Here is a 144,179-nt window from a genome sequence, read left to right as displayed (position 1 = left end):
ACAGAGAAAAGGATTTTACGGTGAGTACAAAAAAATCCTTTTTTTTTTTTGTTATTTGTTTAGCAAAAAATAAAAAACCCAGTGGTGATCAAATACCTTCAAAAGAAAGAAATATTTGTGGGAAGAATGTTATCAAAATTTCGTTTGGGTACAGTGTTGTCCACGCAATTGTCATTCAAAGTGTGACAATAAAACCTCCCATCTCGTCAAAGGCTCCCACCGTCTGCCTGCTTCTCCATCTGACAGTTCATAAATAGCTAAGGGGTGGAATCACCCGATGACTTCTTTGTCACCCGCCTCCTTGTGATGTCACTGACTCAGCATGCCTCGGTCGATGACGTCAAAAAAAGGCAGGGTCGTCTGGTGAAATGTCAGAAAGCAGAGCAGGCAGAGGAGACTAACGTTTTTTTTTTCTTTGGTCGTGTGCGTTGGTCGCCGTGATTGACAATGGATCTATTTGTATGAGGTGGGGTTGGGATCTGGGAGCCCCCTTTCCCCAAAGTACCCCCCCATGTTGAGGCAATGTGGCCTGGTATGGTTTGTCCCATCCCCTTTTCTGACCGGCCGGGCTGCATGCTCGGATAAGGGCGTGGTATGGATTTTGGCAGAGGCCCCACACCAGTTTTCGGTGTGGGGTTTCCCTTAAAATATATACCAGACCCAAAGGGCATTGGATGAATTTGGGGGGACCCCACGCTGTTTTATACAGAATTTTTAATTGCCAGCATACTTTTGTTTACATTTCAGCTGTCATCAGGGTAGCCCACTGACAGCTGATGAGTCATTCCCAGCCCACTCCTTAACAACCAGCTATTCTTCACAACCGATACGAATTAGATTCAGAAAAATTGTAATTCGTTAGAAAATTAATATACAAAAACAAAATTAAACTACTTTCAACTAATTTGGATGGAGATTCGAATATAACCGAATAAACAAAAATTCATAATTTTCGAGTTTATATTTGGACTAAAATGTATTTACCGTATATACTCGAGTATAGGCCGACCCGAATATAAGCCGAGGCCCCCAATTTACCCCCAAAAAACTGGAAAACTTATTGACTCGTGTATAAGCCGAGGGTGAGACATGGCTGTCCATCCCTGTGTGTCCGTCCATCCCTGTGTGTGTGTCCGTCCATCCATCCCTGTGTGTGTGTCCATCCATCCATCCATCCCTGAGTGTGTATCCATCCATCCATCCATCCCTGTGTGTGTGTGTGTGTGTGTGTGTGTGTGTGTATCCATCCATCCATCCATGTGTGTGTGTGTGTGTGTGTGTGTGTGTGTATCCATCCATCCATCCATCCATCCATCCATCCATCCATGTGTGTGTGTGTGTGTGTGTGTATCCATCCATCCATCCGTGTGTGTGTGTGTGTGTGTGTGTGTGTGTGTGTGTGTGTGTGTCCGTGCAGCCTTGTGTGTGTGTCCGTGCAGCCTTGTGTGTGTGTCCAGCCTACCTGTGTCCCAAGCCTCCGTCCCGAGCCGCCGTCGTCCCGAGCCTCCTCCGTCCCGTGCCGTGCCTCCTCCGTCCCGTGCCGTGCCTCCTCCGTCCCGTGTCTCCTCTGTCCCGTGCCGTGCCTCCTCCGTCCCGTGCCTCCTCCGTCCCGTGCCGTGCCGATGGATCGCCGCTCTTCTCGGCGGCCATTCTACAATTCAAAATTCCGCCTCCGCCTGTGATAGGCGGAACACTCAATTTCCCAGCAGCCTGTGTTCCGCCTATCACGGACATCCTCTCATACTCGTCCGTAGTATGAGAATGAGCGGATGTGCGTGATAGGCGGAACACTGACTGCTGGGAAATTCAGTGTTCCGCCTATCACAGGCGGAGGCGGAGAAGGAGGCGCGGCTTTTGAAAATTAATGTCCGCCGTCTGTCTGCTCGATACGCTGATCGAGCAGTCAGACAGCGGCGACTCGAGTATAAGCCGAGGGGGCACTTTCAGCCTCAAAAAAGAGGCTGAAAATCTCGGCTTATACTCGAGTATATACGGTATATTTGGAGCAAAACAAATGTCTACTAGGCCATAGATCTCTGTAACGTGCGTTTAGTTCCGGTTGCTAATAGACACCGACCGCTAGGAAGAGAGCCAGAACATGAACCCCCTCGCTACTGTGACCCAGGTAAAGAGGTAAAGTCCATCTAGACCGCTGTGAGTGCAGGCAAAGGGGAATATCCATAAGCTGCACATGAAGCAGACCCATGTGCATGAAGTGGAGTGGAGATGAGTGCCAGCCTCAGCCCTAACTCCAGCCAGGCTATGCCCCCAAAAACAAATATTTGTAAATTTTCCATTGTGGCTTTTTGAGAAATAGTGAAAATCTAATGTATGCCAAACTGTAAATAACCAAATTTCTCTAAACACCTGGAAGGTTTTATTTTTCACTTTTAGAGATCCAGTAGAGTAAAATGAAGGTGCTACTAATACTTAGGGCCCTGTCGTATTTGCGAAAATGTTTATCAAAACAATATTTTTGCTATAAAATATACTAGAATCATCGTTAGCAGATAAAAACACAGCAAATTGTACTAAATTCCTAAATATAAAAGTTTAACCTGTATTGAGTTCATAAATAACAAATATTTGTACATTTTAAATTGTACCTTTTTGCGAAATTGTGAAAATCTCAACAAATGCAAAAAATATCACAAAAAATCTGGAGGTTTTCATTTTTCACTTACAGCTTTCAGAGTTTGTAAAAGACCCTCAAAACCATATATTTTCTGAAAGCACATGACCGGTAGAATAAAAATAAGATGCTACTAATTTTTAGGGACTGATGATACTTGCACGAATGTTTTTCAAATAAACATTTTAGCTAAAAATACACTAAAAGCATTATTAGCAGATACAATCACATCAAATTTTACAAAATGACTGCTAAATTCATACTAAATATAAAGGTTTAACCTGTATTGAATTAATAAACAAATATTTGTAAATTTAAAATTTGACCTTTTTGAGAAATGGGGAAAATTGAACATATGCAAAAATTTCTCGAAGTCTGGAGGTTTTCATTTTTTACTTACAGCTTTCAAAGTTTGTAAAAGAACCCCCAAACTATATATTTTGTGAAAGCATGTGACCAATAGAATAAAAAGAAGGTGCTACTGAATTTCAAGGCCCCGCAATACTCGCGTAAATGTTTTTCAAAGTGATATTTTGGCTAAAAATACACTAAACTCATTAGCAGATACCAACACAGCAAATTTCACAAATTTCCTGCTAAATTCCAACTAAATCTAAAAACTTAACCTGTATTAAGTTAATAAATATCAAATATTTGTCAATTTTAAATTGTGCCTTTTTGCGAAATTGTGAAAATCAAAACGTATGCAAAAATTTCTCTAAAAATCTGAAGGTTTTAATTTTTCACTGACCGCTTTCAGAGTTTTTAAAAGACCCCTAAACCATGTATTTTCTGAAAGCACATGACCAGTAGAATAAAAAGAAGGTCAGATTTTTTTAGGCCCCACAATAGTTGTGCAAATTAGGGTTGTCCCGAGACCAGTACCGAGCATTTGTGTGAGTACTTGTACTCTCACAAATGCTCCCGATGCCTAATCCGATACCTGGAACTGGAAGTCGACGGGCAGAACAGAGATCAGTTTGGCAGCGGTGGAACTAGGGGTAAGATGGATGGGGCAGGGCCCCTGCACCCCTGCCTCCATCTGAAACAGTGACCGAAGCCATCACATTCACGGATTCAAACATCACAACGCCCATCTTGGTAAACCCTGCACTCGGCTGCACTAAGCCAGAAGCGGACATCTTGTTCCACCTGGGCTGGGTGGAACAAGATTTCCGCTGCTGTTTATTGTAGCCGAGTGCAAGGTGTAACAATATGGGAGTGGCAGCATACTTAAATGAATGATGAGAGGCAAGGAAGGATTTTGCAATGCTATATGCAATATAGCATTGCAAAATCCTTCCTCTCCTTTCATCATTCATGTCATTTATTATGCAATTGCAAATCAGTGCTGCATTTCAGTGCCCATCAGTGCCTGCCCATAAGTGTTGCCTATCAGGGCCAGCCATCAGTGCCCCCTATCAGTGCCATCTATCAGTGGCTATCAGTCAGTGCCCATCAGTCAGTGCCATCTATCAGTGCCCATTAGTCAAACTGTCACATGACATTAAAAAAAAGTATCGGTCTCAGCGAGTACTTGAAAAAATGAATGGTACTTGTACTCGGTCTTAAAAAAGTGGTATTGGGGCAACCCTAGTTGTATCGGGACAATCCTAGTGCGATTATGTTTATTGCTATTTTCACAAAAAAAAAAAAAAAAATCACTAAAATCCTTATTTGCACACAAAACCACAACATAACTTAAAACAATTCCTGCTACATTCTTACTAAAGCCTTTTTTCAATGGGGTATGCTAAAGCGTACACCCATGAAGAGCACTGTGCATCCATATGCAGGCAGTCCTATTCATGTCAACTTGGACACAGCAGCTGCAAGGACAGATCCATCATCTGTGCAGGTGTAGTTGCCTGGCTCCAAACGCAGACAGTGTGAGTTCAGGGACATACATCCACATGGATGTTAAGTTGGGAGCAGTGGCTGCATCCCAATTGATATAGATAGGGCTGCCTGCACAGGGATGCATGGAACACCATATTACATCAATGGGACTGCCTGCATGTGGATGCAAGGAAAATACCTGTGCATCGCTGTGCAGCTAAACATTCCCTCACTGTATTATGCCTCACATGAATGAGGCCTTAGGCCTTGTTTAGACTTGCGGTTGGGGGCAGCAAAAATGCGCAGTTGAGCTGCATTTTTGCCACCTGCCAAACGTCCCCCCTTAAGCTGCAATAGGCTGTGGACACTGTGCTGATGTTGTGATGTTTTGCGCCCCCCCTGGAAAAGTAGACCCAACTTATAGCGATGCTGTCCGCCAAACACTACACATTCATGTCAACGGGGAAGCATTGCAACCTCGTGCAATGCATGCAGTTGAGGCGCATTTGTTGGTAAAATGGAGTTAAAACATTCTGTGAGGAGGCGTTGCATCACTTTCTTACTGGCTGTTAGTTGCCAGTGGATCTGAATTTGGATCCGACTGCAGAGGCAACAGAGATTTAGACACGTGTCTAAAACCACCAAAAATAAAAATACACATGGTTGTATGTGTAATTACACCCCAAAATACATTCTGCTGCTTCTCCTGAGTACGGGGATACCTCATGTGTGAGACTTTTTTTGGAGCCTAGCCGTGTACAGGACCCCAAAAACCAAGCACCGCCTTCATGATTTCTAAGGGTGTACATTTTTGATTTCACGCCTCACTACCTATCACAGTTTTGAAGGCCATAAAATGCCAAGATAGCACAAACCCCCCCCCCCCCCAAATTACCCATTCTGGAAAGTAGACACCCCAAGCTATTTGCTGAGAGGCATGTTTAGTCCATGTAATATTTAATATTTTGCTAAAAGTTGCAGGGAAATTACAAACTTTTTTTTTTTTTTTTACACAAAGTTGTCACTAAATGATGTTTTGTTCAAACATGGCATGGTTATATGTGGATTTACACCCCAAAATACATTCTGCTGCTTCTCCTGAATATGGCTATACCACATGTGTGGGACTTTTTGCCAGTCTAACCACGTACAGGACCCGGAAAACCAATCACCGCGTTCAGGCTTTCTAAGGGCATACGTTTTTGATTTCACTACTCACTGCCTATCACAGTTTCGGAGGCCATGAAATGACCCCCTTTTGAAAAGTAGACACCCCAAGCTATTTGCTGAGAGGCATGTTATTTTGCAGATCTCGCTTTTTTTCACAAAGTTTTGAAAATTAAAAAAAAAAAAATATATATTTTCAAAAATAAATGAGAGCTGGAAAAATAAGGTTCTGCCGACCAAAGAACCTGTTGCGGTCAGAGGTAGAGGGGAAGCTGTCACCACTAAGGGACCATCCACCTTACTACCAGGGGCCACTGTGAGTAGCTGAGCAAGTAACAGAGCAGTATTCTCACCAACCAGGAACAGTGAAGGATTGGGAAACTGTCAAGCCAGGGACCCAGCCAGTGGAGGGTGATGCTTGCAGAGCAATATTGTGTCCCAAGCCAGGGACCAAGCAGGATAGTGGGGTGACGCTTGAGGAGTATCAGTGAGTGCCAAGCTAGGGACACAGCAGAGATGTGAGGGTGACTCTTGAGGAAGATACTGAATGAGAAGATTGGAAGACCTCAGGGGATCCAGTGGCAATGGATCAGTAAGTCTAGTGAAAGACTGGGAGCTCAGTTGAGTGAAGATCTATAATATGAGATTGTTGCGCTACAGGCATCAAATTATAAAATAAGAGTCCATAGTGTGATGGATGAGAACTATAAATTAGTTCTTGGTTATCTGCTGCTATTCCTAATTAAAAAGTATAAATGTGCATGCACATTAGAAGTAAACACTCTCTGAGATATGTTCAGCTCAGGCTACTTCTAAATACTGATTTATTGGTGGGCGGTGTTAATATTTTATACAGAAAGATACGTCATTACTATGTCAGTCTAATTGGTACATCTTATTGGTTACAATACAAGAGAAATGAAGAAACTTGATGCTTGAAGTTTGGTTGAAGCTGGTTCCCTTATCTCGAATGCATTCTTCTGACGCGTGGGATGTAGGGTATAGACGCCATCTTGGCTCCGAACAGAACAGGGTCAATCTGTATGCTACATAATAAGTAAGGAGCATGGGAACATGTATACACATAAGCAAATAGACATTTTCTGATTATCATTATGTACATTGGATTCCTTAACAGTCCCCCCTAAAATGGCTATTTTCTTCTGTCCCTCATCTAAAAGGTCCTACTCACCTGGCCCATTCTCCTCAGCAACTCTTTTTAAGCTGTATATAGAGTTGGGCAGCAACTAGTTCACTACCCCCCTCGATACAGCTGGAGAAGGGCAATCAGGTGCTATCTACCCCTATAACCCTAGAGGATTGTGAGATTTTGGACAGGGAGTGACTGTAGAGGAGTGAAGGGTTTGTCATTCTCCATCATAAGAGGGTCCTCTTCTTCTTGGTGGAGAAATGTAGGTGTGCTGTTGTCCACAGCCTTGCTCATTAACTTCTTTACGAAAGGTAGAATACAGCATACAATCGGGGGGTAAAAGAACCAGGATTATTAGTACCGTTACCCCTATCTGGGCGAGCACCTTCTGACACCCACTCATCCAGCTAAAATATTGATCCCATGGGTCTGTAATACCGGAGTTCTTCTTCAACTCCAATGACAAATCTTCTAATTTCTTTATAGCTAAAGTTACTTTACCATTTGGGCTGGTATTATCAGGAATGTAGGTGCAACAGGTCCCCGTTTTTTCTATGATTTTACAGACACTTTCTTTCTCAGCTAACAGCATGTCTAAGGCCATCCGGTTCTGGAATGTCATGTAGGAAGTGTGGGGGGTAACTGGCCAGCAATTCCCTGGCTTTGAATTCATCAGGGACCCCCCTTGGGACCCCTATAGCATCTATGTACACATGAGGGTCAAAGCTTCCGGAGAGAGCTGCTCGCTTCCTCCTCTGACTGTGTGCTGGGTCAGTGTATGTATCAGGGGTATCTTCTGCTAGGATATGGAGGGGCGTAATCACCTTTTCAAGGGCACATTCACCGGTCCAGATACCCTCTAATCTGGTCCTATGTTCCAACCCACTGCCCTCCCAGGAACCACAATTCTGGCCCCAGTAACTGTCTGTAAAACACACATGTATATCCTTACCATCAGGGATGTCACTGTACCAATGGCATTGCCATGAAAGAGTCAAACGGACAAGGTACTATGTCACAGTAATCAAAGGTAAAGGTGGTCACATGTGTCCCTGAAGAGTTGTACCAAAATGTAATTATGTTATCATTTTTTGTGATGACCCCCTCCTGGGCCTCCCCTCTAGACCAAACAGAAAAAGGATATGCAGCATGGTCGTCATGAAGTGGGCGGGATCTTGTCCTCGGGGGTGGAGCTTCTTGCAGTGGGAGGCGTATATTCAGGTATTCTTCCCGGCCAATTCCACTGAGGTGGCTGTGGTCAGCAAAACTTGGAATGGACCATCATATCTGTGTTTTCTCACAAATTTCTTTACCAGCCCCCAATCTCCAGGTAGTAGTTGGTGTGTTCCTGTATCTAATTCAGGATCTGGAATGGAAGAAAACACCTGGACATGCATTTGGGTTAATTCTCGTGATAATGAGATCACATAATTAGTCAACACATCAGATTGCAACTGTAACTGTTGTGGAAAGTGACAGCCAAGTCTGGGGGCTGAACCAAACTAAATTTTATAAGGGGATAGGGCATATTTCCCCCAGGGTGTGTGTCTGACACTGAACAGGGCAATGGGCAAACTGTCTGGCCGACTCATGTTAGTCTTTTGGGCCATCTTCTAACATCCTGTTTTTCTAGTTTCCCTTTCATCCTTTCTACCTTCCCGCTACTTTGAGGGTGGTAAGGGGTGTGTAGAGCCAACTGAACCCCCAGTGCTGCCCTAATCTTTTGTAAGGGTTGCTGTGAAGGCTGGGCCTGATCGCTCTCTATCACCTCTGGGACCTCAAATCTACATACTATCTCACTCAGTAGTTCCTTAGCTGTGGTCCTGGCAGTCATGTCCACCTCCACTAGGGGGCGTATTCGAATCTGTCACTCCTTTGGCATTTGGGAGTGATCAATTTGTATCCTCTGGAAGGGGTATAGAGCTTTTGCCAGGTGCTTCTTCTGTGCCTTTTCTGTACATTCTGGGTTACATTTGTCGCAGATAGTGCATGATCTGCAGAAGTTGTTGGTCAATGAAGTAACTCATAAGTTCATAAGAGTCTTTGTCAAGTGGGCAGTTCCATTTCCCCATTGCACCATGGCTGGGTACATACTCCTGGGTAGACAAGGCTTCTTGTTGCACTCGAATAGTCCATCTCTGAGAGTTCCTCCTCTCCGTTTTCCAGCTTTCCTTCTCATCCGGACTTGCTGCTTCCTGTAATTATTTCAGATAAACTCTGTCCACTGGGAGAGTCTGTAGGGTATGCACAGGGTGGTCTTCTTCTACCACCCTGCTGTCCACTTCCCGTGGAACACTGGCGGTCTGTTTGGCAGCTGAATCGGCTAGATTGCCTCGAGCTTCCTTCGAGTTGAGATTGTCGTGTGCTTTACTTTTAGAATAGTCACTTGGGTTGGGAGAAGCAGGGCGTCCATCAAGTCCTTGATGGCTGAGCTATGTTTCACAGGTGTTCCTGCAGCCATCAGGAACCCTCTGTCCTTCCAGATAACACCAAAATCATGGGCAACGCTGAAAGCATATCTTGAGTCCGTATGAATGTTGGCTCTTTTTCCCTCTGCCAATTTACATGCTGTAGTAAGTGCTTGCAGCTCTGCCACCTGTGCAGACATCACCGGCGGTAAGGTTTCAGTTTGGAGAACCGAGTTTTCAGTGGTGACCTGGATCCTGCAGGGGTATTTCACTCACGGTGGGGATATGCGTGGTTTCCAGCCGCATTAGTTCGATGCAGTTATGGGGTGACAAGTCAAGACTCGACTCCTCCTCCTTACCCCCCTCGAGAAGTGGAAGAAGGGTGGTAGGTTTCGGTGTTTGACAACGTAATAGAGTAATGCTGTCTAGAAGGTAGAAACACAGGAGTCTCAAGTGTCTGGCAATGGACAGATGTTTCGGCTGGATCTTGGTGGAGTATGGGAGCAATGTCATGGGGAGCAAGCAGAACAAGGCAGAGTCCGAGAGCCAAGTTTTGTCAAACAAGGCTTGTGCAGCAAAGACAGCTCGCAGACACGATGGGCCTCCTCTTGCTATCGCATCCTGCCGACAGGAATAATATCCTATAGGGCGTAGGCAGATGCCGTGTGATTGGGTGAGTACACCTGTAGCATGTCCCAGATGTTCGGATACAAAGGGCTTGAACGTTTTGTCGTAGTCTGGGAGCCCTAGCGCCAGAGATGGTGTGCTTGAAGGCCTCAAAGTTGGATATTGCTTCAGGAGACATCTGGAAGGGGTCTGATTTCAGGGTATCATACAAAGCTTGCATCAGTAGGGAGAGTTCTGAAATCCATGCTCTGCAATAGGAAATTAGTCCAAGGAAGGAATGAAGGGGCTTCTGGCCTTGTGGCAGTGGGATGTCAGAGATTGCTTACACCCTGTCTTCAGTGAGGTGTATTGTCCCATGGGACAAGACAGTGTCCAAGAACAATTACAGATGTTGAGCACCACTGCAATTTGGGCTTTGAGGCTTCGCAACCCTGTGTGGCAAGATAGCCCAACTGGAGTCTTTGTTCAGGGGAAATACTGGAACCACCCACGGTGCAGACAGGGATACAATAAGGTGAGCATGAGATTATTCTCCACCGAACATCAACAAGCACCGGGCCTCTTACCAAAGAAAATGGACCACTGAATTACAGGTGGTCGAACAGGCATGATATATCCACAGAGCCACGGGACCACTTCAATTGGATCATAGAAGGCTGGATCTTGTAGTCCCACTCAATGGTAATTCATAGATACATGCATAGGATACAAGAAAGCAACTACTCCCGGTGTAGTATTTAACCTCTTGCCGACCGCCTCACGTCAATATACGTCGGCAGAAGGGCTCGTACAGGCAGAATCACGTACCTGTACGTTGCCCTTTAAGAGGCGGTTTGCGGGCACACAGCAAGCTCCATGAGTCGGGTTGCGGGTCCCGCAGACTCGATCGCTGTGTGGATATCCACGATCGTTTCACAGGGAGGAAGAACGGGGAGATGCTAATGTAACCAAGCTTATCCCTGTTCTGCGTAGTGACAGTGTCACTGTTCTCTGCTCCCTGTGATCGGAGCAGAGATCAGTGATGTGTCACATGTAGCCACGCCCCCCCCCCCACAGTTAGAAACACTTCTCAGGGCACACTTAACCCCTACACTGCCCCTTAGTGGTTAACGCCTTCACTGCCTTTGTCATTTATTAATAAAAATGCCATAAAACTATCCCCTATTTTGTAAACGCTATAACTTATGCGCAAACCAATCAATAAACTCTTATTGTGATTTTTTTTAATGAAAAATATGTAGAAGAATAAGTATCGGCCTAAACTGAGAAAAAAAAAATGTTTTTTTTTATATTTTTGGGGGATAAAAATGTGTTTTTTTCAAAATTGTTGCTCTTTTTTGTTTATAGCGCAAAAAATAAACAACGCAGAGGTGATCAAATACCACCAAAAGAAAGCTCTATTTGTGGAGAAAAAAGGAAGTCAATTTTTTTGAGGCCACGTTGCATGACCGATTGTCAGTTAAAGCGACGCAGTGCCGAATCGCAAAAAGTGCTCTAGTCAGGAAGGGAGTAAATTCTTCCAGGGCTGAAGTGCTTAAAACCAAGGTGAATTTATTTCTTATAAAAAGCCAGGGCACTCACATTTTGAGAAGCAAAAACAGACATATCAAAAGTTGCAATTCGTCATGGATAGCAGAGGCTTCCAACCACAAAGATGGCTGCAGTCGGTACGTTACAGTGTCATGACGTCAAAGCTCCACCCTATGCGGCGTTTTGCCTCCTCAACAAAGACTCTGTTTTAACAATATGGACTCTATGGACCATTATTTTATAATTTGATGCTTTTAGCGCTGCATATACTTAACCTTTATGTTTTTTATTGTCACCATACAATTTATGTCAGCTGCTTTATTAATGTTAGCACAGTGATTAATCTTGAATTTATAATATGAGATTGTGGAAGAAGTGAATAAGTTCATTACAACGTTTGTTAGAAATTGTTTCAAGATTGTTTTCATAGGAGACATCGGTCCTACTCATGCAGATGTGGTGTCTTGCTGGATGCCTTTCCCTGCATGGCTGTCTACCTATAGAAGTCTTGGAGTCTGCTAAATTAACACTGCAACTACTAAAGGGTGCCCTGGCCCTAAACCTCTCTCCCACAGTTCTGTTTAATAGACAATAAGTCTCTTTGTATTCAAAAAGTGTCTGGCACCCATGAATCTATTTTACATTACACCCACCATGTCTCATAACCCACTCTACACAGAAGGATGTCAGCTATCCTTAATTCTGGAGGTCACCATTAGGCCTGGAGAGGCCTGGGACTTGGCTACATTTATATCACTGGTGAGTAGGCTGGACCCAAAAGGCCCTGGACCTGAGCACACACACTTAAACCGCCCCTCCCCCCCAGCCTGAGCCAGTCATAATTAACTTGTACAGGTTTAGGATATATTCCTTTTACCTACTGGTGAGCTTTATTTTAAAAATTAAAGCGTTTGTTGTGCCGCGTACACACAATTAGACTTTCCGGCAGACTAGGTCCGACAGTCTTTCTGACGGACCTTGCAGCGTAGGTCCGCCAGACTTTCAAACGAACGGATTTGCCCACACATGATCACTCCAAAAGTCTGCCGGTTTTGAACGCGGTGATGTACAGCACGTACGACGGGACTAGAAAAAGGAAATTCAAGCCCCAGTATGCCACCCTTTGGGCTCCTTCTGCTAATCTCGTGTTTATCTTGTGTTGGTAGAAGTCTGGTTAGAGACGAATCGCACTTTGTTTGTGCTTGTGGGTTTGTATCTGGTTTTCAGTGCGTGTTGGTCAGTTTGTACCTGTATATCAGGGTGTTCTGGTCCGCTCGTTCCTGTTCTTCAGGTCGCTCTTCACAGGCCTTGCTGTTATTCAGTGCGTTCATTTAAGTTTGTTTGACCAGCCGACCGTTTTGAAGCCATGGTGCGTGGACATACTCATTCTCGAGTTCGTGCTGTGTGGGGGCTTGGTGTTGGGGTTAATACTTACTGTTATAATAACAGGGCAAGGAGGAGTTCATGGATAAAGAATTGGCTGCGCCAGCGTGACCAGTTCTCGCATATGCCTTTGCTTTGTGAGATCCGTGAGAATAATCCTGAGGATTTCAGGAATTATCTCAGGATGATGGACCCCGTTTTTCACCATCTGCTGGCTTTGCTGACCCCTTATATCAGCAGGCAGGATACCTGCTTGGGGCAAGTCACTCCGAAGCAGAGGCATGGAGCAGACTCAATATCATCACTTTTGGCATTGCACTTTTAAAACTATATTTATAGCGATTCTTTAAAGATCATTTCTACGTGGAGATATACGGACTTATTGTTTGATTCACTTTGCACTTCATTGAACTATTGCACAATCAGTTATTCTAAGGTCACTGTATTGTTGGGATATACGGATGTAATCCATGTTTCATTTTGCACTGTATTGTATATTGCACAATTGCTCATTTGCACATTTATTATCTCACTGTGAAGATTTGTTGCACTTTATGCGTTTTTTGCACATTAGATATTTTGCAGAGTTTACTGATTGCACTTATGTGTATACATCCAATTAGATTTATTTTTCATTTTTTATAGTTACATGTATTTTGGTAGTGCCACATACCCCTTTTTTTCTAAAACTTGCAGATGATGCCACCCTTGTAAAAGTTCAAATGGGTAATGTCAACATGTGCTATCCAAAGAGTCCCAATTTGGCTTTGTAAATTTTAAAAATCTAAAAACAAAAACAAAGTTCTCATCGAAGGGACACAAGGAACATGATCGATTGCGTTTTAGGCAAAAAAGGAATAGGCTCTCCCCAAAACATCGATCATGTTCTTCATTTCCTGCTGCATGATGTCCAGCCAATTTCTCATGGCATCAATCTGGCCATTCCAGTCCATGATCTGCCCGATGAGTCTTTGGGCGCTGTCAGTGGTAAAGGGGTCCACCACTTGCCCTTCCACAATCATAACATCACCTACAATTGTAGAAAAAAAATATGTATTTAGAAATATGCAGGCATAAATAGATTACCTGAAGCTGGGGTGTCAGACACTCACCTGGGGTGCAGATATCACCCACTTCCTCCACCTCTCCTTCATCTAGATCCTTGGGGGGGGGGGGGCTCGGGCTAACTACGCAATCAGGCTGGTGAGGTCGGGGGGCCCTGGGATCCTCTGACTGTTGTCTGATAAATCTTTTCTCCCCTATGAGAATTAAACAAAAGGTATACTTAGCACACTGATATTTGAGTCCAGAAATAGGAATATGAAACATTGCTTTGAAATGGTGTACAATGGTCTGTTTGGGAAAAGATCCAAGTTGAAGACATGATTCAAATTCCCTTTTTTTTTTTTTTTCAAATATGAATTTTATTATTACAAGGAAAACCCCAGTTGGTTCTGGGCGGCCTCTGCTTTTTGCCTTTTTATTCAATAAAGAGTTTGCCTATTCATGAAGTTCTGAGGGCAATGCCCTCAGGTGAAAGGACGAAGTGAAGCCACAATTCCCATGTCGCTATATTTTTCTTCCTGTTGTTTCACTGTATGCACCAGGTCCTCCATTCTGATGTCTTCTACCCTCTAAATCCACCTATCTATCGTTGGGGGGAATTGACTTTTCCATTTTTTTGGAATACAAGATTTCGCAGCATTTAACAGATGACATATGACAGATTTTTTATATCTATTGATTGTCATAGCATTGATATGTAACAGAAAAAATGCAGGGTCATTGGGAATTATGTAGTCTGTAAATTTCTGTATGGTCGACTTTACTACAGACCAGAAATTTATTAACTTTGGGCAAGACCAAAATATGTGCAGCAAGGTGCCCCTGTCACTCTGGCACCTGCAACACAATGCTGGGGTGTTCGGGTAGTAGGAGTGCAAGACATGCGGGGTCAAGTACCACCTTGTCATGAGTTTCTAATTAGTTTCTTGTACCTTCGTACAAATGGAAGATTTCAGGGCAAGGGTGAACATACGTTGAGTCTGGCCCAAGGTAAATGTACAATTCAGATCTTTTTCCCATTTACTCAGATATAATGGGGGTGTGTTATCCATTGAGGAGATCAGAAGGCTATACATTGTGGATAACGTCCTTGGGAGTCTGTCCTCTTCAGAACAAAGAGTTTCCAGAGATGTGAGGGGTCTGTCGAATTTCTGCGGGTGAGGTATCGATACAAGAAAGTGTCTAAGGTGTATTGCCATCCAGAACGGCAGCTTAAAGGTACCTGACTCACTTCGGAGTGCTTCTAGAGAGGGCCAGGAGTTGTTCTGCACAAAATGTCTCGCTTGCGTACAGTTCATGTCCTTAAAGACACTGCAAATCTGGGGGTCTAGTCCCGAGGGAAATTCCGGATTACCAATGATTGGGAATAAGGGTGAATGCTGTGTGGATAATGATTGGGAGAGACACGTTTGTGACCCTATCCGAAGGGTCGTCCCTACCAATGGATGTTTTTTTTACTTCAGCCGGAAGGTGTTCATAACACCATACAGCTCCCTGCAATGGAATCTGTGTCTGCGCCTGTTCCAGGAGGTTCCAGTCAATGATCCTACCAAGCTGTACTGCCTGGTAGTACTTCTTCACGTCCGGAATTGCAAGCCCCACATTGAGTTTAGGAAATGATAGTAGGGAGCGGGGTATTCTTGGTTTCCTGTTTGCCCATATAAATTTGTAAAACTGACCATGTATCTGTTTGAAAAATGTTGCAGGAATAAAGATTGGGAGTGCCTGTAGCAGATACAGGAACATGGGTGGTATGCACATTTTAATAAGGTTGCATCTGCCAAACCAAGAGTGGAGGCCCCCTTGCCACGTTTCCAAAAGAGACCTGGTTTTAGTTAGTAGAGGGGGAAAATTCAGGTGAAAGGTGTGCTTCAGGTTAGCTGGTACATAGGCACCTAAATACTTTAAGGCAGTCTCTGTCCACTTAAAATTTAAATTAGATCATAGTGTCCTCATAGCTGAATCGGATACACCTACACTCATGGCTTCTAACTTGGTGTAATTAATTTTAAGGTTGGATATGCTTCGATATGTATCAAATTCTCATTGGAGGTTCGGGAGGGACAGCACCGGGTTTGTTCGAGAGAAGAGCATATCGTCTGCCTAAGCTGAAATCCTTATATTGTGTGTCCCTCACTTTGAGACCCCTGATATCTGGGTTCCTTCTAACTTTACTCAGAAATGGCTCAAGAGATAAGGCAAATAGGAGGGGGGATAACAGGCAACCCTGTCTAGTCCCGTTACGAATCTGGAGGGGGTCTGAGAGTATACCATTGACTTTCACTTGAGCCGAGGGAATGGAGTAGATTTGAGAGATCCATCTTAACATGATTTCCCCAAGGCCTACAGTGCCTTGCGAAAGTATTCGGCCCCCTTGAACTTTTCAAACTTTTGCCACATTTCAGGCTTCAAACATAAAGATATAAAATTTTAATTTTTTGTGAAGAATCACCAACAAGTGGGACACAATTGTGAAGTGGAACGAAATCTATTGGATACTTTAAACTTTTTTAGCAAATAAAAAACTGAAAAGTGGTGCGTGCAAAATTATTCGGCCCCTTTACTTTCAGTGCAGCAAACTCACTCCAGAAGTTCAACGAGGATCTCTGAATGATCCAATGTTGTCCTAAATGACTGATGGTGATAAATAGAATCCACCTGTGTGTAATCAAGTCTCTGTATAAAAGCACCTGCTCTGTGATAGTCTCAGGGTTCTGTTGAAAGCATCATGAAGACCAAGGAACACACCAGGCAGGTCCGTAATACTGTTGTGGAGAAGTTTAAAGCCGGATTTGGATACAAAAAGATTTCCCAAGCTTTAAACATCCCAAGAAACACTGTGCAAGCGATCATTTTGAAATGGAAGGAGTATCAGACCACTGCAAATCTACCAAGACCTGGCCGTCCCTCTAAACTTTCATTTCAGACAAGGAGAAGACTGATCAGAGATGCAGCCAAGAGGCCCATGATCACTCTGGATGAACTGCAGAGAACTACAGCTGAGGTGAGAGAGTCTGCCCATAGGACAACAATCAGTCGTACACTGCACAAATCTGGCCTTTATGGAAGAGTGGCAAGAAGAAAGCCATTTCTCAAAGATATCCATAAAAAGTCTCGTCTAAAGTTTGCCACAAGCCACCTGGGAGACACACCAAACATGTGGAAGAAGGTGCTCTGGTCAGATGAAACCAAAATCGAACTTTTTGCCCACAATGCAAAACGATATGTTTGGCGTAAAAGCAACACAGCTCATCACTCTCAACACACCATCCCCACTGTCAAACATGGTGGTGGCAGCATCATGGTTTGGGCCTGCTTTTCTTCAGCAGGGACAGGGAAGATGGTTAAAATTGAGGGGAAGATGGATGCAGCCAAATACAGGACCATTCTGGATGAAAACCTGTTGGAGTCTGCAAAAGACCTGAAACTGGGACGGAGATTTATCTTCCAACAAGACAATGATCCCAAACATACAGCAAAATCTACAAAGGAATGGTTCACAAATAAACGTATCCAGGTGTTAGAATGGCCAAGTCAAAGTCCAGACCTGAATCCAATCGAGAATCGAGAATCTGTGTAAAGAGCTGAAAACTGCTGTTCACAAACGCTCTCCATCCAACCTCACTGAGCTCGAGCTGTTTTGCAAGGAAGAATGGGCAAGAATTTCAGTCTCTCGATGTGCAAAACTGATAGAGACATACCCCAAGCGACTTGCAGCTGTAATCGCAGCAAAAGGTGGCTCTACAAAGTATTAACGCAAGGGGGCCGAATAATTTTGCACGCCCCACTTTTCATTTTTTTATTAGTTAAAAAAGTTTAAAAAATCCAATAGATTTCGTTCCACTTCACAATTGTGTCCCACTTGTTGGTGATTCTTCACAAAAAATTAAATATTTATATCTTTATGTTTGAAGCCTGAAATGTGGCAAAAGGTTGAAAAGTTCAAGGGGGCCGAATACTTTCGCAAGGCACTGTATGTGTTTAAAGACAGCATTCATGTAGCTCCAATCAGTGGCGTAACTAGAACCTTCAGGGCCCCGATGCAAGAAACCATGGAGGGCCCCCCTGACCTCCAGCCAGGGCTCTCCTGACTGATCCCGGGGGCAGCAGGACCTGGATAGGAGGGGGAACAAATCCTCTCCATTTTCCTCCTGCAGTTACTTAATTCCTATCAGAGGGAGAGGAGGAGAAGCAGACTTTTAGTGGCTACAGGAGAAAAATGGAGGGGATGTGTTCCTCTAAATGCCCCCCTCCCCCATCTAGGTGTTCAGGGGCAACATGTGCGCTATCACAATTGTGAACCCTGTAGTTACGCCCCTGGGATGAGTGCCAGTGGTGGTGGTGGGGGATGGGATTAGTGGCAGCAGTGGTGTTTGAGGAGGGATAGGATCAGTGGCATCGGTGGTGGGGGATGGGATGAGAGGCAGTGGTGAGGGAGGGATGGGATGAATGGCAGCGGTGGGGAGGATGGGAAGAGTGGCAGCGGTGGGGAGGATGGGATCAGTTACAGCAGTGTTGGTTGGGTGGGGATGGGATCAGTAGTAGCGGTGGTGGGGAATGGGATGAGTGGCAGCATGAGTGGCAGTGGTGAAGGTGATGGGATCAGTGGCAAGGGTTGTGGTTAGGGGGTGGGATCAGTGATGGGGGGGTTGAATGGGATGAGTGGCAGATGTGGTGGTGGGAATGGGATCAGTGGCAAGGGTGATGGTTGGAGGGGGATGGGATGGGATGAGTGGCAGTGGTGGTGGGAAGATGGGATCCGTGGTGAGGGTGATGGTTGGGGGGGTGGGATGGGATGAGTGGTGGGGAGGGGAATGGTATCAGTGGCAAGGATGGTCGTTGCTGGATGGTCATGGTGGGGTGGATCAGTGGCAGCAGTGGTTGTGGTGGTGTGGGGGGTATAAATGGTGGTGGTGTGGGGGAGGGGGAATCAGTGGCAGTTGTGGTGGTGTGGGGGGTATCAGTGGCAGTTGTGGTGGTGTGGGGGGTATCAGTGGCAGTTGTGGTGGTGTGCGGGGGTATCAGTGGCAGTTGTGGTGGTGTGCGGGGATATCAGTGGCAGTTGTGGTGGTGTGCGGGGGTATCAGTGGCAGTTGTGGTGGTGTGCGGGGGTATCAGTGGCAGTTGTGGTGGTGTGGGGGTATTAGTGACAGTAATGCTGGTGTGGGGGGTATCAGTGGCAGTGTGGGGGGTATCAGTGGCAGTGTGCGGGGTATCAGCGGCAGTTGTGGTGGTGTGCAGGGGTATCAGTGGCAGTTGTGGTGGTGTGGGGGTATTAGTGACAGTAGTGCTGGTGTGGGGGGTATCAGTGGCAGTTGTGGTGGTGTGGGGGGTATCAGTGGCAGTTGTGGTGGTGTGGGGGGTATCAGTGGCAGTTGTGGTGGTGTGCGGGGGTATCAGTGGCAGTTGTGGTGGTGTGCGGGGGTATCAGTGGCAGTTGTGGTGGTGTGCGGGGGTATCAGTGGCAGTTGTGGTGGTGTGGGGGTATTAGTGACAGTAGTGCTGGTGTGGGGGTATCAGTGGCAGTGTGCGGGGTATCAGCGGCAGTTGTGGTGGTGTGTGGGGGTATCAGTGGCAGTTGTGGTGGTGTGCAGGGGTATCAGTGGCAGTTGTGGTGGTGTGGGGGGTATCAGTGGCAGTTGTGGTGGTGTGGGGGGTATCAGTGGCAGTTGTGGTGGTGTGCGGGGGTATCAGTGGCAGTTGTGGTGGTGTGCGGGGGTATCAGTGGCAGTTGTGGTGGTGTGGGGGTATTAGTGACAGTAGTGCTGGTGTGGGGGGTATCAGTGGCAGTGTGCGGGGTATCAGCGGCAGTTGTGGTGGTGTGTGGGGGTATCAGTGGCAGTTGTGGTGGTGTGCAGGGGTATCAGTGGCAGTTGTGGTGGTGTGGGGGTATCAGTGACAGTAGTGCTGGTGTGGGGGGTATCAGTGGCAGTTGTGGTGGTGTGGGGGGTATCAGTGGCAGTTGTGGTGGTGTGGGGGGGTATCAGTGGCAGTTGTGGTGGTGTGGGGGGTATCAGTGGCAGTTGTGGTGGTGTGGGGGGTATCAGTGGCAGTTGTGGTGGTGTGCGGGGGTATCAGTGGCAGTTGATGTGGTGTGCGGGGGTATCAGTGGCAGTTGTGGTGGTGTGCGGGGGTATCAGTGGCAGTTGTGGTGGTGTGCGGGGGTATCAGTGGCAGTTGTGGTGGTGTGGGGGTATTAGTGACAGTAGTGCTGGTGTGGGGGGTATCAGTGGCAGTGTGCTGGGTATCAGCGGCAGTTGTGGTGGTGTGTGGGGGTATCAGTGGCAGTTGTGGTGGTGTGCAGGGGTATCAGTGGCAGTTGTGGTGGTGTGGGGGTATTAGTGACAGTAGTGCTGGTGTGGGGGGTATCAGTGGCAGTTGTTGTGGTGGTGTGGGGGGTATCAGTGGCAGTTGTGGTGGTGTGGGGGGTATCAGTGGCAGTTGTGGTGGTGTGCGGGGGTATCAGTGGCAGTTGTGGTGGTGTGGGGGTATTAGTGACAGTAGTGCTGGTGTGGGGGGTATCAGTGGCAGTTGTGGTGGTGTGGGGGTATCAGTGGCAGTTGTGGTGGTGTGGGGGGTATCAGTGGCAGTTGTGGTGGTGTGGGGGGTATCAGTGGCAGTTGTGGTGGTGTGGGGGGTATCAGTGGCAGTTGCGGTGGTGTGGGGGGTATCAGTGGCAGTTGCGGTGGTGTGGGGGGTATCAGTGGCAGTTGTGGTGGTGTGCGGGGGTATCAGTGGCAGTTGTGGTGGTGTGGGGGTATTAGTGACAGTAGTGCTGGTGTGGGGGGTATCAGTGGCAGTTGTGGTGGTGTGGGGGTATCAGTGGCAGTTGTGGTGGTGTGGGGGTAACAGTGACAGTTGTGGTGGTGTGGGGGGTATCAGTGGTGTGGAGGGGGGATCAAGAGATGTGTGCCACTCACTTGTAGATCACTTGGTTCCCCCTCCTTGCTCGGCCTTGCTTGGGTGAGCAGGGAGGCTGGGCTGGGGCCTGTGATTGAAGGTGTGGACGGAGACGATGGGCGGAGCAAGCAGGGACAGAGAATTTGGGCGGAGACTGTGCGGGCAGAGGGAATGGGCGGAGAGGATGGGCGAAGCGGGCGGGGACTGTCCCCGATGAGTGCGGGAGCAGAGGATGGGCGGGGAGGATGGGCGGAGCAGTCGGAAAGGATGGGCGGAGCTTACCGGGACTCCGCGTAAATGACTATCTCCCGGGCGGCGGCGGGCCCCCTTACAGTGGCGGAGCTCAAGGGCCCAGTCGCAAATGCGACTGGTGCGACCCTGATAATTCCGCCACTGGCTCCAATCAACCCGACCAAAGGCTTTTTCTGCATCCGTGTTTAAGAAAATCGAGGGTGTGTGAGTCTTATTGACTACATGTATTAGGTTTAGTACTTTTATTGTGCTGTCCCTAGCTTCTCTAGTAGGGATAAAGCCTACTTGGTCTAAGTGAATCAAAGGTTGTAAATGATGGGCTAGACGGGACGCTAAAATCTTAGTAAATAACTTCAGGTCTGTATTAAGGAGGGAAATTGGCCAGTAGCTGCTCTCGCACAGTGGGGTCCTTACTTTCTTTTGGTATAACCGTGATATGCGCTTGTAGCGTATCTTCAAAAAAGGTCACTGTGTCCCCCAATCTATTGTAGAAAGATAACAAGTGAGGGCTAAGGGAAGGGAGTTGTGTTTTATAATATTGCAAGGCAAGGCCATCCGGCCCTGGGGCCCTTCCTGGTTTGGCGGAGGTCAGTGCAAGTTCCAGGTCATCAGTTGTTATTGGGCTGTCCAACTCGGATATGTTTTCAGGTGTCAGTGTGGGGAATTGGGCCGAGGACAAATAGGCTTTAATCAGAGATTGCTTACTGGGGGGGGGGGGGAGGTCAGAATATTATAAAGGGTAGAGTAATACTCTTGAAAAGTATTGGCAATGTGTCGTGGTAAATTGACCATCTCGCTGTTCACGGTCTTAATGTGCGGTACATATGTTTGCATTCTAATTTCCTTAACTGCTCTAGCTAAGACGCGGCCGCATTTATTCCCAGACTCATATGGTATGAGCCGACATTTCTGTAATGCGGATTTCGCTCTATAGTTCAGGATCTCTTTAATTTGATTATGCAGTGAGCCAAGCTCTGCTTCCAGCAGTGGGTCTGGTGCAGTTTTGTGTCGCATTTCCGTAAAATGGAGAGCTTTCAGAAGCTTTTCCAGCTGCACTCCCCTCTCTCTTTTAAGACGCGCGCCATGTTTTATAAATATGCCCCTAACTACTGCCTTATGGGCCTCCCACACTGCCCCAGGGGTAGGACTCTTCTGTAGTGTTGGTTTGGAAATAGTACATCAGTTCTCTATTCACCTCCTACATGACTGCTGGGTTCTGCAGCAGGCTTTCATTGAGATGCCAGAAGCGCGTCCTGGAGGAGCGGTTATCTGAGAGCCTGTATACCAAGGTAATGGGGGCATCTTGTACAGCATGCAATTGCCTATGTGGCACCAAAAAGAAAACTATTCGTGTATACAATTTATGGGGTGGGGAGTAGAAGGTATAGTCCCTCTCCCCGGAGTGTTGGAGTCGCCAGATATCTATCAGCTGTGCTTTGTGGAAATCTTTTATTATGCGTTTACGAGCCCCAGTCGCTAAGGAAGACTTGCCTGAGGACACATCCACCCTGGGCATAAGTGGGGTATTAAAGTCTCCCCCCATGATAAGTTGGTCCCCTTTGAATTTGGATAGCTGCGATATTGTGCGCCATATGAAAGTGTCTTAACCAGTGTTGGGGGTGTAGATAGTCGTGAAAGTCAGAGGTACGTCACCTATTGAGCCTTTGATAAACTTGAATCGTCCTTCTGTGTCTAGCTTAGTGTCTCTATGGGACCACTGTAATCTACTAGATATGAGAATGGAGGTACCCCTGGATTTAGTTTTGTTGGTAGAGTGATAAGCGAAGGGGAAGAATCTGTTCTTGAGGACCGGAAGCTCGTCCTCTTTAAAATGAGTTTCCTGAATAAAGGCTATATCTAGAAAAACATATGTGTATTGCTTAAACACTTAGGGTCATAAATGACATGTACCCAAATAAATATGAAATCAAAACACACAATAGTGCACAATATTCAATGTGAAGTCCAGTGACCAGTAGTGAAACTGGTTTGTGAAAGTCTCTCTTGGAGAACTCAAATGCAGATAAAAATTATCAATGATGTCTCAGAGACAATAACTGAGAAGGCATATGTTGCTTGAAACACGGGGAACACCGATACTATAGACACACAATGATGTACTCTTACCAACAATGGTGGACGCACATACCATATGGCAGTGAGTCAAATACGCTTGTGTTTCTCCCATTGGATGTAACAACGAAGTCCTGGTCCAAAGGGCACACCATGCGGCTTTAAACTCGCGGCCAAGAATGGTCTCTTGGCTCGTTTGGGACCTCGAACTCCAACTTGTCAGTGATCACAGATGATGGAATATGATATAAAAAAATAGGAGAAAAGTGCTCCATATAATGCATATATATGGTGCATCAACCAATAATGCTTTATTGGGATATATTCTCACAATTAATGAGACATGAAAAAAGGAACAATAGTCCAAAAATAATATAGTGGCATTAAAAACGTTAAAAAGGCAATGTGGGAATCTCAAATATTATTATTTGAGATTCCCACATTGCTTTTTTAATGTTTTTTATGCCACTATATATTACCAATACCGGAAAGGGGATTAGGATAGACCAGAAAGAAACTGGACAGGTGGGGTAAATGGTGGGGTAAATAGGGGGGGGGGGGGTTAACTTACTACAAGCAAGCCTTGAGCTTGCTTAGCGCAGCTTGACCAACGTGGTCAAGATAAGTGCAGGCCTATGTGGGGGAGTGACTGTACAAGGCCAATGATCTGGTGAGCTCCCGACTCCCTCTGCCCAGCACAGCCGAGGAAGTCTGACCCATCCGGGTAGTCAGCCACCGCACCACTATTTCCATTGCACCCATCCCTCAACCAGCGGGGACCAAGGGGGGGAGGGGGGAGAAGGCTCGACCACACGACCCAGAGGATCTCTCCGCACTTCCAGTATATACCGGATGGGGCTACAAGCCCGGACACCTGCCCCTCTGACCCTTGTATAGCTCTACGGCCACAATAGGTCATCCAAAGAGGTACCCGCCAGGTGAAACGTGTCAGTCCCTCCCTCTCATCTATCCCAACTAATGTTCTAGTGCAACATATCTTTTGAAAACACATTTCACCTCATATCAACATAAAATAATCAAATCAAACATTTGGGCTCCTGTCTGCCAGCTGCGAAGACCTCTGTCTACCCCAGAGGGAAGAACCAAGTCAGACTGAGCCCTGCGTAACCCCCTTCTACGCACCCGGGCAATATCACACACTGAGGTACCAAGGCGCTCTAGAGGGCTGAGGCTCAGAAAAAAAGCACCTTCTGTAGCATGGTGTCCTTAATGTTTGTCTCTGGAGTGAGGGAGAGAGGATAACTGCTGCTCATATAGTCTCAGGATTCGCAACCTTGCAACGCCCCCTGAGCAGCAGCTGCTGGGGCAGAGGGGTCTCAGGCTCAACAAATAGCCATCCCATTGGGTCCCCTCGGGTAATCGGGGAATAGACTGCATGTAAGTGAAAGGGGACAGGGGAAAGGATTATCTACAACTCACGTGACCCCTCCGGCGTAGCCGCCCGAGATCTCCGGTGTTGTCTTTGTGGTCTAGGTTGAGGGTGTCTCTGCGAAGAATGCTGGTTGGGTCGGTTACCCACGTGTGGAAGGAACTGCAGACAATTCTGGATTCTGATGGGTTCCGTTTCCAGGAACGTTAAAAGCTCAGTAAATCCCTAGGGGACCGAAGGGAGAAGAATCGTTGCTCCCTCTTAAAGGTCACCGACAGTGGATATCCCCATCAGTAGGTAGCAGCCCGCCGGCGGGCTAGATCAAGTATGGGGCGGAGCATTGCCCTCCGTTGCAAGGTTGTTCGGGATACATCTGGGAGTATTTTCACTGTTGCTCCATCGAAGTCCACATCCCCCGCCTCCCATGCCCTGCGGACGATTATCTCCTTTTGCTATAATGATGGAGGTGGCAGATGACGTCTCTCAGTCTGTTAGGGTCGGTGGATCCTGTCAAATTCAAGTTTTGTCGGTAGGGGGTTGCCCGGGAGCCCACGGAAAATAGCTACTGCAGTGGCAGAGTGGTCTTCCACCCCTGTTGCTTCTGGGAGAACCTGCAAGCGGAGATTATTCCTCCTACTCCTGTCTTCCATCTCTTCCATGTGCAGTTGTAGCATTGTGGCAGTGTCAATGTGGGCATCTTGGAGGCTCTCCAGTGCGGGTACTCTATGCTCAAGGTCCATCACAGAAGTCTATCCCGCTGTCAGTCTAGTAGTCAGCGTGCTGAATTCCCCCCTTCACCTCCTGTATGTCTTTTTTATGCTGCATTTCAATGCGGTTGATGAGCAGCTTAATGTCTGATTTGGTGGGGAGGGCTCAGAGGAGTACCCACATCTCCGCGTCTCCCACCATGCCTACGGAAGTGTGTTGCGGTGTGCCAGAGATCGGCTGTAATACCGCTGGGGTCTCCACGTATGTGTCAGACTCAAGGGATGTGGCCGGGGATGATGGCCGGTCCATCTGCGCAAGGGCCCTGCTCGTCTCCCCATGCGGTTCTGCCATCTTACCCTCCAAGGAGCTGTGCCGTTGGTGCGATAGAAATTGGTCGATCGCTCCTCTGGGTCCCCGTTTTTTTGCAGATCCACGCTTCCTTCTTGCTCTGCGCTTTGTGGAGAACATTCCCCGGAGAAATTCAAGTGCTAAAGAGTAGAATAAGCTGTTAGGGGCGGGAGAGGATCGGGAGCTCAGGAAAGATGCGTCCTCATTCTGCCATGCTCAGGCCACGCCCCCAGAATTCCATTTTAACCAAACTGCAATACTTACCTTTTTTGGCCAAGTCTCATGTTCTCTAGTGTCCCACACTATACTAGTGCTCCTGAGTCCAGATGTGTAAACATCTGCTGTGTCCTCTCCTTACACTACACTGAATCAAGTTTTAAAATCATTCTAGATTTAACCCCTTCCCGCCGAGCGTACGCAGATATGCGTACTCGGCTTCCGGGGGGTATACCGGGATGATGCCCGCACCTGCAGGCATCATCCCGGTACCGTCTTTTACAGCGGGCGATTGGCTATCCAGCCATAACAACCGATGCGGCTAAAAGCCGCTCGGCTGTTATACCGGAGGAGCGGGAGGGGACGTCCCCTCCTCCCGCCGCCTCCCGCCGCTGTTACCGGTGCTCCCGCTCGATCGGGAGCACCGATTGCGTGTCCGATGGCTCCGGCCGCTGGGGAGGAACTGGAACGAAGCCGTAATCGGCTTCGTTCCAGTCTCCCCATAGTAAACACGGAAGCGACGTCATGACGTCACTTCCCGTTTACTCGGCTGCCAATGGCGCCGGTTTTAAAAAAATATCCGGTATTCAGAATCGCCATCTGAATACACTGAAGTGTAAAGGAGGGGTGGGGGGTCTTTTAGACCCCCGATCCCTCCATAAAGAGTACCTGTCACCACCTATTACTGTCACAAGGGATGTTTACATTCCTTGTGACAGCAATAAAAGTGATCAACATTTTTTTTTTTTTTTAAACAATTTAGTAATTTTAAAATAAATAAAAAAATAAAAAAAAATTTTTTAAAGCGCCCGCCGTCCCCGTGAGCTCGCAAAGCAAAGAAAAGGCATACGGAAGTCGCGCCCGCATATGTAAACGGTGTTCAAATCACACATGTGAGGTATCGCCGCGATCGTCAGAGCGAGAGCAATAATTCTAGCACTAGACCTCCTCTGTAACGCTAACCTGGTAACCGTAAAAAATGTTTAAAGCGTCGCCTATTGAGATTTTTAGGTACCGTACTTTGTCGTCAATCCACAAGTGCGTGCAATTATAAAGTGTGACATGTTTGGTATCTATTTACTCGGCGTAACATTATCTTTCACATTATGCAAAAAAAATGGGATAATTTTACTGTTTTGATTTTTTTTAATTAATGAAAGTGTACCTTTTCCCAAAAAGTTGCATTTAAAACACCGCTGCGCAAATACCGTGTGACATAAAATATTGCAACAATCGCCGTTTTATTCTCTAGAGTCTCTGTTAAAAAAATATATATAATGTTTGGGGGTTCCAAGTAATTTTCTAGTAGAAAATATGGATTTTAACTTGTAAACACCAAATTCCAAAAACAGGCTTAGTCATGAAAGGGTTAAAGACATCTACACAATAATATCCTAAACTTCTTTTAATAAGACAAATTATCAAGAACAAAATGTAGGTATAATCCTTTACTAGCTAAATACATATTTATTGACAAACAAACGATATTTGCAAACATGGTATGTATTGGTAAACAAATTATATTTACGAACGAAAAGCACATGGAGCAGCATGCAAGTTAATTAACAAAAGAACACATGACAAGTACTTACTTTTTTTAAGCACCTTCTTGATTTTTCGATACTGATCCGGCTCCCTCATTTTAAAGTCAGACAGGGCTTTCTCAATTGGTCTTTAGACAGTCGTACCCCAAATTTCTGCTTCAAAGTGATCACAACTGGGCACCGAAGAGAGAAGGGCTGGGGAAAATTTGTCATAAAGAACGTCAGAGGTGGGCGACGTGGGGGACGCAGGTGGAGCTTGACACATGCGCAGCGTATATAAAGCTAGTGCGCTGTCGTACGTATGTCCGAACGGAAGTAGCGACCTAAATGAAGGTAAGATTTGACCTTGGCCCATCACAGTGATCTATACTGCTTCAAAGTTGAGGCCTATATTGGGATAAGATACTGAGAGTTTGGACTGACATTGGTGTTTTTGTTTCTTATCTGTGTGTGTTGTGTGTTTGTGTGTGTGTGTGCCCGCCCTATATTTGGATAAGATAATACTGTGAGTTTGGACTTTAATGTTTTTGTCTTGTGTATTGTCTTTCAGAAAAAATGACTCCCTTTAAAGAGCATGATTTTTTGTCCCATTTTATTGACCTATATCAAGATAACCGAAACCTGTGTAAGCACCCTTTGTATTACATCAAGCAAGTAAGGAAGACAACACTGGGGACACTTCTGGAGTTTGTCAAGACTCGAGTCCCCCAGGCAGACATTAAGGATGTGGAAAATAAAATCAGGATCTTGCAAAATATGTACAAGCGGGAGCACAATAAGATACAGAATTCCCTCAGATCGGGAGCAGCAGCAGAGGAGGTTTATGTCCCCAAGCTTTGGTACTTCCCCAAACTCAGTTTTCTGGACAACCAGACTGAAGCAAGGGAATCGCTTTCCACCCTTCCCTGCAGCCTTCCCTCCACCCTAGCAAAGGTTTCCCAGGAAGAATCGGGCCCTTCCATCCTTGAGGAATTGGATGCGCCCAGCTGGAGCCAGGTATAATATTTTTTATGAAATATTGATTGTCCTAATATTAATGATGTTAACTAAAATGTTTGAATTGCTTACAAATCAATGGTTTTAGCCCAACAATTATGTATACATATCGCTAGACAGTAGACACACAAAAATTTGGGTAAAATGTTGGTGAACAGCTAAAAAAAATGCTGGGGTCAAAATGATAGCCTTTTCTATTTCTTTAAAATTCTATTTGCAAGTCATAAGCTGCAAATTGTGTGTGATTGATGAAGCAATAAATACAACTATGTCCCTTTTTTTATACACAGGATGAGCTCAGCCAGGAGGAGGCTGTGCCCAGTGGCAGCCAGGAGGTGGCTGGGCCTAGTAGGAGCCTCACAGAATGCCAGGTGCCTCCCCTCTGCCTTCCCACCAAAAGGCCCACTAAGGTGAGCAGAACAGAGGAGGAATCACTTGCCCTCATTCGGGAAGCCAGCCAGTTCCTCAGTACCCCCCCCCCCCCCCCCCCAATGCTGAAGAGGCCTATGGTATGTATTTTGGTGGAACTGGAAAAGGGCCAACGCCTCCTCTGTGAGGGTATTTTCACTGAGGCCCTTCAGAAGGGGTTGAGGGGCCAGCTCACTGAAACTAGCCATATTTATGAACAAGCCCTTACTCTTCCTCCTCCTCCCACAAGTCCACCACCAGAGGCACAGCCTCCAAGGAAGGCTGCAGAGAAGCGTGGAGGGAAGGCTGCAGGGCAGTGTGGGGCGAAGCCTGCACGGAAGAGTCGAAAGGGATTGCCTGGCTTCAGTCTGGTCTGACAGAAGACGCAGGCTGTTGTAGTACCACAGCCTGGGGACATAGATGTCATCTGCTGCCTTTGTTTTCCACTGACTTGATGTGTGCCCTGGGGAAAGGCTTCACAAATTCCAAAAGTGTCTCCAGTGTTGCCTTCCTCTTTATTTTGCTAAATAAATGGATAAATGTATATTTAATTTTCACTAAATACTTTCCTATGTGTTTTTATTCAAAAATGACAGTTTGTTTGTGAGTAGACAGGTACATGTCAAAAAGACTATGGGGGTTATTTACAAAAGGAAAATTCATTTAGCACTACATGTTCCAACTACAAGTGCAAAGTGCACTTGAAATTGCACTGCAAGTGCACTTGGAAGTGCAGTCGCTGTAAAACTGAGGGGAAGATATGAAATGAGGGGAAGCTCTGCTGATTTTATCATCCAATCATGTGCAGGCTAAAATGCATTTTTTTTTAGTTTCCTTGCACGTGCCTCTCGGATCCACAGCAACTGCACTTCCAAGTGCAATTTCAAGTGCACTTTGCACTTGAAGTGCTAAATTAATTTGTCTTTTCGTAAATAACCCCCCTATGTCAAATTAACAAGGGACACCAACATCATTAAGGTTCAGAAAAAATACAAGATAATAACGTTATTGTGGTAACTGGAAGCTCCAACAAAAAAAATGGAAATCAATAGAATTTTTTATATTTTTTAATAATTGTAAAATATATATTGATGAAATATAAAATTATTAAAGATGAGTCTAAAAATAATTGTAAACATTATTTATGGAGATCGGGCTTTTTTTTTTTTAAATCAGAAAAGTTTTTATTAGAAAACATAATAATACAAGACATCCGTAACATCGACCATGCAGTGCACCAACGTACATAGTATTGAATCTGGATAACATGCAGAATCTCCACATAGGGAATAACGCAAAGGGGTACAATTAGTTTGACCAAGTAAAACAGAAGCGTTGGTATACAGACAAATAAGAAAAGTTGTCATATATCAGGACATCCTTACAAAAAAGGGAGACAGAGAAGCCTTCCGTTCATTTTCATTTTTTGACTTTTTGTTTTCTTTTTTTGTTAGATAAAAAAGAAAAAGAAAAGAGAAAACAGTATAGGGGGGGGGGGGGGGGGGGGAAGAGAGTCAGAAGTCCCTGAGAATCCTAACATATGGGAGTAGTGGCATGCATAGCACCCTCACCCTAACATTGTTCAACAACATGCCCCAAACAATTGTGTACAGAAGCTCTAGACAGGTAGTATAAATCCCATGGTGAAGGTTGAGGTCGGGTCAGCCCTGTAGCAACCTATTTTGAATCAACTGGTGCGGCGCCAGACCTGGGAGGTCAAGCCAGTCTTGCCAAAGGTTATAGAATTTTTGGGGGGCGTTCCTATGTTGGTATGTCAGCTTTTCACGTATCAGCATTCTATTAACCTGATCAATCCACTGTTGCCTGCTGGGTACCCTGGGCGTGATCCATAGCTGGGCTATCAGTTTACGGGCTACATAAAGTAATCAGAGTATTGCCGTGTGTACGGCTGGGGTTAGGGATTCTTCATCCAGGGCTCCCAGCAGGCAGATCACAGGATTTGTGGGAATCAAAACTCTGAATACCTGAGTAATAGTCTCCAAAATCGCGGTCCAGTCGCCAACCAATTTAGGGCACCTCCAGAACATATGGAGAAGATCTCCATGGTCTCTTTTACATTTAGGGCACAAGGGAGAGTCCTGAAGGCCCCAGTCATACAATTTGGCCGGCGTCCTGTAGGCTCTATGTAACAAGTAAAGATGTGAAAGTTTTTGGGAGGCCAACACTGATACCAGGGGAGCAGAGACAAGGACAAAGATCCCAAGTCTCTCTATCTATCGGGCCCAGGTCCCCCTCCCATTTACGCCTACTCGGCAACGTGGCCGAGTCTTGAAGCGCATTAAGGATAATGGCATATCCCCTTGAAATCATACCCTTTTTACTATCTGTCATCATGATTAATTGCACAACAGCATGGTCTGTCAGGCCAAGCGGTGTAGCTCTGGACTGGGACTGCAAAGCATGCCTCAATTGAAGATACCTAAAAAAGTCATTGCGTGATATTGCAAACTCCCTTGTAGGTCTAAAAAGGACTTGAGTACCGGCCGCTGTACAACTGGGTCAGGTATTCCAGGCCTTTCACCTGCCAGCCGAGGAAACCCTTGAGTTTCAGCAACTGGTGATAATAACCATTGTCCCAAATAGGAGTAAAAAAGCCCTGTATCTCCAACAGCCGCTTAACATACTTCCAGAGTGTGTTCAATAGAACTACAGTTGGTGCCCCCCTAGGTAGATAGGGGAAACCTGCTTCTAAGTTTGAGAATGCTATACGGTGGTGAACTGGGGAGTCCAGCAATCTGCGAATGGGGTCCAGCGGGTCTTCCAGTCCCCACCCACCGAGCTGCTGCAATTGGGAAGCCAAAAAATAGGCCCTGGCATGCGGAACTGCCAAGGAACCCGCCTCCTTACCATACTGCAGTATCCTCAGACTAATTTTGGCAATTTTTTACGCCAGATTAGCTCTCTGAACTGGGAGTCTATTTTATCAAACCAGTACTTAGGGATCCACACTGGGGAATTATGGCAAACGTATAATAACTGGGGGGCCCAGACCATTTTTATAAGATTAGCCTGCCCCACCACAGACAATGGCAGTTTACACCAAGCCTTGCACTTTTCCCTAAATCTAGCCAGCAGGGGCACCAGATTTAGGGGGACATATTGGGAGACCTCCCGGGAGACCTACACCCCCAGATATCTAAAAGTGGACACTATCTGAATCGTAGCTGCACAGTCAGGGAGGGGGCCGGCAAAGGATCCAGGGGCAGTAGTACCGACTTATTCAAATTAATAGAGAAGCCAGACAGAGCTCCAAAGTCCGTAATTAGGGTCATAATTGCCGTCAGGGAGCCCTGTGTGTCACCTAGGTATAATAGAGTGTCGTCCGCATACAGTGACACCACGTCCACTCCTGTAGGTCGGGTAAAGCCCACAATACAGTCGCTCCCCCTTATTCTAGCTGCGAGAGGCTCCAGTGCTAGGGCAAATAGCAAGGGAGATAGAGGGCAACCCTGTCTAGTACCACGAAACAGTGGGAAGGGCTCCGACGTTGTAGAGTTAACCCGGATATTAGCTAAAGGTTTGGCATAAAGCAATCTAACCCATCTAATGAACCTTTCGCCCAGGCACATTCTCTCCAAAACCTTCCACAGGTAAGGCCACTCGACACTGTCGAAGGCCTTAGCCGCGTCCAGCGAGAGGATGGCCCGGTTACCAGGATTCAGTACGGGGATTTGAATATTTAAGTAGAGATGTCTTATATTTTGTGCGTGGATCTCGTGGGTATGAAGCCTGACTGGTCACTGTGCACTAAACTCTGAATAACTTGAGATAGCCTGGTTGCCAGGACTCTAGCTAGCAGTTTAACATCTGTCGTAAGTAGGAGATGGGTCGGTAGGAATCGGGGGACGTGGGTTCTTTACCCGGTTTCAATATCACAATTATGACTGCTTCATTCATGGAATCCGGGAGCGTGCCAGATTCTAAAGCACTATTGAAACCTTCAAAAGTGTTGGTAGTAAAGTAGCTGCATATCTCTTATACACCTCAGTGGGAAGCCGTCCGCTCCTGGAGATTTGTTGTTATGGGTTTGCTCCAGTGCCAGAGCAAGTTCATCTATGTCTAACGGGGCATCCAACCTACAAGCGTCTGAAGCAGATAAGCGAGGCAGTTCACTCCTTGCCAGAAAAGCATCTATCTCTTCTGCACTGGGGTGGACCTTGGAGGCATACAGATCTGCGTAAAACTAGTGAAAGATTTGCAATATAGAGGGGGTATCCGTATGGATAGTCCCCTGCGCATAACACAGAGAAGAAACCACTGGGGCGGAGCCCTGGGGCTCTCGCCAGCATAGCCAGCATATGACCAGTGGACTCTCCCTCCTCAAAATGCGTTTGCTGCAAAGAAAATCTCTTGTTTCCGCTAGCTGAAGAGCAAGCTGAGTAGCCATAGCCTGGGCTCCCAGCCAGATCTTTCTGGTGGTGTCTGAGGGGGGTTGACATATTGGGTCCTCTAAATCTCTAAGTGTTTTTCATACCTCCCTTTCCCATGCCTGGGTGTTCGTTTTAATAGCATAATCGCAGTAATGAACTGACCCCTTAAAAAGGCTTTCGCCGTGTCCCAAACTGTACCCAAGGAGGCAGAACCGAGGTTGTCCTGCAGAAAGAGCTTGAGGTTGTCAGTAATGGGGTCGGGCGAGGAAAAAGCGCCAGCCAAAAAGGGTTCAATTTTCCATTCCCTAGGGCTAACAGCAGTAAATAGTTTAAGTTCAACCCAAAAAGATGAGTGGTCAGAAATGTGTCTATCCCCATAACCGGAATCTACAACCAGAGGGAGTAAGGCCGCATTACCCAGCCCCAGGTCAATGCGCGACAGGCTTCCATAAGCGGTAGAGCAGCACGAGTAACACCTGACCTGGGGGTGAGAGGTCCGCCAGACATCCGTTTAACCCAAGTTCGGCCAGTAGGTCTGCAAATGGGGTATCACCAGTAGGACGAGAGGGCATGGGCGGGGGGATGGGTATCTTGTCCCACTGGTGATTTAGATAATTGTTAAAGTCACCCAACGCCAACAAGGGGACAGTGGGGTGCGGGGCCATGAACCTGGCCAAACATCTGAGAGCTTCAGCTGAGTAGGGGGGTGGTATATAGATAGTAGCAATAATGCATGCCCAATGAGCAATTCTACCCAATAGAAATATATATCTTCCCCCTGGATCAATGACTTTTTGAGAACAAGTGAAGCGGGCATCCTGACGAATCAAGATACTGACTCCCCTTGCAAATGCAGAGAACGTGGAGTGGAATTGAGTATGGTACACCCTTGGGCTAAGACTAGGTATATGATCCGGGGGAAAATGAGTCTCTTGCAGACAAACAATTCCTGGACCCATGGCCTTCAAATGTCTTAGGACCGCCAGACGTTTCACAGGACTGCTCAGCCCCCTAACATTCCAGGAAAGGCACTTAACGGTCGTCGACATTATAAAGAAACATAAAAATGTGCATACCCAGCATAAGTTTTAGCAGTAGTAGGATAAACAGACAGATATTACTGAACCAAACAACCCAGGTACAGACACTCCTGATACTAAAATACCCAGGCAGGAGAGGAACCAAATCATGAGGGTGATGTCTCTGCAGTAAAGAGAAGACTGCGTAATCAGAGGGACTCTGCAAAATAAAAGGGAGGGGAAGTGAAGCATAGAAAAAAAGAAAAAAAACAAAAAGTGGGAGATAAGGAAGTCAGTTACAGAGCCAACCGTGCTCTGGACCTGCAAAACAGAGGTGTAACACGGCCCCAACTCCTCTATTGGAGGGGGGGGGGGAGGCCACGGAAACACCCAGGGAAAAGATTCCCAGGTAACAAAAGGGGTTTCACCCGAACAAGCAGCATAAGTCTATTTTTAGGTAGAAGTTGTAGCTGTGTTCTTTTCACTCCGCCGAGTCTGCATGTAGATAGTCCCCGTCAGAAGGAATCATCCGGAACTGGGGTTAAACAGGAGGCCGTTGGTGTCTGTCATCTTTAAGAGCTTTATCCTCTCGGTCTAGCCATTGCCTGGCCGCAGCAGGACTTTAAAAAAAATGGGTAGAGCCCAGGGCGGTAACCCGAAGACGAGTCGGGTACAGCATGCCATATTGGATATTAAGATCCCTGAGCCTCTTTTTGACTTCAATAAATGTTGCCCTTTTTTTCTGTAGTTCTGCTGAGAAGTCAGGGAACAGCGATATTCTGGCATTATCAATCACCATCTTGTCAGAAAATCCCCTTGCCTTGGAGAGTACTGCATCCCTGTCTTTGTAGTTGAGAAGCTTAAACAGGAAGGGCCGGGGATGGTTATGGGCTCGCTCCACAGCAAAGAGGGGGGAGAAGGACTCCCTGCCAAACGTTGAGATCAACCAATTCTCAATAAATTCCACAGGATTTTTGCCCTCAGCCCTTTCCGGTATCCCCAGGGCACGCACATTATTGCGCCTCATGCGATTTTCCATTTCGTCGAGTCGCATAGCATGTTGCTCAGTGAGATGGCAATTAAATCTCAAGTCTCTCTGCATAGGTATCATGTCATCCTCCACTGTGCTCAGTCTCCCTTCCAGGGCTGAAGCTCTCTCTCTGAGTTTTTGCATATCATGGCGGACAAATGTAATTTCAGCTTTTACACCTTTGATATCAGCAGAAAGAGCAGTTATAGAATGATTGCAGGAGGTGACCGCAGTAAATATGTCTCTCAATGTGGGTTCTGTCACATCAGCAGCAGGAGAGTGGGCTTGCGACTCAGGGATATCGCCATTGGGGGTACTCACTGCGTTCCACACTGCAGGGAATCCATCAGCATCCTCCAGGGGGACAATGTCGTCAGCATCCGGAGACCCCTGAGGGGTAGCCCCCGATGTGGGTTGGCCAGCCAGGGCTTCCTTGTAAGACTTTCCTCCATACAGGAGTTTCTGTGCGGCCTCCTTGTAGCGGTCCTTCGCCGCCCGCCGCGCGCCATCTTGGTCAGGGGGGTCCGACAGGGCCTTGCTCCCATTATGTCTCCTAGACATGTCCGCTGTCTTACGGCGGGTGGTGGCAGAGCCCGCTCATCTCCCGGTACCCGGTGGAGCAATCCTGGGGTGTATCGCTGCCCGAGGGTGGGCTGGGAAGGATGAATGCATGGATGGCCGGCGGAGCTCCAGGAACACACGTCCTTCTACATTCGCTGCTAAGCCACGCCCCCGGAGATCAGGCTTTTAAAAACTAGAATATTAGTCATGAGATGAGGATAAATAATGAATAAAGAAGTTTGAGAGAAGTCTGAGTGAATTTGAGCAGCTAAACAACTTCATTCTTCTAGCATTCTAAAGAAGAAAAGAATGCGGTGTATTAAAAGATCACAGAATTAGCAACGTGAGGAATGTGCTAGTTTCAATACGAACGCTAGTTTTACCAGACCGAGTGCTTCCGTCTTGTACTTTCTTCAGAGCATGCGTCATTTTGTCCGTCAGTTGGTCCTTTCGACTAGCACACAGACGAACGGTTTTCACGCTAAAAAGTCGAGTCCGTCGGACAGATTTGAAACATGTTTTATTTCTAGGTTCGTCAGACTTTTGGGGAAAAAAAATCCACTGGAGCCCACACACAATCATAATATCTGACGGATTCCGTTCCATCGGACCTAGTCTGCCGGAAAGTCCGATCATGTGTATGCAGCATTATTGTCAGGGAAATGGCCATGGAAGTACTGGCAATCATGCCAGTAGAAGAAATGGGCGCCATAAGCACATCATGTGACAGATGGATCCCCCTGCTCGCCATGTCTGACCCAAATTGCTGGATTGTCGTCAGCTTCCTGTACTCCTGAACCTCTGTGTTACTTTTTGGATCTCCTGTACTTGACCCGGCTCATTACAGACATGTTGACCTCCTCTCCTGGCTCATCCCCTGGCTTGCTCCTTGACCTTCCTTCTGCTGCTTATCTGTGCATGACCCCAGCTTTTCTGTATGGACTTTGCCTTTGCCTGATAACCTGTGCGTGACCCTGGTTTGCTATATGGACTTTGCTCCTGCTTGGTTACCAGTTTATGACCTCAGCTTACTTCACGGAATTGCTCTTGCTTCTGGCCATCCTGTGTTTGACCCTCAGCCAGGTGTCCACTGGCCATCATGTGTTTGACCCTCAGCTGGGTGTACACTGGGCATCCTGTGTTTGACCCTCAGCCGGGTGTCCAATGCTGTCCTCTGAAGCACGGTCTATTCCAAGCACAGCGGGAAGTACCTGATCGCCTGTGTACCACCATGCCCTGGCAGTCCTCACAAGGTGACAGTCAACCCATGCTACTTTGGCTTTGGATCAGGAACGTGACAGTTACCCCAACAATTTACATTCCCGATATGTGTTTGCTGTACCATGTACTTGTATGAGAAAGTATCCTGTTCTTTGTGTATTGCTTCCTTTGTGTGAAATCCCTGCTGTTCCCGCCCGCCTTTCTGCTTAAAAACTGACCACATTAATCAAGAGAATACAGTGTGGTCGGTTCTCTAGCTATGCTGGGAACTCAGTGTGCTCTCCTCCAATGATCAGCCTTATCCTGACACGCCCCCACTGCACAGACATTTACTGGGAAGCTCAGTGTGCGGCTCCTACCCCCGGCTCCTATGTATCTGAGAACAGAGAGAATGAGATCACTTATATCAAAGGGGAAAAGGGGATTTATAATGTTTTATATATATATATATATATATATATATATATATATATATATATGAAAATTCTTTGCCTTTCATGTCTATTTTAAATGTAAAGGGTTGTTTTACAAGGTGATCTTTACAATAACTTCAAGTCTTGCTAGAATACTTCATGCTGGCCCCTATTGCAGGTATAGCTATGTAAAACATTAAAAATAAGTGTCTATACTGTTTAGCCACTTCCGGACCGCCCACCGTCATTATACATCGGTACTTTGACGTCGAATACCGTTGTTATGGCAGAAGATAGCTGCCATAAACCCAGTATTTTCTGAAATGGCAGGCAGTCCACTTTCACATAAAAGTGGTCTCCATGGCGGATTCGCCGCGAGATCACTTTTATCGACGGTGGGAAAGGTGCCCCTCCCGCTGCTTTCCAATCTTCTCCACCGCTTACTAGAGCGGCCGGTAGCGGTGGAGATGATCTGATCCTTTCCCCTCAGAACCTGGAAGTCGACTGAGTGAATTATGGCCCCCACTCGACGCAATGACGTTGGATGACGGAAGCAACATCAAACATAACTTCCGCTCAAAGGCCTTAAAGGGACATTTTTTTAAATTAAAAAAAAGAAGATATTTCTTTTTTTTTCTTATTAAATTTAAGTTTAAATATGAGATCTGAAGTCTTTTGACCCCAGATCTCACATTTAAAGCGGGGGTCCACCCTAAAATGGACCTTCCGCTCATCGGAATCCTCCCCCCCTCCGGCGCCACAATTGGCACCTTTCAGGGGGGAGGGGGGTGCAGATACCTGTACAGTACAGGTATCTGCACCCACTTCCGGGATAGCTCTCTGCGAAAAGGGGCGTAGATTACGCCCCTTTCCGCAAGTGCCCGCCCCCTTCCGCAAGTGCCCCGCTGCCTGCTGGGAAACACACAGATCCCAGAGGCAGCGGGACCGTCCTTATTGCGCAGTGCGACTCGCGCATGCGCAGTAGGGAACCGGGAAATGAAGCCGAAAGGCTCCATTTCCTGATTCCCATACCCAAGATGGCGGCGGCAGCACCCGAGTGACGATCTAGAGATCGGCTTCGGGTGCCGACATCGCGGGCGCGCTGGACAGGTAAGTGTCACTATTTTAAAAGTCAGCAGCTGCAGTATTTGTAGCTGCTGGCTTTTAAAAAAAAAAAAAACGCGGAGTCCCGGCGGACTCCCGCTTTAAGAGGACCTGTCATGCTTTTTTTGTATTACAAGGAATGTTTACATTCCTTGTAATAGGAATAAAAGTGATGCAATTTTATTTTTAAAGGGACCTTGTAAAAACAAAAAATTATAAAGTCAAAATTAATAAGGAAAAAAATTAAAGCGCCCTGTTCCTTGTACTCGCACACAGAAGCCAACGGAAACGTTGCACCTGTATATGTAAACAGTGTTCAATCCACACCTGTGAGGTATCACCATGATCATTAGAGTGAGAGCAATAATTCTAGCAATAGACCTCCTCTGTAACTAAAAACTGGTAAACTGTAGACATTTTTAAACATCGCATATGGAGATTTTTAAGTGTCAAAGTTTGTCGCCATTCCATGAGGGGGCGCAATTTTGAAGCGTGACATGTTGGGTAACAATTTACTTGGCATAGAATTATCTTTCACAATATGAAAAAATTGGGCTAACTTTACTGTTTTCAACAAATCAAATTGCAACACCCACCCTTTTATTCTCTAGGGTGTCTGAAAAAAATTATGTTTGGGGGTTCTAAGTAATTTTTTGGCAGTTCTGAAGGCAAAAGGGGGTCCAACCCGGGAATAGCAAGGTGTACCTAATAAAGTGGCCAGTGAGTGTACATTAGGAAGAAAACATACTCACAAGGTATGTAAGTGTACATAGAAATGAGGCGGAGCTGCACACACGGAGGTTGTCACTGATGGTGGTGTTGTGGTTTGCAGGGCCGGAGCTGCCACTAGGCAAACTAGGCAGCTGCCTAGGGCGCCCTGCTGCCTAGGGTTCCCAGCCACTGGTGTTTCTACTCTCTTCTCTCTACAGCAAGCAACTAAGTTTCAGCATCAGCAGGCAGCTGCTGCTCCGTTTGTAAATAGTGTCAGAGGTGCAGTGGCAGCAGGGGATTGTGTCCGTGTCCTAACTCCCGAATGAATGGAAGCAAGCAAACATTCATTGATGGGCACTGGTAGGCTGCATTGATGGGCGCTGGTAGGCTACATTCATGGGTGCTGGTGAGGCTGCATTTGATGGGTGCTGGTGAGACTGCATTGATGGACGCTGGTGAGGCTGCATTTGATGGACGCTGGTGAGGCTGCATTTGATGGAAGCTGGTGAGGCTGCATTTGATGGACACTGGTGTGGCTGCATTGATGAGCGCTGGTGAGGCTGCATTTGATGGAAGCTGGTGAGGCTGAATTTGATGGACACTGGTGTGGCTGCATTGATGAGCGCTGGTGTGGCTGAATTGATGGCCACTGGTGTGGCTGCATTGATGGGCACTGGTAGGTTACATTGATGGGCGCTGGTGAGGCTGAATTGATGGGCGCTGGTGAGGCTGCATTGATGGGCACTGCATTGATGGGCGCTGGTGAGGCTGAATTAATGGGCACTGGTAGGCTGCACTGATGGGCGCTGGTGAGGCTGCATTGATGGGCGCTGGTGTGGCTGCATTAATGGGCACTGGTAGGCTACATTGATGGGCGCTGGTGAGGCTGCATTGATGAGCGCTGGTCAGGCTGCATTGATGGGCACTGGTAGGCTACATTGATGGGCGCTGGTGAGGCTGCATTGATGAGCGCTGGTGAGGCTGCATTGATGGGAACTGGTGTGGCTGCATTGATGGGCACGGGTAGGCTACATTGATGGGCGCTGGTGAGGCTGCATTGATGTGCACTGGTGAGGCTTAATTGATGGGCGCTGGTGAGTCTGCATTGATGGGCACTGCATTGATGGGCGCTGGTGAGGCTGCATTAATGGACACTGGTAGGCTGCATTGATGAGCGCTGGTGAGGCTGCATTGATGGGCGCTAGTGTGGCTGCATTGATGGGCGCTGTTGTGGCTGCATTGATCGGCACTGGTAGGCTACATTGATGGGTGCTGGTGAGGCTGCATTGATGAGCGCTGGTGAGGCTGCATTGATGAGCGCTGGTGAGGCTGCATTGATGGGCACTGGTGTGGCTGCATTGATGGGCACGGGTAGGCTACATTGATGGGCGCTGGTGAGGCTGCATTGATGGGCGCTGGTGAGGCTGCATTGATGGGCACTGGTGTGGCTGCATTGATGAGCACTTGTAGGCTACATTGATGGGCGCTGGTGAGGCTGCATTAATGGGCACTGGTAGGCTGCATTGATGGGCGCTGGTGAGGCTGCATTGATGGGCGCTGGTGGGGCTGCATTGATGGGCGCTGGTGTGGCTGCATTGATGGGCACTGGTGTGGCTGCATTGATGGGCACTGGTGTAGCTGCATTGATGGGCACTGGTAGGCTACATTGATGGGTGCTGGTGAGGCTGCATGATGAGCGCTGGTGAGGTTGCATTGATGGACACTGGTGTGGCTGCATTGATGGGCACTGGTAGGCTACATTGATGGGCACTGGTGAGGCTGCATTGATGAGCGCTGGTGTGGCTGCATTGATAGGCACTGGTAGGCTACATTGATGGGCGCTGGTGAGGCTGCACTGATGGGCGCTGGTGAGGCTGCTTTGATGGGCGCTGTTAGGCAGCATTTGATGGACGCTGGTCTGGCTGCATTGATGGGTGCTGGTGGGCTGCATTTGATGGGCTTTTCATTTAAAAGGTGGTGTTTACATGGGCAGGGGAAAGTGGGTGGAGCCAGGGGGAGGGGCAGCAAAATGAGGTTTTGCCTAGGGTGTCAAAAATCCTTACAGCAGCCCCGTGGTTGGAGGATAGTTATTGGAGCAGCTTGGCTTTGTGTATACCCAGCTGGTATGTGAGTAGACTGCATTGTATTTCATATTTCAACAAATGGTACCGTAGATAACCCACCAAACTGGTGCACCTCATTCATCTCAAACCCAAATAATTCACAAATGCATGATTTTTTCAATATGGCTTCGTTTATTTATGTTTTAGGTCTTGTGTGGAGGAATTAATGTGTTGGTAAACTGACACATTTATTGCACCTAGGACAGGGCAGGCTGGAAGACCCAGGCAGCGATAAGGAGACCCGCTCCACACACCGCACATCATACAGATGCGCAGTGCCGCCCAGGGGCATGCCGGGACATCTCATTCTACCTCTGCAGTCCACACAGCACAGCAGGCGCCCCGGGTCGGATGAAACTACATTTCCCGGCGGCCCCGGGTGACGTCACGCGCCATGTGACCCGGCCCGCTCAATCGCTCCCTTTGTTACAGCGCTCACAGCGTTTGTAAGGCGCTCCGGAGGAGGGTGTGAGGCAAGGGCCCGGCTGTGGAGTTGGGGGCCCCGAGCGGTAATCCCGCTATAGGTAAGGGAAGAGGGCGGGGCTTTGAAGCGAGTGCAGGGGAGGGTGAGGGGACGGCTGCATAGCGGCGGCATTATAACGGGTGATGGCCACGTCCCCGGTGCAGTGAGGGAGTACCGGAAGTGACGTCACTGAGTGCCTCGCTGTGCTGGAGAGAGCTGAGTGCGGGGAGATAGAATAGACGGCAGGAGGATGGGGAGGCACGGTGATGAGTAGAAGGGGGGTGCCAATGTACGGGCTCAGCTCCCGAAGAGGCTTCATTAGCAACCAATAACCCAAAGTGCAGGGACAGCCAATCATAATTCTCCTTACTGTTAGCGGCTCCTAAAAGATGGATTGTGATTGGTTGCTGAGTGTCTTATGTCCTGTAGGGTTCATGGTGAAGTCTGACCCCAGTCCATGTTTGGACAGTGCTGGTCCTGGGGGGTGAATTGTAAAGGATAGGGCCTTATTCACACCGACACACTTCAGCTAAACAGGAGAAATGAACTACAAACCTTTTATATCTCCCACATCACTTACTCCTGAGTTGGGATGTTTCTGCTTCAACCACTGGCCTACTGGGGCAGATGTTTTATTTTTTGTCCACATGGTAAAAAAATGCATTCCTTTTTTTTTTTCTTTTGCTAAAAATGACTAATGCCCCAAAAAGAATATATTTTCTGGAAGCAGTTCCCTAAGTTCCCCATGCTTAATCTGGAGAAGACCTTTTTCCCAGCTCCTGATGGGTTTTACTTTCCTCTTTTTATTCCCCTGCAAAGTAAAGGCATAATGGGCTAGTATGCATCACATACTAGCCCATAATGTGGCACTTAGCTGCAAGTGAAGCCCATGCTGTCCCCGCTGGTGGCCGCATCCATCACCACCTCTTTTCCTTACGGTGGCGCGGACTTCGGCTCTGTGACTGGTCGGGGTCACGTGATGTCCTGCATATATGGTAAATATCTCCTAAACTGCAGGTTTAGGAGATATTTCCAGTACCTACGGGTAAGCCTTATAGGCTTACCTGTAGGTTCAAGTGGTGTAACTAGGTTTACAACCACTTTAAAGTGGATCTAAAGTGACCACAAGGGCACATTACCCACTTCAGTACCGGACACTTTCACCGCCTTGCCCAGGCCAATTTTCAGCTTTCAGTACTGTCACTTTTTGAATGGCAGTTACTCAGTCATGCAACACTGTATGCATGTGGAAATTTTTATATATTTTTTTTTTTTTAGACCAAGCTTTCTTTAGGTGGTATTTAACCACTTTAGTCCTGGGCAATTCCACCCCTTTTCTGCCCAGGCCTGCTTTTAGCTCTGTCAAACTTTGAATGAAAATTGCGTGGTCATGCAATACTGTACCCATGTGAAATGTTAGCTTTTGTTTCACACTAATGGAGCTTTCTTTTCTTTTAACCACTTCCTGACTGCCCTCATATGACGTCCTTGAGTTTGTGCAGGTATATCTGAATGATTGTCTTTTTCAGCCGCCGATTCCCTAAACCATAAGAATGATCATAGTGGCTAATCAGCCGCTTAATCGTTCCTACGGGCGGCGAGAAGGGACGTCCTGCTGCCATTGGTGAGTCTGCGAACGGACCGCCTGCCCCGGATGTTTACCATAGAGTTTTTTGGTGGACCAGATGGTCGCTGGAGTCTCTATGATCGTTCGGAGGCCAGGCTCAAGTGCGATGCTATGACGTCACGCCCGACCTCTGCATTCAAACAAATGGCGCTGCCTCGGCTGGAAAGCCGAGATTGTTTTTTTATTATTTCAGCTGTCCCAGCCTAGAGGTGAGATATGGGGTCTTATTGACCCCAGATCTCACTGTAACAGCCGGTTCACACAGGGGCAACCCAGGGGCAACCCAGGGTCCGACTTCAAGTCGCACTGTTGAGAAAATCAATGGTAGTGAATGGAGCCGTCTAAATGTACACTACAGCAGTAACTCCGACTTCAAAAAAGGTTCCTGTACGACTTCAATCCGACTTCTAGGTGACTCGTACGATTGCTTTCAATGGAAGTTGACTCCAAGTCGGATCTCCATCTATATTGAAACGACAATGTCGCCTCTCGAATATTAGAAACTCCAGGAGCAAACCAGGCCCTTAGGTCTGGTATGGATTTTAAGGGGAACCCCCTAGGCCGAAAAAACGGCATGGGATCCCCCCCAAAACCCATACCAAACCCTTATCCGAGCATGCAGCCCGGCTGGTCAGGAAAGGGGGTGGGGATGTCCCCATGTTGATGAGGACAAGGGCCTCTTCCCGACAACCCTGGCTGTTGGTTGTCGGGGTCTGCGGGCGGGGGGGCTTATCGGAATTCGGGAGCCTCCTTTAAGAAGGGGGCCCCCAGATCCCGGCCCCCCACCCTATGAGAATGGGGTACATCGTACCCCTACCCATTCACCTGGGGAAAAGGTCAATAAAAAACACACTACACTACTTTTTAAAGTAATTTATTAGTCAGCTCCGGATGTCTTCTTTCGACTTCTCCACTCTCTATGGCCTCTTCTCCCGGTCTCCGGTTCTTCTGCCGGCTTCTCCACTATCTTCCAGCTCTTTTGCTAGGGGGGGTGGCCCGGTCTCCTGCATCGTCTTTTTCCCTCTTCTCTTCCTGCGATGTTGACATGATGCTCTCTCCCGCTGTAAGGCCATGTGAGCGGTGTGCAGCAACTTATATAGGCATGATCACCCGGTGATGTCACATGGAGACCCCACCCCTTATGACATCACAGTCCCAGCATGCCCCGGGACTTGACATCATAAGGGGTGGGGCCACCACGTGACATCACCCGGTGACCACGCCCCATGCCAAATATAAGTCGCTGTACACCGCTCACACGGCATTACAGCGGGAGACAGCTTTGTGTCAACATCGCAGGAAGAGAAGAGGGAAAAAGACGACACAGAAGACCAGGCCACCGCTAGCAAAATAGCTGGAAGAAGATAGCAGAGGAGCCGGGAGAAGTCGGAAGAAGACCCCCGGAGCTGACCTGTAGTGTGTTTTTCTTGACGCTTTTTTTTCCCCCCCCCAGGTGAATGGGTAGGGGTACGATGTACCCCATACTCATTCACATAGGGTGGGGGGGGCTGGGCTGTAACAATGACAAGCGTTTTGTAATATGATGAGTTATGCTGTGTAAAAATGCAGCCATGCTGCATTATTTAGGCAATGCACCACGCCTTGAGCTGTGAGCAGGGCACATAATTGGGAAATAATTGTTTTCTAATGGTAAGCCTGCTTTGATCTGTGCGGTTCAGTATACATAATGTACATTTTTTTTTGGAAAAAATACACTCTAATGTATAAATAAAATAATAATGTATAAATAAATAAAAATCAACACAGTATATAACACTTTTTTTTTTGTAAAATATTAAAGATAATACGCCGAACAAATAGATTCCCAATGTGTCATGCTTTAACCACTTGCCGACCCCCCCCCCGCCGTCATTATATTACGGTAGGTCTGCACGATCCCGCAAATCGCTGTTTATGTACGTCAGCACCTTTAAGGGCGATAGCGGACACGGCCGCTGTACAGTGAGGGACCCAGTGCATGTGGCTGGCGTTTGTTTTGCTTTTTATATGTATTATAGCAAAAAGTAAAAAAAAAAAAATAAATATATATATATATATATTACAATTTTTTTGTTTATAGCGCAAAAAAATAAATACTGCAGAGGTGAACGATACCACCAAAAGAAAGCTCTGTTTGTGGGAAAAAAGGACGTCAATTTTGTTTGGTACAACATCAAATGACCACGCAATTGTCCCTTAGGCTGCTTTCACACTGCAGCGGGAGCGGCGTCGGCGGTAAAGTGCCGCTATTTTTAGCGGCGCTTTACCGTAGTTTTACCGGCGGTGTGCGGGCGCTAGCGGGGTGGTTTTAACCCCCGCTAGCGGCCGAAAAGGGGTTAAACCCGCCCGCAAAGCGCCGCTGCAGCGGCGCTTTGCTGGCGGTATTGCCGCGGTGTCCCATTGATTTCAATGGGTAGGAGTGGTATAGGAGCGGTGAATACACCGCTCCTTCACCGCTGCAAAGATGCGGCTAGCAGGACTTTTTTCCCCGTCCTGCCAGCGCATCGCTCCAGTGTGAAAGCCCTCCGGCTTTCACACTGGAGTTAAAGGGGCCGGTTTTTTTCAGGCGTTACACAGGCGCTATTTTTAGCGCTGTAACGCCTGAATACCGCCCCAGTGTGAAAGCAGCCTTAAAGCTATGCAGTGCTGTATAGCAAAAAATGGCCTGGTCATTAAGGGGGAAATTCTTCCGGTCCTTATGTGGGTTAAAATTGCGCACGCTTGTAGTATGGTGGCAAACTATGGTACTTAAAAATCTCCATTGGCGACGTTTTAAATATGTCTGCAAGTTACCAGTTTAGAGTTACAGAGGAGATCTAGTGCTAGAATTATTGCCCTCACACGTGTGGTTTGAAAGCAGTTTACCTCTGTTCACCTCTGCGTGCAAGCATGGGGGTGGTGAGTGACTTTAAATGATATATTCTCTTCTTTTTTTTTTGATCACTTTTATTCCTATCTCAAGGAATGTAAAGCATGCCTTTATGGAGAAATGTGGGGTCAATGAGTAAGATCCCACATTTCTCCTCTACAGTGTAAAGCATTAGATTACAAAAAAGAAAATTGATCTAGTGCTTTAAAAAAAAAAAAGCCATTGTTTATAATGGCCAGAGACAGAAATGTCGTTCTGGTCCTCCTAGACTAGTGATGGCGAACCTTGGCACCCCAGATGTTTTGGAACTACATTTCCCATGATGCTCATCCACTCTGCAGTGTAATGGAGCATTATGGGAAATGTAGTTCCAAAACATCTGGGGTGCCAAGGTTCGCTATCACCGTCCTAGACCATAAAGCTGAGCGGAGGCATTTTGTTTTCTCTGCTCATCTTTGTTACCAGCCACTGCAATCGCCGGATCAGTTCTTGGGGCTACCGATCTTCCAGGTAAGTCAGAGAACCACCGGGAAACAGCTTCTAAAAGTGATCGAGCAGTGAATCCACCACTACAACCATTTCTATTGGTTAGAGAATCGCAGGATGAAAAATAAAAATACCGGGGGTTATGGCATATTGCTGCAGCCATAACCCTGGTATTTCACTTCCGACTGAGGATCTCTTGTCTATGGCTTGGTCAGCAAGTGGAAAATAATGACTCATTATGCAGTAATTAATTGGTTCTTTAGCAGCTCCATACAGTTCTGTAGAAAAGACACAGCCACTGTTTCCACCAGTCAATTATAACAAGAGGTCACCGATTATTTCTGCTCTAGGTATCAATCAGCCACATGTGGTGCTGAAATCGGCTGCTCTAACTTAATGTTTCTAAACCCAGGACACTGCATTCATTATGTCTGGTCTCCCATAGTACACAAAACATGCAATTATTTTAGTAAATATAAACGGCTAAATACCTTTTTTCATCAGCAGTATATAGCAGTCTTGTGACTTCTATCAGTGTCTGGTTAAAGCTTGCAATAAGAATTTTAATTCTCCCCTGATTGTCTTATGAGGCTGCAGGACCCCCAACCCTCTGGACAGTGCTGATTGGCCCTATGCTGATTACATGCAAAAAAATCTTTAGCAATACACACCAAACTGAGCATGCGCAGAGTGTCCCCAATGCTCTGTTCTATCAGCAGATAGATTGGGGACTGCGGAAGAAGGGGAGAAGCAGGAACAAAACAGCCGTTTTACACAATGCAGAGGATTAACCCCTTATGTTCTACAGTGAGTATAACAAGCATGCTTTACTGCAAATACAGACTGATTTTACTGTTGTGGGTTTAGTAAAACTTTAAAGAGTCAGCAGCTACAAATACTGTAGCTGCTGAATTTAAAGTAGAACTATAGGCACAACTTTTTTTTCATGTTGGATAAGGCATAGGAAGATTATAAACCCTGTGAGATTTTTTTTTTTTTTCTTGCCATCTGTGTACCACTGACGAAATTTCCCTTCACTTCCTGCCCCATAGCCAATCAGAAAGTGACAAGAAATCCCTGCAGATTAGGGGAATTCTTTGGGGTCACCAGAACTATGTCTCCATTTGAAGATTTCCCCTCTATCACTTTTCTGGGGACAACCCAAAATTTGTGTTTTCATTTATTTTCAATGATAATGGTAAACAGGACAAATGTCTAATGTGGGAAGCAGGTTGCGACTCCTTGCAGCTTCACCCTGTGCATGTGTGAGTCTCGCTGCATTTTGTGAATGGTCCTGCAGCTTCTTGCGACCTGTGATGTGTCCCAAGAGGTTGCAAGCGGGGAGAAATTACAACTGTCTAGGCCTTGGAGATTCCAGCAGAAGTCGGAACGGGTACCTGACAAAACTAGATACCTGCTGACTTCCCAAAAGATTAACTTCTAAAATTGTTAGACCCCTTTCACACCAGGGCGTTTTGCAGGCGCTATATCGTTAGAAATAGCGCCTGCAATCCGCCCTAAAGAAGCTGCACCATTATGTGTAGTGCGAAAGCCCGAAGGCTTTCACACTACAGCGGTGCACTGGCGGCAGGACGTCAGGAACAAGTCCTGCCAGCAGCTTCTTTGGAGCGGTGTGTTTACTGCTCCTCCACCGCTGCTCCCCATTGAAATCAATGGGGCAGCGCTGTAATACTGCCGGCAAAACGCTGTGGTTTTATCCCTTTCTCGGCCGCTAGCGGGGGGTAAAAGCGCCCGCTAGCGGCCAAAATGCAAATCCGGCGATAAAATGCCGCTAAAAATAGCGGCGTTTTTTCGTCCACGCTATGGGCGGTGTGGTCTGAAAGGGGTCTTAGAGAAGGGGGGAGGATTCTTTAAAGTGGAACTTCAGGTAGTGTGAAGTTCCACTTTTTGGATTAAAAAAAAAACAACCTTTTTTTTATTGACGGGGGGAAAAAAAGTGCTTGTACATTGTAGAGTTGAAAGGTATAGATAACAACACTTACAATAGTGTTGATAGATAGAGATATATATACCCAGGTACAAAGCATCACATCATATGTAAAGCATATCCAAGATTTTATGGAAAAAAAAACTGTTAAAAAGAAAAACAAAACATCAGCCCGAGTTTATTGAGGGACGATTACCCAGAAGTCTTCTTTGTCTAGTCTCGGATGTTTAGCAGCAAAATTCCCAGACTCGGGCCATAACCATGATGACTCTCTAGGCGGTCTCATAATTGTAATAACCTATCCGTCACTAATTGTGGTGGGGCAAGACTTGGGTAATCAAACCAACTTTGCCAAATGAGATTACATTTTTTTTAACCGCTTTTCGATGGCGATAAGCCAACTGTTCTCTAAGTTGAATGGAAATAATTTAGGTGATCCACTGCGCCTTAGAAGGCACAGTGGGAGCCAACCAAAATCGGTCGCTCAGCTTTCTAGCTAGGTACAATAACCTGGACACCATAGTATAAATACCTTTTGGATACATTTCAGTATCAATTGCACCCAGCAAGCACACCAGCGGATCAAGAGGTATAGGTATTTGGGCTAGATCAGAAATCACCTGCACTATCTCTGCCCAACATTAGGCAAGTTTTGGGCAGCGCCATATCGTGTGTATGAAGTCCCCCCTGACCATCCAGCACTTTGGACATGAGGGAGAATCCTTTCAGCCCCAATCATATAGCCCATCAGTGTGTGACAGGCTCTGTGTAAGTGTAAGATAAATCATTGTGAGAGTTTAAGTGCAGCTGACACCGACACAGCAGGGAGAACCTCTAGGGCCATATCCCATTGATCCCCATCTATGGCTCTGTTATCGGGGACCCAACGAGCGAGGAGCTAGATATAGCTAACGAGAGTGTTTGTGTCTGCGCCTATATTGCATGTTGAAGTTGAAAATATTTATAAAATTGTTTATGTTGTAGGGAGAACTCACACAGCTGATCAAACTCCTTCAGAGTACTACCATTATACAGTTGGTGAAAGAACCAGATCCCATACTGTCTCCATGAGAAGAATCCCTGCAATTTACACAATTCAGGATAGTTAGGATTATTCCACAAGGGAGTAAACTCCATAGGATTTGTGATAGACAATGGGGGTTTTTTACTAAAGGAAAATCCACTTTGCACTGCAAGTGCGCCTGAAAGTGCACTTGGAAGTAAAGTCACTGTAGATCCAAGGAGGACATGCAAGGAAAATAAAAAAACAGCATTTTAGCTTGCACATGATTAGATGATAAAATCAGCAGAGCTTCCACTCATTTCAGATCTACCCCTTAGATTTAGAGCGATTGCACTTTCATGTGCACTTGCAGTGCAAAGGGGATTTGCCTTTCGTAAATAACCCCCAATGTCTCCCTGGCTGCCCACCAGACTCCCTTAAGCAAACTTGCTGTTGGAGAGGAAGGGGGAATATCCGGGAGGTCCATCTCTAAATGGGAATCGGCTGTCAAGGTGAATGAATGAATGAATGTGGGGTTGGATAAAAACACCAGCTGAACTATAGGGCCTGAATCTTCCCCAAGTCCCCAGCCAGCAAACTGTTGAAGTTGAGACACTGTGAAGTTTCACTTTAGGCCAGGTTTACACCTCCGATGGATGTGGTTCGCAGCAGGTGCATCCCTGTTCTCCATTTCAGGGCCAAATTTATGCCTGAATTTGGCCCTGAAACAGCCAAAAACGCACAGGGCTCCTGTGCAAGCCACTCTGCAGCCACAATGGAGATATGTAAACCGGCTCCATAGAGAGCCAGTCACAATCTCCTGTCATGCATATTGAATGCGGGGAAAATCCACATCAAATCCACATAGGTGTGAACCCAGCCTCAAAGTGGCTCTCAAGGCAAAAGGTTTTTTTTTCACCATAATGCATTCTCTGCATTAAGGTAGAAAAAATTTCAATAAAATAAACTACTAAAGATATCTGCTTCCTTACAATTTAGAATCAATATTAGTGTTGATCCTTTTCATGAAGGATGCATATTAAAGTGAGACAAGTCTAATATTTTTTATTTATTTTTTCATTGTTATTTTAGGCCATAAGCCATCATGGAGCCCAGTACTACCAAGCCAAAAGTTCCAGACTTCCTTTCCAACTTGGGAAAACCCACACTGCGAGGTGTACGCAAGTGCCCACACTGCGGTACCTACAATGGAACCCGGGGCCTCAGCTGCAAGAATAAGAGCTGTGGCACTGTATTTCGCTGCCGAGATGTCAAACAACCAACTAAGGATGCCGTGAAGCTGCTCACTGGTTCTGACATGCAGATCTTCTCTGTCAAACAGAGGGACAAAGGACCTGACCACAGATGTCTGGTGGTATTAGGAATTTCAGAGACCACCATCCAGACAGCTGAAGGCACAATAATCACTCATATTAGCTCAGGACGATGTTTTGCCCCCGGGTGTCTTAAAGCTGCAGCCCGAGGGGTGGTAGAGAATCAGTGCCAGCACATTAAGATGGCCTTGAACTGCCAAGTTGAAGCAGAGGCGCTCCAGTTGAAAAGTTCAGTCTTAAATGCCATGCAGATCCCAGCAGAAATCAAGCAAGACATATGGGAACTTGCTAGTGAGTGCCTAGGACCAATGGTTCAGAAGGTGACCAAATCCATCTTTGTAGTGCGTTGTAAAATCACTCAGCAGAACAGTCTTGGTTACCTCCATGTATACCTGACACGGAGAGATGGCCTACAGAAAGGAGTGGGGCACCTTTTCCAGTGTTCCTGTGAGTCTAAAGCATTGGCATCTAAGACTGAGATTCAGGACAAATGCGTGCATTACTACACCTGCCTGGCTGCTTTCGCCAGTGATGACATCCTCTCCGAACAGTTCACAGAACACTTCTATGTCATGTCTGAAGGTAAGAAATGTGGTCCTGTAACTAGTGTGACACGGGAGCCGGGCGAAAAAGCTTATTTAAGGGAAAATGCAAAAAAAACAACAGTCATTTATTGAATGTAGTGAAATGCTATCGGATACTGTTTGCTTTTTGTTTTTGGTTAATTCATTACTAAACATTACACACAATGCAAATCCATCCAGTAGGGTTGCACCGATTCCTTTTTTTTTTTTTTTTATTGACAAGTACCGATACTTGGGCCCAGGTAGTTACCGATGCCTTTTGTGGCACAATTTGATCCCATACAAAATGAATGGGCTCAAATCGGCCTACAATAAATCGCCTGCGAGTTGGACAGGAATACGGTCCGATTCCTGTCCGAATCACATGCAGTTTCCCCCACCACTCCTGTGTGAACCCAGTCTTGTCATAGTGACTTCAACCTAGGTTAACACAGAAGCAGTGGGGGGAAACTGCATGTGATTCTTACAGGAATCGCACCACATTCTTGTTCAAATCACATTAGATTCTTTTGCAGTGCAGTTTGAGCCCGTTCATTTTTTTATGGGCTCAAATGGTACTGCAAAGGTATTGGTTTCAGGTATTAGAGCACTTGCATGAGAATCGGCACCAATACCATTATCAGTGTAACCCTACCATCCAGCAATGAACACTGCTGTCAAGAATTAGAAAGGGCAGTTGATGTTGCATCGAGATGTATTTTTAGGCACGTTGTATTTAAATGGCTATGGTATGTAATGATCTCTTGCTGCTGAGAGATTTAATCACTACCAGTCACTGAAATAGGCTAGGGCTACAAAGGACATTTTTAGTAGGTTAACCTCTTGCCATCTACGTATTGCATATTTAGAGGATGGGCCTTATTGCCCACATGCTGCACATTTGCATCGATGGGCGGCAGAGCTTTCTGTGCTGAAAATCCGCTTGTTTTATGCTCCCACAGCTCTTGGTGTCTACTAATGATTGTGAACCCACAAACAGCCAATTGTGGCATAATTGGCGAGCCCTTTTCACACACCCACCCCCCACCAGTTGTAAAGACTTTGTTAGGGTTTAATAAGCTTTCTAAAATCACTTGCAACTAAATGTTAGGGGGTAGCAATTGATGGCTAAAACTTTGAAAACAGCCCTATTTATATGTGATTGATTTCATCTACAAGAGTCTACTCCTGTAGCTCACTCTATAGGGAGCTATTTGTTCCATATAGTTATTGCATTGTTGCTACTTGTAGAGAACAGTTGCTAATTTACTATATAATATGGTTGATGATTTATTATATAATATATACAACTGCAAAAAATCTGTTTAGGTTAAAGAGGTGACTGTGCTCTGGGGGGGCTGTAAGCACACTCTCACTATTAAGAAATTAAAATCACTTGTATAGCTCTGATCTAACTTTTAAGAGACCTCATTTCTGTTGACGTTGATGGCAAAAGGTACATTGAACCATTTAAAAAAAAAAAAAAAAAAAAAAAAGTTTTGATTATCCTGTACTGTTATGTGTTGGTGTGTGGACTGGATTGAAAACAGAATTTACCCATGTTTGCCCAGTAGTGGAAGATGCAGCAAAATACTTTACAGCTGAGTGCGAACACAAAGGCAACCAGCAGAGAGAACCTTCAATTCTTGCCAGAAAAATCACGTGTGTTTTTGGTGTCATTAGTGGCACCTTTTTTCTTTATCAGCAAAATGCAGATAACGCCATTTTCTGCCGATTTGTTTTGGGTGCCAAAATTTCGGTGCTTCTCTAGTGCTTAGACAACAAAACAAGCAATTTCAACCTTGAGGCTCACTTTTGACCTTTTTCATAGTGGTTTATAATCTATTAAATGCAAGAAGTTAAGATTGATATTACCACTGACATGTTTGTTAAAATTGCACAGGCCTGAAAGAAATAACAGTCTTAGAAACAGACAGCAAGATGGAGACTGTGGAAACCGTGGTGCAGATACATGAAGAATCCTCACCATTGCTAAAACCCAAGAAACTAAGAAGGGATGACTCCCCAGGTGATAGCTCTATGTATTTATTTAAGTTATAAAAACTGGAATTGCTAAACTTTTTTTATGAACCTGCTTGTTTCCTGGCTGGCGTGCCGTCCCTCTTTTTAGTAGTACTTTGGGTCACTGACCTAGAACAAGTACCGTATATACTCGAGTATAGGCCGACCCGAATATAAGCCGAGGCCCCCAATTTACCCCCAAAAAAACTGGCAAACTTATTGACTCGTGTATAAGCCGAGGGTGAGACATGCCTGTCCATCCCTGTGTGTGTGTCCGTCCATCCCTGTGTGTCCGTCCATCCCTGTGTGTCCGTTCATCCCTGTGTGTCCGTCCATCCCTGTGTGTCCGTCCATCCATCCCTGTGTGTGTGTGTGTCCATCCATCCATCCATCCATCCATCCCTGTGTGTGTGTGTCTCCATCCATCCATCCATCCATCCCTGTGTGTGTGTGTGTCTCCATCCATCCATCCATCCATCCCTGTGTGTGTCTCCATCCATCCATCCATCCCTGTGTGTGTGTGTGTGTGTGTGTGTGTGTGTGTGTGTGTGTGTGTGTCCAGCCTACCTTTGTCCCGAGCCTCCGTCCCGTGCCTTGCCTCCTTGCCTCCGTCCCGTGCCGTGACTTGCCTCCTTGCATCCGTCCCGTGTCGTGCCGTGCCTTGCCGCCGCCGTCCCGTCCCGTCCCGTGCCGTGCCTTCCCTTGCCTCCGTCCCGTGCCCTCTTCGTCGGCGGCCATTGTAAAGTTCAAAAGCTGCGCCGCCGCCTTCGCCTGTGATAGGCGGAACACTGAATTTCCCAGCAGCCTGTGTTCCGCCTATCACAGACGTCGTATCATCCTCGTCCGTAGTACGAGGATGATACGATGTCCGTGATAGGCGGAACACAGGCTGCTGGGAAATTCAGTGTTCCGCCTATCACAGGCGAAGGCGGAGCCGGAGGCGCGGCTTTTGAATAGAATGGCCGCTGTCTGTCTGCTCGACACGCTGATCGAGCGGGCAGACAGCGATGACTCGAGTATAAGCCGAGGGGGGCACTTTCAGCCTCAAAAAAGAGGCTGAAAATCTCGGCTTATACTCGAGTATATACGGTATGTCAATTTAGACTTCTGAATTTGAAGAGTAGCATGCTTCTTTTGGGTCAAAGATTTGGCGGTGCCACAACCAGTAAGCAAATATGATAACCAGACCACTAGCGTTTTCAAACTGGAGGTCAGCTGTGGCGGGCCATGAATCTATTGCGACACACATACTTAATTGCAGGTCTTATTAAGGTATGTTGAAGTTTTTTCTGTATTTATCCATGATGACGTGGATTTTTGAAGTGAAAACTATAAGGTGGTGTTGCGCTCTCAACGTAACAGTATCAGTAAATGTAAAAAATATATAAAAATAGCTGATAAATCCATATCAATCACAAGGTGAAAAAGTGTTGCAATATAAAGTGAATAGTGCTAATATATAAAGTGCAAATGTGCTACTAAATATCTACAGTATTCACCATAATCTCTATGTAAACAAATGAGTAAATAAATAAAATACAGCGAGTGAAATCAATATTTAAAACAGGTGCATGCGAGTATCATCATAATTAATAAAACGCATAAAGATATCGGCGTGTGCGGAACACTAGTGTAAATCAAATCTGTGTCCCGCAATATTTACATATAGCAGAGTATAAAGTGAAAAGTGTCTCTAAAGTGAAAAAAATTCTCATGTGATGAAAAAATCTTCCAAACGACAGTGAAGCCAGTGGAAATCACACAGGTGGCAAGCAGTTTACAAAAGCACTGGTGATTCTCTGGTATCCACAGAGCCCATGGGAGTGCTATATAATTACCTTACTGTTGTAAGGTGAACAGCGTGAACCATAAAATCATCAACCCAGGATTGTCTTTTGCTTCTCCTGTTCAAACCACCTTCTTTACAACCACCATAGGTATCGGAGGTAACTTAAGAAAGCTCATAAACAAAGATATAGAGCCTGCTATGGTGTAGTATTTTGTAAAATCCAAGGTTTATTAAAAAAGATTAAAGTACTACTCACATTCCATAAGATTGAATTGCACAATAAGTGAATACGAGCAGCGTGCTCGTGTAAGAACGTCACTTCTGGTGTCCGTCTGCTTTCCTATGCGTTACGTCATTGTCACGTGACTTTGACTGGGATAAGCTATGGGCGTCGGAAGTATCTTTATATGGGCTAGGCTGACGTTATCATCCGGCCAAATTATTATAGATCAATATGAAACCGATAATAATCAGTATTGTATATATCAGCGTAAGGTGCATAAACGGTAAAAATATCAGAGTTCTGAAATAAAAAATATATATATTCAGAGCAGAGATCTGATATTTATTCCTAACTGGGAACACAAACCAAAACAAAGGGGCATGTCTCGTTTGTTTACTATGGGTTTACACAGCATTTACAGCAAAAAAAGGAACACTGTAAATGCCACATAAACCTGTTAAGTCAATTCACAAAAAAAAGTAAACAACAAAAACATTTGGCAAATAAGTTGTGACCTAGACTCTAGCTCTGCAGTATTTAATGAATGCTGGCTGTTTTTTAAAGAGCTGGCAATCCATACCATGCCCTTCCTGTCTGGTATGGAGTTTCGGGTGGGAGGAGGGGTCTCATACAAAAAAAAGGCGATCGGTCCTCCTCACAATCATACTTAATCGTTAACCAAGCATGCAGGCCAGAAAAGGGGGAGGGGGATGCGCATACTTAATTGCAGGCCTTATTAACTGGTTGCTGACCGCCGGCCGTCAAATGACGGCCAGGCGGCGCAGCTATCGTGGCGGGAGGCCGTCATATGACGGCCTCCCGTTTAAACAGGGATGCGCGCGATCGTGCGCGCGCATCCCTGTTTCTTCGGTGGCGGCGTGTCACGGAGACACCGCTCGCCACCGAAGGGGGTGAACAGCCATTCGTTATGGCTGTTTACCACGTGATCGGCCGTGATGAAGTCACGGCCGATCACAGATGGTCACACCCCCTACGTGCACGGCGCATGCGCGCGATCGCGAGCGCGCTGCGCGTGCACGTCGGTGGCGGCGTGTTCCCCGGGAACACTGCTCGTCACCGACACTGGTAAACAGCCATTGGCTGGCTGTTTACCCACGTGATCGGCTGTGATCCTTTCACAGCCGATCACTAAAATGTAAACAAACCGCGGTAACGGGATGTTACCGGGTTCTCCTCCTCACACACCGATCGTGTGTGAGGAGGAGATTGCGGTAACATCTCGTTACCGCATACAGTGTACACCAAACATACTGATTGCCCCCCCCCCCCCCAATAAAGAGGACCTGTCACCACCCCTCATAGTACCTGTCAATCACAGTCCATCAGAGTACCTGTCACAGTCCATCAGAGTATTTGAGTACCTGTCCCAGCCCATCAGAGTACCCGAGTACCTGTCCCAGCCCATCAGAGTACCCGAGTACCTGTCCCAGCCCATCAGAATACCCGAGTACCTGTCCCAGCCCATCAGAGTACCCGAGTACCTGTCCCAGCCCATCAGAGTACCTGTCCCAGCCCATCAGAGTACCTGTCCCAGCCCATCAGAGTACCTGTCCCAGCCCATCTGAGTACCCGAGTACCTGTCCCGGCCCATCAGAGTACCCGAGTACCTGTCACAGTTCATCTGAGTACCCGAGTACCTGTCCCGGCCCATCAGAGTACCCGTGTACCTGTCCCGGCCCATCAGAGTACCCGAGTACCTGTCCCGGCCCATCAGAGTACCCGAGTACCTGTCTCGGCACATCAGAGTACCCGAGTACCTGTCTCGGCACATCAGAGTACCCGAGTACCTGTCACGGCCCATCAGGGTACCCGAGTACCTGTCACGGCCCATCAGGGTACCCGAGTACCTGTCACGGCCCATCAGGGTACCCGAGTACCTGTCACGGCCCATCAGGGTACCCGAGTACCTGTCACAGTCCATTAGAGTACCGAGTACCTGTCACAGTCCATTAGAGTACCGAGTACCTGTCACAGTCCATTAGAGTACCGAGTACCTGTCACAGCCCATCTGAGTACCCGAGTACCTGTCACAGTTCATCTGAGTACCTGTCACCGCCCTTCAGAGTACCCAAATACCAGTCACCAAACCATCAGAGTACCTGTCACCAGGCCATCAGAGTACCTGAGTACTTGTCACCAGGCCATCAGAGTACCCGAGTACCTGTCACCAGGCCATCAGAGTACCCGAGTACCTGTCACCAGGCCATCAGAGTACCCGAGTACCTGTCACCAGGCCATCAGAGTACCCGAGTACCTGTCACCAGGCCATCAGAGTACCCGAGTACCTGTCACCAGGCCATCAGAGTACCCGAGTACCTGTCACCAGGCCATCAGAGTACTTGAGTACCTGTCACCAGGCCATCAGAGTACCCGAGTACCTGTCACCAGGCAATCAGAGTACCCGAGTACCTGTTCCAGTCCATCTGAGTACCCGAGTACCTGTCACAGTCCACCTGAGTACCCGAGTACCTATCTCCAGCCCATCGGAGTACCCGAGTACCTATTTGCAGCCCATGTCTCATAGAATATACGTTGGGGTGTTTACTTTCCAAAATGGGGTCATTTTGTGGGTAATTTCACTGTCCTGGTGGTCCAGGATCTTCAAAAGTGTAATGGGTAGGAATGAAATAAGATGTGTCATTTATGCTCCTAGAACGCCTGAACGTACTACTTCAATGTTTGGCCCATCTATGTGGCCAGGCTGTGTAAAAGTCCTACACATGTGGTATCGCCATACTCGGGAGGAGTAGCAGAATGTATTTTGGGATGTAATTTTTGCTATATACATTCTATGTGTTAGAAATATCTTATAAATTGACAATTTTGTGTAAAAAAAAAATGCGTTTTAATTTTTTTCCACATATTCCAAAAACTTCTGGAAAAAAATGAACCGTTCAAAAGACTCATTATGCCTCACAGATTATACGTTGGGGTGTCTGCTTTCCAAAATGGGGTAATTTTATGGGAAATTCCATTGTCCTGGTACTCCAGGGCCTTCAAAAGTGTAATAGGTGGTTGAGAAATGAGATGCGTAATTTTTGCTCATAGAACGTCTGAAGGTACTACATCAATGTTAGTGCTCTGTGTGTGGCCAGGCTGTGTAAAAGTCTCACACACGTGGTATCGCCGTACTCGGGAAGAGTAGCAGAATGTATTTTGGGGTGTAATTTTTGCTATATACATGCTATGTGTTAGAAATATCTTATAAATTGACAATTTTGTGTAAAAAAAAATGCGTTTTAATTTTTTTCCACATATTCCAAAAACTTCTGGAAAAAAATTAACCATTCAAAAGACTCATTATGCCTCACAGATTATACGTTGGGGTGTCTGCTTTCCAAAATGGGGTGATTTTATGGGAAATTCCATTGTCCTGGTACTCCAGGGACTTCAAAAGTGTAATAGGTGGTTGAGAAATGAGATGCGTCATTTTTGCTCGTAGAACGTCTGAAGGTACTACATCGATGTTGGTGCTCTGTATGTGGCCAGGCTGTGTAAAAGTCTCACACATGTGGTATCGCCGTACTCGGGAAGAGTAGCAGAATGTATTTTGGGGGGTAATTTGTTGTATACATATGCTGTGTGTGAGAAATAACCTGATAATATGACAATTTAGTAAAAAAAAATAAAAAAAAATAAAAAATCTTCATTTTGCAAAGAATTGTGGGAAAAAATGACAACTTAAAAAAACTCACCATGCTACTTACTTAATACCTTAGGATGTCTACTTTGTAAAAAGGGGTCATTTGGGGGGTATTTGTACTTTCCTGACTAGTTAGAGTCTCAAGAAATGAGATACACCTGATGTACTGAAGGCCTGATCAGAAGTGATGAATTTTCAGTGATTGGCACCATAGTTTGTAGACTCTATAACTTTCACAAAGACCAAATAATATACACTAATGTGGGTTATTTTTACCAAAGATATGTAGCAGTATAAATTTTGGCCAAAATTTATGAAGAAAAATTACTAATTAGCAAAAATTTATGACAGAAACGAAGAAAAAGGCATTTTTTTCACAAAATTTACGTTTTATTTTATTTATAGCACAAAAAATTAAAAACCCACTAGTGATTAAATACCACTAAAAGAAAGCTCTATTTGTGTGGAAAAAAGGACGCAAGTTTCATATGGATACTGTGTTGGATGACTGAGTAATTGTCATTCAAAGTGTGAGAGCGCTGAAAGCTGAAAATTGGTCTGGTCAGGAAGGGGGTGTAACTGCACTGTACTGAGGTGGTTAAGGTATGTTGAGGTTTTTTCTGTATTTATCCATGATGACGTGGACTTTTGAAGGATGACATTTGTGCTGTTATCTTCAAAAATTTCAGGTTCTGCTGTCTCTATTTGCTAGGACGACATCCTTTTTATTTTCTCTTGACAAGCTCTTAATTATTTTTCTCAATTCTATACCCTGAAAGCATTGTTCTTAGTGTGTTCTCTATTCGTCATGCGTTTAAGGTACAAACTCTCTGGTACAAGAGGCTACCCTTAACAGTGGGAAGAAGAATACAGCAAAGAAAACACCAGTCAATTCGGCAGCGAAGAGACCAGGTACACAGCACTTTTGGGTGTGGAATTTTCATCAAGAGATTTTCAGCACTATGGATTTTGTGATGCGCGGGTGATATATATGGTATTATCAATATGAGAGAATTATTTGTGATATTATTCTTTCATCATAATAATATTGGCAGTTGTGTAGGTTTTGGGATATAGTAAAATAAATGTAGGAGTATTTTCAACTTAATGGTAAAACTTTTTTTTTATAAGTTTTGGATACAGTAGAGAGGGATTTGAACCCCTGTCAGTTTTTAGAGTTTTTTTGGGTTTTTTTGCTGGCTGTTCCTCAGTTAAGGAGATTTACCATCTCTCTATTTGTCCTGTTTACCGTTCTCGTTGGAAGTGAATAAAAGAAAATCACAAATTTTGGGTTGTCCCCAGAACAGTAATAGAGGGGAAATCTTCCAGTGGGGATATTAGTTCTGGTGTAATGGGGGGCCCAAGGAATTTCTTAATTTGCAGGGATTTCCTCTCACTTCCTGTTTGGCTATGGGACAGGACGTGAAGGGAAATCTCCACAATGAAATGGAGATGGCAAAAAACAACCTGACAGTTGTTCTAAACGTCCCTTGCTCTATCCAAAATGGGGGGGAAAAAAAGTTGTGCCTATAGTTCTACTTTAGACCCCTTTGACACCACACCGCACCTTGCGTCAGCGATTTGTGGCGAATTTCAGCCGCTAGCGGGGCGCTTTTACCCCCTGCTAGCGGCCGCGAAAGGGTTAAAACCGCCGGCAATATGCCGCAATAGCGGCGTTTTGCCGGCGGCATTACAGCGCTGCCCCATTGATTTCAATGGGCAGCAGCGCTGGAGGAGCGGTAAACACACCGCTCCTTCACCGCTCCAAAGAAGCTGCTGGCAGGACTTTTTTCTGACGTCCTGCCAGCGCACCGCTGTAGTGTGAAAGCCCTCGGGGCTTTCACACTACAAACAATGGTGCAGCTTCTTTAGGGCGTTTTGCAGGCGCTATTTCTAACGCTATAGTGCCTGCAAAACGCCCTGGTGTGAAAGGGGTCTTAAAGTGGATGTAAACCTTCACATATACCCAGTGAAGTGAACAGCCTCAGATGAAAAAAAAATCCTCCTACATACGTTTTACATGTATATCGGCTGTCTTCAGCTTTATATACTGACAATGATTCTCAACCAGGGTTCCTCTAGCATTGGGCAATTTCTGCCTCTCAGATAAGTTCCCACTGATACCATTGATCTTTTTAAAGTGGAAGTAAACCCTTCTATCTTTTTCAGTCAAGGAAGCTGCCATCTTCGCCTCTAATGATTCTTCAACTGCCATAATGCTGCACATGTGATCAGTTATGAAACCAGCCATTGGATGGTTTGAAAGTTTGGTTGAGAGCACAACCAATGTGAAAGTTAGCATTTCCGGCATCCCGGGAATGTAAGTGTTTTTTGAAACTGGGTTTACTCCCGCTTTAACTATCTGTAAGGAGGTAATTCTTCCCAATGTCCGCAAGTGTAAGGACCATTCTTCCCACTGACCATCACACTAATGTATCATGAGTTGTAGATTTCAAATTTTTAGCAGGGGTTCCCTGAAACTGGACATTTTAAGGGTTCCTTTGTGTTGAAAAGGTTGAAAAAGTCTGCATTAGAAAATGCGCATCTTGTTAGATTTTTCACTTCCTCATACACTGGGAGACAGCTGATAGGAGGAAAGGCACACCCCCCCCCCCCCCCCCAGCCTGGTTTTATGACAGTTGTTGTAGAACTCAGAAACTATCTTGCTGGTAACAGAAGAATGGAGCAGCAGAAAGCCACGGGACTTAGTGCTTTGGAGCGAGATAAGAAAACACTGCAGATATATGCAGCTCAAAATTCATGAATCGGGTTTACATCCACTTTAAGTTGAAGCCTAACTATGCTGCTTTGGGCTCCTCCGGTCTTTTTCTAGTTCTGTTTGCTGCCAGTGTTGGTTTTTATTTTTATTTATTTTTTATTTTTTTTATTATTAGTTGACCGCTGGTGACCTACAGTAACCCCCATGCATGCATACACAAGTTATTGTGTCCTACCCATGCATGGCAGTCTGTTTCCCAAAGCTCTGTGTTTTGCTAGAAAGATGGCACATTAGCAGGTGAAATACAAAATGGCAGTCTAAATCTCTCTATTAATATAGATTGACTTCAAAGGAACTCCTAATAGGTGTACATGCTCTGGGTCATTCAAAGCATTAAAGTGGTTGTAAACCCTTACAAACCACTTTGACCTACAGGTAAGCCTAGATTAAGGCTTACCTGTAGGTCCAAGAAATATATCCTAAACCTATATGGTTTAGGAGATATTTGCCCGAAAACAGGCACCGCTGTCTACGGCGCATGCGCCGTAGACAGCGGCGCGCAGGCGCACTGAGCGTGGCATTCTCAACGGCGGAGCTGCCGCGCGTGTCGGCTCCCGTGCGCATGCGCGGGAGTGACGTCATCGCGGCTTCGCCGAATGACAGCGGCGGAGCTGCGAGACCCCACCAAGAAGATGGATGGGTTTACTTCCTCTTTAAGGTCATGTAATGAGCACAACAGTGAGGCAAATACATTATCATAAGGAGCATGTGCCATAAATGTGCATCTAAAGTAACTGCAGAGCATTTAGATGGTACCCATATAATACAGCTGCTGCTATCTGTCTCCTGGGTACAGTGATATAGATTACTAATGATTTCATGGGAATTCTAATTGAAACTGCTGGAACTGCAAAATCTGGGACCACCATGCCTTGTCTTACTGCAAAATAGTCCAAAAATGTTGATGGGACGTTTAGGGTGCATGTGAAGATTTATAACCCCAACAATGTAAGAAAATTGCATTTAATTTTGAAATACCTTAGAACTAAGCTTTCCAATGGCGCACTGTACCGCTGAAGGCGCTTTCATTTTCACCTGGTCTTCCTTCACAGACCGTGACACGGAGGGCCAGCACGGGTATAGCGTCCCTTCAGAGCGCATGCGCAGGGGACATCACTGGCTGCGTGCAGTGTGAATATCTCCTAAACCATGCACGTTTATTATAGGCTTACCTGTAGGTACAAGTAAAAACATAAGACTTTCCTTCCACTTTAACCATAAAACTGATTTCTCTTTTGTTCATTGATGAGCACAGCTCCTTTAATTCTTGACCTTAGGGTTATCATGCCACTTCAGGAGAGGACTAGGCAGAACATGTAACACATGTAAAAACAGCAAGACTGCACAGCACCGCCCAGGGAGCGGTCCCTCTGGCTATAACCCCTCACCTTGCTTCCTGCAGCTCAGTTTTTTTTTTCTGCCTAGTGTAGGAGAAGCACCTGGCTCTCTGAGGCGACCATTGGGCCTGGGATTTTTTTCATCTTTTCTACAATTTTTGATCCTGTGATCTACTATCAACATCTGGCTGGGTGACAGGCTGGATAATATAGATCCTTGTAGTCTCCCCAGCCTGGCCATCGAGCGTGAGCAGACCCTAGTTACGCGCTGGGTCAGCCACAACATGCCCCTTCTGCTCCAGGAGCAGCTGGTGAGCTATATGCTCCTGGGGACACATATGACCAGGCTACTGCTGTCTGTGTCACAGTGTGCCGTGGCCACAGCCACCCTGTACTGCTCAGGTGATGGGTCTTTGGTGGAATGCGTCCAGTAATTCAGACAGGAAGGGCATTCCCTGGAGGTCGACTAGGGAGTCTCTCACTGTCCCTTTCCTCTCTCCCTATCCCTCATTCATGACTGGGCATGAGGTGCGGTGTATGTACCTAGGCTGGGGGTCCTCCGGGGGGTAGGGCTCCGAGCTTTGGCATTGCCGCCATTTTGCTGAGGCCGTCGCCATTTTCCTGTAGTCTTATCCAGTGTATGGCTGTTAGCCATTTTCTAGAAAGTTTGGCAGCCATTTTCTTGGTGATTTTTGTACTAAGGATGGCCGGTGGCCATTTTCTTGTAGCCTCAGTGTGTTTACCTTTAATTCTGTGTCTGTGTACCTCAGAACAGCACGATTTTCACTCTGAGCACTTTCTGACTGGAACAGGGCAGAGCGGTCAGCGGCAGCACAGTGCAGCACTTGGTCAGGGTGGTGAGTCCTGTGGAGGAGCCCCTCAGTCTGTGAGCAGCTAGGAGGGTGGGCTTTGTGTACCTTGCCCTAAGTCCCTAAGTTGTGGCAGGCGAGTGAGGGTCAGCATGGCGCCAGAAGCTGGCGCTTCTTCCCCAGACATCCTTGCTATTGCAACCGGCTCACCTGCAAAAAATGTGGTGCTTATGGACGCATTGTTGGCAGTCCTGGAGACCTTTGTTGCCAGGGTGGAAGCGGCGCGCGGGTGCAAGGGGGGTAAAAAAAAACGCCCCCTGCCCCACCCCCATCTTCTGGGGAGAGCTCTGATTCAGACTCGGGTCCCGCGGTGACTGGCGGCCCCTGTTCTGACGTGTCAGAGGATGCAAACCAGGACCATTCATACAGTGAGAATGACTCTGACTCTGACTCTGTGTCCAGATTAGCGCAGGAAAAAGCGCTAGTAGGAGCACTTATGACTGCAGTGCAGGATACCCTGAAAATACAGGATGCAGCAGGAACCTCTGCTAAGGTGGCAGTCCCTTTTGGGTCCTGCAAACCGACCCGCACGCCTAAGGTGTTTCCGTATTTGACTTCTTTTGATAAGTTCATCTACAAGGAATGGGGAATTCCACAGCGGGCCTTTTCAGTCCCAAAAAGAATGGCGGTGCGTTACCCCTTTGAGGAGAGCCTCATGAAAAAATGGGCGTCTTCTCCGGTCGTTGACCCCCTGTATCCAGGTTAAATAAAGTAACCACGATTCCGGTAGAAGGGTCTCCTGCCTTCAAGGATCTTCCCGACAGGAGGGCCGAAGCAGTGTCCCGGTCCATGTTTACAGTAGTCGGGTCAGAGTTACGACCTGTGCTGGCCACGGCCTTGGTGTCGCAGACGCTTACTGAATGGGCAAAGCTGTTGCACCGGGAATTGGAGAAGCAACAATCTCCCCCAGTCTTCGTAGAGCTGGCATACCAGTTGGTGCATGGCTTTAAGTAGGTCTGTGATGCGGCCCTGGATATGGTCCCCCTGCTCTCTAGAGCATCAGTATCAGCAGTGGTGCTATGGCGCCTGCGGACCAGGCATCTAAAAAAGCTCTGGTGGATTTGCCCTTCCAAGGTGAGAGGCTGTTTGGAGCTTCGCTGGATGACATTATTAAAAAAATTTACCAATGGGAAGAGCACATTGCTTCCACAGTCCAGGAAGGGTAAGGAGCCACGCCGTAGGCAAGGGCTCTCTTTTTCCACTCAGAAACTGCTTTTTCCCCTGCCCGGGTCGGCAGGTAAGCGTTCCCAGTTTGACAAGGCGCCTGCTGAAGAACAAAAGCGTCCCTGGTTTCACAAGCCAAACAAGTCTGTGAACAAAAAACTGCATGAAGGTTTGCCCCCGCCCAACGGGTGGGGGGGTCACCTTTGGGAGTTTGCAGCCAGGTGGACCTCTCTACTGTCCGACCAGTGGGTTTGCGAACTGGTTTCATCGGGATACAAGATAGTTTCTTTCTTGTCCACCAAACAGATTATTTTCCCTCCAACCTACCTCTACTTTCAGCTCGTTGGGAAGCCCTGTCCGGTGCAGTACGGGACCTGCTACTGCACGGGTTGATAGTACCTGTACCGATGCTGGAAAGGTTTCAGGGATTCTACTCCCATCTGTATTCCCCAAAAAGGAAGGGGTACGTCCAATCGTGGACTTGAAGGCCCTGAACAGCTTTCTGAAAGATCAAAGGTTCAAGGTGGAATCAGTTCACTCCGTGATCATTGCACTGGATATCCAGGATGCGTATTTACATGTACCCTTATGCCTCGGGCATCAGAGGTTTCTGCAATTTGCAGTCAGGGAAGAGTACTATAAGTTTGTGGCTCTCCCTTTTGGCCTGGCGTCAGCACCCCGAGACTTTACCAAAGTGTTAGCTCTGATTCTGGTGCTGTTAACGCATCGTGGGATCACAATCGTGGGCTACCTAGACGACCTCCTTCTGAGAGCAGCTTCTGCCTCAGAATTAAGGGAGGATGTAGCGATCACCATGCAGACTCTCCGGGAGTTTGGTTGGGTGCTGAACGTAAAGAAGTCGGTGTTGGTGCCTACTCAACGCCTGGAGTACCTGGGCTTGCTGTTGGACTCCTCAGAAGCGAGAGTTTTTCTCCCTTTAGACAAGCTGCAGACTTTTTAAGCTGTGGGGACGTTGTTGATGAACCGCAGGTGGTTGTTGCTGCACTTCTGCATGCGTGTTCTGGGCCTCATGGTAGCCACTTTTGAGGCGGTACTGTACGCTCCATTTTCACACTTGAGTTTTCCAGAAGGAGATTTTGCCAAAATTGAATAAATCTCCATTCTCACTGGATTGTTAATTTGAGTGAGCCAGTTAGTCAGGGATTCCCTTCTCTGGTGGCTGGGGTCTCTGGCCCTTCGGTCCGGGAGATCTTTCCTTCCTTTCAATTGGACGGTCATCACAACAGACGCCAGCCTGACTAGTTGGGGGGGGGGGGGGAGAGAGCTGGGAGTACAGTTGGCCCAGGACCTTTGATTGGGGGAAGAATCCCAACTGCTGATCAGTGTGCTCGAGCTTTGTGCGATCAGACTTTGCCTCTCCACATGGTCAATGAGGCTACAAGGGCATCCGATCAGGATCCAGTCAGACAGAGCCACGGTGGTGGCGTAGTCAACCATCAAGGAGGAACAAGGAGCTCGGCTGCAGCATGGGAGGCCGCTCACATGTGCCGGCCCTGTCGGCCATATATATCCCGGGCGTAGAAAACTGGCAGGCGGACTACCTAGGTCGTCAGATGCTGGACCCAGGAGAATGGTCGTTGCATCCGGAGGTATTCAGGCTCCTTTGCCTAAGTTGGGGCACACCAGATGTGTACCTCTTGGCCTCTCGGCTCGATCGGAAGGTGCAGGGGTTTGTGTCCAGGACAAGAGATCCCTGGGCGGACATGCAGACGCGTTGGTGGATCCAATATCGGCTGGTTTATGAGTCCCCCCCACTCAAGCTTCTACCACGTCTGCTGCGCAGAGTGGAGGCCGAAGGGATTCCAGTAATTCTAAATGCCCCGGATTGGCCTTGGCGTCCTTGGTACACCTACCTAGTACGACTGGTGGCAGATGTTCCTTGACAGCTACCGCTGCGAGAGGACCTTCTAGCGCAAGGTCCAATACTTCAGCCTGCTTTACCACCGCTGGGTTTAAACGGCATGGCTGTTGAAAACCGGATATTAAAGGACCGAGGTCTGTCAGACTCGGTAATTTCCACTATGCTGAGGGCATGGAAGTCTTTTTCTTGGAAGATTACCATCGTACATAGAAGGCTTACATCTCCATGTGTGAGGAGACGGGTGGCATCCGCGCACTTATTCAATTTCCGGGATCCTGTTTTTGCAGTGAGGAGTGGATCAGAAACTTGACTTAAGCACCATCAAGGGACAGATATCGGCCTTGGCTGTCTTTTTCCAACGCCCCTTGGTGACTCACTCGTTGAGTACCTTTTGTGCAAGGAGTTCAACACATAGTCCCTCCGGTTCGACCACTGATACCTCCGTGGGATCTGAATCTGGTGCTATCTGCGCTTCAGAAACCGCCGTTTGAGAACATTAGGGAGATTCCCTTGTTAAAACTCTCTCAGAAAGTAGTTTTTCTAGTGGCTTTTACATCTGCCAGGAGGGTATGTTAGTTGGCGGTCTTGTCATGCAAGTCTCCCTACCTGGTCATCCACAAGGATAAGGCGGTGCTATGTCAGCAGCCCTCTTTCCTTCCAAAGGTGGTTTCGGCATTCCATCTAAATGAGAACATTATGTTACCTTCCTTATGTCCCAAGCCAACACACCCCGTGGTCCGGGCTTTACAAGTGTATCTGTCTACGGCTCCCTTCCGGAGGTCAGACTCTGTTTGTTTGTCTTGGTGGCTGGTCTGAAAAAAGGTCTGGCGGTCTCGTTGTCCACCATTTCTCGGTGGATCAGACAGATCGTAGTTCAGGCCTATGCCTTAAAGGGAAGGGTGCCCCCTTTTCCTGTCACGACTCATTACACCAGAGCAATTGGGACCTCCTGGGCTTTCCGACATCAGGCGCCTGTCTCCCAGGTGTGTAAGGCGGCGACTTGGTCGTCCTTTCACACTTTCACTAAATTCTACAAAGTTGACGTAAGCACATCTTCGGATGCTTGCTTTGGCCGCAAGGTTTTGCAGGCGGCTGTGTAAGGTTGCAATTGCACTTTCTTTAAGTTACTAGTTTCTTGTAAACACTTCTTTTGATGCACAAGTTGGCCGTTGGTTTTGATGGCGGCTCCTCTGTTGAGGTATTCCCTTTTGTTGTGGGTAAAGTTTATGTTTTGCTGTTTCCACCCCTCGTTTTTTGACACTGCTTGGGGACCTTCCTAAGGTCAAGAATAAAAGGAGTTGTGTCCGTCAATGAACTTCAGAGAAAATGGGATTTTGTACTCACCGTAAAATCCTTTTCTCTGAAGTTCATTGACGGACACAGCACCCACCCCTCCTATTTATGTTTGTACTGCTTTTTGACGAACTGAGCTGCAGGAAGCAGGGTGAGGGGTTATAGCCAGAGCAGTCTTGCTGTTTTTACATGTGTTACATGTTCTGCCTAGTCCTCTCCTGAAGTGGCGTGATAACCCTAAGGTCAAGAATTAAAGGAGCAGTGTCCGTCAATGAACTTCAGAGAAAAGGATTTTACGGTGAGTACAAAAATCCAATTTTTATCAAATCTGTATGATACACATATAATTATGTCTTCACAGTCTGCCTTAATTATCCTTGTTCTTCAGTATTTTTCTATTTCTTACCGTACATCACGGGACACAGAGCCATAGTAATTACTATGCGGGTTATAGGCCACCTTCAGGTGATGGACACTGGCACGCCCTAAATTAAAAAGTGCACTCCCTATATAACCCCTCCTACTGGTGGGAGTACCTCAGTTTTTTGGCAGCGTCTAAGGTGTTGGTCACGAGTAAAAATGTACTATACTGAGCGCCACTGGAGCAATCCTTGCTGGGGCTAGCCATGCAGCCAGATCAATTCAAAGTGTCTTTTTGGCCGAATTGAATGATACCTGGGCCTTGTATCTGAAGAAACAAGGTCTTGCCTATAACGCTTCTCTTTTTAGAGAGCTGGACCCCAAGATCCAGTACTTTTTGGTATTAAGGCCATAAGGTTTTACTGGCGGAGGTGCTATTACAGGTCCCGGATTGTGGGTTTCCTCGAGGATCCCCAGCTCCTGAAGGTTTAACGGAACCCACCGTGAAGGGTGAAGATTGGGTCTGTTGGTTTACCACAGAAAACCCTGCGGGGGGGAAAGGTAAGTGGAGTTTTTCTAAGAAATTTTCAAAATTTTCTTGTCTCCTTTTAATAAGTAAATGTTGTCATGCCTATGTGTCACCACTGGGGGCTGTACAGAGCACTTATGTCTCATGCTTCTCAGAGAGCCCACGATGTGTCCAGGAAACAGCAGTTTTCTCTTCCTCTGGCCGGCAGCAGACCTCCGGTAAGTCTGGGGGGGTCTTGCCTCCCCACCAGACGTCTCCCTGTGCTGTTTTTTTTTCTTCAGGGAAAGCGCACCCGAGGAAAAAAAAAAAAGCACGAACAGCATGCCGCTCAGCGGCTTCCAGGTCCACAATCCCCCCCCCCCCCGCCATTTCTCTCTGTTGATCCCATAGGATCGGAACCCACCCTCGTGTGGGGAAAGCTTTCTTTTGAAAGGAGAGAGGAAGGGCCATAGCGACGGGGGTGCGGGGCTTAGCATGGCGTTTGCATTCTCCAACTCCCAGCATGGGAATGTATGTTTTAAAGGCACCATTTGTGCTGTTTCAAGCTGTGGAGGGACAAAAGAGTGAACACATTTGACACATTTGCTACTGCATCAGGCTGAGCATTAATAGCAGCAGCAGAGCTGGACTATTGTTCAAGCAATGCATGCATTCCTTCTGATAGTACCTCTGTTTTGTGCATCAGCTATGGTCAGAAGGGAAGTTAAAATCACCTCAAAAAAAGGGCTCTAGAAAGAATATAGTCACTAGAGAGCCAAACCCATCTAAAAAAAGAGGGCACCCTCCCCTGAGAGTAATATGGCTGGTCAGAATGAGCCATCGGGAGGGGCAAGGGTTGCAGCTGCTTTTTTCCTTTAAGCCCCTGTATATATGACTAAGGAGGTTTTTTTCTCCAACCATTCTAAGTTTGGAGCAAGAAAATGTATGCTTTAATTGCATCTCAGAGTGGGACTAAGCATAATGGGTCCCCGTCCATTGCTCAGGACCCTCATGCTGGGGAACAAGGGGAGAGAGATGACAAATTTCTCTCAAGGGACCAGGAAGAGGCTGATGTCCGAAGAACCTATACGAAAGGATCAGGTTCGCAGGAAAGGTGTTGGTACAGTCGCTCACTGAATTGGTCCGCTCCACATTTTTACTGCCAATAAACGCAGTCAATCGACGAGCCCACTTCTGGTTTGGGTTCACTAAAGCCTCCTCAATTCCTATCCATTCATGGCTAATAAAGCTTATGTATGCTTAGTTCGTCCAAAAAGGTTTTCAATACTTTATCCTACGCAGGAAAAGTTCTATAAGAAGTGGGGATTTCCAGCAGTTGACGCTGTTGTATCATCTGTACCTGACTTGTCCAGTAGACAATGCCCATATGCTAAAGGATCCAACAGATAAGAAGTTGGTATTCCTTTTTTAAAAGCTATATTTTGCTTGCAGGTTCATCCTGGCTGGCAGCGATCAGAGTATCTCAGTCCTTAAAGGACCAGTTTATGGAGGTACTCAAGATTATTCCTAATCAGCAGGCCCAAGATTTGGCCGGGATATCAGAAGCGTGTTTTACAGTAAACGCTAAGAAAGATTCTATACTCCAGATGATCTACTCTTGATAGATCAATCAGTAGCCCGCTTAAAACCAAAGTTTGGTCACCACAGTCAGCTACCTGGTATACCTAGGTTGGATTCTCAGCCTAGAAAAATTCTCCTTAAAACCATGAAGGAGATCGCAGTACTTGGGGCTGATCATAGATACAGCTCAGAAGAGGGTGGTTTTGCCCCAGGAAAGCATCAGTTCCATAAGGGAACTGATTCAGTTGATCAAAACAAAGAAGAATCCTTCTATTTGACTTTGCATGAAATTGTTGGGAAAGATGGTGGCTTCTTTCGAGGTTGTTTCTTATGTGAAGTTTCATTCAAGACGGCTGCAAAACAGTATCCTGTCAGCTTGGAACAAGAAGGTCCAAGCTCTGAACGTCCCAATGTGTTTATCTCCCAAATCCTTTCTACTACCGTAGTTACCTGGAAGGTGGTAACAACTGATGCCAGCCTTCTGGGCTGGAAAACAGTCCTGGAAGAAGCGTCTGTCCAAGGGAAATAGTCCAAATCAGAGATGACCTTGCCCATCAATATTCTAGAGATTCGGGCAGTACGCCTGGCCCTGGAGGCCTGGATGCTCAGACTACGGAATTGTCCTGTCAGGATCCAATCTGACAATGCCACAGCTGTGGCCTATATCGATCACAAAGTGGGCACGAGAAGTCCTGCAGCCCAGAGAGGTGAATCATATTCTATCTTGGGAAAATAACATTCTTTGCCTATCAGCAATTTTCATTCCAGGGATAGGAAATTGGCAGGCGAACTACTTGAGTCCCCAACATTTGTTCCCGGGAGAATGGTTCAAGTCAACTTCTTTCTGTCATTATGCCAAAAATGGGGAGTTCTGGACGTGGATCTGTTTGCACCCAGGTTCAACAACAAGATCAACAACTTTGTGTCAAGGAGAAGGGATCCGATGGCATACGAAACAGATGCCTTGGTTTTTCTGTGGGATCAGTTTTTCACAGATCTATGCGTTCCCTCCTGTTCTGCTGCTTCCACGCCTTCTCGCAGGATCAAGCAAGAAGGGAAGGAGGTGATTCCTGTGGCCCCAGCGTTTCCCAGCAGATCTTGGTTTCCCGAGATTGTAAAAATGGCGGTAGGGGGCCCTTGGACCCTACCGCTATGGCCAGACCTTCTCTCGTAAGGTCTAGTATTCCATCCTACCTTATAAAGGCTAAATTTAGCAGTTTGGCTATTGAGACCCACATTCTAAAAAATCGTGGGCTGTTAGCTTCAGTAGTTTCTACTTGGTTAATACTAGGAAGCTGTCCTCCGGAGTCGTATACTATAGAATTTGGAAGGCATATGTCTCCAGGTGTGAGCCCAGGGGTTGGCACCCCAGGAAATATGTCATATGTGGGATCTTTGAATTCCTACAGATAGGATTAGAAAGGAAGCTGGCCTTGAGTACTATCAAGGCCAAATGTTGGCTTTATCTGTGGTTTTTTTTTTTCCCCAACGACCTCTTGCTTCACACTCTCTGGTTCATAACTTTATTCAGGGGGTATTGCAGATTAATCCTCCAGTCAGGTCACCCCAGAACCCTTGGGACCTAAATTTAGTCCTGTCGGCTTTACAGAAGCAGCCATTTGAGCCAATACAAGATATTCCCTTGGTCCTCTTGGCAAGGGAAAAAAAAAATCTTGTTTGCCATATCTTCTGCAGGAAGAGTATCAGAGTTGAATGCTCTTCCTTGTAAAGAGCCATATTGGTTTATTAATAAGGATGAGGTTGTATTGCGGCCTCATCCTGAATTCCTACCGAAGGTAGTATCGGTTTTTCATTTAAACCAGGATATTGTTCTGCCTTTAATTTTTTTCCAGAACTTTGTTCTGTGGAAGAAAGATCACTACATTCCCTTGAGGTGGTGAGAGCGGTCAAAGTCTATTAACAAGTGTTCTCTCATATTCATAAAACAGATGTTTTGTTGGTGTTGCCAGACGATCCTAAAAGAGGACAGGCAGCGTCAAAATCTGCTATTTCTACTATTTAGTAAATTACTATTTACTAAAAATCTACTATTTAAGCGCACTTCTCCAGGGCTGTTAGTGCTTCTTGGGCAGTGCATCACCAAGCCTCCATGGCTCAGATCTACAAGGCCGCAACTTGGTCTTCAGTCCATACAGTTTACCAGAGGCCTAGAGGCGATTCAGTTCGCATTGTGCGCTATACAAGTATTTCATTCATTATTTCATTCATTTCATTCAGATTCTATCAAGTAGATGTAATAGATTATGAGGATATTGCCTTTGGCCGCAGTGTACTACGGACTGCAGTATGAGTCCTCTAGTCTCTTGGTGCCCTACTTTTATTGTCTCCCTCCCTTCAGTTGGCATTGATATGGAACATCCCACATAGTAACTACTATGGCTTTGTTTCCTGTGATGTACAATAAGAAAATAGGATTTTTATAACAGCTTACCTGTAAAATCCTTTTCTTTGAAGTACATCACAAGACACAGAGGTCCCTCCCTTCTTTAGTATACACATGTATTGCTTTGCTACAAAACTGAGGTACTCCCACCAGTGGGAGGGGTTATATAGGGAGTTTTTTTTGTCTTGGGGTGTGCCAGTGTCCATCACCTGTAGGTGGCCTATAACCCACATAATAACTACTATGGCTCTGTGTCCCGTGATGTACTTCAAAGAAAAGGTTTTGACAGGTAAGCTGTTATAAAAATCCTATTTTTTTTCATTAACAGTTTGCCTTACAAACTTTTCCAGTTGTCTTTTATGCATGGACAGCGTATAAGATGGCAAATCAGTAATAGAAACACTGAAGCCTAGTATACACTTAGGGTTTTTTTTTTTTTTTTTTTACTCAACCCAGCAGCTATTGTGTTCTGACAGGGGTGGTTCCCCCCCTCGCCAGAACACACTGGTCAGCCGGGAGCGGATCGAGACTTTTTTCGGTCATGCCGCTTCAACAGGCAATTTTATTGTGCACATTGTTGGTATTCTAAATCTTCATGGGCACCTTTTAAAAGTCCCATCAGCATTTTTTGACTTCATGTGAATTCTGTTGTATGGTTTCTCTTTCAGTGACATCAATACTGGGCATGTTGGTCAGTGATAGGCATTGTTTTTGCTTTTATATTTAATGAAAATCTTGTGATACATTTGTGCTGTCTATATATATATATATATATATATATATATATATATATTTTTTTTTTTTTTTTTTCTCTCTCAGCCTCTAACCAGCTGATGGATGAGGGCCAAGTGTCCCTGACCTTCACAGACTGGCTGTCCAGTGTGACTGAGCGAATTCATCAGACTATGCATTATCAGTTTGATGGTGAGTACAATCACCACTGTAATGGATGCTGCTAGTAACTGTGTATACTACTAAACAAAATACTTAAACGGGTAGCATTGTAATATAATCTGTCAGTGGGTGGGATCTGTCAGTCACATCTGTTGTGTTTAACCATTTGTGGACATTGCACATGCTACAAATGCAAAAAAGGACTTCATTGAAGTACACAGGGTGTGTGTAGTATGCTCTGTCCTTCTGTACCACTACTGCTCTTCCCCCTTTAATTTCTGATAATTCTTGACAGCTGGTAGTTGTTGTGTAAACAATACAGCTCTAAGTGCCGGTTCATGCTGGGGCGGCTTCAAAGTCGCCCAACCTCTAAAGCCGCCCCGTGCAGCATGACTTCAGCGCAGCTTGCAAACAAATTCTGTAATAGAAGTCAGTGCAAATCCCTCTGAAGTCGCCCCCAAATAGTACAGGAACCTTTTTCCAACTTGAGTTGCTCCGATTTGAACAGTTCCAATACACCACTGCATGGAGTGTGACTTGTCAGGCAGCTTAGTCACCTGATAGGTCACCTCAGTGTCAACCGAGCCTAATAGCTGTAAAAAATTAATTAAAATATGGACCTTCTGACAGTGTTTATAAACTATCTGCTTGGTTCATCAGGTATGTGTAACGACTACTTACATGTGCCAAGCTGGGCCAATGTAAGTATATAATGCACATAATTCCTGGAGTTGAACTTTTTAAAAAAAAATATAAAAATAAAAAAAACTGGCACGTAAAATTAAAAAAAAATGTTCATTGAAGTGTATTTATAGTCAATCAGTGTAAATCATATATTCATTTCCACATTGTAATTTCAATAATTCTTAGGTTGAAGTTTTGTATAGTACTTTGTGAAGTCCTTTTTATTAAAGTAGCTCCAATGTGTCCTCTCTCTCCGGCGATGTCTTCTTCCTCTGGTTCTTCTCCCTTCTGATGTTTTCTCCCGATGCTGGCTCCTGCTGTTGTGCCATTACTTATATAGCCACGGGGCATGGCCATCCGGTGACATCATCCAGAGACCGGCCTCCCCTGTGATGTCACCACCCGGGACATGATGGGGCAGTGAGGTCTAAGGATGATGTCACCGGATGGCCACACACCATGGCTATATAAGTAATGGCACACGCTGGAGCTAACACAACAGCAGGAGCTAGCGGAGGGAGAAGACAGCTGAGGGCTGAGCTGATTCCTCACCGTGCTTATGATCATTGAAACTCCACAAGGTGAGATCTTGCATGAACCCCCAGACCAAGGGAGATTGACAGTTATTTTGTGTTTCTTCCATTTGCGAATAATCGCACCAACTGTCACCATCTCACCAAGCTGCTTGGCAATGGTCTTGTAGCCCATTCCAGCCTTGTGTAGGTCTACAATCTTGTCCCTGACATAGTTGGACAGCTCTTTCATCTTGACCATGGTGGAGAGATTGTAATCTGATTGCTTCTGTGGACAGGTGTCTTTTATACCAGTAACAAGCTGAGATATTAGGAGCAATCCCTTCGAGAGGGCTCTTAATCTGAGCTCATTACCTGTATAGACACCTGGGAGCAAGAAATATTGCTGATGGATGGGGGATCAGATACTTTGCTTTATCATACATCATGGGACACAGAGCCTTAAGTAATTACTCAATGGGTTATGGGCCACCTTCAGGTGTTGACACTGGTATACCCAATACAGGAAGTTGACTCCCCTATTTAACCCCTCCTCCTTCCAGGAGTACATCAGTTTTTTCACCAGTGTCTAAGGTGTTGGTCACAAGTGAAGATGTGCTCTGAGGAGCTCCAGGAGGGATCCATGCTGGATTTAAAAAGCCTCCACAACCGGATCTATCCACGCCACTGTGGCCACAGGATGGTACCCTAGGAGCCAGGACTCTTTATTTTTTTTTATTATTTTTTTTTTGTCTTGCAACCTAAAGTTGTCCTGAGGGGTGCTATACAGGTCCAAAGGAGTAGAACCCCTATTAAAAGGGACCCGGTCTTTAAAGGTTTAACTACGCTGCCTGCCATGATGGGTGAAATCTGGATCTGTCTGTTTACAGCAGTATCCTGCAGCGGGGAAAAGGTAGGAGAAAGCATAGGAACTGCAAATTCCATCTATGACTTTCCTTTAATATATAATGTTGTCATGCTGTAAAAACTCCTCTAGAGGGAGTAAGAATATATACCCCGTTGATTCTGTGCTCAACAAGCGTGTGCCCTAGCAGCTGGAGGGGGTCTCTTCTCTTCCCCCAATGGGGAAACTGAGTGCAGGGGATACAGGTACTAGATACAGTACATTGGTAACAGTGTTATATACTGTGATAAATACTAAAAGCTGTTAAACTGCTAAGTACCCCTTTTCCCCCATCCGCCCGCCTGCGCACCCCCCCCCCCCCCCCCACCATGTTGGCTGCAGCCTCCTCTCCTCCTCGCTATGTCACAAAGTCACTTCGCGTGTGCAAGGCTGAAATAATTCATTGAGGAGGGAGGAGGGAGGTTTGGGGCAAGGGGTGTGGCTTAATGGCGCCGTGTGTGGACTCTGCTTCCTTAGAAAGCACACAGCGCACTACAATCAGGTTCACACCTGAGGGCCTTAAAAGCCAATGCTCTGAGAACACAAAGTTGTCTACCAGAGCAGCTGAAGCAAGGCTGCTAGAGGACACAGGAATGCTGGAGCACGTGAGGTGGTTTACGCAGGCATTTTCGGTACAAGAAAATACATCATTATTTAGCATTAGTTTAATCTATGCTGTTAGTGTTTTTACTGCTATTGTCAGCAAATAGAACAGTTCTTAGAGTACCTCTGCTTTGTGCATTGCACAAAGGCACTGGGAACTCCAGCCATGCCTCCACACTGTTATCCTCTCTGGAGATACCAGATATGAAAAGCCAGGGTGAGTCTTTGGAACCGATTGGTGGTGCAACTGCTTCTCACACTTCAGCCCCTGTATACATAACTGAAGATGCCCTGCAGGGCTTGGAAGGTAGATTGGCAGCTTTAATGGCATCCTCCATCCAAGATGATGGGAAGCGTTCTAGAGCCCCCTCTTCCACTCCAAACCCTTTATCAAGGGAGCAATGGGGACAAGATGAGGTGTTACCCTCAGGTGTGAGAGAGGAAAAGCAAGCCGATTATTCCTCTGCTGAGAAAACGGCTGATGAATCAGCTTTACAATATGAGGTACAAACCCTTACAGAAATGGTTCGTTCCACCTTCATGCAACCCCTAACAGAGTTAGCTGAAGGTCCGGATTCCTCTTTGGGTTCTTTGAAACCTTTGCATGCGTTTCCAGTCCATGCATTACTAGAAAAGCTTATTTATGCTGAATGGGATCATCTGGATAAGCATTTTCTCCCCCCAAAGAGATTCTCGGTTCTCAAAACCATGGAAGAAAAATTCACAAAAAGGTGGAAAGTTCCAGCAGTTGACGCTGCGATTTACAGTGTGAATAAAGGTCTAATTTGTCCAGTAGACAATGCACAAATGCTTAAAGATCCAACAGATAAAAAGTTGGAATTCCTGTTAAGATCCTCTTTTTCTTTAGCAGGGACCATTACTCAGCCTGCAGTTGCAGCAATAGGTATCTGTCAGTCGTTAAAGGACCAATTCACAGATGCTCTTAAGAGCTCCCTGCACAACAGGCCCATCAATTGGCCGAGTTACCGAAATCATTATGTTTTGCCATAGATGCTATGAAAGATTCTATTCACCAGGAGTCCTGCCTTGCGCTTGTGCTAGTACACATGTGTATGACCCTTTGGTTAAAGGATTGGTCTGCCGAAGCGCCTTGTAAAAAGCTTCTGACTAGTTTTCCCTTTTCATGGGGAGCGACTATTTAACGATGATTTGGATAAATACATCCAGACGATTTCTAATGGAAAGAGTACTCTTGCCAGGCAAAAGAGAGTATAAATGTCCTTCATTTAAACTGACTTTTTCTCCTGCACCAGGGGCAGTGGCGACGGCCTCCACCGCCAGACTCTAGAGGTAAACCTCTGGATCAGACCCAGGCACAAAAGAAGACCTGGGGCCGCAAATTTGCTAAGCAGAATACTAAAGCCTCATCACGAAGAGTCATCCCCCCTCACCAGAGTGGGGGGAAGACTTCTGAAGTACTCAGAAGTCTGGCAGAGGGAAATTCAGGACAGATGGGTAATCTCCACAGTGTCTCTGGGATACAAACTAGAATTTCGGTAGTTCCCACAATCTCGTTTCCTGAGATCAAACGTTCCCAAAGATCCAGGGGAAAGGGCAATCCCTGTTTCAAGCATTAGACAGATTATTGGCTCAGGGGGTAATCATACAGATTCCCACAGAAGAGCAAGGTGTGGGGTTTTATTCAAATCTGTTTACGGTACCAAAACCAAATGGGGATGTCGGACCCATTCTAGATCTAAGGAATCTAAATCAGTTCCTGAAGATCTGCTCCTTTTGCATGGAGTCAATCAAATCAGTAGTTTCCATCCTACAAAGAAAAGAACTTATGGCATCCATCGACATCAGAGATGCCTATCTGCAAATCCCTATATTTCTTACTCACCAGAAAATTCTGCGATTCGAAGTAGAACAACAACACTTTCAGTTTGTAGCCTCACAAAAGTACTGGCCCCTCCTCTAGCCAGGCTGAGGGCACAGGGAATAACAGTCTTGGCGTACCTAGATGATCTATTGTTAATAGATCAGTCAGTGGCTCGCTTGGAGCAAAGTGTACGCATTACAACCAGTTACCTGGAAAGTCAGGGTTGGATTCTCAAGCTAGAGAAATCTTCCTTAAAACCGCTAAGAAAGCTGGAGTATTTGGGCCCGACCATAGACACAGGCCATAAAAGGGTGTTTTTGCCTCCGGCAAAGATCAGCTCCATGCAAGAGCTGGTATGGATGGTCAGGTCAAAAAGAGATCCCTGAATTCGCCTTTGCATGAGGTTGTTAGGAAAGATGGTAGCTTCATTCGAAGCAGTTCCCTATGCATAGTTCCTTTCGAGACTATTGCAAAACAGTACCTTGTCTGATTATAACAAAACGACTCAAGCTTTGGACTTGCCATTGCGGCTGCATCAAGGGTGTCCCAAAGCTGATGCCCCAGTTGAAGGCCTTTTGTTGTCGAAAAATACGTCGGGCTAGCATTTCTATGTCTTCCACATTTCTTTTAGATTTTTTTTTTTTTTTTTTTTTATTATTGATTTTTGTGATCACTTTTAGATTCTGTATCTTGCATATCATTGTAAGATTTTTTTATATTTGAATAAACCATCCCTGGTTGACCTGCACCATATGGAGCTCTCTTCCATTTTTTTCTTCCATTTTTGGGTTCTGCTGATTACTTACCCACCTCTACTTCCTGGATTGTCTTGGACCCATCTTGCTGCGGGTTGACTATTGCCTGTTGTTGATAAGATTTGGATCTGTACATCGTTCATTGCATCCAGCGGGACATCTCCCAGATTTTTAAGCTTGTTTGACTCACTGCCATATGGTCCACCATTTCCGGAAAGGGTACCTCACCTTTTCTATGTGAACTTGCGCAAGCATCCATAGATATACCATCTGGTTTACCGGGAGTACACATCTCAGCCCATTTAGGAATGGGGGAATAATATCTCTGTCCACATTTTATGGACTTGGCTTCTTTGGACTGTGATCCAGTACACCATTGTGCTGTACCCAGTACATTCCAAATCACAGATTTATTTGATTTTATTACTGTGTATTGATATTTTTCACGTGTATATTTTCACAAGCACTAAAACTTTGGTATCCGCCTTAGTTTTTGATATTTCTATTACATGTATACATGTTTCCTTTTATTAGGTCACCATATTTGGTGCTACACATTATCTTTGCACATTACTTTGAACTTTGCTTGAGTGTTAGCTGCTTTTTGTATACACATCTGTTTTATTTTAAGTTTAGCGCAGTATTTCCCCTACCCATTTTCAACTTTGTATCCAGGACAATGGATCCATTCACATGTGGAACAGATGCATTGGTGACCCCCGTGGCATCAATTCTCACTGAACTATGCATTCCCACCTATTCAGTTGCTACCACGACTTCTTTGCAGGATCAAGCTGGAAAGAAAGCCGGTAATTCTGTTGGCACAAGCATGGCCCAGAAGTTCATGGTACGCAGGGATCGTAAAGATGGCAGTGGAGGGTCCATAGCCCCTCCCACTAAGGCCAGACCTGCTTTCACAGGGGCTGATATCCATCCTACTTTACGAACGCTAAATTTAAAGGCTTGGCTATTGAAATCCACATTCTAAAGAAACGTGGGCTTTCCGGGTCAGTTATTTAAACTTTGATTAATGGAAAGAAGCCAGCTTCCAGAACTATATATTATAGAGTTTGGAAGGCTTATGTTTCCTGGTGTGAATCCAAGGGTTGGCACCCTCGGAGATATATGATAGGCAGAATTTGTGCCTTTCTACAATTTGGCGTAGAATTGAAGTTGGCCCGGAGTACTATGAAGGGCCAAGTCTCAACCTTATCAATTTTATTTCAAAGACTGCTTGCTACGCATTCTTTGGTCCGGGGTTTTATGCAAGGGGTGATTCGGATTAATCCGCCAATTAAATAACCCTTAAGCCCTTGGGACTTAAATTTAGTTTTGTCAGTGTTACAAAAACAGCCATTTGATCCGATACAGCATATTCCCTTAGTCCTTCTGACAAGGAAGCTGGTATTTTTGGTTGCTATATCCTCAGCAAGGAGGGTTTCGTAATTGGCTGCTCTTTCTTGTAAAGAGCCGTATTTGATTGTTCATGAGGACAGAGTGGTGTTACGCCCTCGTCCAGGCTTTTTGCCAAAAGTAGTTTCAGATTTTCACCTGAACCAAGATATTGTCCTGCCATCGTTTTTTCCAAGACCATGTTCCGGGAAGAAAAGTCACCACATTGTCTTGATGTGATGAGAGCAGTGAAAATCTATTTAACGTCAACTGCTCAGATTCGTAAGACTGATGTCTTATTTATTCTACCAGAGGGTCATAAGAAAGGACAGGCAGCGTTGAAATCCACTGTTGCTAAGTGGATTCGGCAGGTTATTGTTCAAACTTATGATTTAAAGGGTAAGATTCCCCCTCTTCAAGTCAAGGCGCACTCTACCAGAGAGGTTAGTGCTTTTTGGGCAGTGCGTCACCAGGCCTCCATGGCTCAGATCTGCAAGGCCACAACTTGGTCAAGTTTATCAAGTGGATGTAAGGAGGAATGAGAATATCGCCTTCGGGCACAGTGTGCTGCAGACAGCAGTATAAGTCCTCAGGTCTAGGTGTGCCCTACGGGTTGTGTCTCCCTCCCCTCAAGTAGCATTGCTATGGGATGTCCCATTAAGTAATTACTTAAGGTTCTGTGTCCCATGATGTATGATAAAGAAAATAGGATTTTAATAACAGCTTACCTGTAAAATCCTTTTCTTGGAGTACATCACGGGACACAGAGGTCCCTCCCCTCTGTTGGGATTTAAGTATATTGCTTGGCTACAAAAACTGAGATACTCCCTGGAAGGAGGAGGGGTTATATAGGGGAGTCAACTTCCTGTATTGGTTATACCAGTGTGAACACCTGAGGGTGGCCCATAACCCATTAAGTAATTACGTAAGGCTCTGTGTCCCATGATGTACTCCAAGAAAAGGATTTTACAGGTAAGCTGTTATAAAAATCCTATTATTTCACTCAGTAAAATGCAAATCAATTTATAACTTTTTTGAAAATTTGTTTTTCTGGATTTTTTGTTGTTCTGTCTCTCACAGTTAAAATAAACCTTTCATTAAAATTATAGACTGATTATTTCTTTGTCAGTGGGCAAATGTACAAAATCAAGAGGGGATCAAAAACTTTTTCCCCTTACAGTAGCTCCAACGTGCCTTCTCCCTCCGGAGATTGATGTCTTATTCCCCTGGTTCTTCTCCCTCCGCTAGCGCCAGCTGTTGTTGGCTCTGGCGTGGGCTATTACTTATAAAGCCATGGGGTGTGGCCATCCGGGGACGTCATCTGGAGACAAATACTTTTTACCCTCATTGTACTTTAGTAAAGGACTTTGTACTGGTTTTATTTATTTTTGACAATTTTTTGGGGTGAATGAGTAGGGGTACAATGTTCTCCACACTCGTTCATACAGGGTAGGGGGGTGCTCCTTGTTAACCACTGCCCATGGTTGTCTGGAAGAGGCCTTGTCTTCAACAACCCCCCCCCCCAGGATTTATACCAGGCTCCAGCCAAGAGCCTGGTGTTGTTGGATCCTGTTCATTGAAGTCATAGGGCAAAGTCAGATCGGAAGTCATCAGACTTCCATGTCGGAGCAGTATGAACCCGACCTAAATGTGCATCTAGTATTGCTTTTCTTTCAGCCCAACAGCTGTGGGTAATTTTAATCAAAGCTATTGTGCTTCACTCCTCGGCACTGGCTTCTGCCAACCCCTTGGGGTTTGGAATGCCGTGAGGGGGGAAAGGGCTTGTGACCATGTGACTATGGTGATTGGCTGTCACGACAGTCACATGATCGGGAAAACTCTTCATCGCAAGGAGAGATCAGGAAATTGCATGCAAATATGCTTCCGCTCGGCTCCAAGGCCTGACCTCTGAGAGGCCGCATATGTGTGTGCACTTGGCGACAAGGTGTTAAATTTGTAGTAAACTGTGGCATTAAAAAAAAAAAAAAAATATCCCTTGCAAAGTAATTGCATAATGTGCTAGAATGCATCACATACTAGCACACTATGAAATACTTACCTTAGAACAAAGCCCTCCAGTGGTGCACTGTCACTGCTGACAGGGTTTCTGTCATCCTTCTGGGTTCATAGGCTCCTGCGGCTTGATGTCACCGGCAGCAGTGATGTCAACGGCTGCCGAAAGAGCAAAAATATCCTAAACGGTGCCCATTTTGGAGATACTCCATTTTAAAAGTGGACTTTGGTATCGCTTTAATTGAAATGCTGCTGTAAAATGAGCCTGACCCCTGCCTCCCCCATGTCGCTGGAGAGACAGACAAAAGTCATCTCTGTATACTCCGAAACTCATTTGTCATTGTGGTTGCCATTTACTGTCCTTTGTGACCTTATCTGGTTCAAGCACATAAAGGACATTAAACGTCAGTCAGCCAACCTAAATAGTGATGCTGATAAAACAGCACAGCTCCAACAATGTGCTCCAGGTATTCTGCAGATATGAGGGACATTCAAAAGATGATGAATGTCCTCTCTAACCAAGTGCTACATATTTATTTTTGAATGTTATTATAACTTGATTTGGGTTTATGTCAATATGTATAATGTTATTAGCTGAAGACCTCAGCTTGTGTATGCATCAAATGCTCTTATTTTATTTGTTGGAAGATGCATGTCTCAGGAGGGGTGCTGCCATACATTATTGCAGATATGCTTTTATGTGGAAGTCTACTGTACATACAATTACATATGTTGTATTTATCTGCTGTAAATAAAGTGACAAATATTACATGTATATTTGCAAAACCATTGGTTGTTGAGTTCTGTAGGTGGAGAGGCTTAAAATGGACACACAATGGAACATGAATCCTTTTTGCTAAACAATTCTGTTGGTTTCTTACTTGATAAATATGCCACTGGGGTTGCATAGTAGTTCCCCTTCATATAAGTATAACGTTGTGTCACACCAAATCATGCTTTATTCAGGGATGGAGTTTAATAGTGTTACACTCTCTGCAGGTAAACCAGAGCCTCTAGTATTTCACATTCCTCAGTCTTTCTTTGACGCGCTCTCACAGAGACTGTCCATGGGCAATGCGAGGATGCGGCTCCCCAATTGCACTACAGGTACATTTTATTATATCTGCTTACAGGTGTACTTCTAATTGAAGAATAATGTAGTGTTCTCAAAGACCGGATATATACTTGGCAATTAATTTCTTTAGTTTTACTTCTCTTTAACCATTTTTTCCACTAGAGCCTTTTTTTTATTCTGCCCCTTTTTTTTTTTGCACAAGTTAAAATGAACTTAGGCCTGAAGTTTTGCATAAACCCCCAGAGATCCTGTCGCATTATTTTGGCTGTTTATCAAACCCATATTTTCTGTTCAAAAATACACTTAAATAAATGGTTTAACTTATTAAAAACAATTAAGCCATACATTTGTAAAGGTAAAATCTTTTAACCCTTTTGCTGCCATATAAGTACTATTTACTACATTCTCCTGGCTGCTATATTGATTCCATACAGCTGTTTGCTTTCTAATAGAAGTGATTCAGGCTTATTTGTCCCTTCTGGGTGCCTGGGACCATCATGGGCTATTGCCAAGCATGCTGGAGTGAGAGCAATAATTCCCGGGTTATCATTTACTGTTAACTCTAAACTGGTGAGCTGTAAAGGTCTTTAAAACATTGCCTATGGATAATTAGAGGCATCTTTCCTTTTTACAGGTGTGCAATTTGCAGATGTATAGTATCTCACAAAAGTGAGTACACCCCTCACATTTTTGTACATATTTTATTATATCTTTTCATGTGACAACACTGAAGACACTTTGCTACAATGTAAAGTAATGAGTATACAGCTTGTATAATGGTGTAAATTTGCTGCCCCCTCAAAATAACTCAACGCAGAGCCATTAATGTCTAAACTGCTGGCAACAAAAGTGAGTACACTCCTAAGTGAACATTTCCAAATTGGGCCCAAAGTGTCGATATTATGCGTGGCCACTATTATTTTCCAGCACCGCCTTAACCCTCTTGGACATGGAGTTCACCAGAGCTTCATAGGTTGCCACTGGAGTCCTCTTCCACTCCTCCATGATGACATCACAGAGCTGGTGGATGTTAGAGACCTTGCACTCCTCCACCTTCTGTTTGAGGATGTCCCACAAATGCTCAATAGGGTTTAGATCTGTAGACATGCTTAGCCAGTCCATCACCTTTACCCTCAGCTTCTTTAGCAAGGCAGTGGTCATCTTGGAGGTGTGTTTAGGGCCATTATCATGTTGGGATACTGCCCTGTGGCCCAGTCTCCAGAGTCTCCAGTCTCCGAAGGGAGGGGATCATGCTCTGTATGTCGCAGTACATGTTGGCATTCATGGTTCCCTCAATGAACTGTAGCTCCCCAGTGCTGGCAGCACTCATAAAGCCCCAGACCATGACACTCCCCCCACGCTTGACAGTAGGCAAGACACACTTGTCTTTGTACTCCTCACCTGGTTGCCGCCACACATGCTTGACACCATCTGAACCAAATAAGTTTATCTTGGTCTCATCAGACCACAGGACATAGTTCCAGTAATCCATGTCCTTAGTCTGCTTGTCTTCAGAAAACTGTAAGCTTTCTTGTGCATCACATTTTTTTTTAAAAGAGGCTTCCTTCTGGGACTACAGCCATGCAGACCAATTTTATGCAGTGTGCGGCGTATGGTCTGAGCACTGACAGGCTGACCCTCCACCCCTTCAACCTCTGCAGCAATATGAACTACATCGATTTCCCAAAGACAACCTCTGGATATGATGCTGAGCATGAGCACTCAACTATCATCGACCATGGCGAGGCCTGTTCTGAGTGGAACCTGTCCTGTTAAACCACTATATAGTCTTGGCTACCCTGCTGCAGCTCAGTTTCAGGGTCTTGGCAATCTTCTTATATCCTAGGCCATCTTTATGTAGGCCAACAATTCTTCTTTTTTTTCTCCAGATCCTCAGAGATTTCTTTGCCATCAGGTGCCATATTGAATTTCTAGTGACCAGTGTGAGAGAGCGATTACCCCAAATTTAACACACCTGCTCCCTATTCACACCCGAGACCTTGTAACACTAACATGTCACATGACACCGGTAGGGAGAATGGTTTAATTGGGCCCAATTTGGACATTTTCACTTAAAAGAATGACTGACTTGTATAGCGCTGCAATTGCGAACTGAATCGTCTCAAGGCTCTTTGATCCGTCTTGTGTTGTCCTGCTTCTTAAAAGGGGTGGGTCTTGAGTTTGTTTTTTCCTGAAGGCCCGATGGTTTTCTTCCAAGCAGATGTTAGTGGGTAGAGTGTTCCATAGCCCTGGTCCTTGGACTGCAAATCTTCGTTCTCCCTTCGTCATCTATTAATGTGAGGTATTTTTCTAGTTCCTGATATTGGTCTTTTTTGTCCGGTGATGCGAAAATGGAGTTGAGTGTCCTTTGCGTATGAGTTGAAGCATAGGTCTGTTTTGCTGAAGAGTTTGAGGAGTGGGCGGGTGTAGATGTTGAAGAGCAAGGGTGATTCTTGAGGGACTCCATACAAAATTTCTTGAGTTTCAGAGGGGAAGGTTCCTAGTTTCACTGTGTGTGAACGATTACCTAAGAAGGACGTGAACCATGGTAGATCGGAATCTGTGACTCCTGCTACTTCTTTGAGGCGGATGAGAAAAGTATTGTGGTCCACTGTGTCGAACGCTGCACTGAGGTCCAGAAGTACCAGAAGACATGATTCTCTGTCATCTGCTGCTTCCAGGGCGTTGTCCCATGTTTTGAGAAGTGCAGTTTCTGTGCCATGACCTGAAGTGGGTCCAAGAGTTTGTGTGTGTCCAGATGGAGTTGTAGCTGTTGTACTACTGTTTTCTCCATCATTTTGGAGATGGTGTTCAGGCTTGTTACCGGTCTACTGTATTTAGGGTCTTTGGGGTCGAGGTTGGGTTTCTTTAGGAGAGGTTTGATTATGCCTTGCTTGAGGGCGGTCGGCACAATCCCTTCTTTGAACGACTGATTTACGAGATGTGTTATAGTAGGAGCCAGGCTGTCAGAACATTCTTTCAGGAGTTTCGTGGGAATGATGTAATTAGGTGATGTGCTGTCTCGGAGGCTTCTGATGATGTTTTTGGTGGTGTAAGTGGTGATCGGGATCAGCGAAAAATTCTGTGATTGTGTGTCGATTAAAAAAAAAAAAAATCTGATAACTCATTGCAGAATTCTTGCGTTTCATTTGCAGGGGGCTCTAGACAGGTAGGGTTCATAGTCTGAGCGACTAGTTTGAAAAGTTCCCGAGGGTGGTTTAGGGCTTTTGAGATAGTGTTTGATAAATGTTTTTTTTTTGCTTTGAAGATTGCTTTGTGATATTTCATTGTCAGTGCTTTGTAGTTTGAGGTTTTCCTTTGTAGAATTCCTTCTCCAGTCTCTTTCCGCTTACACTGTACTCACAGGTCTACTCACTTTTGTTGCCAGCGGTTTAGACATTTATGACTGTGTGAGTTATTTTGAGGGGACAGCAAATTTACACTGTTATACAAGCTGTACACTCACTACTTTATATTGTAGCAAAGTGTAATTTCTTCAGTGTCGTCACATGAAAAGATATAATAAAAATATTTACAAAAATGTGAGAGGTGTACTCACTTTTGTGACATATTATATAGAGTTTGTGTGCACAAAAATTGTTCTAATTGAGTAGATGAGTCCATGTTAAGGCCGAGATTTTAGAGGATTTTGTATTTTACAGCTTTTGTGAGGAAAGATGCCCTCCCGCTTGGGACTTTCTCCAAATACACCTGGCACATAACCAACATTTTACATGTAAAGCAGATCTTTGACACCCCAGAGGTAAGTGTCCACCTATATGATACTAGTGCTACGGATGTCTAATGCATGGAGATGGGGGTAACAGTAACCTTACTAACCTCTTTCTCCTTGCATGTGTTTATTTCAGAAATTCCCCTTGTACCTGTACAAGCTGTTTGCTCGTTTTTGTGTGATGTTTATCTGTGTGTGAACATGAGTGAGAGAATTCAAGATTTGTATTTGTTTTTCCTTTTTACTATTAGAGGAGTATATCTATTATATAGATGTATACTGCAGACTGATAACTATAGGTTGACATACACTCAGTGCCAGGCATCAAAGCAAGTGTTGTCATGTGTGGCATCGCTATTACACCATATTGAGTGAAACATATATGATTGTGAAACATCAGTTATTAACCGAAATACAGGTGGACAATGGTGATCCCTCAATTACATGTGGCTGGCCACACACTGAAAACTAGTGAAAGAAGACCGATTAACCCTTTGTTCACCAAACAGTGCCACAAGCCTTCTCTGTAACACAGACAGAAATATGTAGGCATCCTTTGCAGGTCTCCTTTTTAAAAATTCTAGTAGCCTGGTTGGGATTGGCTTCATTACCTCGGAGTGGAAACCATAACCCAAAACCGTAAGCTGGCTGAAAGTACTGACACAAAAGCATCAGAATGCCAGACACGCAATCAGCAAGACATAAAATGACTGGTTTCCATTTAAAGTTGAACTGAGCAAACCACTAAATAGAGATTTAAATGCATACAGTACATGAGCACAATTTTGCTTGCCAAATCATTTGTTTCCATATATAGAAACAAATGATTGCTCAGCGGGGGTCGCTCCGTTGATCCCCGCTGAGCAGGAAGATGACAGGTCCATTTCTGCACACTGTGCAGGGACGTACCTGTCCGAGCGCCGGTTTTCCTACCGACAGGAAGGCCGAGGCAGTGGCCTGTTCCTTGTTGAACTGGAATTGGAGAAGCAGCAGGCTACTCCTGTCTGCGTGGAGCTAGCAGATCAGTAAATGCATGGCCTTAAGTAGGTTTGGAACGCGTCCCTGGAAGCGCTTCCTTTGCTCTCCAGGGCTTCAGTGTCAGCAGTGGTGCTGCGGCTCCTGATTTGGCTAAAATGCTGGTCTGCGAACCAAGCATCTAAAAAAACCTTGACGGATCTACCCTTCCTTGGTGAGCGGTTCTTTGGAGCCTCGTTGGATGACATTATTAAGAATGTCACAGGTGGGAAGAGTACTTTGCTCCCACAGGCCAGGAAGACTAAGGAGCCACGCCGCAGGCAAGGGCCCTAATTTTCCGCTCAAAAGAAGCTTTTACGTCCGTCCGGGACTTCGGCTAAACGCTCCCAGTCCGTCAGGTCGACCTCTGAGGGACAAAAGCGTCCCTGGAACCGCAAACCTAACAAGCCTGCGAGCAAAATTGCTACCGCATGAAGGTTTGCCCCTGCCCGTCTCTCGGGTGGGGGGTCGCCTTCAGGAGTTTGCAGCCCGGTGGGCCTCTCAGCTGTCCGACCAATGGGTCTGCAAACTGATTTCCTCTGGCTACAAGATAGATCGAGTTTCTCCAAACAAACCGAACAGAGTCTTCCCTTCCAGCATACCCTTACTCCCAGCTCGCCGGGAGGCCTTATTGGGGACAGTAAGGGACCTGCTAAACCTCAGGGTGATAGTGCCTGTTCTGGAATCGGAAAGGTTCCAGGGGTTCTACTCCAATCTATAGTTCCCAAAAAGGACGGGGTGCTTCCAGTCTTGGACCTGAAAGCCCTCAATTGCTTTGTAAAAGTACAGAGGTTCAGAATGGAACCGGTTCACCCAGTAGTCGCTACAGGGGACTCCCTGACATCTTTGGACATCCAGGATGTGTACCTGCACATAGCCATATGCCTCAGGCATCAGAGGATTCTGCGATTTGCAGTAGGGGAAGCCCACTACCAGTTTGTAGCTCTCCCTTTTGATTTGGCATCGGCACCTCGAGTCTTTACCAAGATATTGGCTCCAATTTTGGCGTTGTTGCGACAACGCAGGATAGCAGTCGTAGGTTACCTAGACTATCTCCTCCTGAGAGCATCTTCCGCCTCAGAGTTAGAGGAGGATGTGGCGATCCCCATGCAAACCCTGCAGGAATTTGGGTGGCCGATAAACCTCAAAAATACAGACTCAGCGATTGGAGTACCTAGGCTTGCTGGACTCCATGGAAGCGAGAGTTTTTCTCCCTTCAGACAAACTGCAGACTCTCAGAGCCACAGTAAAACTATTGATGAACTGCAGGTGGTCGTTGCTGCGCTTCTGCATTCGAGTCCTGGGCCTCATGGTGGCCTCCTTCGAGGCGGTATCGTACGTCTATTTTCACACCAGAGTCTTGCAGAAGGAGATATTGACAAAATGGGACAAATCTCAGTTATCCCTGGATCGCTCTGGTGGTTGAGGTCCCTGGCACTTTGGTCTGGGAAGTCGTTCCTACCTCTGCATTGGACAGTGATCACAAAGGACACCAGCCTGACCGGCTGGTGTGGGCTACTGGGAGTACAGTCGACCCAGGGCCTCTGGGTCGATCCAAGTTGCTGATAAATGTGCTCGAGCTCGGAGCGATCAGGCTTGGCATCTCCACATGGTCGACGAGACTAAGAGGGCATCTGATCAGGATCCAGTCAGACAACGCCATGGCGGTGGCATATGTCAACCATCAAGGAGGAACAAGGAGCTCGGCTGCAGCACGGGAGGTCGCTCACATCCTTCAGTGGAAAGAGCAACATGTACCGGCCTTGTCGGCCATTTAAATCCTGGGAGTAGAAGACTGGCAGGCGGACTACCTAGGTCGCCAGATACTGGACCCAGGAGAATGGGCGTTGCATCCGGAGGTGTTCAGGCTGCTGTGCCTATGGTGGGGCACACCAGATGTGTATCTCCTGGCCTCCCATCTCAATCGGAAGGTGCCAAGATTCGTATCCAGGACAAGAGATCCTTGGGCAGCTGCGTCAGACGTGCTGGTGGCTCCATGGGGTCAGTACCGACTGATCTACGCTTTTCCTCTGCTAAAACTGTTACCACATCTTCTCTGCAGAGTGGAGGCCGAGGGGATTCCAGTGATACTGATTGCCCCAGATTGGCCTCGACGCACCTGGTACGCCAACCTAGTATGCCTGGTTGCGGACGCTCTATGGCGACTACCATTGCGAGAAGACCTGTGTCCAGATCCAATTCTCCATCCTGCTTTACCATCACTGGTTTTAACACCATGGTTGTTGAGAGCCAGGTGCTAAGGAACCGGGGTCTATCGGACTCGGTGATTTCAACTATGTTGAGGGCACGAAAATCTTCTTCTCTGAAGGTATACCATTGTACCTGGAAGGCCTACATCTTCATGTGTGAGGAAAAAGGGTGGCGTCCGCGCACCTATTCCATTTGCAGGATCCTGCTGTTTCTACAGCAAGGAGTAGACCAGAAATTGGCTTTAAGCACCATTAAGGGACAAATGTCAGCCTTGGCTGTTTTTTCCAACGACCCCTGGCGTCTCACTCTCTAGTGAGCACTTTTATTCAAGGGGTCCGGCATGTAGTTCCTCCGGTGCATCCACCTTTGCCCCTGTGGGATCTGAACCTGGTGCTATCGCTCTTCAGAAACCGCTGTTTGAGAACATCAGGGAAATTCCCTTGTTGACTCTTTCTCAGAAAGTGGTCTTCCTAGTGGCCATTACATCGGCCAGGAGGATTTCGGAACTGACGGCCTTGTCTTGCAAGTCGCCCTATCTGGTTATCCATAAGGATAAGGTGGTGTTGCATCTGCAGCCTTCTTTTCTGCCGAAGGTGGTTTCAGCGTTTCACATCAATGAAGTCATTGTGTTACTATCTGTGTCCTAAACTGACACATCCTAAGGAGGTGGCCCCCTCATTCCCTGGACGTGGTCCGGGCTCTAAGGGTATATTTGTCTGCCATGGCTCCCTGAAGTTTCGTCAGCTGGTCCAAAAAAAGGTAGGGCGGTCTCGTCGGCCACCATTTTCAGGTGGATTGTGGTACAGGACTACGCCTTGAAGGGGCAGGTGCCCCCCTTTCCTGTTACGGCCCATTCCAGCAGGGCAATTGGAACCTCCTTGGGCTTTCTGACATCAAGCGTCAGTCGGTCAAGTGTGTAAGGCGGCAAATTGGTCGTCCGTTCACACTTTTACCAAATTCTACAAAGTGGATGTAAACGCATCTTCGGATGCATGCTTTGGCCGCAAAGTTTTGCAGGTGGCCATGTAATGTTGCAATTCTGCACTCTTTTTCCTCTGTTTTTAAAGAAACAGTTATTTTTGAGTATTAATGCACTGTTGCATTTGTTGACCGCAAGTTCTGATGGGGTTAGATAAGATGGTGACTCCCCTGTTAAGGAGCACCGTTGGTTGTGGGTGAAGTTTTATTGATGTTCCCACACCTCGTTATGACACTGCTTGGGGACATCCCTACGGTCAAGATTACTGGCGCTGTGTCCGTCAATGAACTTCAGAGAAAATAAGATTTTTGTACTCACCGTAAAATCCTTTTCTCTGAAGTTCATTGACGGACACAGCACCCTCCCCTCCTATTAATTTACGTTATACTGCTTGTTGACGTACTGAGCTGCAGGAAGCAGGCTGAGGGGTTATTACCAGAGGGACCGCCCCCTGGGCGGAACTGTAAAGTTCTGTTTTTTCACATGTATTACATGTTCTGCCTAGTCCTCTCCTGAAGGTGGCGTAATAACCCTATGGTCAAGATTACTGGAGCTGTGTCTGTGAATGAATTTCAGAGAAAAGGATTGTACAATGAGTACAAAAATCCTTTTTTTTTTTTTTGCGCTATAAAAAAATAAATTAAGAAAAAAGCGACTGTTTTGAAAAAAAAACTATATTTTTTACTTTTTGCTATAATTTATATCCAAAAAATAAAAAACAAATTTCTTCATCAGTTTAGGTTGATATGTATTCTTCTATATATTTTTGGTAAAAAAAATCACAATAAGCGTGTATTGATTGGTCTGGCCAAAAGTTATAGTGTCTACAAAATAGGGGATATATTTATGGCATTTTTATTATTTATTTATTTTACTAGTAATGGCAGTGATCTGTGATTTTTATCGGGACTGCAATATTGCAATGGACACATCGGACACTTTTTTTTATGAAAAAGGAACGTTTATTGAGCATACAAAATACATAGGATAGCAGTAACACATATGGGGTGCAACATGCACCAAATATACGGATAGAATACAGCTGCTAACAATACCACAGGCTGAAAAACACAAGGAGGGGGGGGTTCTTTGTTTACAGGTTGCACATTACATAAAAAGCAAGGGGCAATACAGTGTGTTCAGATATGGGGGGAAAGAGGAACTCAGAGGTTGGGAGTCATATGCCGAGCCATAGTACATCCTACTCAAAGTAATTCACAGGGAGGAGCAGGAAACCATTATTATGAGGGCGGAAAGCCCACCTACAACCACGGAGACAGCTAGACTCGCCGGGCCAAACCCGGGTAGGTGTAAGGAGGCGTACAGACCACAAGCTACACTAGTCGGTACATGTATCTGAATCCCCAATCCATTTATCCCACAGCTTGGCAAACTTGCTCGGGCAGCCTCTATGCATATACAGCAGTTTTTTATAGGGGAGAGTGGCATTGACAGCCACATCGGACACTTTTGACACTTTTTTTGGGACCAGTGACATTTATACAGCGATCAGAGCTAAAAAAATAGCCACTGATTATTGTATAAATATCACTGGCAGAGAAGGGGCTAACACTAGGGGGCGTTCAAGGGGTTAACCGTGTTCCCTATGTATGTTTCTAACTGTTGGGGGAGTGTGGCTGGTTAGAGGAAGAGGCCGTTTTGTTGTTCCTACTTAGTTAGGAACACAAGATCTGTCTCCTCTCCCCTGACAAAACTGGGATTTGTGTGTTTACACACACAGATCCTGGTTCTCGCTCTGTCACAAGCGATTGTGGGTGCCCGGTGGTAATCGCGCCCGCCGGGCACACGCATTGCTACAGCGTTTTAAATAGCCGTTGTATAGCTATAACGGCTCGCGCTGCAGTATAACTGCGGTGGTTGATAGGGAAGGGGTTAAAAGTCAGCAAATGTCTATTTAGCCATTTAGCCTCACTCCTCTCCCTCTCCTCTCCGCGGTGCCGGCATTTCAGGTGTGGACACCCGGCTGTGACAGCTTGTGGCTTCACATCTGGGTGCGCACATCACGTGCGTGGATCGTGCTGCACCTTTTCAGTGGCCGGGCAATATTCTAGGACCTGTGACATGTCGCATGTAAGGGGGCGAGGTGTGCTTAAAGCAGAAGTTTAAATTTTGGGTGGAACTCTGCTTTAAATTCAGACATCACTCTAATAAAAATAAAAAAATATGATACATCTGAAAGCAGGGAAACCTCAAAACCTAATTCTGATCATGAAAAGCTGATGATAGATAGCAGTGCTTCAGATTGTGAACATTGTGAGGCACATTTCTAATAAAAAGGAAGCAATTTCTGCTCTTTACATTTTGTCCTATAAAGAAGATCCAGTTTCTATACATGTGCTGACCTAAATCTACAGTGTTCAATATAGGAGAACCACGTGTCATAACCAGAATAATCTTTCCCAATGCCTGTTGTTATATATAGAGAAAATTATATATATATATATATATATATATATATATATATATATATATATATATATATATATATAATGTGTGTGTGTGTGTGTGTGTGTGTGTGTGTGTGCGCGTGCGCGCAGCTGAGAACAGAGAATGTGATCACTTATATAAAAGGGGAAAAGGGGATTTATAATGTGTTTTTATATATATTATTATAGAGAAAGAGCTATATATATATATATATATATATCTATCTATCTCTAAATATATATTGGTATATCATAATTATTTTTTTACTCCACAGATGCCACTAGAAATCACCAGAAGTTTTGTCCAGAACAGAGATGGAACATACGATCTGTTCAGATGCCCCAAAGTCGAAGTGGAAAATATTGCGGAAACCTATGGGCGATTAGAGAAGCAGCCTATTCGACCGCTGGAACTGAAAACCTTCCTGAAAGTCGGTCAGTATGCTGTTGTCATTAAACTGACACTATTTTAAGAATAATTTGTATGATTATTGCTGATCAAGGCATAAGGTGTAGTGCCCCCAATGTGGTATAAGGTAACAGTAGTGGTAAGAAGCTGGCATATTGTGGTGTCTACTATTGCTAGTCATCATGTACATCCCTATGAAGCACCCTTCAATCCTAGGTCCTCATTTTCCCAAGCTCTGCCTCCTGTAAGTGCTGACCCTAAGCCCTGCTGTATACTTTTTTTGCACTAAAAATAACATTTAGGGAGTGAAGGAAAGATATGTATATGAAGAGGTGCTTATAATCGCTGGAAGTAAAAACAGGAAAGAATTAAATTTACTCATGTACCCTAAAAAAACTAACAAAAAAAAATGGGGGTTTATGAGAAAATGGGGATATTTAATGTGCCCAAAAAAAAAAATACAGAAAATATATCGAAACATATATTATTTTAGTAAAACAGATTTTTTTCATAAAAGTGAGTATTCACAACTGCAGACTGCATACCTGTGCCATCCCTTTAGAGCTCTGTGCTGCGGTCCGTGACTCCTGCGCACATTCGCGGGAGTGACATAATTGCGGCAAAGCCGGAAGACGCAAACCCAAAAGAAAGTCAGAGTAACGATGGAGGTGCATTCCGCAGTTACAGCGTGCTGGTGGAAGGCTTTGTTCTAAGGTAAGTATTTCATAATGTGCTAGTATGTGGTTTAAAAACACGCTTTAAGGGTGTATGAGGTAATGTAATTATTTTCAGTTTTTTCATGTAGGAGGATATGGGCCCTGTATACAGTGGATATAAAAAGTCTACACGCCCCTGTTAAAATGTCAGATTTCTGTGATATAAAAAAATGAGACAAAGCTGAATCATTTCAGAACTTTTTCCACCTTTTTAATGTGACCTATAAACTATACAACTCAGTTGAACACTAAATTGAAATCGTTTAGGTTCAGGGAAGTAAAAATAAACTAAAATAATATGCTTGTATAATTGTGCTTAACCACATGCCGACCAGGCCATAGCTGAAAGACGGCTACCGCGCGGTCAGCTTATTGGGTTTTTTATTTTTTGCGCTATAGATCAGAAAATTCGGTAAAAAAAAAAAGAATCTTTGTTTCTGTTAAAATTTATTGCAGAGTATTGCACAGTATTGGCACAGTGTTGCAGAGTATTACACATTGTTGCAGAGTACTGGCAGAGTATTACACATTGTTGCAGAGTATTGCACAGTATTGGCAGAGTACTGCACAGTGATGCAGAGTATTGTTACTGAACAGCACTGTGGGCACTACACATCCAGCCCACAGCGCTGCTGCCATCTCTCCCCCTCTCCCCTCATCGATTGGTACAGAGAGGGGAGGGAGGAACCGGTGTCATTACGTGACACCGGTTTGTTTAGAAGTGATCGCTCCGTCATTTGACGGAGCGATCACGTGGTAAATGGCCGCTATCAGCTGATTTATAGCGCAAAAAATAAAAAACCCAGCGGTGATTAAATACCACCAAAAGAAATCTCTATTTGTGTGAAAAAAAAGGAAAAACGTTTCATATGGTTACAGTTTTGCATGACTGAGTAATTGTCATTCAAAATGTGAGAGCACCAAAAGCTGAAAATTGGTCTGGTTAGGAAGGGGGTTTAAGTACCCAGTGGTTAAACTAATACTTTGTTGAAGCACCTTTTGATTTTATTACAGCACTCAGTCTTTTTGTGTATGAGTCTATCAGCATTGCACATCTTGATTTGACAATATTTGCCCACTCTTTGCAAAAACACTCCAAATCTGGTATATTTGTGAGGGCATCTCCTGTGTACAGCCCTCTTCAGATCACCCCACAGATTTTCAATCGGATTCAGGTCTGAGCTCTGGCTGGGCCATTCCAAAATGTTAATCTTCTGATGAAGCCATTCCTTTGTTGACTTTGGATGTATGATTTGGGTCGTTGTTCTGCTGAAAGATTGAAGTTCCTGCTCATGTTCAGCTTTCTAGCAGAAGCCTGAATGTTTTGTGCCAATATTGACTGGTAGTTGGAACTGTTCATAATTCCCTTTACCTTGATTAAGTGCCCTGTTCCAGCTGAAGAAAAAACGCCCTAAAGCATGATGCTGCCATCACCATTCTTCACGGTGGGTATGGTATTCTTTTGGTGATGTGCAGTGTTGTTTTTACCCAAAATACATCTTTTGGAATTATGGCCAAAAAGTTCAACCTTGGTTTCATCAGACCATAACACGTTTTCCCACATACTTTCGGGAGACTTCAGATATGTTTTTGCAAAATTTAGCTGGGCTTGGATGTTTTTCTTGCTAAGAAAAGGCTTCCGTCTTGCCACTCTACCCCATAGCCCAGACATATGGAGAACACGGGAGATTGTTGTCACATGTACCACACAGCCAGTACTTGCCAGATATTCCTGCAGCTCCTTTAATGTTGCTGTAGGCCTCTTGGCAGCCTCCCTGATCGGTTTTCTTCTCATCAATTTTGGAGGGATGTCCACTTCTTGGTAATGTCACTGTTGTACCATTATTTTCACTGCTTTATGATGACTGTCTTCACTGTGTTCCATGGCATATCTAATGCCTTGGAAATTCTTTTGTACCCTTCTTCTGACTGATACCTTTTAACAATGAGAATCCCTCTGATGCTTTGCAAGCTCTCTGTGGACCATGGCTTTTGCTGTAGGATGTGACTAAGAAAATTTCAGGAAAGACCTACTAGAACAGCTTTATTTGGGGTTAATCAGAGACAAACTCCTATTCAGCATGAGTTTGAATGTGACGGGGACGCTTTAAAAAATGTTTTACTTTCCTTTTATTTATTATTTATTTTTTCATTATTTCTACACTGTTCCTTTTAGGCCTCATGTACACTGCTGTATGTGAATGTAAACAGCAGTTGGGCATTTTTTTCAATTGCTCCTGAACTCTCCTCTGTTATCTTATCTGTCTGGCAGTTGAGTTTAGAGGCTTTTTTTTTGGAATGCAAAAAAATGGGTTCTGAAGCTGAGTTTAGAGTAATTTCAAACATTTCTAAACGTGGTAACTCGCGTTTAGCCGCATTTCGTTTACAGACGTTTTTCATTTTTGGCTATTTTGTTTTTTTTAAACACTTCTAAACGTAGCATGTAAATGTGGCAAAACAGATGTTTTAAACGTGGGTTGGTATCTGTCAATTTAAATCGTTCAGGAGAGGTTGTAAAAATAAGTCCCGTGTACATGAAGCCTTAAAAAAAAAAAATTCTGATCACTTTTATTGCTGTCACAAGGGATGTGAACATCCCTTGAGACAGTAATAGACAGTGACATGTACTCTTTATGGAGGGCTCTGGGGTCTAAAAGATCCCAAACCCCTCCTCTTTACTTAAAAGTACTGTATTCAAAACACTAAAATCTGAATTTTAGACTACCTTGGATATTTTAAAATTGGCGTTGGCATCTCCTCCTGCTTGTGACAACGTCCAATTGGCTTATTGGCCACATTGGTTATTATCACTTGAAAGCTGATCACCAGCTCTAAAAAAATCGGTACCGGGGTGATGCCTCTGCTGTACAACCACTTCAACAAAATTACATACAGGTACGTGATTTTGCGTGAAGTGGTTAAAGGTGGGAAAAGTTCTGAAATGATTTATCGTTGTCAAATTTTTTTTTTTTTTTACATCACAGAAACCTGACATTTTTACAGGGCGTGTAAACTTTTTATATCCACTGTATGTGTAAGGTTTCCCATACATTATCTCTTGAAGTAAAAATCCGGACCTACGCATGTTGTCTTTTATCAAGATTTTTTTTCACTGCTGGACTCAGAGATATGCGATGCCAATGCATGACATGCCATGCCTGCATTTGTCAGAATGTGCATTGTCAATTGTAGATGAAGTCACCTTTTCATTGCTCTTTATTTTTAGGTAATACTTCCCCAGACCAGAAGGAGCCGACTCCATTCACCATCGAGTGGATCCCAGACATCCTGCCTCTTTCCAAAATTGGCGAGCTTCGCATCAAGTTTGAATATGGCCACCATCGAAATGGACCCTTGCCCGATATCCACGCACCTCAGTCCCACACTTTGGAACACACACTAGAGATCACACCACTAACCACCATCACCTTTGACTAATTCTCAGTGTCTTACAAAGACAGCAGTGAACTGAATTCAAAGCACCCAGTCAAACAGCAACTTGTTAATCCAATCATTTAACTACTAGAGGATGGCTATGTTTTATTAGAGATAAGCGTTTGGATTGCGATGTCTCTTGTGAAGCAATTTTTTTTTTTCTCTTGCTGCTATGTTATACTGTATTTTTATTTGTGTCGATCTATGTAAAGAATGTGTCTCTGTCTTATCCAGGCAGCCATCTCATATTTAAAGCAAAAAACAGCAATGGATGTTAATGTGGACAATTGGATGCTTTGAACAATGGCTTTCTTCAGCTGTTGTAAAACGTTTGAAAGACGTGAAAGAGAGTAAGCACATTTCTCTGCATTGAACAATATTTTTATTTTTTTTATTTACATGGCTGGCCCTCCATTTCTCCGATGGTACGTCTACATTGACTGCAGTGGGTGACTCTTATTGGACTTTATTAAGCAATTAGTTTGGGACCATTTAATTGAGACTGAGAATGATTGGTCAATATCCTTTTATCACGAGACATGATCTTATGGCTACTTCACGCCGTGTGATCCTTTTTGTATATAATTCTTAATTATGCCTTCTTAGTCTCTCTAACCTGCCATCCCCCTATCCTTTAAAAATAATAATGCTTTTATCCTGTCTTGTAAGTAACTGTAGCTTATCCTGTTGATAGAATGGCTGTAACGTTAGCGTAATTGGATAAAAGTTAGTATCGCCCTTTTGAAGGTTCTGAACATCTATAATCTTATAAATGTGTCATGAGGGAACCACAAACAAAGCTCTGCATCAAGTAGGTACCATTAAAGTGTATGTCAGGGCAAAATAAAAACAAAAACATATTCTGTATATCTCTACCATACAAGCTCATTTCCCTATGTTTTATCTCTAAAAATGCTACAAGTACATCTGCCAATGTGCTCCTATCTTCCTGTTTGAGTAGACAACAAAGTGCATATTCTGCTCTGGAATAACAAGCAGTGTTGCTAGCCCTGCTTGCTGGACTACAGAACTCCATCTATTCCCCAACCCTTTTGTCCCATTTCACATCCATGCTTTGATTTCTTTCTTATCAATCGGATGCCAAACTCCATTTCATTGCTGGCTGCATCAGCATTATGGATGCCCTCAAGGGGCCAGGTGTAGCTTTAAGACTAGATGACAAAATCACAACCCCCCTCTTACATCAGATGTCAAGGTTACCTCTTCTGCCAACTGCTAAGACAAGGTGTGGGTGGAGACCACATGAAATGGTCTGGTGGGCCTTGTGTCTGACACATGTGCCATTAATACATTCCTGCTACCTGCTCACATGCTGTGTGTAGGGAAAGGGCTCTTGGAAGATGCTTGGAAGGATTCTTACAAGCCTGGTTCTTATGTCACAGTAATACAAGCAACAGGATTAAGGGGGAAAAAAAACCTAGGGGAAATGTGGTTTGACTGTAAGTTTAAGTCAGCCCTATACAAATCCTTCAACAAAACTCTGGGTTTCCCAATCACAATATTAGTATTTTCTAGTACTTTTATTACATGTCATCTACCTTCTATGTTGCCCCTGTGTTTGACTTTCGTCGCCTTTAGAGACAATCATCTTCTTTATGGTCTAATTTATTGCTCAAGTTCTGTGTGAGCCTCCTCCCTATGTCTGGTCTGGCTTCAGAGGGCGGAAAGAAGGGTGGCTGATACTTGGAACAAGAAAAGTTCTGCCTTTTAGACAGTTTGATAAATGAGGACTAATTATTTTTCCAATGACCTGCATCAGCATGGATGAGCCCTTCCCAACCCCCTCTGAAAGGGTCACTGCTTGAACCTCATCCTACAAAGCAATTCAGGAGGGATTGCTTCTAGCAATCACACAGTCACTTCATGTGTCATAATGTAGAAATGTAATTGGTGCACATAACAAACAGATCTCAAATGGGTTAAACAGTGAAAATGTTTGTCTGTTATCTGTCCAGTTTGTAAGAAAAGGGGCTTGAATGGCACCCGGGGCATTTAACATACTTTGGTTTTGTAAAAATGACCTTTCCATTTCAGTCTTAATGTATCCTTTTCCTGTAAAAACAAATATAGCAGAGCAACTGACTACATTTTGTAGGTGAGGTTTCAACCCTCTTGTCTGGTTAATTTCCTCCTCTAAACCATTTGCAGACCCTAAAATCAAATCGCATGCAGCATGTTGGGTGTCAATTGTGACGGGAAGATTCTGGCACAGGTAGACATTCTGTTATTTCTCAAATGTGAGAGATGACTGCCACCAAGGACGTGCGGTGAGGTCAGTGGCTGGTGGCAGATGCACACAGGTTACATACGCCGTGATCATTAGGGCGAGAGCAATAATTCTAGCACTAGATCTCTTCTGTAACGCTAAACATGTCATCTGTAAAAAAAAAAAAAATGTAAAGTGTCGCTTATGGAGATTTTTAAGTACTGAAGTTTGGCGCCATTCCACGAGTGTGTGCAATTTTTAAAGCGTGACATGTTGGGTATCTATTTACTTGGTGTAACATCGTCTTTCACATTATAAAAAAAATCGGGTTATCTGGTGGTTTTTCTTTTATATTTATATTTATATATATATATATATATATATATATATATATATATATATATAAATATAAATTTTATACATACACACAGTGCCTTGCGAAAGTATTCGGCCCCCTTGAACTTTTCAACCCTTTGCCACATTTCAGGCTTCAAACATAAAGATTTAAAATTTTAATTTTTTGTGAAGAATCACCAACAAGTGGGACACAATTGTGAAGTGGAACGAAATCTATTGGATAATTTTAAACTTTTTTAGCAAATAAAAAACTGAAAAGTGGTGCGTGCAAAATTATTCGGCCCCTTTACTTTCAGTGCAGCAAACTCACTCCAGAAGTTCAGCGAGGATCTCTGAATGATCCAATGTTGTCCTAAATGACTGATGGTGATAAATAGAATCCACCTGTGTGTAATCAAGTCTCTGTATAAATGCACCTGCTCTGTGATAGTCTCAGGGTTCTGTTGAAAGCGCAGAGAGCATCATGAAGACCAAGGGACACACCAGGCAGGTCCGTAATACTGTTGTGGAGAAGTTTAAAGCCGGATTTGGATACAAAAAGATTTCCCAAGCTTTAAACATCCCAAGGAGCACTGTGCAAGCGATCATTTTGAAATGGAAGGAGTATCAGACCACTGCAAATCTACCAAGACCTGGCCGTCCCTCTAAACTTTCAGCTCAGACAAGGAGAAGACTGATCAGAGATGCAGCCAAGAGGCCCATGATCACTCTGGATGAACTGCAGAGAACTACAGCTGAGGTGGGAGAGTCTGTCCATAGGACAACAATCAGTCGTACACTGCACAAATCTGGCCTTTATGGAAGAGTGGCAAGAAGAAAGCCATTTCTCAAAGATATCCATAAAAAGTTCGTATTCGTCTAAAGTTTGCCACAAGCCACCTGGGAGACACACCAAACATGTGGAAGAAGGTGCTCTGGTCAGATGAAACCAAAATCAAACAAGGGGGCCGAATAATTTTGCACGCCCCACTTTTCATTTTTTTTTATTAGTTAAAAAAGTTTCAAAAATCCAATAGATTTCGTTCCACTTCACAATTGTGTCCCACTTGTTGGTGATTCTTCACAAAAAATTTAAATTTTATATCTTTATGTTTGAAGCCTGAAATGTGGCAAAAGGTTGAAAAGTTCAAGGGGGCCGAATACTTTTGCAAGGCACTGTGTGTGTATATATATATATATATATATATTCATGAAACATTTTTTTTCCAAAAAAAAATAAAGAATTGCTGCGCAAATACTGTGTAACATAAAAAGTTGCGACGACCACCATTTTATTCCCTAGTGTGTCTGCTAAAACATATATAATATTGTAATGTTTCGGGGTTTTGAGTAATTTTTCTAGCAAAAAAATGATGATTATTACATGTAGGAGAGAAGTGTCAGAATTGGCCTGGGTGGCAAGCGGTTAATTACCATAAGTAATATACAAATAATTATTATATATTGTTTTTAAGGTAATTTACAATATTTTCAAAATCTGTACTTAAGCAGGTGGCTTAATGGACAAATTACTGAAGTTTGAATTTATAATGTCAAACCAGTAATTTCATAGTAAATTGATAATCATTTATTGTTTATGTTATAACATATAGCATTATAATATATGATTTAGCTTGATTATAACAGTATCTTTTCAGCAGGCAGGCAGAAAATCCCCCTTCTCCCTCTTAACTGTGTGACAAAACTTGGGATTGTGGGTAAATCTTCTACCCATAAATGAGAAGGCCGGCCGCAGGCGGGCCTGAGTTTGTAGGAGGAGTATTTAAACCCGCCCTCCTCCTCCTTGCTCCTGTCGGCTCGTTTTGTGTTCATCACTTCTGGCGCGGCTCCATGAGGTCTCGGCTATCTTCGGGGGCGTTTCGGCTGGTTCCGTCAGCGTTCGGCTCTTCCCGGCAGTTCCCGGTTCCTCTCAGCCATCCTCAGCTCTGAGAATCTGGCTTGTTGCTCTACACGGAGGTAGCGAAGGGGCATGGGGGGGGGTGAGGGATGGTGGTGCGAGCCAGGTTAGCTGCATTTGGTACGAAGTGGCTGTAGGGGGGGGTGGTCAGTTGGGGGCAGATTGGTGTTTTTAAAAATTCTGGTCAGGCATATTTTTGGTAGGTGGTGGGGGGTCGCTGGGTACTAAGGGGTAGAGGGGGGGTTTATTTCCGTGTTTGTCATTTGATGTTGGTCTTGGTGGGGGGTGGGAGTGTCCTGGCTATAGGGGCAAGCGGTGCTGCAGGCGCTTCGGTGGGCGGCGCATTCTCTGTCCACTTGGTCAGGTTGGGGGGGGTCAGGTTCTTGCGCAGCCTGTGTTTGTGATTATTGTTTCCATATAACATGTAATTTCTCTGCAGGTGCGATTCATATGTCCGTCAGTTCTCGTTGCTGGGACGCCTGGTCAAGTTCCTCGTTTCCTTTTAATCTATTTTTTTCCCCGTTGCAGTAAGTGTCAGGGGGTGGGTCACCCAGGTTTGGGGTGCGAGTGTTTTTACTTCAGGGTGCACGCAGGTTGCTGGGTGTCAGATTCTCGAGGGGGGTGGGGTGGGACAAGGTTTCCTGGTCAGTTTACTCAGGCCAATGGTTGGTTGGGGGTGGATTGTCACGCCACTGCAGGGTCACCCACCATGTCTGTGGGTGTCATACGGTTTGAGATGTTCGTTTTTAATTGTCTTGAGCAGTGGCAAGTCTCCTCAGCCGTTTAGTCACGTCAGGGCACGTTTATGTATTGGCCGGTAGCTTGCGTTCATTACCTGATACGTTTTCAGGTTCGTAGGTAGGGTCACGTAGTTTCATCTGTTTTATGTTTCATGCTAGTTTTTAAAGTCTGTCATGGTTTCAGTCCCGTTCGTATTTTATCGTAGGGCAGGCATCAGGGGCCAGACGCAAGCCTTGTTCAGTCTGGGTTGAAGTTTCTCGAAGGTAAGTCAGGTTTCTGGTTTGTCGTTCTCTTGGTTTCTCGTTTCCTCGTTTTTTTGGGTTATTCGCCACTGCGCCTTGTACCTATCTCAGTTTAGCGGGTTGAGAAGTTTGTTTTTAATTGGCTTGGACAGGTGGCAAGTCTCGGCCTCTGGCAAGTTAGGGGGTACAGGTCTTGGGGGGTCGCATTTAGGGGGGGTTCTTGGGCTCAGATGGTGGTCGGTGGAGGGATCAATAGGTGGTTGTTGGTGGTTTTTCATGCTTGTATTCTATTTTGTTCATTTAGGATATGTCGCAGGCTGCAGATATCGATGATTTTGCCTCCATTTCCCCTTCCCCTTCCCCTGCCAGGGGTTCGAATCAGGGCAGCTCGCCTTCAATGAGGACCTGGACTGTCCCAAGATTGATGGCAGAATTGCCTTTTAGGAGGATCTCTTTCTCTGCATCAGCCCACAAGGCAGAACTTTTTAGACTGTTATTTCCTACCTCTTCAGGTTCTGGCGTGGAGCAGGCCACCCTTGGTAAAGTTTCAACTTCCCTTTCTCAGATCCAGGCTACCCTTAGCTCATTGGCGGGTTCTTTTCAGGAATTACGGGCCAGGGTGGAGGTGCTGGAGTCCAATCCTAGTCCGACCCCTGTGGATCTGGCAGCTATTGGGGTTGCTGCAGGATCTGAGGTCCCCGTGGTGTCAGGGCCGCTACAGGTGGCTGCAGGTACTAGTTCTGATGTCCCTTCGGTCACCCCGGCCCACTTTATCCCGGGGAATCTCAGGAGGGATATTTTGGAGGGCAAGGATGTTAATCTAGCTTCCTTGTTGATTGCTGCTCATGATGTTGCTGACAATAAGTCTTATGCTTGCAGCGATGTGTCAGTTATCATCAAGTCCAGGGACCACAGGTTGAACCGCAAGCTCTCTATCCCTGAGTTTGTGCTGGCTTTCAGTATGTTCAGGGATATTGTTTTCTCGATGAGTCCCCAAAGGAGGGAGGAGTTGGATCATTACATGTATGCGGTGGTAGAGTTGGGTCACAAATTTGGGGGAACGGCTTTTTATGATTCGGTACAAAGGGTAAACCGCGCTACTCAAACAGCAAAAGAAAGTAACCTATAAGCAGCAACCCTAATCGTAATACTCCGATATCAAACTAAATAGGTGAACAAAATGAGCTGCGCTAAAAACAAAAAATTATATACCTAAAACCTAATCCGAAACTATACCGATAGATATAGAAATGAACAATATTAAGTGACGAAAATATAATTAGTAAATAGTATACATAAATGTTATCATATCATCATATAAGTGAATAAAGTGTATACTAGATCTGAAATGAAGTTAACATAAATCATATAGAAAAAAACCCCCACAAAAATTTATGTATATTAAAACAAAAATTGTGTTCTAAATCTAAACCAATAAAATTAGCAAAAATAGTATTCAAAAGCAATAAAGAGTTCATATATAATGAAGAAAAATTGTCCAAAAAGTATTGTTGATTCCTCAAAATTGATATCAAGGTGCAAAAATATCCGCAAATGCGTGTATATAGAAAATAATCAAAACAATCCTCCACCAGTGAGAAGAGGGGCCGCTTACCAGAGTTTTAGATCCCAGTGTTAGTGAGATCAGTAAGGCAACAGCACAGAGGTTTCTGGATAAACCGTCACAGGCACCACACCATTTGCATCTCCAATACGAAGGCTCCAATCGGGAAACGAAGGTATCATAGATTGCTGACACCACGCTGCTTCTATCTCCAATACGAAGCCTCCAGTCAGGAAACGAGGGTATCGTGGATCATGTATAAAAAATCAAAGGCACTCGCATAGCGTAAAACCACTTGGTTTAATGAAATAGAATAAAAAAATTTGCACTCACATATGTATAGAAAAAACGATCACATAAAAAACGAGACGGTCGGACTCGTGTGCCGCCCGCACTTCCTGGTTGGGCGTAGAACGCGGAGACGTCAGAACGCCCATCTCCCTACGCGCGTTTCGTCACGAACGGACGTGTTCACGGGATGCGGTCGCATTCAAACTCCTTCCGATCATGCCATCACTCTGGCAGTGGCATGGGGTGAAGTGGAGGGGGCTGTACTATTTTGCCACCAAGCTCACCTTTGGTTCCAAAAGCAGTCCTTGGTTGTTTGATGCGTTTGCGCAGGCACTTATGTGGATTCTCGTTCATGTGGAGGGTTGTCACGAGGTCATCCACTACCTTGATGATTTCCTCCTCATTAAGAGTCCTGGGCCAGCTCCTTTAGATCTACGGAAGTTGTGCTCTGCTTTCATGGCTCTTAATGTCCGCTGGCTGTCAAGAAGTTGGGAGGTCTGGCTACGGCATTAACATTTGGATCTTGCTGGTCTCCAAGGCCTTGCAGGCCAGCCTCCCGGCAGACAAGCTTGTCAGGGTTAGAGAGTGTATCCATACCTTCTCGATCTCACAGTCTTGTTCCAGGGTGGAGTTGTTATCGTTATTGGGCATGTTGAACTTTGCAATGAGAATTATTCCGCAGGATAGAACTTTTATTTCAAGGTTGTTAGCGTTATTACCGTCAGCCCCGGATTCAGACTCCCGTATCAAGCTGGATACTGCCGCACTTGCAGACTTGTGCATGTGGGACCATTTCCTCCAGCATTGGAACGGGATTGCCATGTTCATTCCGGCGGCCTCCTTTTCCTCTCCGCAGGTGGGGTCGGATGCGGCTGCCGTGGTGGGTTATGCTGACATTTTTTGCACCCATTGGTTGGCCGGGCCATGGCCGGAGGAAATTTTGGCCATCCCAGGGTTCACAGATTCTTCTGCCTTGTTTTGAGATCTTCCCCATAGTGGCAGCGGCCCAGGTGTGGGGTGGGTCATGGACGGGGCAGACGGTGGTTTTCTCCACGGACAATTTGGCGGCCATGGAGATTATCAACAAAGGCAGGTCCAGGTCTTTGGCTATCATGTCCTTTGTGCGCAGGTTAATTTGGTTGTCCCTACAGTACCATTTCCATATTCATTGTGAATTCATCAGTGGGGTGGAGAATTTTGCGGCAGATGCATTGTCACAGCTCAACTTCCCACTATTCTACCTACAGGTCCCAGATGCAGACGTTTACGCCACACCGTCCCCACAGCCGTCACTTCTGAGGTTGGACTGAATTCCCATTTGCTGGACGCTGCAGCTTTAATCAATGTGTCATTGTCTACGAACACCAGGAAGGCATATGCCTCGGCCTGGAATACTTTCCAGGTTTTCCGGTCTCGATACCTGTCTTTCGATGCATATGATGTTCGTTACCTGTTGGCGTTTGTGGCTTTCTGCCACTCCCAGTTGAAGTTGTCACATGGCACCATCAAGACTTATCTAGCAGGGGTTCAGCACCACCTGTCCCTGCAGGATCCAAATAAATCATCCATCTTCTCTGCTCATGCTGTTAAGGCCATTCTGAGGGGCGTTCTGAGTTACTGGACAGGCTGCCTTTTGGGAAGTTCCTCAGTTTGGTCCTTAAAGCTGCCACCTACTTGGCGTTTTTTGGGTTCCTTAGGCCGGGTGAGTTAACCCCTACCGGCCCGGTTTCACAAGTACTCACCGTAGGTCTTTTGGTTAGGCATTCGGACCATTACAGGTTGCATTTGTCGGCGTGTAAGACTCAGCAGTTTGGGGCTGGTACGGATGTGAGGTATTTCAGAACCGGCAGTGCTTGGTGCCCTGTGGCAGTCTTGGATCAACTCGGGGCTTTGGTTTCAGGCAAGCTGAGGGACAGCCCGTTGTTACCCTTTCCTCACGCTCCCCTCACCATGGCACAGTTCACCGGGCATTGCCGGATGTTATGGTCCAATCTGGGTTTGAACCCGGCAGATCTCTCAGGTCATTCGTTCAGGATAGGGGCGGCTTCGGCAGCCTCTCGTCAGGGGATTACGGCCCATGTAATTTAAGAAATTGGGGAGGTGGAACTCTGCATGTTTCGCTAGATACATCCCGGATCCGCATGTTGAGATGACTCAGGCTTTTAGACATTTGACTGACTGATGTTATGTTATGGTTAATAAACTTGTTTGCTAAGCTACCCTATTGTCTTCTTTTTTGCCCCCTTTAGGTATACTGACCACGTGACCTTTTGGCACACCCCAGGTCTTTTTCCCTTGTGTTCTTTCATATTGTTCTCTCGAGACTCCTAGTACAAATGAGAAGGCCTGCCGCAGGCGGGCCTGAGTTTGTAGGAGGAGTCGGGGGTATTTAAACCCGCCCTCCTCCTCCTTGCTCCTGTCTGCTCATTTTGTGTATCCCACCCTCCCGTCCCCTTTTATTCTTATTTCTTCCTTTCCATTTCATATTTGGGTATGCCCCCTTTAGGTATACTGACCACGTGACCTTTTGGCACACCCCAGGTCTTTTTCCCTTGTGTTCTTTCATATCGTTCTCTCGTAAAGATTCCTAGTACAAACCCATGTTTTTTTCCTTGAAGTTAAGAGGGCTGGACTGGAAGGGAGCATTTGTCTTTTAGACACATGCCCCTTGTATGACATTGCAGTGAGAGGTGTGCCTCCACTGCAGTATTTTTATTGGACAGCTGGGGCTAATGATACTTTACTGTTGGTCCAAGACCCCAAGCTGTCCATTGAGTCCAGTGCCTCTGACAAGAAGTGAGGAGAGGCACTGTGAGCTCACTCTTAGTCTGCTACAAAGTGTGCCAGCTTGTATTTAAACTGGCCGCTCTGTATGTAGCTTCTGACAGGCTGCGCAAGGCACCCCATATCTAAATTTGGGTCCTCTGTGACCTCAGGTCGCTGAGCTATGACCCTGGAAGCTTTTTTTTTTTTTTCTTTTTTTTTTTTATGTTCATGGCAGGTGAGGCTCTGCCTCCCCTGACTGCCAGGTAGAGCCAGATTATCCACAGGGTGCCTAGTCGGGAGCCTAGGGCTGGTGGATGTCAAGGAGGTCCAGATACAATCTTCATACTTCTGCAGTAAGCCAGTGGATCGTATAATTGGTCAAGACTGTGACTTTGTCTGTCACTTGACAAAGAAGGATGCGGGTGTGGCCTGCTGAGTATTCACCATACTGGTAAAGAAAATGTGAATCAGGCGACTACATTGTGCCTGTTTCCATACTTATTAATGTTCATTAAAAGAGGTGGGATAAACCAAGCTGCTACCTTACCTAAAGCTGGCCATACACTAGTATAATTTTATTAAAAATGTGTTTGTTTTTCATATGAACGTTTGTTTCAAAAATCTACTAGCATAGTATTTTCATAAGGATAACAGCCTCCATGCTTCAGCTTTCCGTTCATTTCAGCATGCCAGCTGTAAGTAGATGGGGGGATTAGAAAAGATTGCTGTAAATGATGAGTGCTTTGATAGAAGGCAGGACTCCTCAACCTTTCGAAGAGCGAGGGCCACTTTAGCGACTTGGTAACCAGTCACGGGCCACATTGAGCGGAGTGAACAGATGACAGGCATATGCAAAGCAGAGACGGACACAGCCCACTCCTACTCTATGGGCCCTCCTTTCCAATCTGGACAGATCCCCTTCTGTTTTAAGTGGATCGGATTGGAGATTGATACCTGGGCTTGCTTCTGGACTTCTCAGACAAGAGTCTTTCTCCCTTGGGACAAGCTGCAGACTCTTCAAGCTGCTGTGAAGTTGTTGGTGCCCAGCAGGTGCTCGTCGCTGCGTTTTTGCATGCAAGTCCTGGATCTTATGGTAGCCACTTTTGAGGCAGTACTGTATGCCCAATTCCACACTCGAGTCATGCAAAAGGAGATCCTGTCCAAATGGGACAAATCTCTGTTGTCCCTGGATTGCCAAATTCGGGTGAGCCAGCTAGTAAGGGATTCCCTGCTCTGGTGGCTGAGGTCTCCAGCTCTTCGGACCGGGAAGTGGTTCTTTCCTCTTCATTGGACGGTGATCACAACGAACGCCAGCCTGACTGGTTGGGGGGGAGTTTGGGGCATACAGTCGGCCTAGGGTCGCTGGACCCAGGAAGAATCCTGCCTGCCGATCAATGTGCTGGAACATCAGGCGGTGCCTGTCCACATGGTCACAGAGGCTCCAGGGGCGTCCGATCAGGATCAAGTTGGACAATGCCACTGCGGTGGCATATGTCAACCATCAAGGAGGAACAAGGAGCTCAGCTGCATCACTGGTGGTCACTCACATCCTGCGGTGGGCAGAACGGCCCGTGCTGGCTCTGTCGGCCGTGTACATTCCGGGTGTAGAAAACTGGGAAGCAGACTACCTAAGTCGTCAGAAGGGTAATGGTCACTACATCCGGATGTATTTTGGCTCTTTTGCCTAAGGTGGGGCATGCCAGATGTGGATCTCCTGGCTTCTCGACTCAATCGGAAGGTACAGAGGTTTGTGACCAGGTCAAAGGATCCCTGGGCCGACGCGGCAGATGTGTTGGTGGCTCCATGGGGGCATTATCGGCTGATTTATGCCCCCCCCACTCAAACTTCTACCACGTCTGCTTCGCAGAGTGGAGGCTAAGGGGATTCCGGTGATTCTGATTGCCCAAGATTGGCCTCGGCGTCTGTGGTATGCCGACATAGTACGAATGGTGGCAGATGTTCCTTGGCAGCTGCCAATGCGGGAGGACCTTCTGTCGCAGGGTCCAATACTTACTGTCACTGTCTTTGACGGCATGGCTGTTGAAAGCTAGATGCTAAGAGACCGAGGTCTGTCGGATTCGGTAATGTCCACTATGCTGAAGGCACGGAAGTCATCTTCTCGGAAGATTTATCATCGTACGTGGAAGGCCTACATCTCCATGTGTGAGGAGATGGGGTGGTGTCCGCGCACATACTCAGTTTCCAGGATCCTGCTGTTTTTGCAGTGAGGAGTGGATCAGAAACTTGCCTTAAGCACCATTACGGTGCAGATAGCCGCTTTGGCTGGCTGTCTTTTTTCAGCGACCCTTCGCGACTCATTTATTGGTGAGTACGTTTGTTCAGGGGGTTTGACGTGTAGCCCCTCCGGTTCGACCACTACTTCCTCCGTGGGATTTGAATCTGGTGCTCACAGTGCTTCAGAAACCGCAGTTTGAAAACATTAGGGAGATTTTCTGAGTTGGCGGCCTTGTCACACAAGTCTCCCTACTTGGTCCTCCACAAGGATAAGGTGGTGCTGCGCCTACAGCCTTCATTTCTTCCAAAGGTTGTTTCGGTTTTTCATCTAAATGAGGCTTCCGTCCTTATGTCCTCGGCCGTCACACCCCAAAGAGATCGCTTTGCATTCCTTGGATGTGGTCCCGGCTCTGCGGGTGTATCTGCTTCAGCTCCTTTTCAGAGTTTGGACTCGCTGTTGGTATCGGTGACTGGTCCGAAGAAGGGCCTGTCTGTCTCGTCTCGTTTTGACACTGCTTGGGGACGTCCCTAAGGTCAAGATGAAGATGCTGTGTCCGTCAATGAACAAAGAGAAAATAGGATTTTTCTACTCACCGTAAAATCCTTTTCTCTTAAGTCCATCAACGGACACAGCACCCACCCCTCCTATTTATGTTTGTACTGCTTTTCACGAACTGAGCTGCTGAATGCAGAGTGAGGGGTTATAGCCAGTAGGACTGCCCCCTGGGCGGTACTGTGCAGTTTTGCTGTTTTTAACACTTTCTGCCTAATCCTCTCCTAAAAGGGTGATATAACCCTAAGGTCAAGGTGAAGATGCTGTTTCTGTAAATTAACTTCAGAGAAAAGGATTTTACGTACAAAGTACAAAAAATCCTATTTTGTATTGTGAAGCAAACAACAAATAGGACAAAATTACAGAAAAAGTAAATGTGCATAACTATTCACCCCCCTAAAGTCAATACTTTGCGGCTATCACAGCTCCAATTCGCTTCGGATAATTCTCTATGAGCTTGCCACATCTTAACACTGGGATTTTTGCCCATTCCTCCTTGCAAAACTGCTCCAGCTCCTTCAAGTTGGATGGTTTGCGCTTGTGAACAGCAATCTTTAAGTCTGGCCACAGATTTTCTATTGGATTGAGGTCTGGGCTTTGACTAGGCCATTCCAACACATTTACATATTTCCTCTTAAACCACTCAAGTGTTGCTTTAGCAGTGTGTTTGGGGTCATTATCCTGCTCGAAGGTGAACCTCCGTCCTAGCCAGGGCCGTCTTTAAGGCAGGGCAAAAGGGGCAGCTGCCCTGGGCCCTGTCATTGTGGTGGGGCCCAAAGCAGCTGCCTCATACTTGCCAACTATCATAGTTTACATTCCCTTGTCCCTTGAAGTTTTAGTCCTGTGCTGCTACTAATGCTGCCCAACTCTGCCCTATTGTTGTGTACAGATGACTCACCTGCAGACATGTTTACATGTAAATACTGGCATTCATATGTAAATAGGAGTGACATGCATATGTAAATAGCTGAGGCCAACTGCATTGATATGTAAATAAAGGCATCATTCATAGGTATATCATGCCCCCCTGCAGTGAGGAGAAGATGTGCTGTAACCTATAGCAACCAGTGAGCAGTATTACTGTACAGCAATCTCTAGCAGCCAATCAACAATCAGAAATGTGCTGTAACCTCTAGCAACTAATCAGTGAGCCTTAAGGAGTGCTGTAATCTCTAGCAACCAGTCAGTAAACAGTAAGATATGCTGTAACCTCTGGCAACCAATCGCAATCGCTGCCTGATCTGATACAGTAAACTGATTTTAAGTCTAGCTGCTATTTATTGTATGTCTCAGAGAAGGTGGAGAGCGAAATTGCATGGGGGGAGGGGGGGCCCTAAGAAAATTTTTGCCCAGGGTCCAATCAATATTAAAGACGGCCCTGGTCCTAGCCTCAAATCACACACAGAGTGGTACAGGTTTTGCTCTAAAATATCCCTGTGTTTAGCACTATCCATCTTTCCCTCAACACTGACCAGTTTCCCAGTCCCGACTGCTGAAAAACATGGTTTGGTGTTCTTTGGGTGATGTGATCTGGCCACTCTGCCATAAAGCCCAACTCTATGGAGCATACGGCTTATTGTCCTCCTATGTACAGATACTCCAGTCTTTGCTGTGGAACTCTGCAGCTCCTCCGGGGTTACCTTTAGGTCTCTGTGCTGCCTCTCTGATTAATGCTCTTCTTGCCCGGTCCGTGAGTTTTGCTGTGCGGCTGTCTCTTGGTGGGTTTGCTGTTGTGCCATGTTCTTTCCATATGGTTATGATCGATTTGATGGTGCTCCTAGGGATCATCGATTTGGATATTTTTTTTTATAACCTAACCCTGACTTGTACTTCTCAACAACATTGTCCCTTACTTGTTTGGAGAGTTCTTTGGTCTTCATGGCAGTGTTTGGTTAGTGGTGCCTCTTGCTTAGGTGTTACAGCCTCTGGGGCCTTTCAGAAAGGTGTGTATATGTAATGAGAGATTATGTGAAACTTAGATTGCACACAGGTGGACATCATTTCACTAACTATGTGACTTCTGAAGGTAATTGGTTGCACCAGAGCTTTTTATGGGTTTCATAACAAAGGAGGTGAATACATATGCACATGCCAATTATCAGTTTATTTCTGAAAAATAGTTTTATGTATATATTTTTCAAATTTTACTTCACCGACATAGACTATTGTGTTCTGATCCATCGCATATCATTCAGATTATAAAAACATTGAACTAAGGGCTATAATGTAACAAAATAGGTAAAAAGCCAAGGGGGGGGGGGGTGAATACTTTTGCAAGACACTGTACAGCAACTACTTCAGACAGAAGAATTTTGAAGATTGCAACACTTTCCTGCAAGGGCCCTTTGGTGTTTTTTTTTTTTTTTATCTCTTATGTTTTTACCAGAAATAGGGATACTATGTCTATCTCCAAAGTGAAATTTTAAAGTGGTATCCAGTTTCCAGCAAAACTGGGAATCCGTCCCACTTTTCACTTGTGAGTCACTGAGTGCATAGCAAAAAGACTTCAGTTCCTTACACTTGGTCAAAAGAGAAAAATTGACAATCTTTTCATTTAGCCATCAGGTCCTCAAGAGTCATCCACTGTTGGGTTATCAGAGTGATTAGATTGGCATGCAGGAAGTAGGCCTTTTTGCTCTGAAACAGTTGCAAGCTTATTTGATTAGAGGGGTGGCAGCCTTTGGGGCAGTTATGCCAGGATTGCTTGGAAGATATATATGTAAGATGGCTAGCTTGAAGTTCTTGTGCGGCCTTCATTCAACCTTACAAACTAGATGTGTGGTCAGAAAGTTTGGAACAAGAGAGATCAATTCTTTTTGGCTTTAGCAGCTTTTCTTTGCTTGTCTGTCTCTTTTCATTTGTTCTCTCCCACCCATTTATTCGGCTATGGTATATCCCATTGTGTGCTGATGTGAGGTAGGCCAGGAAAACAGAAAATCTTTATCAGATACTTACCATAATTTTCCTTTCCTGGCCTCAGATCAGCACAGGACTCCCACCCTAGTGGCCTATCGCAGGCTAGGTTATCGAAAACTTCAGTTGGGGGAGGGGCTGTCTTTTATTTAGCTACGAAGAGGTGGTCCTGTGGGCTCCAGAGGAAATGTTAACCTAAAGTGTGCTGACATGAGGATAGGCCTGGAAAGGAAAATTACGTTAAGTATCTGATAACAAATTTCCGTTATATATGATAATGAGGATGGAAGTTAGAATGTGATAGTACCATTGTCATCAGTGGTGGCTATTAAGGGAGAAAAGCATCCTCACCTCCAACAGAGACAGTTGGGGAGTCATGGAAGAAGAGGAGGGGTGGAGGGAAGCTCAGCTGGAGTGGATCTGAAGTTTAAACTTGCTTTAGTTGGTTTTAGTAAGAGTAGAGGCAGGAGGATAGGGAAAGAGTGGAGGTAAAGAATACAAGTCCTTCCATTCTCATGATGAGATTTAGTTCAGCGGTCCAGTCTTCTATACTGATGTGGGCCTCCAGTGTGGAGGGATCAGTGTACTGCTGGCTGAGAGGAAAAAAATCTCAATAGACCCTTAAGAGGGCCAGGAATAATGGAAAGGAGGGCAATTTCTAGGGCATCAAGGCATACTGGTCAAAGATGGATCACCTGCAGGTTCTTCAGATTTTAGGCATGGTACCCTCAGCATCTATATATCTTTAGCACTGTGGAAGGGCACTGACAACACAGAGAGGGAATCTTATCTGATGTTTTGAATGCCTAATGTGTTTTTCTTTAGAAGACCCTTATTACCTCCCCAGCAGTTTGGTTGGAGCACATTCCTGTCCTCACTTCACTGACATATTCGCTGTGCAACCTGCTTAGTAACACTAATGCTGCGTACACACGACCAGACTTTCCGGGAGACTAGGTCCAACAGAATCAGTCCGTCAGACAATCCGGTCATGTGTGGGCTAATCTGATCGTTTTTCATTAAAAAAATCAGACGGACCTAGAAATAGAGCATGTTTCAAATCTGTCCGACAGACTCAATTACTATCGGGAAAACCGGTTGTCTGTATGCTGGTCCGACGGACCAAATACAATGCAAGGGAAGCTATCGGCTACTGGCTATTGAACTTCCTTTTTTAGTCCCTTCTTACCTCATCGCGTTCAAAATGAACTGACTTTTGAACGGACTTAGTCCGTTCATGTGTGGCAAAGTCCGTTCATTCAGAAAGTACGTCAGAACTCTGCCGAAAATCCTTCGTGAAGACCGTCGGACATAGTCTGCCGGAAAGTCCGGTCGTGTGTATGCGGCATCAGTCTCTTCATAATCCTCCCTGTCACATCCTGCTGCCTCCAGTGTATGTGTATGATGGGCTCCATTCATTTCAATGAAAAGTCTGTACCCCAGCTGTGTACTGTTCTTCCAGATCAGGTCTGGGGTCAGCATACCAACCATGCAGCCAATATATTCAGAAGCGGTCAGCAGTATTGGCCTCCATATTTCCCTCAGTACAGGTTTCTTGTACAGTTCATGCCCTAACTTGTAATGTTGTATAACAGAATTACCAAGAGTAATGCACTGAGGAAGTCCACTTGCTCACAGATGGCTTATTAAGATGTAGTATTGATTACTACATTACATATAATTGAATTTGCGATTCTAATAACAGACTCAGAGAGGGCTAGAGAGAAATGTCATATCTAGATTTCAGACTATATCCTGTCATTAGAAAGCATTACTACACCAAGTGTACAGATTCACCTGGTTTACACAGAGTATTAATACTTTATGATCGCTAGCTAATAGTTTAGAGGCCCCTTATTACTGTTGAATTTGATATAACATTGTACTTACAGTATAGGGGAAAAATGCACCTCTTAAAATAATTGTTAGGCTTCATGTACACACAGCCTACTTTGACTGCCGTCTGCGGGAAAATGCAAAACACAGCAAAATCGCGGTGCCATTTTGCTGTGGTCTTCCCCGGTTTGCATTTTCCTGCAGCTGGTGGCCAAGACGTTCCAATCATGAACGCAATTCTTCTGAATTTAGGAGATGGAGGTTGAAGATCTCTTAACCACATTAACTCCTAAACTCTGGTAAAAGCATTAGGCTGCATTCACACCTGAGCGTTTTGTAGCCCTACGCCTGAAGCTACAAAACGCTGGAGGGGAAAAAATACATTATTCTCAATGGAGATGGTTCACATCTCCACTCCAAGTCGCCTGAAGCCCTACGCCTGAAGCTTAAACAAGTTCCGGACCCTTTTTTGTCGCGCGAATCGGGCTGATTTGGGCGTTTTCATTCCCATAGAAACTAATGGAAATGCTCGATTCGAGCGTTTAGCGCGACAACGAGCGTTTCTATGGGCGTTTTGACGCTGTATCTGCTCAATGCTTAACATTGGTGACCTTTTGCCCTGCACAAATTCGCGACAAAACGCGACAAAAAACGCAGCGAATCGCGGTAAAAAACACCGCGAATCGCGGTAAAAAACGCCGCAATCGCGGTAAAAACACCGCGAATCGCGGTAAAAAACGCTTGAAAAAGCTACGCTCAGGTGTGAATGCAGCCTTAGCGTAAATTGAAACATAGGCATTTATGAAGTTGCGTTTTTTTAGCAAAGCACCTAAACTCAAGTTTAGGAGCTGTAGTGTACATAAAGCCTAAGGCTGTAACTAGGGATGAGCTCAGATGTGTTTGCATGGAACACGTGCAGAGCCCACCAGGAAGTCGGCGCTGCGCTAATCACAAGCAGTGAGACATTGCACAATCTCTGCAGCCGTGCATCGGGGCAATGTCTCCCTGCCTGTGATTAGCGCAGCGCTGCGCCGACTTCCTGGCGGGCTCTGCACGTGTTCCATGTGAACACGCCTGAGCTCATCACTAGCTGTAACTATCTGGCCAATAATTTTCCACCCAGCTCCTTTGATTTTTTTTTTCTAACCGGGTGGTGCCAACAGGGCTACCCATGACTCGAATTTTGGCTGATTCAGCGGGTATTGGATTTGAGCCATGTCTGGGCAGTTTAAATGCATTCCAATAACTACTTTTCTGAATAAATTTTACTTTTTTGCTATGGTTTTGGCTTTTAGGAATATTTTTGTGGTCAGCACTATGATGGTGCCTGAAGCTGGCTTATGACTTGTGGACAGTATGAGACAGTAAGCAGAGGAATTTCTAACTGGACCATTCTGGTGTCCAGAGACTTGTCAATAGACAAATATGGATGTTGCCATTACTGACTTCTCATTCTGATAATGTTAATCTGGCAATGCAGGGCTAAATTGTTTTAATTTAGCGAACCGATTTCTTAACTCCACACATTATAGGTGGATCGAGCAATCCATTTTATTTTGACAGCGCGACTCCCCTGATTGGCTGCATGCCCTGATCGAAACAAGATTTTTCAAACAAGCTGGTTCAAGAGAAGTTGGGCAATAGATACTGTTGAACCTGTTGAACATTGATCTGTGTATGGCCAGCTTTACTTGCATGGCTCTTATGTGGCTCCTCTTGCTTCAGTACAAATTAGTCACTGACCTGGAGCAAGTATGCTTCCTGATCTGCATACTGTTTCTGGGTACATGTTAGCCAGGTAATTAGCATTTGCATAAGGAGGTCAGCATTGGCAATACCTATATTTATGGCAATTTAACTTAAAAGCTAAGTTCACCTTTACAGAAAATAAATAAATGCACGTATTTTTGCTGAGAAAATTAGCATTATTTATCTTTCCCTGCAGGAGCTTGGAGAGCATTGCACCTACAATCAGTAGATCTTGGTTGCAATTTCGGCTCCTGCAGACATGACCTCTAGCTTTCAGCCCGTACCTCTCTATGGGCTTTAGATTTGTAACCCAGAGGACATGTCAATGGACTACAAGAGCGCTTATTAGTGCCCCCATAGCCCACTGAAACTACAAGTCTTTCTGCTGCGATGGAAGATGGTACCTATTAAATTAAATATTAAAGTGTAACTAAACCTTAAAAATCTGTCTGATAAGTGCCGCAGAATGCCTATTGATCTTGTTAGTAATTCAGAACTGCACTGTCACACTTCTGTATTGACACAAGGAGTGTAATCAGCCCTCTCAGCCCTACAAACGAATAAGTCTCTATACTGTGGAGATGGGGGGCTCAAGGAGGGAATCAGTTGTTTAGCAAAGAAAACAGGGCAGGGCTGACACCATTTAGCTCACAAAAATTCTGTAAGTTGTCAGCCCACAATTAGAAATTAGGAGCTGAGTGTATTTCTGGCAGATTAATGGGTATTTTTCTATACTCAAAAGACTTTTTAAGGGAAAATGTGCCTCTTTTGCAAAGATGTACTGCATATTTTTTTTCCAGACATAAACTTTAAATATATAATTTGAAAGTGTTTTCGTATACAGTGTTTTGATAAGTGCAAGCAGACCTTCCTCTTTTGGGTGAAGTTTCACTTTAATTTTTGCCTGGAAATTAGCTTTAACCGCTTGCTGCCTGACCTCAGTACATTTACTGCGCCCTGGCCGGCACGATCACAAACATGTACATCATTCTGCCTCTTCCGGGTTAGTGACATGCAGTGCACCGCTCCCTCGACCGATGTGTCTACCACACACAGTGGATTCACATATACCTTTGATCAGCCAGGGGATCCTGTGATCGTTATGCGATCATATGATTACAATGTCAACAAAGCCGGTATGAATGAATTTAATTCATAACAGCTGTGTTTCCTATAGTGATGCTGTGATTGGCTCACAGCTATCACGTGGTACCTGAGCCAATGACAGCACCATGTGATAGCTGTAGTCCAATCACAGCTGTTATGTATGCTGTTGTATGAAGCTGTTATAACCTATTCATAAAAGTTCAAAACATTGCTGTTACAGTAATCATCACTGTAACAGCATTTAAAGTATATTAAAAAAAAAAAAATCACTGATCACCCCCGCAGAGTAGGTACAGTGTCACTATTCTAATGAAAATTTTGTAAAAAAAAGAAAAAAAAAAGAAATCAAATTCTAGCAAAAAAAATGTTTAAAAAAGTAATCTTTTATTTTTATTTTTAATAAACCATCACCAATCAGTATCCCTGATCATTGTGACATCAGTCAGTCCGATGATGACGTTGTACTGCACTGGTGATACTGGTATACACTATGTAGAAAAAAATGTGAAAAAAAAAATGTTTTTATTTAATTTCTTTCTAATGTTCCAAAAAATAGCAACTTAAACTTGCCATGCCTCTTACTAAATACCAAAAAGGGATTTCGGGGGTATTTGTACTGTCCTTGCATTTTAAGTACCTCAGGAAATGAGGCTGTCATGTATATACCATAGTCTGTAGACTCTAGAACTTTCACACAAATCAATTCATGTACACTTTTTTTTCTGCTAAAGGCATGTAGCGGAATACATTTTGGTCTAAATGTATGAAGAAATTAGATTTTATTGGATATGTTTCATAAGAGAGTAGAAAAAAAGTTATTTTTTTTTCAAAATTTACGATCTTTTTTTCATTTATATAGATAAATAAATAAACCCAGTGGTGATCAAAAACCACCAAAAGAAATTTGTGTGAAAAAAATATATAAATTTCAGTTGGGTATAGTTGCGTGATTGTGCATTTGCCAGTTAAAGTAGCGCAGTGCTGAATAGCAAAAATTAGCCTGGTCATGAAGGGGGTAATACCTTTCGGATGTCATTCGGAAGCCCATTACAGGTTTTTTTGTTTTGGTTTGTTTTTTTGTTTTGTATTGTAAGGCCTCTTTCACACATGCGGATCTGTTTTCACAGACTCCCCTTGCTCAGTAGGGATCGCTACGCTGAGCCGACGGATGACAGGTTCCTCTGAGATCTACGCTCACATCTATGTGGAGATCAGATGAAAACGGACTGTCGGATGAAAATAGGGTTTCCATCCTTATGGATTTAGCGGAGCGGATCAGATCGGAAGTCAGCGGACATGTCACCGCTGACATGCGTTGCTCCATAGAGGTGCATTGAGTGTTTTTTTTTGTTTTGTTTTTCTTCTTGCATTTATCCAGATAGACACTCAAGATCTTCAGCTGCCATTAAGCGAGTCTGGGCTTCTGAAGTGTTCCTACATTTTGTAAGATAAGTTCACCTTTTGGAACATGTTATACCTGTAACCTAATTCTCAATAACCCATGAGGGTGCTGATGAGCGCACTCCTAGTCTATTGACAAGTCCTCCAGCTTTCTAACATAAAGGCCTTCTGGTGGTAGGAGCACAGAAAGCTGAAGGATTTGTCTAAAGGAGCCTGACATTGCACTAGTGATCCACTGATCACAGGTACACTGCTTTGAAGGCACCTGAGGGAAAATGATAAATGCAATTTTTTTTTCTGCACAAATATGTGGATTTACTATTGGTATCCTGAGGTGAGAAGCTGTTTCTCCATGAATAAAATACGAGTGAGTGTTGTCACCCTGGGACAGGAAGCCCTTTACTGGCAGGATCACCAGGTGAGGAAAGGAGGAAAAAAAGGGCCTCGTGCACACTGGATATTTTTGGACGTTTTTACAGCTGCTGTTTTTGGTTTCAGACGTTATTTTTTTTTTCTACATTCAATAAACTCTCCCGCATGTTATCCTATGTCTTCATGCACACATAGGCTGTTATCAACTGTTTTTGGCTGGGGCAATTTTTGAATGTAAAAAAAACCCCCAAAACTAGTGGGTTCTGAGAGCAGTTTTCAGGTGTAAAAACGCTCTAAAGCTGAAAAACGCCAATAGACACTCAAAAACGCGTCTCACCAGCATTTAACGTTTTTGATCTCATTAAAGAAAAAAAAATGCTGAAATGCGAACGCTCACAAATGCTATTGTAAAAACACTGAACATTTTTTAACTCACTGCAAAGCAACAGGAGTTTTTTGTGCATGAGGCCTTAAAGTAGAACCAAAGGCAACACTTTATCTGCTAAGGGAGGGGGTTACGAGAAAATCTAAATTGAGGGAATCGGTGGTTGTCATCTGGATGGTAAACGGGGCTAAAAGAGAGGTCGAATCTCCCTAACAAGGGCACAAACGGCAATAAAAACCTGACATTCGTTTTAATTCCTCTCCATTCTATCTAAAACTAAATAAAAAATGTTTTGCCTTTAGTTATACTTTTAAAAGAAAACCAATGCAGCCACCACATCTAAGGACTGGTAAGCTCTTAGCCCTTGTACACACGGTCGGACATTGTCCGATAGGACCATGTTGTCGGATAATCTGACCGTGTGAGGGCTCCATCGGACTGTTTCCGTCGCAGTATCCGACTGACCAAGTTTTCCAGCTGGGCTATAAAATTTTCCGACAACATGATCCGATCGGACTTTGTCCGATCATGTGTAGAGAATTCCGATCAGACAAAGTGCCACGCATGCTCAGATCAAATTCCTAGACCAAAGCTATTGGTTACTAGCCTGAACGTAGTCCCGTCCTAATGAAATAACGTCATCACATTAAGTACGATCGGATTTTCTGACAACTTTGTCTGACTGTGTGTATCCAACAGTTTTAGACAAAATCCGTCGGACAAAATCCGACGGATTTGGTTGTCGGAATGTCCGACCGTGAGTGTACAAGGGCTAATATATTACATTCTTGTTCTTGGGTTCAGATATACTTTAAGGAAAGGACGGACAAACATATTCTTTATTAGGCGTTTATTAAGCCTGAAGCTTGGATGTAGTTTGTAAGTACATTGTTTCCTTGTTACACCTTCACTGAATATGACAATGTGAAATTTTATGGCTTATTATTTAACCTTTTCTGGGTAATGCTAGTCTAATTGCATAAAAGTCCAAAATAGATAAATGGAATAAAAAAATATCAGTATGACAGAAGTGTGGATGGTAAAATATTATAGCTAACTCAGTTCTTGGAGACGGCTTTATCTGAGGAAGCATCTGCTGGTTTTGGTGGCTTAGGCTGGACAGGGGAACCCCCCTTTCCTCCCTCAGATGCATCTTTTTTCTCTTCTTTGTGGATGGAGATTGTGCTTGTGGGGTACATCTTGCCACCACTATAGGAACCAGAAGAGTATGAGTAGCCAATTCCAAACATGCCACCACCTCCCACTGTAGTCAGACGTGTCTCTTCCCCTTCCAGGAGTTTCCTGATGACAAAGGAGAAATATATAGTTAACACAGAGGCACTATCTGCAGCAAATATGGCTTACATGCTTCCAAAAGTCATCAAACCATGCCAAATAATTTTTTGTTTCTTAATTGATGTCATGATGCAACCTGGTTTTGGGGATTGCAAAATAAGTCAGGGGCATGGAAATCAGCATGTCAGTATGGCAGGGCACCTTATGCTTCAGGTTCTCTAGCTTATGTGGGTACTTACCAAATTTTTTTTTAACAACTCTCCAGATGAAATTATATGGTAAAGCAACACTGGTCGTTTAACAGGAACCATACTCAATTAAAAAAAAATCATTATGTCTGAGAGCAGCCATAAAAATATGCCTGCTATTATCTGTATATAGTCAGAGAAGCATATTCTGTGCCTCGGTCTAATTTAGCTTCACTTAGTGAAGTTAAGCCATTATCAGGCCCTGTTTACAAACTGCCACCTGACTGTCCAGTTAGAGTATTTTTATTGGCCACTGAGGCAGTCTCATTGGACAGTGGAATGACAGGGCTTACCCAGAAAGTCAGGCCTCAGTATGTTTGACTGGATTCTTAGGGCAGTACAAAAATTCTTAATTTCTGATATTTTTGATACATGCAAACCAGTATGTTTGTGTCATGTTCATTTGGAATCAGACGTCCTCTTATTAAGGTCCCGTTGGGGTTTGATCTCTCTTACTATCCCCAGTCCATCATGAGGTATGACTCTCAACTCCCTCCTCCACACAGTGGATCTGATAATGGTTTTCCTAGTGCAATGATATCACTAGCACCTACTGAACCAATGGTATAAATAATGATTCAGTCTACAAAATTGCTGCCTCCATCATTTGCAGGTATCGGGTAAATCTACTCATTCAAATTTTCAGTTTTACAAAGCAAAATTGTATCCTATGATTGTTTTCTATTCACTGCCTTAGTACTATAGATTCATTACCTGTATGCTGCTATTTCAATGTCCAGAGCCATCTTGACATTAAGAAGGTCCTGGTATTCCCTCAGGTGACGAGCCATTTCCCCTTTGGTGGTTCTTAGAGCATTGTCAAGCTGGTTGATGGTTTCCTACAGACAAAACATTACAATAGTGTGTCAGTACGTTCAGAAAGTCTTCAGAGATGGGGCAGAACCCCCCAAGGCTTGCACAGAAATAGCATACTGCTGTCCTTTCAGCATATTTTTTTATTATTAATACAGCTTGTTGATGTTAGTTGTGTCTTGCTAGCCACATGGGCTTGTTGGTACGACAGAGTACAACATGGCTGTTGTCATGGGAAATATTTCATATAACTGAGAACCAAAGGTCTAAAAAAATGTATTTAAGGGGTTCATTTGGTATTTAGTTTTTGGTAGATGTTAGAGAGGTAATCCAACTGACTGTTCCATTTATATCTCAGGAATTAATTCAGTAAGATCTCTGTGCTTGAAATCCTGGGTCTGCACTCTTGCTGTAGCCATTATGAAGGGTCCTACTCTTCTTATTGGAATTCGTATTCATTTCATACTCTTAAGAATGCAACAAGAGCAGCTGGAATAAGTGGGATAGAAACCTCCAACATTTCCAGGTTTACAGAAACAGACAGGAGTCAGGATCTTTGCCGTGAGATCCAAATGTTGTGTATCGGAGGCAAAAAGCCATAGCTGAGTAGGCCCAACAGGCACCAACCATAAAAAAAAACACTTTAAGGTGGATTGTCTCTTTTAAAAAGACATAAAACATTATAAAGCATGTAGTAATTGCTTCAGTAACTTAATAAGATTTAATATTTAGTATTTTTTCTTGCTAAATGGCTCCCAGCTGGTTATCCCTGTCATTTGACAGTGATCAAATGGCAAAGCAATACCAAGACAGATATTCTATACTGTTCATGAGCACTCTGTAGCATGTTTAAAAAATTGTAATAAAGATGAATGGGTTAGTACCCTGGATGAAATTGTTTCATTTAAAACGCGTTCCTGTTTATGAAAGAAACAAACATATTTCGGGGTATGAAAAGACAGATGTTACCTGCATTTGGGCAATTTCTTCATTGTTCCTGTCCTCGGTTTCCTGCAGTTGCCTCTCTAATGACTCATTAGCACTGCGCAGGGCATCGTTTTCCAGAGTCCGGGCTTGTAGCTGTCTCCGATACTCATTGATCTCTTCCTTGGCCTGTCGGATGTTATCATTGTTTCGGGCTGCCTCCTGGGTGACATTGGTAATCTTGGTCTGGTACCAGTCCTCAGCCGTCTGCTGGTTGCGAGTGGACAGGACCTCATACTGCATGCGGATTTCTTTCAGGGCAGCCGTGAGATCTGGTTTATTGACCACATCCATCTCCACAGTGATCTGTACAAAGACAAGCAAAATTGTCAAGTATGACACTGACTGTACAGTGTATACAAAGTAAAACGACTCATATTTTCATGGGCAGATTAATAAGTGCAGTGCTGCTTGTTTGGTCAACATACAATTATTTACCATATATATTTTAGGAGCATCATGTTGTTGTTGGGGATGAGCAAATCGGGGAATCTTAAAACTTTACAATATTAATATATAAGCAGATTTCTGCAATTTGTGAGAAACCATACAATTTATAAATCACAGTTTTCTAGATCCAGAATGGCATTATTCACTGCACTTCAGACAAATATGAAGTACATTTTCTAGGCAAACCAAAAATTTGTGTTTTGCTTGCCTGAATTTTTTCTATGCAGACCGGTCATGCTCAGAGAATCTGTTCATAATCCCTTCATGTGCTTTCACAGAGTATCACCTTTTCTCTTTGTGATATATGTTCTTGATTTAAAATGTTTCTTGCAGAATAACTTGTATTGCTGAAAGCATAGCATCAAGGGATGAGGCTATATGCAACTACATATTATAAAAACATTGTAAATAAGTATGTTTTCTCCTTCACTGATGGGCACTGATAAGGCGGCACTGATGAGGTGGCATTCATGAGCACTGATAGGTGGCACTGATGGGCGACACGGATGGACACTGATAGGTGGCACAAATTGGCATGGATAGGTGGCACAGATGGGCATGGCTAGGCGGCACTGATAGGCGGCATGGATGGGTGGGCACTGATAGTTGGCATGGATGGGCACTGATAGGCGGCATTGTATTGTACTGATCGATGCCAATCAGTGCCAAACAATAATGCATGCCAATCAGTGATGCCCATTGTGGGCACTGATTGGCATCCATTGTGGGCACTGACTGGCATCCCTGGGGGTCTAGGGTGGCATACCTGGTTCTGGGCATCCCTGGTGGTCTGGTGGCGTCCCTGGTGGTCCAGTGTGGGCATCCTCGGGGGGGCTGTGCTGATAATCGATCAACACAGACCCCCCCTGTCAGAGGAGCAGCCGATCGGCTCTCCTCTACTCACATCTGACAGGCACGAGTGAGGTAAAGCCGATCCCCGGCTCTTCCTATTTACACTGTGATCAGCCGTTATTGGACACGGCTGATCACGTGGTAAAGAGTCTCCGTCAGAGAGTCTTTACCGAGATCGTAGTTGCGGGGTGTCACTCTGACACGCCGCAACAACGATTGCCGCGATGCGCGCCCCCCCCCGGGGGCGTGTAGTGGCTCAAAATCCTGAGGACGGTCTATGACGTCCAGTCAGGATTTTGAAACCACTTTGCCGCCGTCATTTGACAATGGGCGGGCGGCAAGTGGTTAAAGAACCACATGTTGCCATTAAGCCATAAATTATTCTCAGTGGCTGGTAAGTGAGCTGGGAATTTTTGTTTGTTTTTTTACATGCGTCGTCCTTCCACATGCTCCTTGCTGCAATGGCATTAATTGGTGTAATTTGTCACAGCTCTCTGCTCTTCCCCCTCTTGGCTCATGGGAGTGCTGAGCTGTGGAGGGGCAGAGCGGCCAGCTCAGTCTCTCAGCGGCTCAAGAGGGGTGTCGGTCCAGGCTCCCATTGTTGGGATGACGCGATGCCTGGACTGATATCCGTGACGTCAGCAGTGAGCGGACATCAGTCTGCTCTCTTCTAAAAAAGGGTCACAGGAGTGCAAAACGATTGGATTCCTGTGATCCATAGGAGAGGACCAGCCAAATGAGCTCAGGCTGGACTTCTCCTTTAAGGGATGCAGTGGTGTCACCTCTCCACCATCAACTTTGATTGGCTCCTGTCCTTTCCCTCCCTCTTTCAGTGCTGATTTGCATTGGATGACAGGAAACTATAAGACTGAATCAGGTGCTAATACTAGCTGTATGTAAACATACACTATATTACCAAAAGTATTGGGACACCTGCCTTTACACACACAAAAACTTTAATGGCATCCCAGTCTTAGTCTGTAGAGTTCAATAGCAAGTTGGCCCACCCTTTGCAGCTGTAACAGCTTCAACTCTTCTAGGAAGGCTGTCCACAAGGTTTAGGAGTGTGTCTATGGGAATCTTCTGAGAGCAATTCTGTTTCATTTATTCATAAAGGATCTGGAGGTTGGGATAAACAGCTCAATCTCAGTATTTGCGGATGATACAAAGCTAAACGGGACAATAACTTCTGTGCAGGATGTGGAAAACTTACAAGAAATAAAATCATGGGGTGAGCAACTACATGGCAAATGAGGTTTAATGTTGAAAAATGTATAGTAATGCATTTGGGTGCTAAAAATATGAATGCAAATTACTCGTTAGGGGTGTACAAATACCTTACTGGTGACCCTAGCATAGGGAAAAAACTTTTCAGTGGGAGAGAGTTTAAAAAGACACACGGCCATTCACTGAAATTGGAAGAGAAACGGTTTAACCTTAAACTGCATAGAGTTTCAAAAAGCTATTAGATAGGTATCTTAATGATCACAACATACAGGAATATACAATATACTATTGACATAAACACACACACGTGCACCACAGGTTGAACTGGATGGACTGGTGTCTTTTTTCAACGTTACCGACTATGTAACTATGTAATATTTGACTATTCTTCCAGAAGCGCATTTGTGAGATTAGGCACTGATGTTGGACAAGAAGGCCTGGCTTGCAGTCTCCACTCTAATTCATCCCATAGGTGTTCTATCGGATAGAGGTCAGGACTGCACTGGTCCAGATCATTTGGTGGAGGGGTGGGGTGATTATGGTGTTGGGTTATTTTCAGGGGTTAGGCATGGCCCCTTAGTTCCAATGAAGGAAACTCTTAAGGCATCAGCATACCAAGACATTTTGGACAATTTCATGCTCCCAACATTGTGGGAACAGTTTGGGGACGGCCCCTACCTGTTCCAACATGACTGCGCATTAGTGCACAAAGCAAGGTCCATAAAGACATGGATGAGTGAGTTTGGGGTGGAAGAACTTGACTGACCTGCACAGAATCCTGACCTCAACCCAATAGAACACCTTTTGGATGAATTATAGCAGAGACTGCGAGCCAGGCCTTTTCATTCAACATCAGTGCTTGACCTTACAAATGCACTTCTGGATGAATGGTCAAAAATTTCCATAGACACACTCCTAAAACTGGTGGGCAGCCTTCTCAGAAGAGTTGAAGCTGTTATAGCTGTAACGGGTGGACCAACTCAATATTGAACCCTACGAACTAAGGGCTCTTTCACACGTTGATGTCCGTTTTCACAGACTCTGCTTGCTCAACAGGGATCGAGCCAGCAGATGACAGGTCCATCTCTGCTCAGTGTGTAGGGACGGACCTGTTAGCCTGTACTCTATGGTGGATCGGATGAAAATGAAGCCGCTTGTCCGTTTTCATCCGATCCGTTCCCCCAGACGGATGTAAAATAGGATTTCCATCCATTTGGATTTAGCGGAGCAGAGATCAGTGTACATGTCAATGCTGACATCTGTCGTTCCATAGAGATGCATGGAGCGTCTGTTCCGGTCCGCCTGAAAAACTGACCTGAATGGTCCACATGTGTGTAAGGACCCTAACACTGGGATGCCATTAAAGTTCATGTGCGCATAAAGGCAGGCGCCCCAATACTTTTAGTAATATAGTGTACATTTGATTATTTTTAAAGGAATTTACAACTGCATTAAATTCAGTTTTATTATACCTAATATCCATTACCTGTCTCCTTCAGGAACAAAGGACTCTCCTTACGTTAACGTGGAGGGCTTCTTTATTGGACAAATATCTGCATTCTTAGTGCTGGTGACCTGATCAATACTATATATAGATATGAATACATTATACTAGATTTAGAAAAAAATAAGTACTTATGAGATGAGTAATGACCTAAAGAACATGAATCTGGCAGAAAGAAAATCCATCACATTGTCCTAGCTTGACCTTCATCAGACATAGCGAGGAAGGTGTTAACCCAGGAACAGCTGACAGTAAATCCCAGAGGTGTCCCGGGGTATTGTGGGTAAGACAAGTGCTTTAAAAGAACAGCTGGACTCAGGGGATTGAGGGAATAAAATGCGGCCTGGACGCTGCGATCTTTAGAAATCTTATTATGATTCATCTCCCAGAGGAAGCGTTTTTATCTGCACAGCGATCTCAGCAACCCAACAGTGCGCAAAGCCAGAAAGAATTTATAGTGTTAATAAAACATAAAAATGGAAGTAATATCCAGATACAACTTTCGCTCTTAGTTTCCATCTACTGCTGCACCTAATGATTAGCCTTGAATAGAAGGGAATAGAAGAGATGGCAAAGAAAAATACAATCAGGAATTGGGAAGTGCATGAGAATAACAGATGGCTAATCCAGAGATCAAAAATGGTCTTGGGATTCTATAATGCATATAGGTCAGATCTGTCATTTGTAAAGGGGCTGAATGCTAGTTCTGAGCAGAAAAGATGAACATATTTGGCTTCACTGCAAATGGTGTCTGTCCATACAGCCCACGACTGAGGATCGTGGTCTCCTTAATATTTACATAAAGAATTGTAAGTACCAAAGCTCCCAACTGTCCCTGATTTGGAGCAATGTCCCTCTGTCCCTCTTTCCTCCTCATTTGTCCCACATTTTGGTCTGATCTATATAGATGTCTATAAAATGCACTTTTTTTTTTTACATCAAAGTGTTTTCCAGTGCTAAACCTTTCATCTGATTTCTAAATTGCTGCATTTGTACATTTCAAAAGCCAATATAAAGGAATAGTAGTGGTAAAAAAGCACTTTTAACCAATCTTGTTTTTTGTACAATTCTTTTAACTGCTTGCTGCCCTCCCACCGGTGCAGCTCTTGTTCTGGGATGCCGTCATATGACGGCGTCCCAGAACGGCCACTCTCGCGCGTCCGCGGGGGAGGACATCGCGGCCGCACCGTGTTGCTAGGACATGGCGTGACCCCGATCTGTGTAAAGAGCCACGTCCGCAGCTCTTTAACCATGTGATCGGCTGTGGACACAGCGGTCACATGTAAACAAGGAAGTGACTGACAGAATGTGAGGCGAGGAGAGCCGATCAACGGCATCTCCTCACAAAGGGACACTGATCACAATAAAGAAATATAGTGTCAAAGTGCCACCAATCAGTGCCCAGAAATATAGTGTCACAAGTGCCACCAATCAGTGCCCATTAGCCATGCCAGTCAGTGCTGGAAATCAGTGCTACCTATCAGCACTGCCCATCAGTGTTGCCCATCAGTGCCCATATGTACCGTCTATCCATGCCACTTATCAGTGCCTCTCACTGCCGCCTATCAGTGCCTACCAGTGTCACCTATCAGTGCCCATAAGTGCGGCATATTAGTGATTCCTCATCAGTGCCCACCAGTTCAGCCTATCAGTGTCTTCATCAGCAAACATCAGGGAAGATGAAAAACTTGTCTTGCCTACACACGGTCACACAAAGTTGGTCGGAAATTGCGACCGTCAAGAACGCGGTGACATACAACACGTACGACGAGCTGAGAAAAATTAAGTTCAATAGCCAGTGTGGCTCTTCTGCTTGATACTGAGCATGCGTGGCACTTTGTGCATCGGAATTGTGTAGACACTCTTGGAATTTCCGACAACAGATTTTGTTGTCAGAAAATTTGAGATCCAGATCTCAAATTTTGTGTGACGTAAATTCCGATGGAAAATGTCCAATGGAGCCTACACACAGTTGGAATTTCTGACAAAAAGCTCCCATTGAACATTTTCCATCGGAAACTGTGTGCACGGGGAATGAGAGTCAATTTTATGTGTGTGTGTGCTGCCCATTCTAATTTCTTGCCCTCCTGAGGCCGGTCCCTGAGCTACTAACTTACTATATCAAAAATAAAAGAAATATGTTTTTTGCCTTTATTATCTACCTTAAATCATATTGCTAATTGCATATTGTAATTGTTTGTAGCCTTAGGCTGGCCATACATGGTCAAATTTTCTAAATCATTTTCTTTTGAAAATCAGAAAATTTGTGCGTTTTGTGATCCGATGATGCCACCATTGATTTTGAAATTCGGCCAACCAAGCTTTCAATTTCACCTCATATTGCTACAGAAAATAATTTTTGTGGCTGGGAATCTTCTTTTCTTTCCGGGAATTTTCTTTTCTTGCACATTTTTCGATTACATTTCTCGCAAGATTCTCCCATCAGTGATTAGAAAAAAGTTTGGTTTTCAAAAATTTTTCAACCTGTCCGTTTACTCAAATTTGATCGCCGCACCAAAATTGGCTGTTTCTGCGGTCCACTAATGGTGCAAAATACGAACGAAAATTCTTAGATAAGATTTTTCGAAAAAAAAAATTCTTTCGAAATTGGACCCAAATACTCTAATTTGCACTTAAAAGTGTAATTTTGTAACTTTTGGAAATGCCAGTAAAAACGTGGCTGTACCAGTAAATTTGGGATGTCAGTAAGTCTGTTAGGTTGGCAACACTGGCCTGCGCTGTCACTCGGTCACACAAGCCTCCGGCGGAGACTACGATTGGACATTTTAGCAAACCCATGCATGGTCTACTGTTTCCTGTTGCTCTCAGGAAACCTGCCACGTCAACTACCTTGCAACCATCGGAACTGCAGAGGGCAGTTCATTATGCAAACAAACACTTGGCACAGCACCAAGTTTTTAGAATAGCATCAATGAATAGAGGAGGTGAATGTGGGCTCAGTAGGGGGGCAGCAGTGATCAAAACAGGTTTTCAAACCAGTGGCCAGATGGCTCTGGGAGTCACTTAGGCCGCGTACACACGGGCGGACTGTCTGCCCAACTTAGTCCGCTGAACAGTGTTTCAGCGGACAATCCGCTCGTGTGTGGGCTTCAGCGGACTTTTTCAGCGGACAGTCTGACGAACAAAGTCTTACGGAATTTCCGTAAGACAGTCTGTTCAAACTTGGTTTTGTCCGTCCAAACTTGGTTTCAGCGGACAGTCCGCTCGTGAGTAGGCAAGTTGGACGGACTAAGTATGGCGCATGCTCAGAAAGGGTTTACACGGCCGAAGGTTGCATTGCAGTGTATAGGACGTCGTTTTTCTAGTCCCGTCGTACGTGCTGTACACGTCATCACGCATGCTTTCAGCGGACTGTCTGCTCATCGTGTGTGGTCAAGTCCGTTCATGCTAATTTTAAACGGACTGTCTGTCGGATTGTCTGCCGAACTTAGTTGGGCAGACAGTCCGCCCGTGTGTACGCGGCCTTAGACAGGAAGTCGTCGCCAATAAGGCTGGATCGGGTAATTGTCATAATAAATTTACACTATATTGTCAAAAGTATTGGGACACCAATGTGCTTTTACACACACATGAACTTTAATGGCATCCCAGTCTTAGTCTGTGGGGTTCAATATTGAGTTGGCCCACCCTTTGCAGCTATAACAACTTCAACTCTCCTGGGAAGGCTGTCCACAAGGTTTAGGAGTGTCTATGGGAAAGTTTGACCATTCTTCTAGAAGTGCATTTGTGAGGTCAGACACTGATGTTGGACGAGAAGGCCTTGCTCGCAGTCTCCCTGCTGTAATTCATTCTAAAGGTGTTCTATGCGGATGAAGTCAGGGCTCTGTGCAGGCCAGTCAAGTTCCTCCACTCCAAACTCGCTCATCCATGTCTTTATGGACCTTGCTTTGTGCACTGGTGTGCAGTCATGTTGGAGCAGGAAGGGGTCATCCCCAAACTGTTCCCACAAAGTTGGGATCATGAAATTGTCTAAATTATCTTGGTATGCTGATGCCTTAAGAGTTCTCTTCACTGGAACTAATCAGCCAAGCCCAACCCCTGTAAAGCAACCCAGCACCATAATCCCCCCTCCACCAAATGATTTGGACCAGTGCACAAAGCAAGGTCCATAAAGACATGGATAAAGAGCTCACATAAATGTGCTTCTGGAAGAATGGTCAAACATTCCCATAGACACACTCCTATAGTGGACAGCCTTCCCAGAAGAGTTGAAGCTGTTATAGCTGCAAAGGGCAGGCCAACGCAATCTTGAATCCTACAGACTAAGACGCCATTAAAATTCATGTGCTTGTAAAGGCAGGCATCCCAATACTTATGACAATATAGTGTACGTATACCTGTAGTATTTCATATAATACCTTTGTATCCGAGGCACCCAAAATAATACATTTTACCTTTTCCTGTTGGCTTTCTACCTGTTATATTTTAGATTTGTGCCCCTAAACTGCAAGCAAGGTTTATCTGATCACTAGCATATCTATTTATCCACCTGTCTATCTATCTACAAGTTGTTTACTTGTTTATGGTCTTAAAGTGGGGGTCTGCCCACCGCTGCAAAAATTAAAAACCAGTAGCTGCACATACTTCAGCTGCTGACCTTTAATAATTGGACACTTAGCTGTCCTGGAGCCCAGCGATGTCGGCACCGCAGGTGATGTTTCTATTTGCTGCTGCCTCCATTGCGAGTAAGGGAATCCGGCAGTGTAGTCTTACAGCTTCACGCCAGGAACCCTACTGCGCATGCGCGAGGCGCCGCTCCACTCTCCTACTGGGCCCGCGGTCGGAGAGGGAGGAGGGGGGCCCCGCGGTGATGTCAATACCTGTGAATGAGGCTCCTGGAAGTGGGAACAGCATACCTGTGAAAGACACGTATCCCCCCCCCAAAAAAATAGGTGCCAAAGGTGGTACTGGAGGGGGGAAGGAGTACAATGAGCAGAAGTTCCACTTTTGGGTGGAACTCCACTTTAATGCAAAACCAAAAATCTAATTTATTGCAGCATTAGATGTGATGGCTGCATTAGATTTCTTTTCTTTGGCTATTTCCCCATGAATAAATAAAAGCTGATAATTTTAAGCACCCGGGTATATATACGTTGCGGTTGGCAAGTGGCTTACCGGGGTTAGTGTTGAGGTTATCAGCCATAATCCCAGTATTTTTTTTTTTTTATTCAGCTGGCGGCTGGCTTTTTCATGAAAGTGGTCCGTGCGCTCATAAACCGCTTGAACGCTTTTAGAAGCGGCCACTTGCAGAAGTTTCTTGGGCTTACTGTTTTTAATGGTGCACCCTAAATGGTGCAGCTGGCTGGTCACAGAGGCAATAAAAGATTAATTCATCTTTGATCACCTCTATGGCCTTGGAGGACCAGAGCAATGTCATGACGTCACTTCCAGTCCAGGAGGGAAGCAAATAATTATTGTTATTATTATTTTTTCTTTTTTTTTTAAGCAAACGATTAAATTAATTTCATTTTTTTTTTCTTACCCCAGATCTCTCCATAAAGAGGACCTGTCATCCTTATTGCTATTACTAGATATGTTTACATTCCTTGTAATAGTGATCAAAAAAACACAGTAAAAAAAAAAAAAAAGAAGAAGAAAAAATGTAAAGTCCCACATCCCAGTGTTTGCACGCAGAAGCGAACGCATATGTAAATGGTGATCACAACACACATGTGAATAATTCTAGTGCCAGACCTCTTCTGTAACTCTAAACAAGTAACATGTAAACATTTTGCCTATGGAGATTTTTGAGTACCGTAGTCTGTCACAATTCCATGAGTGTGTGGAATTTTTTTTTTAATCATTTAAGTGTATTTTTTCCCAAAAAATTGTGTTCGAAAAACTGCTGAGCAAATACCGTGTGACATAAGAAATTGCAATGATCGCCATTTTATTCCCTACGGTGTCAGCTAAAAGATTTTTTTTATAGTGTTTATGGGTTATACGTAATTTTCTAGCAAAAACACTGTTTGCAAACAAAAAATGGCAGAAAAGGGCTCGGTCTTCAAGGGGATAAATAGAAGCTGTTCACTTTAACCCCTTTGCTTTGGCGCCTCCCGGCCCTTTAAGAGGTTTCAGATGCTTGAAATCAGGGCGGGGTTTATAATCATGTGATCGCCATGATTGGCTGTCATGGCGATCACATGATCAGAAAACTCCCAATCCCAAGAAGTGATTGGGAGATTTTTGTTAGCCGCTGGTAACTGTGCCGGGAGCGTGCAGGGCAAGCACTCTCGGCACAGCTGTGTTGGCTAATTGGTAAGCAAATATGCGGCCGCTCTGTGCTAAGGCCCATCCGCAGAGAGGACACATATTTGCATACTGTCGGCGCCTAGGGGTTAAGCACTCGTCAGTGATAAATGGTTTGACTTGCTGGCTGGATGACCAGATGAGACCAGAAGAAAGCCTGAAATGAAAAATAAAAATACAGCCATCACATCTAAGAATTGCCAAGCTGCAAAATAAAAATAATGTTTTTCTTTTGGGTTTGATGCTGATTTAAGTAATTACTGGGGACCAGGATTTCCTTCACATGACTAGTTTCATTTGAAGGACAACACAGTTTGTTCTTGTCTCTGGAATCAATAACAATCCATAAAGCCTTTAAGAGCACCCAAGGAACCAATCGATCGTTGAGCGGAGAAAAGGTTTTCATACCAATTGCATCTTATTTTAGAAACAAAAAAGGTTTACATTCTTGTGTTTTGCATTTCTCAAATATGCAACTTGATACTGACATAGCTGCCTCTTAAAGTGAATGTTTGCAAATGTATGCAGTACTCTAAAGACAGATATAAATGATTTCTTCACTATGAAATCAATGAAAAAGCAACATTGTATTGAATTATAACTGATAAGGTTTGTGCTGGAAATGGTCTGATATCAGAAATCTTTCATGTCCAAGTGGATCTCATATACTATCAAGATGGAGAGACTTGGCTATAAGTCTTGCAAAAGTTATAGCGTTTACAAAATTGGGGATAAGCCTTTTAAGCCTTTTTTTTTGTGTTAGTGCTAGTTCACACGAGATGCAGTCTAGTGTGTGTTTTTCTGCATGAAAACTGCATGCACAGTGTTTTCCATGTATTCCAATGGACCTAGTTCACACCAGTGCAGTCAGTTCCAGTTAGTTTCTGGTGCAGAAAAGTAGAACATGCTGCATTTTTTCTGCACAGAGCTGTACTGGAACACAGCAAAATGTATCAAAAATGCACTGAAACTGTGTGTGGTGTTAACTGTAAGCAAAAACTCACCACAACATATCTGGAGTGCATTATTGTGGTGTGACCTGGCCCTTAATCTGAAAGTAGATGAATAATCTCAATCAGAGAGATGTCGGTCATATCACTTTCTGGATGTGGTTTAACATACAAACTGGCTATCAATATGTCAACGTGAAAGAATCCATAAGGTCAATAAACCGTTAAAATGTAATTTAACTTATATTAGTTTTTAAATAAATGGCTTGGTTTGCTTACAGACCATTAAAGGTGGGTGCCCAGCCATGCATGTCTAATTCCGGGGAGAAGGGGGGGACTGGGAACACTTGAGCACAGGTCTGTGCACGTGTGTGAAATTGTATGCAATTAGCCAGAAAAAAACATCTCTGAACAGATCCGTGAATCCCCACCATTGCCCTGTCTGACCATACTGTCCAGATTTTGCACTTGGGAAGGTGATTGTTCATATGGTAATGATTCAACCAATCTCAGGATAAGCAGCATACAAAGTTCTCCTTATATACTGTAAATGGCTCTTCCAGTCATACATATTTATGGCAATAGAGAGGGGAAGGCAGAGCCAGACCATCCACAAATCAACCCAGACAAAGGCCTGGTGGATGCCCAGAGGGGCCAGCTAAAAACTTTTGGCTCCTGCAGTAAACCAGGGGAATGGCACAACTGATCAAAGCTGTACACATGGGCCATCCCAGTACAGAAAATGCCAATTCAGCGGTTTATCCATGCCTGTTGCAATCATTATAAGTGCATATAGAACATATGGATGGGTGTTGACTACTAGTGTTGCTACTTTGCATAGGTCCACATTTGGCCTAATCCATATTAGGGGGAGCAATGAAACCATACAACTGCTTGTTTCCCCTAACACCAGCAAAGCAGCCCACTTACAGGCAGCTACCACCGTCCCCTGATCCCAGATGGGGAAATTGTCATCTCAAGTCTATTGTTGCTGATATATAAATCCTGTAAAAATAGTAATAATAATAATATTAGCTGAAGAATAGAAATAACTGGATATAACTGACTGAAACCTGCACATTCGTTGAAAGGTTTTACAACGAGGACACTATTGCCTATGCTCAAATTAGGCCTACAATTAAAAAAATTGGGAAAAAAGGATTGTTTTTCTAACGAACATTTCTAGCTTTAGGCATCTGGCTGTGCCATGATCTGCTTTGACTGTATATACAATGCGCATTGTAGTTTTCTTATAGAAGCCTTTTAGTGTCTTTGCTATGTAGAGCCACCCATATTCATTACATTCTACTGTGCCACAAGTTTAAATTCCAACATATATGATGTTTTCTCTAAAGTCGATTTAAATCCAAAACTTGTTTTTCATTATGGAAAGAGTAAGGAATGGTGTAAATGGCCATAGGGTTTTCTGCCATTTATGTCCCATTGGAGAGATTTCCCCTCCTTTCCTGAGCTGTAGACACAACGGGAAATCTATCCAAAGCAAGGAGAAATCAGTTCTTTATGTAGATTTCCTATCTAATCCTATTTTGGTGACAGCTCAAAAATGTAGATTTTCACAACAATATGGATGCAGATACAAATTCAGACAGCAAACTGAGAGGGGTTCTAACCCTTCCCCACTCTGACTTTCCATACACATTAAATTCTTGTTTGACTGGACTGCATTCATGAAATTCTCCTGCACACTGGAAAATCTCAGCATCCAATGTCTATGATTTTTGTCCTATCACTGTCAAAACACCCCATTTTAAATCACTGATCAATACACATCCATATCTGCAGTGGACTCCTAGCTTGCAGGACCACCATCATCTTTACATGTAACTTGTTATGGTATACCTACTTCACTACTCATAGTAACACATTCCATAAAGGCATTTCCTCCTGGCATCATGGCAATGACCGGTAATCTTTGCTCAATATGGTTTCATATTTTATTCTATGCTTGAAAGGAATCACTGCAAGGTAAGTGAATGCAAGTAGTATCACAAAGAAGACATAATTGGATTCTTTACCAGTTATCTATGAAGTTAAATCTATCCAGTGCCATGATGTCATCATCCCAAAAAATTAAAAGGCATTCCAGGTGTCTGGCATGGTAGCTACCATCTAAGTCTGAACACAGAAGTATTTTGCTGTGTAATAGGTTTCCTTTGGGAGGCAAATAAAACCAACATACATGCTGGCTTTTAGTAAAGAAATATAAACAACATTTTGGTTACATCAGAATATGTTTCAAGACCTCATGAGACTAGCAGACATTGTTCAAGATATAACATTTTAAATCCGATTTTCATTAAAGGATAAGTGTAGTTTTAACTTATTTTTGGAAAAATATTAATGACAAAAGGTAAGCATTTAGCCATTGTAACGTAAAAAAACAGACTTATGGAGCCCTTAATGACCCCACAACAGCTCCCAAATGGATGAAGCCTGGAGCCCTAAATAACCCCATAGAAGCGCTCAAACCTATGAAGCCTGGAGCCCTCAATGATCCCATAGACCATATCTTTGGCATATTTACCCAAAGATCTAACATCTATGGTGCACTGGATGATGATCACTTAGCAGTTAGCACCTGAGATTCTTTCTAACTCATGCAGTCCTTCTTTCCTGAAGATTATCTCAATGTATGTATGCTACAAATTGACATCCTTTAGTGCATATAGTATTGTGACAGTTTATCCCCATTTTTTTCCAGCACACGTTAATTAATTATTAAGTTAATTAAGGCTCAATTGTTGGATCACCAAGATTTCCAAATATGTGTACTGAATGCTCACAAGTACTTCAAACAGGGCCGGAACAAGGAGTGGCAGGAGGGTGGTCTCTCCTGGGCACTGTGGTATCATGTGAGGAAGGGGGGGGGGGGTGTGCTGCAAGGACATTGGGTGAGAGGGGATTTGTGTTGGAAGGGGGAATTTGGGGGGCAGCAGGGGGTAAGTATTGTTCTAGGAGGGGAAATTGAGGAAGGGGGGTGCTAAGAGTGGTGATTTAGGGGGATTTGTCTTGGGAGGAGGGGAAGAAGATTGGTGGTAAGAGGGGGGAATTTGTGCCTGGGAGGGGGAGATGTGTACTTGGAAGGGAAATTTTATGGGTAGAGGATTTACGCTAAGAGGGTTCATTTATTTGGGGAGGGGGACATTTGTGCTGGAGGGATTTGGGGGAGAAGGGGGATTTCAGCAGTTGACAGATTTATACTGGGAGGAGGGGGAATTTTTACTTAGGGGTTAAGTATACACATTAGTGCTCATTTTTTGTTGGGGGATATTTGCTGATGCATAATGCTCATACATCTTGGAGGGGGGGGGGGGGGGGGGGAGGGGTTGACGCAGTTTGGCATTTTAGCATGTTCACCCTGGGCTCTAGATCACTTTGTCCTGGCACTGACTGAAAATGCCGGTTTTCAGTACTTGCTTAATTGCTGCTATAGCTGATTTCTAGAGCCTCCTCCATCAATCACATTGATGCCCTGGTCAATGTCTTCCAAGTGCAATTTTTTCCATAATCCGCAGCACCTGATAGGTCTGCATCTGCAACTATTATATTGATCGCCTAATACAGCAGCCCCGATAGCCATCTGACCACACTGCTATTGGTGCTTATTGGCTGACAGATGCAATAGGGTGCATCTGTAGGATCACACCTCCCAGACCTGACCAGTACCCATAATGGGGATCCTGGAATCTCCTGCAGGTTGTAGAAGTGCCAATTGAGCATGGGCTCAGCGGTGTGCAGGAAGAAGGAGGGAAAGGCAGGAACACCAGCAGAAGAGCTCCTCTGCAGTGTATAGAGCAAAGTTAACACTTGACACAAGGGGGGTTATTTACTAAAGAAAAATCCACTTTGCACTGCAAGTGTAAGGAAGTAGTCACTGTAGATCTGAGGGGGACATGCAAGGAAAATAAAAAACAGCATTTTAGCTTGCACATGATTGGATGATAAAATCAGCAGAGCTTCCACTCATTTCAGATCTACCCCTTAGATTTAGAGTGACTGCCCTTCCAAGTGCACTTGCCGTGCAAAGTGGATTTGCCTTTCGTAAATAACCCCCAAGGTTATTTTGGTTATTTTGTCTATCCCTGGTAATAATTCCATAGACCCCTCTATCCACTTGTGGACAACTATGAAACTATTCAAATTCTCCTTTATCCCACCTTACTGAGAGAAATTTCTAGAAGGAATTTTGCCAGTGATTACTTAGCAGTATTTTTTTGTTCCCTGTCCAATAGTCCAATCGATAGACAGTGCAGTCAACCTCTCCCAATGGGTAAACTCTCAGCTTTATCCAGCAATGGAATTCAATAAAATCTCACAAACCTGAGCCAGCTTTAACTGCTTTTACCAATGGAAGTATGGCTAGTAGATCTCACCAAGGCAATGCAAAACCTATCTACTGTAACAAGGAGGTGATGGGGAAATATGCAGTACACCAGTAAATGTTCTTAAAATCGTTTTAACACTTTGATATGCAACTAATTCTACTTCTGTCAATGAAAATTCACATTGCATTCTCATTTTCTACCAAATTAAATAGCCATACACATGTACAATCTGCTTCTGGGTATCTGCAGAGATATTATATAACTATATGGGGTGGTGCCTTTGTGCCTCTAGAAGACATCCCTTACGTGGCTGTTTTAGAGTGCCACTCCCCACTAATGTTCAGCATATGTGGGTAACCCTTTTTAAGGCTGTAGGAGCAAATGACATGCAGAATTAAAGAACCATTACCCCCCTGGGTGCTTAAACTTGTATATCGACAGTTTTTATTATTTTTTTTTTTTAGGAGATGATTTGAACCATGTGAATGAAAGCTGAACGTTGTTAGCGCCTCTGGCCAATGTTATAGCTTGCCCCAAACCTTGTTACTGTCACTTTTTTGTCACTGGACAACTTAGTCTACTTGTAAATTTGCAGAAAAATATACATAGAGAGGTTAATTAAGAAAAAAAAAAGTAATTTATATGCTAATTTTTATCACTAAATGTATTAACCACATGCAGTTTGTATACAACACTAATGCTAGCGGACATATTGTATTTCACATATGTACAATAAAAACCAACATGGCATTCTATATTTACTCAATTGCGTCTTTCAGTTTATCTTACAGTAATTTCAGTAGAACCTTCTTAAAAGAGAAGGCATCTTCATTTGGGTCCATAACTCATTTTAGGGTAGTGGGTGGAACATGAAATGTATTCCTTATTTGCTCCTGGGGCAAATGGAACATCCGCTGGTCTACAGTACAGATAAAGACTAATATTAAACTGTCATTTATTACAAGCTGAATAAAATTGTTTCAGACTTGTTGAACATTATTGGTGCAATGTATGGAAACCATGGCTTCTATGGAGCAAGAGTTTTTGACCAATGGGGATTTTTTTTCCCTTTTAGTCCAACTCAGCATAACCTGTTTCGTTTTACCATGTTCTGCATACAGATACAAGTATAGCGTATTAGCTATTTTTTTTATTATCTGCCTATCTAATCTATCCCACCTCCACCTAATAAACTAAACGCTTTTTTTTCCCCCATCAGCCCATTCCATTACCTTTCATCATTATTGTCATCTTATTATCTTCTGTGTCACTTGCCCCTCCCTTTTAGATTGTAAGCTCTAAAAAGCTGATTCTTTTGCATTGAATTTCATTATAACCATTCTGTCTCCTTTTATTTTGTAAAGCACTGCACAAAATGTTGGCGCTATATAAATCCTGTGTAATACGTTTTTTACAATAATTTACAGGGGGACCTTACTGCTGAATCTGTTTATGTTACTTTGACTGTCTTCAATGATAGTGCAGCACCAGGCTCTCCACTACAAATACAATCATTCTGTACATTTTAAATATTAATAAAAAATATATATTTAAAAGCTGATGTCTGGAAAATCTGCATAGATATTATATAACATATTAGGGTGCCTATGTGTCCCTAGAAGAAATGTTCAATCTATGAAGGTACCCCCTTCAAGACTATAGAAACAAATAATATGCAGCATGAAAGCCCAACTCTGAAATCTGAAAATTCTCCCTAGCAGTGGGACTGTGCCCCCAATGCCAGAGTTAACTACTTGTTTGGTTTAGGGGAGAGAAAAATAATTTTACTAACCCAATCATCCGCTCCAGCAGTGGTCTTTATTAAGCCCCATACACACGATCAGATTTTCTACTGATTTTGTTCTTCAGATTTACCAAAACCATGTAGTGCAAGGGCCTGCCTGATTGAATACACATTGAAACTCCTAAGGTTTGACCTCATATTATATGGTTTTGGTAAATCTGATGGAAGAAATCAGCAGAAAATCTGATAGTGTGTATGGGGCTTTAGACTACAGAAGAATAGAAGATAAGATGCTGTGGGAACCCATTTAGCATTATGGAGGGCTGGTAGGTAAATCTTCTTTTCCATGTCCCCTAGACCTAAAGGAGCAGTTAACCCTTGCAGTATAAAGGTGCAGCCCCACTGCAGAATTTTCAAGTTTCCTAGAGTCCAGCTTTAAAAAGTCCAGATAATATTAATGTAACATGTAGAAAAATAAAGGTTTAAAGCAGAGGCATAACTAAGGAGCACCATGGACCTTACAAAATGAATATGACTGTACAATCTCCATACAATCAACTTTATATTTACCAAAACATGTTATATGAGGACAAACCCAAGCTATCCAATCAGTCAGGCTCTTGCACCACATAGGTATTGGTAGATATAAAAGAGATTGTACAATTAGACTGCAATCTGTGTGTTGAGCTTAAACCACTTGAACCACTCAGAAGGAGTGCCCTCTTATGGATCTTCATCACACAGATGCTGATGCTCTCCCCTCCTCCCAACTCTGCAGGAGCCACCGCCCTTCCTGGCACCTCCTGCCCTTCCCCAAGGACCCACCTGCGCCTCTGTCACAGCACTCTGAAGCTCGGCCACTTCTTCTTCATGGACCTTCCTCAAGAAAGCCAACTCATCCAGGAGGGACTCTACTTTCTTCTCCAGCTGCAGGCGGTCCAGGGTGGCTTGGTCCACATCCTTCCTGAAGTCCTTCATGGCCTCCTCTGCTTCTTGCCTCTTGGTTGTCTCCTGTGCCAGCTTCTCCTGCAGCTGATGGGCAAGGTTCTCCAGCTGCTGGCAGTCCAGCTGAGCCTGATCCTTCTCATTGAGTTGTTCCTCCAGCCTGGATCTCAGCTCCCTGATCTCCTGCTCAAAGACCTGGCTGAGCCTGGACGGTTCTGACTGCTTCTGCCTCAGCAAGGTCACCTCTGCCTCCAGCAACTTGTTCTGCTGCTCCAGGTGGTGGACCTTCTCAATGTAGGTGACAAAGCGGTCATTGAGACCCTGCAGCTGTTCCTTCTCATTAGTCCTGACGATCTTCAGCTCGTTGCTGAGGGCGGTGGATTGGGACAAGTCGAAGTGATCTTGAGGGATGGAGGACAGGTGACTGGCTGGGGACCTGCTGCTGATCTTCCTATAAGAAGAGATGCTGCTGGAATAGGTGTCTCTAGGCTTGTAGGTCTGCGGGGACCTGGAGCTAGATGTATACAGGTAGCTGGAGGACCTGGGAGAATCTCCAAAGATCTTCTTGTAGGATGAAGGGTAGAAATCCCTGGAAGTCATGGCTGGACCTTGCAGGTGGTTGTGGGATGCTGCTGGTGATGGCTGAACTTACTGCACCGTCCTGCTTCCCCTCTGCACACAATGCACACTGCAGACACCCACCAGCACTTTATATACACCCCCCCTGCTCTGCTTGACATCAGGACACGCCCCCCTCTCCAGACACACTCTCTGCAGCCCCATCAGCATCCACCTATCCCATCCCATACAAAGGGATCCATCATGTCATCCTGGGGCTCTGCAGGCACCAGGACACAGGAAACGCCCTGGACACACAGTGCCAATACTTCTCTGAATCGGCAAAACAAACAAAGCTAC

At 44.9% G+C, this 144,179-nt stretch overlaps 2 protein-coding genes across 5 annotated transcripts; one reads left to right on the top strand and one right to left on the bottom strand.

The window, feature by feature from the left end:
• Positions 1-41,580: 41,580 nt before the first annotated feature.
• On the top strand, positions 41,581-99,863 carry CUNH2orf42 (chromosome unknown C2orf42 homolog). Of its 4 annotated transcripts, none has more exons than XM_077469439.1 (9): positions 41,581-41,733; positions 50,698-51,521; positions 53,406-53,531; positions 60,020-60,112; positions 74,197-74,301; positions 83,977-84,084; positions 87,715-87,815; positions 94,712-94,871; positions 98,788-99,863. In XM_077469439.1, the coding sequence occupies exons 2-9, from the start codon at positions 50,711-50,713 to the stop codon at positions 98,997-98,999; spliced, it is 1,716 nt and encodes a 571-aa protein (XP_077325565.1). In that variant the 5' UTR covers positions 41,581-41,733; positions 50,698-50,710; the 3' UTR covers positions 99,000-99,863. The 4 variants fall into 4 exon arrangements, with proteins under 4 accessions (XP_077325565.1, XP_077325568.1, XP_077325569.1 ...); XM_077469440.1 differs by lacking the exon at positions 41,581-41,733 and adding an exon at positions 47,308-47,461; XM_077469442.1 differs by lacking the exon at positions 74,197-74,301.
• Positions 99,864-122,467: 22,604 nt separating this feature from the next.
• On the bottom strand, positions 122,468-143,965 carry LOC143960650 (low molecular weight neuronal intermediate filament-like). Its single transcript, XM_077469437.1, has 4 exons — positions 143,142-143,965; positions 124,959-125,279; positions 123,891-124,015; positions 122,468-122,934 (listed from the first exon to the last, which is right to left on the bottom strand). Exons 1-4 carry the CDS (start codon positions 143,859-143,861, stop codon positions 122,691-122,693), a joined length of 1,410 nt encoding a protein of 469 aa, XP_077325563.1. The 5' UTR covers positions 143,862-143,965; the 3' UTR covers positions 122,468-122,690.
• Positions 143,966-144,179: the final 214 nt, after the last annotated feature.

The sequence above is a fragment of the Lithobates pipiens genome, unplaced genomic scaffold (genome assembly GCF_037356315.1).
Source record: "Lithobates pipiens isolate NorthernLeopardFrog02 unplaced genomic scaffold, aLitPip1_a1.2 Scaffold_8, whole genome shotgun sequence".
In the NCBI taxonomy this organism is placed as follows: Eukaryota; Metazoa; Chordata; class Amphibia; order Anura; family Ranidae; genus Lithobates; species Lithobates pipiens.
Note: the sequence above shows the minus strand (reverse complement) of the source record. Positions and strands in the feature narration are given on the sequence as shown.

Excerpts from the sequence above, each read along its gene's own strand:
- CUNH2orf42 (XM_077469439.1), top strand. The coding sequence starts at position 50,711 with ATGGAGCCCAGTACTACCAAGCCAAAAGTTCCAGACTTCCTTTCCAAC. Across the intron at positions 51,522-53,405 it reads CTTCTATGTCATGTCTGAAG|GCCTGAAAGAAATAACAGTC; the intron begins GTAAGAAATGTG and ends AAAATTGCACAG. Across the intron at positions 53,532-60,019 it reads AAGAAGGGATGACTCCCCAG|GTACAAACTCTCTGGTACAA; the intron begins GTGATAGCTCTA and ends CATGCGTTTAAG.
- LOC143960650 (XM_077469437.1), bottom strand. The coding sequence starts at position 143,861 with ATGACTTCCAGGGATTTCTACCCTTCATCCTACAAGAAGATCTTTGGA. Across the intron at positions 125,280-143,141 it reads GTGCTGTGACAGAGGCGCAG|ATCACTGTGGAGATGGATGT; the intron begins GTGGGTCCTTGG and ends GTCTTTGTACAG. Across the intron at positions 124,016-124,958 it reads AAGAAATTGCCCAAATGCAG|GAAACCATCAACCAGCTTGA; the intron begins GTAACATCTGTC and ends TTTTGTCTGTAG.